Below are 144,179 nucleotides of genomic sequence, written 5' to 3' on the forward strand. Positions count from 1 at the left end.
AAAGCCGCTACAGTCCTTCTGCCGGCCTATGTCCCCACACACGGTTGAGCAAAATCCACTGGGATCCTGTTGCCTTTCCATTGTGAATCCCACAACTGCCACCTTCCCATCAGGATGTCAAGGGCTCTTGGCACCCTCCTTTATTGGACTGTCAAGTTATCTTCTTGTGAATTTGCACCAACTCTCCTCTACATCACTGAGTTGCCTCCCTCATGGCCTGGCCTGCATCACGCTGGTGGGACAGAGAAAAGTAGCCACAGCCTAGAGCCGCCGCCACAAAACTTCAGGAAGACTGCTGTCGCATTCACTGTGGTTGCAGTTGTGACTGTGGACCCTGAGCTGCAAAGAGCCTGAAATTCTGCTCCTCTAGCAGTAGTCATGTTTACTTCAATCTAGGAACAGGCCTCAACCAATTTTAATTTTGAGTCTTTTTCCATGACTGTGCTTAGTGTTTTGTTTCATCATTTCTTATGTTTCTGCCTCCCATCCATTTTCCCAATTTAAAGTTTTAGATTGTGAGCCCCTGAAGGCCAGGGACAATGTCCAATTCCCAAGCGTACATTCTTTCCCTATGCTTAGAACAGTAATAATAATAATAATTATAATTATAATAATAATGGCATTTAGTAAGCACTTACTTTGTGCAAAGCACTGTTCTAAGTGCTGGGGAGGTTATAAGGTGATCAGGTTGTCCCCCGGGGGGCTCACAGTCTTAATCCCCATTTTACAGATGAGGAAACTGAGGCCCAGAGAAGTTAAGTGACTTGCCCAAAGTCACACAGCTGACAATTGTAGGCAAATGTTCAGCACTTAATTAATATTATCATTACTATTAGTACTACAGCTCTTCCAGGAGACTTTTTCTAATACATTCCTCAATTCCCCACCTAATTTCTGCTACTATCGCCACTTCAGCACATTCCTGTAACCTAGCAACTTGGGTACTAATCCCCCATTCCTTCTCTTGTGGTGGCAGTTAGGCTTATAACTTTAAACTCAGTTGTTTTTCTCTATCTGTAGTGCATTTTAGTCTGTCTCCCCTGCTAGACTGTATACTCCTTGAAGGCAAGGAACAGGTCTACTAGCCTTATTTTACACTCCCAAGTGCTTAAGATTGAAGTAGGTGGGACATGGGATGAATCAATCAAATGCATTTACTGAGCGCTTACTCTAAACAGAGCACTGTTTTCAGCACTTGGGAGAATACAATAGAACAACAGATAGACACATTCCATCCCTGCCCACAAGGAGCCTACAGTTTAGAGGGCAAAAAAGACATTAAATATAAATACATTACAGATATGTGCATAAACATTGTGGGGGAGGAATAAATGAAACAACTGCATCATGGTGAGTTGAAAGTACTAACTGTAAACTGGATGGGAATTAGACATTTTTAAAGACACAATTTAGCAAACCTCAAACAGTCAATAGTATATTTTGAGCATTTACACTTCCATAGGACCTTGCTATCCAGAGGAAACATTGAATATAGTGCCAGCCACTGTGTGTTAGAAATGCAAAACTGCAGGCAGGGAAAATATTTACAATATGGAAAGGGTTGATAGTTATACAGTGTTGTGAAGAGCCACACCCACTGATGAAATCTCACCATCAATACTGTTGCAGTTTTTCATTTTGAGCAGGGCCATCTAGCTGGCGAAGGGATCCTTTGGAAGCAGGCCTAGAAAAAAAGAAAAGGAGAAGCGGGAAACCTGAAGGCCCAGGGAAATGGGCACACATGCACACACACACACACACACACACACACACACACACACACACACACACACACACAGAGTCAGGCAAGGAGACCCACACAAGAGGCGTGGGCTGAGCACTTGGTGGGGATTATAATCCTCAAAAATCTCCAGTGGCTTCCTGTCAACCTACGCATCAAGCAAAATCTCCTCACTCTCGGCTTTAAGGCTGTCCACCATCTTGACCCCTCCTACCTCACCTCCCTTCTCTCCTTCTACAGCCCAGCCCCCACCCTCCAGTCCTCTGCTGCCACTAACCTTCTCACTGTGCCTCATTCTCGCCTGTCCCACCGTTGATCCCCGGCCCACGTCCTCCCCCTGGCCTGGAATGCCCTCCCTCCACACATCCGCCAAGCTAGCTCTCTTCCTCCCTTCAAAGCCCTACGGAGAGTTCACCTCATCATCATCATCATCAATCGTATTCATTGAGCGCTTACTATGTGCAGAGCACTGTACTAAGCACTTGGGAAGTACAAATTGGCAACATATACAGTCCCTACCCAACAGTGGGCTCACAGTCTAAAAGGGGGAGACAGAGAACAAAACCAAACATACTAACAAAATAAAATAAATAGAATAGATATGTACAAATAAAATAAATAAATAAATAGAGTAATAAATATGTACAAACATATATACATATATACAGGTGCTGTAGGGAAGGGAAGGAGGTAAGATGGGGGGGGATGGAGATGGGGACGAGGGGGAGAGGAAGGAAGGGGCTCAGTCTGGGAAGGCCTCCTGGAGGAGGTGAGCTCTCAGTAGGGCCTTGAAGGGAGGAAGAGGGCTAGCTTGGCGGATGGGCAGAGGGAGGGCATTCCAGGCCCGGGGGATGACGTGGGCCGGGGGTCGATGGCGGGACAGGCGAGAGCGAGGTACGGTGAGGGGATCAGCGGTGGAGGAGCGGAGGGTGCGGGGTGGGCTGGAGAAGGAGAGAAGGGAGGTGAGGTAGGAGGGGGCGAGGTGATGGACAGCCTTGAAGCCCAGGGTGAGGAGTTTCTGCCTGATGCGCAGATTGATTGGTAGCCACTGGAGATTTTTGAGGAGGGGAGTAATATGCCCAGAGCATTTCTGGACAAAGATAATCCGGGCAGCAGCATGAAGTATGGATTGAAGTGGAGAGAGACACGAGGATGGGAGATCAGAGAGAAGGCTGATGCAGTAGTCCAGACGGGATAGGATGAGAGCTTGAATGAGCAGGGTAGCGGTTGGGATGGAGAGGAAAGGGCGGATCTTGGCAATGTTGTGGAGCTGAGACCGGCAGGTTTTGGTCACGGCTTGGATGTGAGGGGTGAATGAGAGAGCAGAGTCGAGGATGACACCAAGGTTGCGGGCTTGTGAGACGGGAAGGATGGTAGTGCCGGCAACAGAGATGGGAAAGTCAGGGAGAGGGCAGGGTTTGGGAGGGAAGACAAGGAGTTCAGTCTTCGACATGTTGAGCTTTTGGTGGCAGGCAGACATCCAAGTGGAGATGTCCTGAAGGCAGGAGGAGATGCGAGCCTGAAGAGAGGGGGAGAGAGCAGGGGCAGAGATGTAGATCTGGGTGTCATCAGTCTAGAGATGATAGTTGAAGCCGTGGGAGCGAATGAGATCACCAAGGGAGTGCGTGTAGATCGAGAACAGAAGGGGACCAAGCACTGAACCTTGGGGAACCCCCACAGTAAGAGGATGGGAGGGGGAGGAGGAGCCTGCAAAAGAGACTGAGAAAGAACGACCGGAGAGATAAGAGGAGAACCAGGAGAGGACGGAGTCTGTGAAGCCAAGGTCAGATAGCGTGTTGAGGAGAATGGGGTGGTCCACCTCCAAGAGGCCTTCCCAGACTGAGTCCCCTTTTTCCTCTCCTCTTCCCCATCTCCCCTGCCCTACCTCCTCCCCTGCCCCACAGCACCTGTATATATGTTTGTACAGATTTATTACTCTATTTATTTTACTTGTACACACATACTATTCTATTGATTTTGTAAATGACGTGCATTTAGCTTTAATTCTATTTGTTCTGATGACTTGACACCTATCCACATGCTTTGTTTTGTTGTCTGTCTCCCCTTTCTAGACTGTGAGCCCGTTGTTGGGTAGGGACCGTCTCTACATGTTGCCAACTTGTACTTCCCAAGCGCTTAGTACAGTGCTCTGTGCACAGTAAGCGCTCAATAAATATGATTGGATGAATGATCATCATCAATTGTATTTATTGAGCGCTTACTATGTGCAGAGCACTGTACTAAGCGCTTGGGAAGTACAAATTGGCAACATATAGAGACAGTCCCTACCCAACAGTGGGCTCACAGTCTAAAATGAATGAATGAATGATTACATAGCCCAGTGAGGCTAGTGGTTAGGATTAGCTGTCTCCTGTTTGAGTTCGGGCCGTGCAGGGTCTGAGATAATTGGAGCAGGGTCCCAGGTGTCTATTCCCTTCCTTTGGCCAGAGCCAGGCACTGGTCCGCAGCACGATAGTGCCCACTCCCTGCTGAAGCCAGGCCAGGGAGAGAACACGGTCAGTAGTCCGACTGCAGCTCCACCTTCCACCTGGCTACCGCATTACTGAGTGGAAGTGGTGACTTGGTCCTTACTATCCTATTTCCGTGAAATTGATGGCCACCATCGTCCCTCGGAATTGGCCTTTAAACAAGATAGAGAGTTGAACGTTCCAGGATGGATTGGCACATTTAGTGCTACAATGCACTGAGATAAAATCCTTCAACACGATCTGATATACTAGCAGTTTATTAGCAGTTTCTGATCAATCGCTTTCATAGTTTAAGTTACGAGAAGCAGCGTGACTCAGTGGAAAGAGCAGGGGCTTTGGAGTCAGAGGTCATGGGTTCAAATCCTGGCTCTGCCAATTGTCAGCTCTGTGACTTTGGGCAAGTCACTTAACTTCTCTGGGCCTCAGTTCCCACATCTGTAAAATGGGGATTAAGACTGTGAGCCCCCCCGTGGGACAACCTGATCACCTTGTAACCTCCCCAGTGCTTAGAACAGTGCTTTGCACATAGTAAGTGCTTAATAAATGCCATCATTATTATTAGTAGTAGTATTACCAAGTGGCTGGAACTTCCGACAAGGGGGTGGTGCCATGAAAGAGGCAGAAGGGAATTTCCATGAATTCCTGCTCTTCCCCCTCTCACAGAGCGTTTGTGAGCATGGGACCCACTCCTCTTGGAGGAGGACCCAGCTCCCTTCCATCAGAACTGACCCCTATGGTGGGGGCGGAGGACATACGCTGCTCTAGCCCTTCCCTGGGCATACCAAGGTATACAAAGAAATACTGTGTATATACAGTGTTTGCTGCTTTGCTTGAGTTACACAAATATTCATTTGCTTTCTTAATACTTGGGAAATTTGTAAATAGAAAAAGAGAAGAGCAGAGATGGAGTCGGCATAGAAGGCACCTCTTACATTAGTTATCTAAAATAAGGAGTGTTCATCCTCTCTTTATAAGCCATTCCTTACCAAACAACTTGATTAGTGGCCCAACAAAAGATCATTAAATGACAAGGGGTGTTTTGACATTTTCCTAATAATAATAATAATGATATTTGTTAAGCACTTACCATGTGTCAAGTACTGTACTAGGAACTGGGGTAGAGACAAGATCATCAGGTTGGACAAAGTCCATGTCCCATATGGGGCTCATAGTCTTAATCCCCACTATACATATGAGGAAAATGAGGCACAAAGAACAATAATACTAGTAATTGTGGTATTTGTTAAACACTTAATGTGTCCCAGGCACAGTACTAAGCACTGGGGTGAATACAAGCAAATAGGGTTGGACATAGTTCCTGTCCCATTTGGGGCTCCCAGTCTCGATCCCCATTTTACAGATGAGGGAACTGAGGCACAGATAAGTGAAGTGACTTGCCCGAAGTCAGAGAAACAGTGTGACTCCATGGAAAGAGCATGGGCTTTGGAGTCAGAGGTTATGGGTTCAAATCCTGCCTCTGCCAATTGTCAGCTGGGTGACTTTGGGTAAGTCATTTAACTTCTCTGTGTCTCAGTTACCTCATCTGTAAAATGGGGATTAAGATTGTGAGTCCCCGGTGGGACAACCTCATCACCTTGTAACCTCCCCAGCACTTAGAACAGTGATTTGCACATAGTAAACGCTTAATAAATGTCAATAAAAAAGTGGTGGAGGCAGGATTAGAACTCAGGTCCTTCTGACTTCCAGGCTCATGCCTGGACTTCTAGACTGTGAGCCTGCTGTTGGGTAGGGACCGTCTCTATATGTTGCCAACTTGTATTTCCCAAGCGCCTAGTACAGTGCTCTGCACACAGTAAGTGCTCAATAAATATGATCGAATGAATGAAATGAAATGCTCTATCCACTAGGCCAAGCTGTGCAACACTCCTCTAAGTTACAGAACATATCCACGTAGCATCAACTGCAGCTCTACAAAGTTAGGGATGGGAATCTCTTGAAGTTTCCCATCCAACCAAAGAATGCACAGTTAGAGGGTACTATCAATCAATCAATCAATCAATCGTATTTATTGAGCGCTTACTGTTTGCAGAGCACTGTACTAAGCACTTGGGAAGTACAAGTTGGCAACATATAGAGACAGTCCCTACCCAACAGTGGGCTCACAGTCTAAAAGGGGGAGACAGAGAACAAAACCAAACATACTAACAAAATAAAATAAATAGAATAGATATGTACAAGTAAAATAAATAAATAAATAAATAAATAGAGTAATAAATATGTACAAACTTAAATACATATACTACTGCTGGACTGTCCCAACAGTCAACCGTGTTCACAAGCTAATTACAGGGTGGTGTCATTCTGCTTCCAGCAGCATTATCACAATTTCTCCCTTGATAATTTTACCTGCCCAATACTTGTATACTAGGGATTTCAACAGGATGTCTACAAAGAACTGTATATCGGCCCATCTGTCAGTTAAACCAGTTTAAAGATATCCATGTTTAGAACCAGTCAATGATAATAAATCTTTTTCATAGACTTCTTCTTAGTTTAAAGTTTCAATTGTATACTACCACAATGAATACACTTCTGTAGTATCTAATGCGTCCTCAAATCAGATTGACTAAATGTCCTCATTCACCTAGTAGAAGCTCAAATTTTTGTAGTTTGTCCCCAGTAATTTCAGAAAAATACCCAAATGTCCTAGAAATGTGACTATCCAGTCTAGACTGTTCAATCTACCTAATACTGACCCTGGATTGCTCTTGCCCAGCCTAAATATTTGCACTTCCATGTCTGGACACAGCATGATCAGTATATAGTCAGATGAAAACCAACAGACTTGGGAGTTTGTGAGCAATCAATTCTTTCATCCTCCTGACTTCCCCATCACTGTAGACAGTACTACTATCCTTGCTGTCTAAGAAGTCCATAACTCTGAAGCTTTCCTCAACTCACCTCTCTCAAATCAATCCATGTATTCAATCTGTCACCAAATCCTGTCAGTTCAACCTTCACTACATTATTAAAATCTACCCTTTCCTTTCTATCCCAACTGCTCCCATGTTAATCCAAGTATTTATCCTATCTCTGCCCTTGGGCACAGTACAGTGCCTGGCACATAGTGAGTGCTTAACCAATAGCATTAAGAAAAGGAGAAATGAGTTTATATAATTGGGAATTCAGCTAATTTTTTAAATCTAATTTTATTTTCACTGTTTACTTTTGCTTTGGATCACAACTGATGACCTGAAATATAGAGTTGGTGTGGGGGATAATAATGATCCTACATCTTAATGATCATGGCCTGCATTTCCAGATAGAGTGTGGGGTTGGAGAGGGGAAGATACAAATCTTTAATCACCTTCAACTTGAAGTCAGATTGTGCCTTGTGAAAGAAGGGATTTTTGCTCCTCTTTCTCTATCTTTCAAATTCAAGGGTAGGAATCATCATTTCTTCTTGATCCTCAACCTAGGTGAGAAAGGGGATACTTTTCAGTTTCCAGAACATCCCATCTTCTGTCATAAAGTCATTCTGGTATGTGTATCCATAGAGTTTTCATATATACAGCCTGTTAACATTATGCATAACAGGCAGTATTTGATTAATACAAAATTCTGGTGAAAATCAGAAAAAGAAACAAGAAATTGTATGCATTTTAAGGCCCAAGAATGTAAAGCAATTGGCTCAGAAATAAAATAAAGATCCTAAGAGAACTTCAGAATGTAGGAAATAGAGGTACTCTGTCACAGATCAGATCCTCGGCATACATCATTCTGCATGTTTTCGTTTCACATTGAGAGATAATGAGCCCTTCAGTATCTTTCATAGGAAGGTCCCAGAGAACAGGATTGGGGGTATATTCAAAGTGAGATTTTGAGAAAGTGAGTCATCCAGGGTTAATGTTCGGGAAGCCAGAGAAAAACTCATGACTGTCCCATTCTCAGACTTGCATGGAAGACTTAGGCACAGGAGTTTTGCTTCAATACAGAGACAGAGCAAAGGGGAAGAGACAAGTGAAATCATAGTTTTAGCAAATGCTCCCTTCATTATGCAAGCTTCAATATGGTAAGTTTCAAAGGTGAAATATGAAACATTCCTACATCTACTGAAGAAACACCAGGGAGTCCTGGGAATGCAAAAGTGTAAAATGCCTGGACCTGACAGCCTATCTGAAGAGATATATAGGCATGAATTGAATTAATTAATTAAAATTGTATACGTCTTTTTTTAAAATTTGGAACACCAAAGACCTGCCTTCGGATCTCAAAAATGCCAATACCATCACCATATTAGAGAAGGAATAAAAAACATTGGAGTGTTTCAGCTGGCAGGGATTCACAATATTTTCCAAAGATGGAAAAAATAGGAAGCCCTGCTAAAACCAAAATCCTCCAAGAGGCCTTCCCCAACTAAGCCCTCACTTTATTTTTCAGTGGTATTTGTTCATTCAATCATATTTATTGAGCACTTACTGTGTGCAGAGCACTGTACCAAGCACTTGGGAAGTACAAATTGGCAACATATAGAGACGGTCCCTACCCAACAACGGGCTCACAGTCTAGAAGAGCTTATTATGTGCCAGACACAGGATCAATCACTGGTACATACAAGGCAATCAAGTTGGACACAGTCCATGTCCCTCATGGGACTCACAGTCTCAACCCCTTCACCCCCCCCCCCGCCCCCCCCGGCCATTTTACAAATGAGGTAACTGAGGCACAGAGAAGTTAAGTGATTTGTTCAAGGTCACTTAGCAGGCAAGTAGAGGAACTGGGATTAGAACCCAGACCTTCTAAGTCCCAGGTCCCTGCTCTTTCCACAAAGCCATGCTGCTTCTCACTTCCTCAAGCCCTCCTTTCTGCATGGCCTAGGCATCTTGATAGTCACCTTGCCCCAACCCCGCAACTAGCCCATGGTATCGAAGGCAGTTGGGACTTTGAAGAGAGTTATGCCAGACCAGAGTTCAATCAATCAATCAATCGAATGATCAATCGTATTTATTGAACGTTTCCTGTGTGTAAAGCACAACGAGCTTACAGTCTAGAGGGGGAGACAGACAATATAAACAAATTATGGGTAAGTACATAAATGCTTTGGGGCTTGGAGGAGGCATTAATGAAGGGAGCAAGACAGGGCAATGCTGAAGGGAGTAGAAGAAAGGGAAAAGAAGGCTTAGTCAGGGAAGGCCTCTTGGAGGAGATGTGTCTTCAATTAGGCTTTGAAGGGGGTGAGAGTACTTGTCTGTCAGATATGAAGAGAGAGGGTGTTTCAGGCCAGAGGCAGGATGTGGATAAGAGGCCAGTAGAGAGCTATATGAGATTGAGGCACAGTGAAGAAGTTGGCATTAGAAGAGTGAGTGAAGCATATGGACTGGGTTATAATAGGAGAGCTGCAAGATGAGGTAGGAGGGGGCAAAGTGATTGAGTGCCTTAAAGTAAGGAGTTTCTGTTTGATGCAGAGGTGGATGGACAACCACTGGAGGTTCTTGAGGGGTGGGGAAACACGGATCAAATCTTTCTGTAGAAAAATGATCATTAGGTACATGGCCAGGAAGAGGTCTTTGGTGACTTTGGAGAGAGCAGGCTCAGCCAAATGAAAACTGTAGAGTCAAGAAGGGAATTGGTAGGAAAGAAGTGAAGGCTTTTGATTTTCCCCTCCTGAATTGGAATTAGATGTTAAATAAAAGGAAAGAAACTTTTCACACTCTGCATTTCAGTCAAAATTCTGATATCCCACTGAGAAACAGCTTTTAAGTGAGTGACTGGTAGCTGAGGACATCAATCAGTAATTCTGTATAGCAACTCAGAGCTCATTCCTGACCAATTTGATCTGAAGCAGATCATAGCAGCAGGGATAGATGACATGTTGGCCAGGTTGGGCATCACCCTTGCCACTGCAGTGTGGCTCAGAGAAGCAGCATGGCTCAATGGAAGGAGCACAGGCTTGGGAGTCAGAGGTCATGGGTTTTAATCCTGGCTCTGCCACATGTCTGCTGTGTGACCTTGGGCAAGTCACTTAACTTCTCTGAGCCTCAGTTACGTCACCTGTAAAATGGTGATTAAGACTGTGAGCCCCACGTGGGACAACCTGATCACCTTGTATCCCCCCTAGTGCTTAGAACAGTGCTTTGCACATAGTAAGTGCCTAACAAATGCCATCACTATTATTGCTAAGTCAGAGAGCTAATAACACTTGGAACTGTGGAGCTGCTAAGAGCTGAGGCTCTTAAACCTCAGCTAAATTTTCTATGTCTTTGTAGCAACAAACTCCAGTTACAATGAATAAGAAATTATACAAGATTTTATCTTACGTCTGTGGAAAAGTTTGGCCATTTCTGGAAATGATGCTGGTTTTGGAAAAAATGATCTCTCCATGCTGATGATGACAGTAGTAGACCAGCATGGGATTTCCTGCAATTCACTAGTATCTGCCAGCCAAATCGAAAACTGGGATAGTGGGATTTTGGGCAGTTTGGAATTATATGTCTCCAAGCATAACATACCTTTTCCCTAAGACCTAAAAATGATATAAAATTAACTCCATTGTTTGATGCCTTACTAGAATTTGAGAAGTCCCTTGTTATTTCTAAAACATGTACTGTTATTACTAAAGGTTATGATGGCTGTTTGAGAGCTGGGGAATAATTATCTGTGCCTCCCATCCTCAAGGTAAATGTGACAGGGCACACATAAGCTATTACCTGGTCACCATTCATTCTAGGGCATTCTAGAATAATGAGCCTTTCGTTCTTACTCATGAACCTATGGGCTATTTGCAATCCACTGTCTCATGTATTGTCGCATCTCAGTGCACCTCACTGTTCTCTATTCTTCACAGGAGAAGAAAAACGGCCTAGTGGATAGAGCATGGGTGTGGGAGTTGGAAGGATCTGTGTTCTAATTCAGGCTCTCCCACTTGTCTGCTGTGTGACCTTGGACAAGTCATTTCTCTGTGCCTCAGTTATCTCATTTGTAGAATGGGGATTAAGATTATGAGCCCCATGTGGGACACAGACCATGTCCAGATTTATTAACTTGTATCTACCCCAACACTTGGAACAGTTCCTGGTATATAGGAAGCATGTAATACCACGAAAAAAAAAAGATATTCTCTGCCAGAATCTTAATGGTTGAGGCTGGAGTTAACAATGCACAGCTTGAATCACAATGTGGGGTCGTACCCAATGCAACACAATGGACATGATCTATGAAGCACAAAAGGTATAAAAGATTCAGTAGCAAAATTAAAACCACTAAATCGTTTTCTTAGTCCTAAAAAAATGACACTATCAACAGACCAGTGATTATAAGAAAATCTGGTTTTCCTTAGCAATCCACCAAGGTCTTTAAATAGTCAGTCAGTTGCATATTAGACTTTTCACCTATATGGATAGTATTTCTCCAAAAGATATACCACCTCATAAAAATAGGACTATGTTTACCTACACATATACATATATCCATATTTATATCCATATATGTATATATATATATTCATTTATTCATTCAATCGTATTTATTGAGCACTTACTGTGTGCTGTACTAAGTGCTTGGGAAGTACCATTCAGCAACATATAGAGATGGTCCCTACCCAACAATGGGCTCACAGTCTAGAAGGGGGAGACAGACAACAAAACAAAACATGTAGACAGGTGTCAAAATCGTCAGAACAAATAGAATTATAGCTATGTGCACATCATTAACAAAATAAATAGAATAGTAAATATGTACAAGTGAAATAAATAGAGTAATAAATCTGTACAAATATAAATAAGTGCTGTTATGAGGAAAAGGAGGTAGGGCAGGGGGGATGGAGAGGAGGATAAGAAAAAGGGGGCTCAATCTGGGAAGGCCTCCTGGAGGAGGCAAGCTCTCAGAAGGCCCTGAAGGGAGGAAAAGAGCTAGCTTGGCAGGTGTGCGGAGGGAGGGCATTCCAGCCCAGGGGGAGGACGTGGGCCGGGGGTCGATGGTGGGACAGGCGAGAACGAGGTACAGTGAGGAGGTTAGCGGCAGAGGAGTGGAGGGTGCGGGCTGGGCTGGAGAAGGAGAGAAGGGAGGTGAGGTAGGAGGGGGAGAAGTGATGGACAGCCTTGAAGCTGAGAGTGAGGAGTTTTTCATACAAGTAATGGAAGAGCATACACATATTATTTATTCATGCTATTCATTTAAAGATCATTTTACATCAATTAAGCTACAGGAAAAATAACAATGCTTTAAAGCTAAATCTGCAGTGATAATATTTCTTTATTTTTCATGTTAGAATACAATATTGTAATTATTAACCTCTTAAGCAATTCTTAAGACAAGTCATCGGAGTTATGAATTGTACTGGATATTTGGAGAAGTTAGCATGAAAAATAATATAGAGAGACCTAGGAGGAATAATCTGTGTATTTCAAGTTTTGTCAAAAGTGATAACTATTAGTATTGAATTCAATACAGTGTAGTCAATATCTCCTGCCCATATGCGCAAAGGAATAGTCATATGTGTCTGATTATGGCAGCAACAGAGCAAGTCAAAAAAGATGATCTCCAAGCTCATCTCAGTGTCAGCTTTCAGAATATTAAAAAGGATATATTAAAATAATATGAGAAGCAGTGTGGCTCAGTGGAAAGAGCACGGGCTTTGGAGTCAGAGGTCATGGGTTCAAATCCCTGCTCTGCCAGTTGTCAGCTGTGTGACTCTGGGCAAGTCACTTAACTTCTCTGTGCCTCAGTGACCTCATCTGTAAAATGAAGATAAAGACTGTGAGCCTGCTATGGGACAACCTGATCACCTTGTAACCTCCCCAGTGCTTAGAACACTCCTTTGCACATAGTAAGTGCTTAATAAATGCCATTATTATCATTATCATTATTATTATTATTATTCAATTATGGGAATTTAGTGTGAAATTATAAATCTGTAAGAAGCACTGGAATTTGATTTCATAATATTACAAGAAAAGTTAGTGAATACTTCATATTTTAGTGCATTTTCCTGAGTGGAACAACCTATCATGAGAATGTAATTTAAGAATTGCTCTGTGTGGTGTGAACAAAGAGAAGTAAGGTAAGACTTTTAGTGTTAGGGCATAAATTATGTTTTAAGTCTCAGAATCTTTGCAATTTTTTGGTAATTTTGTTAATTAATGATAAAAATCATTACCAATAATTACAAAATATGCCAGATAGCACATTCAGGTCTCTACCATTAAATATAGGTAAAGAGTAATGAATAATTCTTAATTGCCTGATGCTGTGAAGGTAATGTGAAACAATTATAGGCATTCCTTTTGACTATGAGCCATAGAATAAGTAATCAGTCAATAGATGGTATTTACTGAGCACTTGCTGTGTGCAGCAGTGACAGTGCCAGAGGGGTTGAGCCACTATCCAGAGTTATGCAAAAAGGGGAAGGGTCCTTGAGGTTCTCCCCACCCCAAACTCGGTCAAAAGGGCCCTATGCTGAACCCTCCTGCTCCTACCAAACACACACACATACACACATATCCCGAGGCCTTCCCAGACTAATCCCCTCTTTTCCTCTGTTTTTCCTCCCATCCCCATGGCCCTGACTCCCTCCCTCTGCTCTACCCCCTTCCTCGTCCCACAGCACTTGTGTATATATGTACATACTTATTATTCTATTCATTTTCTTAATGATATGTATATATCTATAATTCTATTTATTTATATTGATGCTATTGATGCCCGTGTACTTGTTTTGATGTATGTCTCTCCCACTTCTAGACCTTGAGCCCGTTGTTGGGTAGGGATTGTCTCTCTTTGTTGCTGAATTGTACTTTCCAAGCACTTAATACAGTGCTCTGCACGCAGTAAGTGCTCAATAAATACGATCGAATGAACAAATGACCGCAATAGAGAGAAGGGCTGACGACCACTCCAGAGTCCACTTGGCAAGTTGGGGCCAAAAACTGAGTCAAGGGGAGGTCTCCTTCAGCTTCCCCCCATCCCTTCCCCACCATGAATGTGGGGAACAGTCTGAGGGGAGGGACCCTGAGCCCTCTGGCCTCTCTTCCTCACACCTTAGGCCTGAGGTCATGGCTGAGGGAAGCATCACCAAACACCCCAGCAGCTACTCAGCAATCAATCAATCAATCAATCGTATTTATTGAGAGCTTACTGTGTGCAGAGCACTGTACTAAGAGCTTGGGAAGTACAAGTTGGCAACATATAGAGACAGTCCCTACCCAACAGTGGTCTCACAGTCTAAAAGGGGGAGACAGAGAACAAAACTAAACATACTAACAAAATAAAATAAACAGAATAGATATGCACAAGTAAAATAAATAAATAAATAAATAGAGTAATAAATATGTACAAACATATATACAGGTGCTGTGGGGAAGGGAAGGAGGTAAGATGTGGGGATGGAGAGGGGGACGAGGGGGAGAGGAAGGAAGGGGCTCAGTCTGGGAAGGCCTCCTGGAGGAGGTGAGCTCTCAGTAGGGCCTTGAAGGGAGGAAGAGAGCTAGCTTGGTGGATGGGCAGAGGGAGGGCATTCCAGGCCCGGGGGATGATGTGGGCCGGGGGTCAATGGCGGGACAGGCAAGAACGAGGTACAGTGAGGAGATTAGCGGCAGAGGAGCGGAGGGTGCGGGGTGGGCTGTAGAAGGAGAGAAGAGAGGTGAGGTAGGAGGGGGCAAGTTGATGGAGAGCCTTGAAGCCCAGGGTGAGGAGTTTCTGCCTGATGCACAGATTGATTGGTAGCCACTGGAGATTTTTGAGGAGGGGAGTAACATGCCCAGAGCGTTTCTGAACAAAGACAATCCAGGCAGCAGCGTGAAGTATGGATTGAAGTGGGGAGAGACACGAGGATGGGAGATCAGAGAGAAGGCTGATGCAGTAAGTAAGCCACTCACTGCTCCTTCCCTCCTGCCTGTAGCTCCTCCTCTGATGACAATTACTCTTTCCAGACAACCCATCAACCAATAAGCCCAGTGGAAAGAGCACAGGCCTGGGTTCTAATTCCAGCTCCACCACTGGTCTGCTGTGGGACCTTGGGCAAATCACTGAACTCTGTACCTTCGTTACCTCATCTGTAAAATGGGGATTAAGACTGTGGGGCCTATAGAGAAGCAACGTGGTTCAGTGGAAAGCGCACGGGCTTTGGAGTCAGAGGTTAGGGGTTCAAATCCCAGCTCCACCAACTGTCAGCTGTCTGACTTTGAGCAAATCACTTAACTTCTCTGTGCCTTGGTTACCTCATCTGTAAAATGGGGATTAAGATTGTGAGCCTCCCGTGGGACAACCTGATCACTTTATAACCTCCCCAGTGCTTAGAACAGTGCTTTGCACATAGTAAGCGCTTAATAAATGCCATCATCATCATTATTATTATTATTATTATAGGGGACAGGTACTGTATACAAACTGATGAGCTTGTATTTACCCCAGTACTTGGTAAAGTGCCTGGAACTTAATAAGAGCTTAAAAAATGCCACAGTCAGTATTATTATTATTTATTTTGAGTGTTTACAGTGTGCAGAGCACTATATATACTAAGCGCTTGGGAGAGCACAATACAACAGAGTTGGTAGACACATTCTCTGCACACAAGAGCAGAGGGATGGAGAGGCAGAAAGACATCATTATACACGTTACAGATATGTACATAAGTGCTGTGGGGCTAGGGTTGGGGTGAATATCAGTGCTTAAATGGTACAGCTCCAGGTGCATAAGTGTCAAAAAAAGAAGAGGAAATAGGGGAAATCTTAAAGTGTCTCATCTCATTCTCACACTCATCCACCTTCCCAGTTTCAAACTGGCCACATAAATCCGAGACCCTGAGCCTACAGTAGTGACCTTCACACTTTCAGTGGGCTACAGATAGGGTGATAGCTTTTCAAGTAACAGAGGTGTAGCACTCAATTTGCACTCACATTATTACAGTTGATTAAGCACCCAAAGTCATCGTCATATTGTTTCCTTGATCACTTCGATTTTTTCAACCATATCACCTTTGTCTCTCTCCTCCTAGTCTCAATCCTGTAGACAGGTAGCACACCAACCCAAAAAATATCTGGAGCAAATCCCTGGCAGGGTCTCTGACCCCAAATATTACTAGGTCAGTACAGACCATCCAACAGATATGCAAAATGAACAAAATGATCCTTGTGATCCTGAAGTCTTCATCTTTACCTAATTATGTAGATGTCCATATACCCTGGATCAGATAATCCACCAATGCTAAGTTGTTCTGAACCAGAATCTTCCTTTGGGGCCCCTGAACCTGGACAAAGCAACTTAGGAAGATACAATCCTAAACCTATAATTGTTAGATAAGTGCCAGCAGGGTCAACTAACCAGACCACAATTGCTAAAATCTGAAAAAAATCCCCAGCCATTTCGTAATAATATTCAATAGCACATATTCTAGAGTATTACCCTTTTGTTGTTACTTCACAAATCCCTAGGATCTGAAGCCTAAGCTCTCCCCTGCTACTTAACAATAAAACACAATTGCACAGATAAGCAGTCAGAACTTTTTTTTTTTACTGATGACAGTATATCTTATTTGATCATGACACCACAAAGCTACCACTTCCTACCTGAATGAGCAGTGTTGTCTAGTGGATAGAGAACGGTCCTGGGAGTCAGAAGGACCTGGGTTCTAATCTAGGATACGCTACGTTCGCTCATTCATTCATTCATTCATTCAATCAATCATATTTATTGAGCACTTACAGTGTGCAGAACACTGTACTAAGCACTTGGAAAGTACAGTACAGCAATAAAGAGAAACAATCTCTGCCCACACTGCGTTTGTAGTCTAGAGGGTGGAAGACATACAACAAGAGTAAACAGGCATCAGTATAAGTAGAATTATAGATATACACACACACATATATATATATATGTGTGTGTATATGTGTGTGTGTGTATATATATATAGTGTATATATATATACGTGTGTGTGTATATATGTGTGTGTATATGTGTGTGTGTGTGTGTGTGTGTGTGTGTGTGTGTGTGTGTGTGTGTATGTATATATAGGAGCAGCTTAGAGGAACAGCGTGACTCAGTGGAAAAGAGCCCGGGCTTTGGAGTCAGAGGTCAGGGGTTCAAATCCCAGCTCTGCCAATTGACAGCTGTGTGACTTTGGGCAAGTCACTTAACTTCCCTGTGCCTCAGTTATCTCATCTGTAAAATGGGGATTAAGACTGTGAGCCCCACGTGGGACAACCTGATCACCTTGTAACCTCCCCAGCGCTTAGAACAGAGCTTTGCACATAGTAAGCACGTAATAAATGCCATTATTATATATATATATATATATATATATATATAATAATGGCATTTATTTATTTATATATATATAAGTGCTCTTGGGCAGGGAATGTGGGGGGAAAGGCAAAGGGAGTGAGTTGAAGTGATGCAGAAGGGAGGGATAGCTGAGGAAAAGGGGGCTTAGTCTGGGAAAGCCTCTTGGAGGAGGTGTGCCTTCAATAGGGCTTTGAAGTGGGGAAGGGGTGTTCCAGGCCACCTGTTGTTGGGTAGGGACTGTCTCTATATGTTGCTGATTAGTACTTTCCAAGCACTTAGTAAAGTGCTCTGCATACAGTAAGTGCTCAAGAAATACGATTGAATGAATGAATGAATGTGGGCCAGGGGTCAGCGGTGAGACAGGTGAGATTGAGGCACAGTGAGAAGGTTAGCACTGAAGGAGTGGAGTGCACTGGCTGGGATATAGAAGGAGGAAATAAAGGTGAGGTACGAAGGGGCAAGGTGATGGAGAGCTATGAAGCCAATCGTGAGGAGTTTTTGTTTGATGAGGAGGTTGATAGGCAGCCACGGGATATTTTTGTGGAGGGGGGTGACATGCCCTGAACATTTTTGTAGAAAGATAATCCTGTTAGAACAGTGAATTATGGACTAAAGTGGGAAGAGGCAGGAGGTTGGGAAGTCAGAAAGGAGGCTGGGGAAGTAATCTAGTCCGGATAAGATGAGAGATGGTACTAATGTGATAGCGGTTTGGATGGAGAGGAAAGGGAAGATCTTGGAGATGTTGTGAAGGTGAGACCGACAGGATTTGGTGACAGATTGAATATGTGCGGTGAATGAGAGAGCAGAGTCAAGGATGACACTGAGGTTGCGGACTTGTGAGACTGAAAGGATGGTTGTGCTGCCTACAGCAATGGGAAAATTTGGAGAGGACAGGGTTTGGGAAGGAAGAGAAGAAGCTCTGTCTTGGATATGTTGAGTTTGAGGTGGCGGGAGGACTTCCAAGTGGAGATGTCCTGAAGATAGGAAGAGATGCGAGCCTGGAGGGAGGGAAAGAGAACAGGGGAGCAGGTATAGATTTGGGTGTCATCCACATAAAGGTGATAGTGTCTGCTGTGTGACGTGTGTGACTTTGGGCAGGTCCCTTAACTTCCCTGGGCCTCAGATGCTTCATCTGCAAGATGGGGATGAAGACTGTGAGCCCCAAGTGGGACAGAGATTCTATCCCACCTGATTAGCTTGTATTTACCACAGCACTTAGAACAGAGTTTGACACATAGTAAGCACTTAACAAATGCCATCGTTGTTATTATTCACTCAATCATATTTATTGAGCACTTACTGTGTGCAGAGCACTGTACTAAGTGCTTGGGAAGTACAAGTTGGCAACATATAGAGACGGTCCCTACCCAACAGTGGGCTCACAGTCTATAAGGGGGAGACAGAGAACAAAACAAAACATATTAACAAAATAAAATAAATAGAATAAATATGTACAAATAAAATGAATAGAGTAATAAATACGTACAAACATATATACATATATACAGGTGCTGTGGGGAGGGGAAGGAGGTAAAGCGGGGGCATGGGGAGGGGGAGGAGGGGGAGAGGAAGGAGGGGGCTCAGTCTGGAAAGGCCTCCTGGAAGAGGTGAGCTCTCAGTAGGGCCTTGAAGGGAGGAAGAGAGCTAGCTTGGCGGATATGCGGAGGGAGGGCATTCCAGGCCAGGGGGATGACGTGGGCCGGGGGTCGACGGTGGGACAGGCGAGAACGAGGCACGGTGAGGAGATTAGCAGCAGAGGAGCGGAGGGTGCGGGCTGGGCTGGAGAAGGAGAGAAGGGAGGTGAGGTAGGAGGGGGCGGGGGGATGGACAGCCTTGAAGCCCAGGGTGAGGAGGTTTTGCCTGATGCGTAGGTTGATTGGTAGCCACTGGAGATTTTTGAGGAGTTCATTATTTTTGAGGAGTTCATTATTATGAACTGTCCCTACAGACAGACATTTATTTCCCCTTGGATTATAAACTCCTTGTAGACAGAGGCTACCAACTCTGTTATACTGTACTCTCTCCCCCAAGCCCTTAGTACAGTGCTACGCATACAGTAAGTACACAATCAACTGATTGATTAGTCCTATACTCCAGGCTAGATTTTAACATCTGTTGCACATATGCCTTATGCTAAAGCAGAGACAATAATAATAATAATGTTGGTATTTGTTAAGCATGTACTATGTGCCAAGCACTGTTCTAAGTGCTAGGGTAAATACAAGGTAATCAGGCTGTCCCACGTGGGGCTCACAGTATTAATCCCCATTTTGCAGACGAGTTAACTGAGGCTCAGAGAAGTTAAGTGACTTGCCCAAAGTCACACAGCTGACATGTGAGGGAGCTGGGATTAGAACCCATGACCTCTGACTCCCAAGCCCAGGCTCTTACCACGAAGCCACGCTGCTTCTCTAAGCAGAGATACCATGGAGGACTTGCACTGCTTCTTTTTCCTCGCCTTTCAACCCTACTCCTCCAAGCACTGGTCATAATCCCCTTCATTTGGAATGTGTAAAAACCTGTAGTCAGAGGCTTATAAATCCGGTTTACAAGGAGATCAGTTCTCCAAGATTGTGAGCTATACAAAACGTCTCAGCCAAATCCCTTTCTGATTAACCCATAAAGTTAATTCTAAGATCAGGGATTTTTTTGTGGGGTTACTTCCCTCTGCCAAATCAGGAGGGGGTCCCATCACTTCCCTTTCGCCTGAATCTTTTATTTCTCGCTCTATGAGCAGCCACATTTACGGCTCAAACAAGGACAAAATCTAGTTTGATATAGTCATTCCTTTCTGTTACTTGCTTCTGTTACTTGTTCCTTCTGCTACTTGTTCTGTTTCTGTTACTTGCAGACTCCTTCTTTGTCCAAATCCACACCTGTAATACCTCTTTAAAAATCGTCGTTCAAGCCTTTCCCTCTTTACTCTTCCCCATGTGCATATAAATCTCTCTGTTGGCATTATTTCACATCTACATCCTCCATTACATCTTTAATTTGTTGTGCTTCTCATAAATTCATCTAGCAAAGTTTCCCTCCACTCTCCTCAAGTCATTTTGTTCAATTCCCATTCCTGCCATCATTCCAGGATATTTCGCAGAATGAAGCATGATGGTAAAATTCCAAATCTCTGTCAGGACACAAGAAGTGCCTTTCCCGGTAATCCTTTCCTCTCCTGCCTCTTTTCCAGGAACCAGGTGAAGATAGAGAAGTTCACCAGAATTTTCTGCCACAGCTAGCTGGTCTTCTGCTTATTTCACACACTTGACCTTTTATCCTGCACCCAGTCTTCCTTGTTACATCTTATCTCCATTCCTAACTTTTCATTTGACCACTTCTTTACAACATGACCTTTCGCCTCACATTCTATATCCCTACTGGGATCATGCAAGAACCGGCACCGAGGTCCCCCTTCTTTTGAACTTAAGCCTCCTTATCCACCAAGGTCATGTTCCCTCCAATAACAGCATTTTTAGTCCCCTGACCTGGCTCCAGGGCAACAATAAAAGCTTTTAATAACCCCATTTAGCCCCAGGCCTGTGATGAAAGCCAAAGCTCAGCTCTGGGAAAAGAAATAGTTCCCAAATGTCCTTTCTGGAATGAAAATTGCTTTGCTCCTTCCTCCATTCCCACATTGGCTCTCCTGCAACACTTTCCCAGTGGGGATTGACCCCTTCTAAAGCTGCAGGTATGCCCCATGCGTGGGGCCTACCAGACTCAATGGGGTCCTCGGGGTATACAAGAAGTACCCCTTTCCTCCCTTTTTCCCCCGAAGCAAGGAGGAGATAAAGGAATCTGCCAGGATGAGGGTTTTTCTCCACATAATAACAACGGTAGTATCTGTTAAGCATCTTTCGTGTGCCAAGTCCTGTGCTAAATGTTGGAGTATTTACAGCAAAATCACATCAGACACAGCCCACCTCACAAAGTCTAAAGGGAAAATGGAAAATATATTAAATCTCCATTTTAACAGATGAGCACACCAAGGCACAGAAAAGTTAAGCAACTTTGCTAAGTCATGTGGCATACTAGTTGTGGAACTGAGATTAGAACCCACCTCTCCTGACCAGCCTTGCAATCTGTCCTTTGGCCCATTTGTCCTTTCTCTCCATCCTTCCCCGAGCAACCTGTGGCAGATTCAGGCACTCTGGCTCTGCCACTTGTCTGCTGTGTGACCTTGGGCAAGTCACTGCAGCATGGCTTAATGGAAAAACCACGGGCTTGAGAGTCAGAGGTCATGGGTTCTAAACCCAGCTCCGCCACTGGTCAGCTGTATGACTTTGGGGAAGTCCCTTAACTTCTCTGTGCCTCAGTTCCCTCATCTTTAAAATGGGGATTAAGACTGTGAACCCCATGTGAGACAACCTGATTACCTTGTATTGCCCCCCCCACCCCAGTGTTTAGAGCAGTCCTTGGCACATAGTAAGCGCTTAACAAATATTATCATTATTATTATTATTAACTTCTCTGTGCCTCAGTTACCTCATCTGCAAATGAGGATGGAGACTGTGAGGCCCACATGGTACAAGGGACTGTGTCCATCCTGATTTGCTTGTATCCACCCCGGCGCTTAGTACAGTGCCTGGAGTATAGTAAATGCTTAATAAATACTATTATTATTATTATTATTATTATTATTATTATTATTGTTATCTGCAATCCTGCGCAATGGAGGAGAACTGCTGAAGGAAGAAGTGTGGCCAAGTGGAACAGGCCTAGGTTTGGGAAAAGGGGACTTGGATTCCAATCCCGGCACAGTCCTGACCTGTTGAGTGTTTAACAAATGCCATAAGCAGCAGCTTGGCCTAGTAGGATATTTTTTTTTTTTAGATTTTTTTTTAAAGTTTTTAATTTTTAGTTTTTTTTAGTTTTACCTCTTATTTAGGCTTTGAGCCCCATGTGGGACAGGGACTGTGTCCTGTCTGATTAACTTGTATCTACTCTGGCACTTGGAATGGTGTTTGACAGATAGTTGACAAATATAATTATCATTATCATTATTATTATTATTCATTAGGGTGAATCACTAAATCTCTGGGCCTCAGTTTTCTCATATAAAAATGGGAATAAGTTTTGTGTCTGATATGAATATTTTGTATCTACCCCAGCAATTAACACAGTGCCTGGTACTTAATAAGCAGATCTATGCGTAAGTCCTTAGCCTGAAGCAATTAGATACTCACCCTACTCCCAATCCCCAAAACATATACGTTAACATCTTTAGTCTCAGTTTCTCTACCTGAAATCTTTTATTAATCTGTGACTGGCTAGTTTGTAAGCTCCTCGAGGGAAGGGACTGTTTATATTAACTACTGTAAGCTCATAAGTGTCTAGTACAATGGTCTGCATACAGTAAGCACTCAAAAAAGATATTAATTTCTATTAGTCCTCAACTTGCATGTGGAATATGAAATATTCATGAAATATTATGAAATAGCCCTTGCTCTTTCCACCGACTTTTCATCTATATCACTTTGCCAGAATATTTCTGTATCTCTGCATTATCTCTCTCTCTCTCTCTCTCTCTCTCTCTCATATTAGATCTCTTGCTCTTGGTCTTATGTCCTTGAGGTTTGTGTCTTGTTCTATGTTTTTTTCACAAGTTAGCCCTAGCTTCATTGTTTCATTTTAAATTGGCCTTTGGGATCCCTTTCATTATGTTGAACAGACCACCTGAGGGGCTTCTTAATGTGTTTTGATTATTTATGGTTGAATAGATATGCAATTAGCATGTTCAGAAGGAATCAATAGGCCTAAAATCCTCTCTTTATTGTGAAATTTCCTTTAAAAACATTAAATGGATTTATAAAATAGATGTAGACTATACTTAGACATGAAATAATCTTTATTTATAGCTATCCCTATCTCATTAAGAAAGAAAAAACAGAGCAAAGATCTGAGTGAGTTGATTAAAAAATATTGTGCCTCTTCCATGTCTGAATAGACATATTTCAGAATGGATAACTCCAGAATAGATTCAAGTAGGTAATTAAAGAGATGTCTTCAGGCCGAAATAGAACCCCTTAGTGGCTCATTACAGTCACAATATTGACTCTACCTTCATTATGTAGTAAAAATCTACTCTTGTCCTGAAAAATCTTATCTCAACACATACACACAATGGGAGCATTTTTCCCTGCGATTTCCACCATTGTCTGAAGCAAATGACTTTACAAAGAGTTTTGCAACCCCTGTTGGTTTGAGATGCTGTATATTGTATCACTTTTGTTTCATTTAGTGTTACCACAGCCACTCACTAAAGAAATAAAAACCGGAACAGAGCTGACCAAGGAACAAACTATTTTGTACCGAAGTGGAATTTGAAAGAGTTTTGAAACTTCTGCTCCTTGTTTTTCCCAGTAATTCTCCTTAGATATATGTGGGGTTGAAAGGCAGATTTACTCAACTTAGTGGGCTACCAGAATTTCTGTTTCCTTTGATGGAGAATCCCTACCAGGCAGTAAATGAGAGAATCCACCCTAACTGTAGTTCTCCAGGATGGTGAACATCTAAACTAGCTGACACGAAATTGATTGGAGAATTTAAGGGATTAAAGCAACTTCAAACTACCTGAAACGGCTGATCTCCTGCCTTGATACTAGCTTCACTAGTGTCCTAGTAGATCAAGGATTGTAACAAATATTTTTTTTTTACAGGATGTAAAAGAGAGAGTCTTCATGTGCCTCTCCCCCACCCCCAATTCTTTTCTCCTTCCTTTCAATAGAATTAGTTGTCTTCCCTTTTCATTTTGTGGCCCAGTGGGTCCGGGAGTCAGAAGGACCTGGGTTCTAATTATCATCATCATCATCATCGATCGTATTTATTGAGCGCTTACTATGTGCAGAGCACTGTACTAAGCGCTTGGGAAGTACAAATTGGCAACATACAGAGACAGTCCCTACCCAACAGTGGGCTCACAATCAATCAATCAATCAATCAATCGTATTTATTGAGCGCTTACTATGTGCAGAGCACTGTACTAAGCGCTTGGGAAGTACAAATTGGCAACACATAGAGACAGTCCCTACCCAACAGTGGGCTCACAGTCTAAAAGGGGGAGACAGAGAACAGAACCAAACATACCAACAAAATAAAATAAATAGGATAGAAATGTACAAGTAAAATAAATAAATAAATAAATAGATAAATAGAGTAATAAATATGTACAACCATATATACATATATACAGGTGCTGTGGGGAAGGGAAGGAGGTAAGATGGGGGAATGGAGAGGGGGACGAGGGGGAGAGGAAGGAAGGGGCTCAGTCTGGGAAGGCCTCCAGACTGAAGGCCTCCTTCTAAACATCATCATCATCATCAATCGTATTTATTGAGTGCTTACTGTGTGCAGAGCACTGTACTAAGCGCTTGGGAAGTACAAGTTGGCAACACATAGAGACAGTCCCTACCCAGCAGTGGGCTCACAGTCTAAAAGGGGGAGACAGAGAACAAAACCAAACATACTAACAAAATAAAATAAATAATCCCATCTCTGCCACTAACCTGCTATGTGACCTTGGGCAAGTCACTTAACTTCTTTGTGCCTCAGTTACCTCATCTGCAAAATGAAGATTAAGACTGTGAAGCCCATGTGGCATATGGACTATGTCCAACCTGATAAGGGAAGCAGCGTGGCTCAGTGGAAAGGGCATGGGCTTTGGAGTCAGAAGTCATGGGTTCAAATCCCTGCTCCGCCAATTGTCAGCTGTGTGACTTTGGGCAAGTCGCTTAACTTCTCTGGGCCTCAGTTCCCTCATCTGTAAAATGGGGATGAAGACTGTGAGCCCCCCGTGGGACAACCTGATCACCTTGTAACCTCCCCAGTGCTTAGAACAGTGCTTTGCACATAGTAAGTGCTTAATAAATGCCACTATTATTATTGTTATTATTACTTTGTATCTATCCCAGTGCTTAAAACAGTGCCTGCCATATAGTAAGTGCTTAACAAGTACCATAAAAAAACCCTCACCCCTATTGTCTCATTCAGCCTCATGATGTTGCCAATTTGTACTTCCCAAGTGCTTAGTACAGTGCTCTGCACATAGTAAGCGCTCAATAAATACGATTGATGATAAATCTCTTACCACTGTTTCTTTAGGGTTTCAAATATGTCAAGGCTACTCCTATTTCCAAGAAGTTTTCATTCTCTTTCTGCAGGAGTGGATTTGCCACTCATGGATATTGTTCATTTCCACCTGTATAATCTTAATTAATGATTATGAAATTATGTTTATTAGATGTGAAGTGAGCATAAAGGAAAGAGCATTGGCTCTCACCTTATTTTCATGTGGGCTGTAGATCAAGATCTCTTGGGAAATCTACTCCACTCAGTACTTCCTTCAACATGACCATTTCCTTTTTTTCATTCATTCAATCACATTTATTGAGCGCTTACTGTGTGCAGAACACTGTACTAAGAGCTTGGGAAGTACAAGTTGGCAACATATAGAGATGGTCCCTACCCAACAACGGGCTCATAGTCTAGAAGGGGGAGACACACAACAAAAGATTTACGAGAGTGCTCAGTAAATAGGACAATTTGATGGATTTATGAAAGCGTTCAGTAAATAGGCTGATTTTAGGGATTTACGAGACCGCTCAGTAAATAGGCTGATTTAAAAAAAGTTACAAAAGCCCTCAGTCATTATGGTTTTGGGGATTTACGAGCGCTCAGTAAATAGGACAATTTGACAGATTTCCAAAAGCTCTCAGTAAATCGGAGGATCTTATGGATTTAGGAGCGCTCAGTAAATAGATGATTTTACAGATATATGAAAGCGCTCAGTAAATAGGCTGATTTTAAGGAGTTCAGTCTTGACAATTTCTCAGCACTTAAAACAGTGCTCAGCACCTACTAAGCATTTCACAAATACCACCATTGACAAATTGCCAAAAGCGCTCAATAAATAGGAGGATCTGACAGATTTGTGAGCGCTCAGTAAATAGGATGATCTGATGGATTTAGGGACGCTCAGTAAATAGGCTCAGTGGAAAGAGCGTGGGCTTTGGAGTCAGAGGCCATGGGTTCAAATCCCTGCTCCGCCAGTTGTCGGCTGTGTGACTTTGGGCAAGTCACTTTACTTCTCTGTGTCTCAGTTATCTCATCTGTAAAATGGGGATTTAGACTGTGAGCCCCCCATAGGACAACCTGATCACCTTGTAACGTCCCCAGTGCTTAGAACAGTGCTTTGCCTATAGTAAGCGCTTAATAAATGCCACCATTATTATTATTATTTGATGGATTTCCGAGCTTGCTCAGTAAACAGACTGATTTTAAGGAGTTACGAAAGCACTCAGCAAGTAGAACACTTTATACCAATCTAGGAGAGCGCTCAGTAAATAAGACGACCTGGCGGATTTAGGGGGGCTCAGTAAATAGGCTACTTTGATGGATTTATGAAAGTGCTCAGTAAATAGGCTGCTTTTAAGGAGTTACGAAATCACTCAGTCATGATGATTTCCCAGTGCTTATACAACAGTGCTCAGCACCTAGTAAGCGCTTAACAAATACCACCATTTATGAATTGCCTAAAGTGCTCAGTAGTAATAATAATAATGATAATGATGGCATTTGTTAGGTGCTTACTATTTGCAAAGCACTGTTCTAAGTGCTGGGCAGAGACAAGGTGATGAGGTTGTCCCACGTGGAGCTCACAGTCTTCATCCCCATCTTACAGATGGGCAAACTGAGGCCCAGAGAAGTGAAGTGACTTGTACAAAGTCACCCAGTTGACAAATGGAAGCAGCGTGGCTCAGTGGAAAGAGCCCGGGCTTTGGAGTCAGAGGTCATGGGTTCAAATCCCAGCTCTGCCACACATCTGCTGTGTGACCCTGGGCAAGTCACTTAACTTCTCTGAGCCTCAGTTCCCACATCTGTAAAATGAGCATTAAGACTGTGAGCCCCACGTGGGACAACCTGATCACCTTGTATCCCCTCAGCGCTTAGAACAGTGCTTTGCACATAGTAAGCACTTAACAAATGCCATCATCATTATTATTATTATTATTAAATGGTGGAGTTGGGATTCGAACCTATGACCTCTGATTCCCAAGCCTGGGATCTTGCCACTAAGCCACACTGCTTCTCTGATAATAGGATGATTTGATGGACTTAGGGGCACCCAGTAAATAGGCTGCTTTGACGGATTTATGAAAGCACACAGTAAATAGGGCGATCTGACAGATTTAGGGGCGCTCAGTAAATAGGCTACTTTGATGGATTTATGAAAGTGCTCAGTAAATAGGCGGCTTTTAAGGAGTTACAAAAGCACTCAGTCACAACCGTTTGACGGACTACCAAAAGGGTTCAGTAAATAGGACGACTTGGTGGACTGAGGAGAGCGCTCAGTAAATAGGCCGACGACGGATTTCAGAGCACGCTGAGTGACGACGGCTTTCATAAAGCACTCTGTAAATAGGGCGATCTGACGGATTTAGGGGCCCTCAGTAAATAGGCTACTTTGATGGATTTATGAAAGTGCTCAGTAAATAGGCGGCTTTTAAGGAGTTACGAAAGCGCTCAGTCACGACCGTTTGACGAACTGCCAAAAGGGCTCAGTAAATAGGACGACTTGGACTGAGGAGAGCGCTCAGTAAATAGGCCGACTAGACGGATTTCGGAGAGCGCTGAGTGACAACGGCTCTCAGAAAGCACTCAGTAAATAGAGCGCACTGACGGATTTAGGGGCGCTCAGTAAATAGGCTACTTTAACAGATTTAAGAAATCGCTTAGTAAATAGGCCGCATTTAAGGAGCTACAAAAGCACTCAGTCACGGTGGTTTCCCAGCGTTTGGAACAGTGCTCAGCACCTAGTAAGCACTTAACAAATACCACCGCTTACGAATTGACGAAAGCGCTCAGTAGTAATAATAATAATAATGATGGCATTTGTTAAGCGCTTACTATTTGCAAAGCACTGTTCTAAGCGCTGGGCAGATACAAGGTGATCAGGTTGTCCCAAGTGGAGCTCACAGTCTTCATCCCCATCTTACAGATGAGGGAACTGAGGCCCAGAGAAGTGAAGTGACTTGCCCAAAGTCACCCAGTTGACAAATGGTGGAGTCGGGATTCGAACCTACTACCTCTGACTCCCAAGCCCAGGATCTTGCCACTAAGCCACCTGCTTCCCTGATAATAGGACGATATGATGGACTTAGGGGCGCTCAGTAAATAGGCTGCTTTGACGGATTTATGAAAGCACTCAGTAAATAGGGCGATCTGACAGATTTGGGGGCGCTCAGTAAATAGGCTACTTTGATGGATTTATGAAAGTGCTCAGTAAATAGGCGGCTTTTAAGGAGTTACGAAAGCGCTCAGTCACAACCGTTTGACGGACTGCCAAAAGGGCTCAGTAAATAGGACGACTTGGCAGACTGAGGAGACCGCTCAGTAAATAGGCCGACGACGGATTTCAGAGCACGCTGAGTGACGACGGCTTTCATAAAGCAGTCTGTAAATAGGGCAATCTGACAGATTTAGGGGCGCTCAGTAAATAGGCTACTTTGACAGATTTAAGAAATCGCTCAGTAAATAGGCCGCTTTTAAGGAGCAACAAAAGCGCTCAGTCACGACAGTTTCCCAGCATTTGGAACAGTGCTCAGCACCTACTAAGCGCTTAACAAATACCACCACTTACGAATTGGGAAAGTGCTCAGCAAATAGGATGATCTAACGGATTGTCAAGCGCTCAGTAAATAGGACAATTTGACGGATTTAGGAAGCTCAGGAAATAGGCTGCTTTGATGGATTTATGAAAACGCTCGGTAAATGGGGCAATCTGACAGATTTAGGGGCACTCAGTAAATAGGCTCCTTTAACAGGTTTATGAAAGCGCTCAGTAAATAGGCTGCTTTTAAGGGGTTACGAAAGTGCTCAGTCATGACCGTTTGATGGATTGCTGAAAGTGCTCAGTAAATAGGACAATCTGAGAAATTGACGAGCACTCAGTAAATAGGCTGACTTCGTGGACTGAAGAGAGCGCTCAGTAAATAGGCCGACTTGGCGGACTGAAGAGAGCTCTCAGTAAATAAGCCCACTTGACGGATTTCGGAGCGCGCTGATGATAGCTTTCCGAAAGTGGTCAGTAAATAGGGTGATTTTACGGATTTAGGGGTGCTCAGTAAATGGGCTGCTTTGACAGATTTATGAAAGCACTCAGTAAATAGGCTGCTTCTCTGTCTCCTCCTTCTAGACAGCCTGTTGTTGGGTAGGGACTGTCTCTATCTGTGGCTGACTTGGACTTCCCAAGCGTTTAGTCCAGTGTTCTGCACACAGTAAGCGCTCAATAAATACGATTGAATGAATGAACGAAAGCGCTCAGTCACAACCCTTTGACGGGCTGCCGAAAGCACTCAGTAAATAGGACGATCTGCCAGATTGATGAGTGCTCAGTAAATAGGACAATCTGATGGACTGATGAGCACTCAGTAAATAGGACAATCTGACGGATTGACGAACGCTCAGTAAATATGCCGACTTCGTGGATTTAGGGGCGCTCAGGAAGAAGTCTGCTTTGATATATTTATGAAAGCGCTCAGTAAATACGGCAATCTGACAGATTTAGGGGCACTCAGTAAATAGGCTGCTGTGATGGATTTATGAAAGCGCTCAGTAAATAGGCTGCTTTTCTGTCTCCCCCTTCTAGATTGGGGGCCCGCTGTTGGGTAGGGATCGTCTCTATCTGTGGCTGACTTGGACTTCCCAAGCGCTTAGTCCAGTGCTCTGCACACAGTAAGCGCTCAACAAATACGATTGAATGAATGAATGAATGAAAGCGCTCAGTCACGACTGTTTGATGGGTGGCCGAAAGCGCTAGGTAAATAGGACGATCTGACAGCTTGACGAGCGCTCAGTAAATAGGACAATCCGATGGAATGACGAGTGCTCAGTAAATAGGACGATCTGACGGACTGATGAGTGCTCAGTAAATAGCCCGACTTGGCGGGATGAGGAGAGCGCTCAGTTAATAGGCCAACTTGACAGATTTTGGAGCGTGCTGAGTGACGATGGCTTTCAAAAAGCACTCAGTAAATAGGGCGATCTGACGGATTTAGGGGTGCTCAGTAAATAGGCTGCCTTGATGGATTTATGAAAGCACTCAGTAAACAGGCTGATTTTATGGAACTACAAAAGTGCTCAGTCATGACCGTTTGATGGACTGCCGAAAGCACTCAGTAAACAGGACAGTCTGACGGATTGACGAGCGCTCAGTAAATAGGCCGACGGTGGACTGAAGAGAGCACTCAGTAAATAGGCCAACGATGGATATTGGCGTGCGCTGATGACGGCTTTCCGAAAGCGGTCAGTAAATAGGGCGATCTGACAGATTTAGGGGCACTCAGTAAATAGGCTGCTTTGACAGATTTATGAAAGCACTCAGTAAATAGGCTGTTTTTCTGTCTCCCCCTTCTAGGCTGTGAGCCCGTTGTTGGGTTGGGACCGTTTCTATCTGTGGCCGACATGTACTTCCCAAGCGTTTAGTCCAGTGCTCTGCACACAGTAAGCGCTCAATAAATACGATTGAGTGAATGAATGAATGAATGAAAGCACTCAGTCACGACTGTATGACGGGTTGCCGAAAGCGCTCAATGAATAGGACCATTTGCCAGATTGACGAGCGCTCAGTAAATAGGACAATCTGACGGATTGACAAATGTTCAATAAATAGGCCAACTTGGCGGAGTCAGGGGCACTCAGTAAATAGGCTGCTTTGATGGATTTATGAAAGCGCTCAGGAAATTGGGCACTCTGACAGATTTAGGGGCACTCAGTAAATAGGCTGCTTTGACGGATTTATGAAAGCGCTCAGTAAATAGGCTGCTTTTCTGTCTCCCCCTTCTAGACTGTGAGCCCGTTGTTGGGTAGGGACCATCTCTGTGTGTTGCCGCCTTGTACTTCTCATGGGCTTAGTCCAGTGTTCTGCACACAGTAAGCGCTCAATAAATACTATTGAATGAATGAATGAATGCGCTCAGTCACGACCGTTTGACGGATTGCCGAAAGAGCTCAAGCAATCAATCAATCGTATTTATTGAGCGCTTACTGTGTGCAGAGCACTGTACGAAGCGCTTGGGAAGTACAAGTTGGCAACACATAGAGACAGTCCCTACCCAACAGTGGGCTCACAGTCTAAAAGGGGGAGACAGAGAACAAAATCAAACATACTAACAAAATAAAATCAATAGAATAGATATGTACAAGTAAAATAAATAAATAAATAAATAGAGCAATAAATATGTACAAACATACATACATATATACAGGTGCTGTGGGGAAGGGAAGGAGGTAAGATGGGGGGATAGAGAGGGGGACGAGGGGGAGAGGAAGGAAGGGGCTCAGTCTGGGAAGGCCTCCTGGAGGAGGTAAGCTCTCAGTAGGGCCTTGAAGGGAGGAAGAGAGCTAGCTTGGCGGATGGGCAGAGGGAGGGCATTCCAGGCCCGGGGGATGACATGGGCCGGGGGTCGATGGTGGGACAGGCGAGAACGAGGTACGGTGAGGAGATGAGCGGTGGAGGAGCGGAGGGTGCGGACTGTGCTGTAGAAGGAGAGAAGGGAGGTGAGGAAGGAAGGGGCGAGGTGATGGACAGCCTTGAAGCCCAGGGTGAGGAGTTTCTGCCTGATGCGCAGATTGACTGGTAGCCACTGGAGATTTTTGAGGAGGGGAGTAACATGCCCAGAGTGTTTCTGGACAAAGACAATCCGGGCAGCAGCATGAAGTATGGATTGAAGTGGGGAGAGACACGAGGATGGGAGATCAGAGAGAAGGCTGATGCAGTAGTCCAGATGGGATAGGATGAGAGCTTGAACGAGCAGGGTAGCGGTTTGGATGGAGAGGAAAGGGCGGAGCTTGGCAATGTTGCGGAGCTGAGACCGGCAGTTTTTGATGACGGCTTGGATGTGAACATGGAGACTTATTTGATCAAAGGGAGAAAATATCTCCTTTGTCCACTCAACATCTTTTAGGCACTGAATCATCATTCTCTCCACTGCTTATCCTTCCTTGCTCCTCTCTCACTAAAACCCAGCCCAAACATGTTTACTTCTCTAACACCAGCCAATTTACTGTGCTTCAATCTCATCTCTCTACATCTCTCTCTCTCTCTCTCTCTCTCTCTCTCTCTCTCTCTCTCTCTCTCTCTCTCTCTCTCTCTCTCTCTCTCTCTCTCTCTCTCTCTCTCTCTCTCTCTCTCTCTCTCTCTCTCTCTCTCTCTCTCTCTCTCTCTTCATGCCCTCCCTCCTGCAGGGAACTTCTTCCCACTTCACATTCATTCATTCATTCATTCGTATTTATTGAGCGCTTACTGTGTGCAGAGCACTGTACTAAGCCCATGGGAAGTCCAAGTTGGCAATACACCGCTTGCCATCGCCTTTAAAGCCCCTGACCGCCTCACCCCCTCCTACCCAGCAGGCACACTTGGCCCCTCTAATAATACTAACTATAATAATTATGGGATTTGTTAAGCGGTTACTATGAGTCGGGCACTGTACTAAGCGCTGGGGTGGATACGGACATGTCGGGTCGGACACGGTCCCTGTCCTACGTGGGGCTCCCGGTCTCAATCCCCGTTTTCCAGACGAGGGAACTGAGGCCCAGAGAATTCATTCATTCATTCAATCGTATTTATTGAGTGCTCACTGTGTGCAGAGCACTGTACTAAGCGCTTGCAGGCAGAACACCACTCTCCCCATCTGCAAAGCCCTATTAAAATCACAACTCCTCTAAGATGGTTTGCCTGATTGTTCTCTCATCCCCCCCACCTTACTTCCCTTCCTACTGTATCATCTATGCCCACTGTTGGGTAGGGGCCATCTCTATATGCTGCCAACTTGTACTTCCCGAGCGCTTAGTACAGTGCTCTGCACACAGTAAGCGCTCAATAAATACGATTGATTGATTGATTGATATATGCTCAAGTCCTTAATCACTAAGCACTTGTATACTCACCACCCCTAATTCTCCTAAACTCATATATTCACATCTTTATTCTCAGTTTCTTCCTCTACCTGAAATCTTAAAAAAAAAAAAAAAAAAGTGACTCCCTGTCTAGTTTCTAAGCTCCTCGAGGGAAGGGACGGTGTCTACTAACTACTGTGTTCTCCTAAGTGTTTAGTACAGTGCTCTGCACACAGTAAGCACTCAATAAATGGAATAATTGCTATTACTTCTCAACTTGTACCTTGAAACATTCCAGTCATCTAGTGCTTGATATGAAAATGATACAATGTCTTTCACTGCCTCAAATTTACCCTCTCCCCAGCTTTTTATTACAACAATAAACTCCCCATTCAAATTGACCATTGACTAGAAATTTCTACGCCTTTAGTCTGTGTCAATCAATCAATCAATCAATCGTATTTATTGAGAACTTACTGTGTGCAGAGCACTGTACTAAGCTCTTGGGAAGTACAAGTTGGCAACATATAACATTACTTCTCACTCAAAGTCCAGTCAATTGCTAAATTGCATTGCTTCACCCATCAAATCATCGATAGTTATCCTGAGCACTTACTGTGTGCAGAGCACTGTACAAAGTGTTTGGAAGAGTTGACATGCTTCCTGCCCTCAAAGAGCTTTCAGGCTAGCAGGGAAGACAAATGGTAAAATACATTGCAGATGGGAATAAGACAAAACATATACACAAAAGTGTTATGAGAAGTTGTGAGTATCCATGTGTTCTGGTGATGCAGAAGTATGAAATGGCAGTTGAGGGTTGCGGGGAGGGAGTGGACATTGGGCAGAGAGATGAGGAATGAATCATTCATTCATTCATTCATTCAATTGTATTTATTGAGCACTTACTGTGTGCAGAGCACTGTACTAAGCACTTGGGAAGTTCAAGTCGGCAACATATAGAGACGGTCCCTGCCCAACAACAGGCTCACAGTATAGAAGGGGGAAACAGACAACAAAATAAAACATGTAGACAGGTGTCAAAATCGTCAGAACAAATAGAATTTTAGCTATATGCACGTCATTAACAAAATAAATAGAATAGTAAATATGTACAAGTAAAATAGAGTAATAAATCTGTACAAATATATACAAGTGCTGTGGGGAGGGGAAGGAGGTAGGGCAGAGTGGGAGGATGGGCAGGAGGAGAGGAAAAGGGGGCTCAGTCTGGGAGGGGAAACCTCCTGGAGGTGTTATGCTCTAATCTCTTTCTTGAGGCACATATAATTTGACCGAAGCATATAATAAAGATTTTGTTAGAGAAGATCGGAGCAGTTTTCACACAGGAAAAAGTTGCTCAGTTGGCAGCAGTTTAAATGTGAGGAAAGAAGACATTCCGTCTTCAACTGCTAGGGACAATTTAGCAGTACATTTCCATGCAGCGTTCAAAATGCACTTAATGCTTTGGATAATGGAGAAAAATAATAAAACTCAATATTTATCACTACCAGGCTGTAGATTTTCCATCGTAGCGTGCCAGCAACTATTCGTGTAGAGGTCTTCCTATTGACCAAATTCAGCTGACACATTTTTTATGCCCATCTGCTGCACCATTTTCTCTGGCATTTTGCTATACTAAACACATCAACAATTTATTACCAGAGTGCAACTCCACTTAAGATTTACTTGACTGTGTGATTTTTATTGAATCACATAATGGTTCCAGTTATGACTAAGTTGTGCCCTCAGGTATCTGTCTGGCACTCTATTTGTCACTATGGTGTATGTCAGAAATTATCGTTAAAATCAGCGAGTTTATTTTATGTTTGTAGCATCTAATTTCAAACATATGGAATATTTTCCGCCACAACTAAGGGTGACATTGAATCAAGATTGTGTCAAAAGACTTGTGGCATGTGCACAAATGAAGAACTATAAGTTAGCAAATGAACAGAATTTAAAAAAAATCTACATCACGTGGTAGTTTAGAAAACACTAATAATTCTGCTTGCTGGGATGAGTCAGGCAGCTCCCCTGGAAAGATATACAGTGATTACTATTTTTCTTGACTAGGCTGGGTCATAATGGGAACTCCAGCAGTATGAAGCCAGTAAAAGAAATTGAGAATTAAGTAGTGAAACAGATGACGAGAACAGTAGGTGGGAACATGGAAGCACTTCAGGCTATTAGCAAATGAAGGAGCAGTGGCACAGGTTTTGTCATCAAGAATGTCTGGTGCAAATGTTATTTTGCTTTGGTGGCCTCATTGATCTGGGCATAAAATAAACTAGGTGGCTCAGAGGACAATCACTGTATGAGTCTTTACAGAAGATTAAAAAAATACTAGTATCAGCTTTATTCAAGCCAGAATAGTGGAGTAATTTACTCCTTAACAATTTATTTCATAACTGTAGTAAATGGTAAGTACTTACCATGTGACAAGCATTGGGTCAAATGCTGGAGTAGCTCAATATCAGATCAGAGTCCGTATCCCAATCTTAAAGTATCCTTTGACTGCATAGTCAATTCCTCTCTCCATTACATAAGAGCTTATAAATCAATCAATCAATGGTATTTATTAAACACTTTTTTTGCAGAGCTATCCTACGCCTTAGTTGACATTGCCTGCCCATAAGGAACTAAAGGGCAAGAGGGTCATTAAAATAAATTGAGGCTATGCACATAAATGCTGGGATGGGGGAGTGGGTGTGGTGAATATCAAGTGCTTAGAGGGTAGAGATTCTAGTTCAAAAGGAAAGGAGATAAAGCAGCAGAGGCAGCAGAGTGAAGTATGGACTAGACGGGAGAGACAGGAAACAGGAGGGTCAGGAGGAAGGCTGATACAGTAATTATGGTGAGATAGGATAAGTGCTTGGATTAATGTGGTTGCAGTTTGGAAGGAGAAGAAATGGGTGGATTTTAGTGACGATGTGAAGATTGAAAAAACAGGATTAAGTGACAGATTGAATGAGTTAACGATAATACCAAGGTTATGGGCTTGTGAGACAGGGATGATGGTGGTTCTGTCTAAAGTGATGGGAAAGTCACAGGCCGGACAAGGTTTGGGAGAGAAGATAAGGGGTTCTGTTTTGGACATTCATTCAATCATATTTATTGAGCACTTACTGTGTGTAGAGCACTGTACTAAGCACTTGGGAAGTACATGTTGGCAAGCATATAGAGACGGTCCCTACCCAAGAGCAGGGACATGTCAAGTGTAAAGTGTTGACAGGACATCCAAGTAGAGACATCGTAAAGGCAGAAAGAAATGTAAAACTGCACAGAAGGAGAGAGGTCAGGGCTAGACATGTACACTGGAGAATCATCCAGGTAGAGATGCTAGTTGAAGCCATAGGAACTAATTAGCTCTTCAAGGAAGTGGGTTTAAGTAGGTAAAAGAAGGGGACCCAGAACTGAGACTTGAGGTTCTCCCTCAATTAGGGGGCGGGAAGCAGAGGATGAGTCTGACGTGCCTTTAAATTCACTGTCACTTTAAATTCACGTCACTTTAAATGCAAGTGACATTTAAATTCACGTCACTTTAAATGCAAGTGACATTTAAATTCACGTCACTTTAAATTCAAGTGACACGGGGCCTCGTTGGGAAAGGAATGGCCAGAGCAAGATTGGCGTTTCCCTGCAGAAATGGGGAGGTGAGAGGGCCTGCTTTCCCTCCCAGTTTCTCTTCGTGTGCCTTATTGCTCCGCTAGGTGTGACTTGAGAGTCTGCCTGGAGTCAGAGCTGTAGCCCTTCGTGGACTTCATTAGCCAGCTACAGGCAACACCGAGATTAGAACCCAGATTCCCGGGTTCCCAGAGCAGTGCTCTTTCCCACTTGGGATTTGCTGCTGGTCCAGTGGGAATGGGAACCGCAGCAAAGAGGTCTTCCTGTCTTGGTCTGGGGACACCCCCAGACTCATCAGAGAGCTTGGTTGGGATCCCCCACTGTTGGGTAGGGACTGTATATGCTGCCAATTTGTACTTCCCAAGCGCTTAGTACAGTGTTCTGCACACAGTAAGCGCTCAATAAATACGATTGATGATGATGAGGGACTGAGAATGAATGGCCAATTACATAGTAGGAGAATCAGGAAGGAAAGAGCAATATCAGTGAAGCTGGGGTTGGGTAATGTTTCCAGAAGAAGGGGGTGGTAGACAGTGTCAAAGGCAGCTGAGAGGTCAAGGAAGATTGGGATGGAATATTGGCAACTGGATTTGGCAAGAAGAGCTCATTTGTCACCTTTGAGAGGGTGGTTTCTGTGAAGTGAAGTGGGCAGAAGCCAGATTTGAAGGAGGCAAGGAGACAATTGGAGGAGAAGAACAGGAGAAAGCAGGTGAGACAACGTGCTCAAAGAATCTGCAGAGGAAAGGATGAAGATGGTGCTATAACTGGATGAATCCATGAGGTCAAAGGTGTGAGTGTGTGTGTGTGTGTGTGTGTGTGTGTGTGTGTTTTGTAGGATAGGAAAGACACGTACATATTTGAAAGCAGTGGGGAAAAATCTATTGGAAAGCGAATATTTGAAGTTGGTGGTTAAAGTGTGAAAAGGGAGTGTGGAGAGTATTGATAACAGAAGCTTGTTATGCTATCCAGAAAAAAATATTTTTTTTAATTTAAATGGTTACTTATTTTAATCCATATACTCATTCTCAAGGGTGAGTTCTCCAAAGCTGATGAAAATGCCCAGAACTGAGAGGACTTTCTAGCTAATTCATGTTCCAAAATACCTCTTTTAATGGAAGTATCTGAATAATTCTCATTTTTTTCCCCTTACTTTGGCGCTGGTGATCAAGACTTACAAATTAAGCCTGAAGATACAAAATGTTTAGACAGAAAATTATATACAGCATTCCAGTAAAACTAATCATGAATCCTCGTATAGGCAACAAAGATTTTGTGTGAAGTTTATCAATGTGTCCATGAGTTTGCCAGGGAATACCTGGGAGGCTACTAGGTGCACCTCTCCTTTTTTGTGGTATTCCCTGGGACATGCCGACTTCAGAGAGCTCTGCCTCAGTGTGCCGTAGTTCATTCATTCATTCATTCAATTGTATTTATTGAGTGCTTACTGTGTGCAGAGCACTGTACTAAGCGCTTGGGAAGTACAAGTTGGCAACATATAGAGATGGTCCCTACCCAACAGCAGGCTCACAGTCTAGAAGGGGAGACAGACAACAAAATGAAACATATTAACAAAATAAAATAAATAGAATAAATATGTACAAGTAAAATAAATAGAGTAATAAATATGTACAAACATATATACGTATATACAGGTGCTGTGGGGAGGGGAAGGAGGTAAGGCGGGGGAGATGGGGACGGGGAGGAGGGGGAGAGGGAGGAGGGCACTCAGTCTGGGAAGGCCTCCTGGAGGAGGTGAGCTCTCAGTAGTTATCCTCTTAGCCGTAATTTTGAAAGATAAAGGCTGAATTAAGTACTGCCGCACAGGCAATGTGTTGGAAGGAGAAGGGAGGGAAAACTTAACTGATATTAACCTTCTTCATGGCATCTCTAGAGTAGCCCCTTCCTCTCCATCCCAACTACCATGCTGGTCCAAAAACTTGTAATATCCCAGATTGTCTACAGCATCAGTATCCTCACTGACCAAAATACCTCAGCCTCTCCCTCCTTCAATCCATGCTTACCTCTGCTGCCCCAATTTTTTTTCAAAGAAATTGCTCTATGCACACCTCCCCATTCTCTACGCATCTCCAATGGTCACCCATCCATCTCTGCACCAAACTCTGTGGCTCAGTGGATAGAGCATGGGACTGGGAGTCTGAAGGACTGGGGTTCTATTCCCGGCTCTGCCACATGTCTGTTGTGTGACCTTGGACATACATAAACACATACCCACACTTCTCTGGGCCTCAGTTACCTTAACAGTAAAATGAAGATTAAGAGTATGAGCCCCATGTGGGAAAGGGTCTGTGTTCAACTTGCTTAACCTGTATTTACCCCAGTGCTTAGAACAGTGCTTGGCACATAGTAAGTGCTTAACAAGTACTATAATTATTATCATCAACAAACAGGACACCATACCAATGGTTTTAAAGTACTCAATCAGCTCTCTCCTTCCTTATTCACCTCTCCCTCTAGAATCTAATATATACTCTTCTCTCCTTTAACATCAACCTACTTACTGTACCTCAACCTCTTCTTTCTTGCCACTGACCCCTTGTTCACAATTCTCTTCCTTCCTTGAACTGTCTCCCCATTCACATCCAATACGTCACCACTTTTCTCATCTGCTGACACATCACCACTTTTCCCATCTTCAGGGTCTTGCTAAAATATTTTTTCCTCCCTTGCCTAATCACTCATCTCCCCATCCTATTCTACCTACCTCACTTCTGCATTATCTATGCACCTGTATGTATGCCCTAAACACTTTAATTCTCCTCCCACTCTTACAACACTTATTTTGTCTTCCCTTATTCTTTTTTTGTTTCCCTCTACCTGTAATTGATTTTAACATCTCTCTCTCCTTTGCTAGATTGTACGAGCCTATTGGACAGAGATCATGTCTATCTACTGAACTCTCCCAAGCACTTAGCACAGTTTCTACCCATGGTAAAGTCTTAACAAATACCAGTGATTAATTGATTTCTAAAAATATTTTCAACGAGAACTATATTTGTTCTTGATCCCATAGTTCAGCATATTAATAAAGGAAAATAACACAGGTATATACAAAACTAAAATTTAATTTAGTTCTATTACATAATTTTCTTGAAACATTGAGCAGCACATTCTTTTCCTTTGAAGAGTGAGATCGATTCTGTATTATTTACATAGAGGGGAGGAATTCACTCTTCATTCCTCTATAAGACATACTCCATGTGTTCTCAATGAAATGCAGTCATAAGTGTTAATACTGTAGTGGGGTGATAGAGACTGCTGCTACCAGTGGTGGTGTGAAACTACTTTAAGGCTGGACTCCCAGTTTCCACTCAAGTCAGATCTCTCAAATGGCTTTAAGCTTTCCTAGTAGAGCCAGGAAAATGTTAAATCAAATATTTTTGATTCATTAGTTCTTGAAAAGCTTGTATGCCAATCCAAACTGTATCCTTCTGGCTTCCTCCCCAAAGCCTCCTTTTCATCTCACAGGCAAAAGGAAGAATTGAAACCTCAAGCCCAACATGTCCAAAATTAAATGGTGCCACAGTGGAGTTGCATCATTTTGAACTATAACTCTGTCAACTGGTCAAGTTCTCCAAGGTAGTCAAGCTTCTCTGGTTCTCACCACCACAGTCATTTTCTAAGTGGTTTAAACTATGAAGTCATCCGCCAAGGAGGTGGAGGTTGGGAAGAGGGAGGTGTGACATGTCTTGATCCTTCCTGGCCACCGCCCCCCGACCCATCTCCTCTCTGTCCCCTTCCATGGCTCTGTGCCAACAGGAGGGACACTGGGGTTGGAGGTGGGTAAGAATACTGATTTTGATTTTTCAGAAACATTCTCCCGGTCTCTGGGGGGTAGTTTTAACAGAGCTTCAGATCCTGTAACCAGGAAACAATCAGAGGATGTGGTTCAAAGCTGTATTGTAAATTAACTTCTTCAACTGAGTGAAGGAAGATCAGATAGGGGGTCCCAGTACTGCATCAAGTGTTGATAGAGAATGCACAAGGTGGATTATTAGACAGGATAATAATAACAATAATAATTATGGTATTTGTTAAGTGCTTACCATGTGCAGGATCCTTGTGCGACATGAGGGGATCACAATCGAAGTGTATAAGTGGAGAGAAGGGACTGAAGGGGGAATCATCAGGAATAATGAAACATTAAAACATAACACAGACGATACAGAAAATATGAACAAAATCAGTAGGGTGCTGCGACTAGAGGGGCAGAATTTCAGGCTCCTAGGGGCTCAGAGTTCAGCCACAGCCACCAGTTTTCCTGGGATTTTGTGGAGGCCACATAGTGCAGCTATTTTCTCTTCCCTGCTGAGGTGGTAGAAAGACCTTGATGACATGGAGGACCTTGAAAAGGAAACACTTCTTTTTATAATTTTGTCCTGTTGTAACAATGATGGCTTTGTCTCGTTACAATAGTTTGTTGACATGTGCAAAGTACTCTTTATCTGGAGACTAGTGTACTATTCACAGAAGGAATTTTTCAGTAATCATAATTATAATTTAAAGTGTTGTATATGCAGTCACTGGCTTCATCTTAAAAGTCTTATTGAATCACATTTCCTGCAAGAGCCCTTCCCTGATTAACCCTCATCACCTCTTAATAATAATGATGGCATTTATTAAGCGCTTACTATGTGCAAAGCACTGTTCTAAGTGCTGGGGGAGGTAACAAGGTGATCAGATTGTCCCACGGGGGGCTCACAGTCTTAATCCTCATTTTACAGATGAGGGAACTGAGGCCCAGTGAAGTTAAGTGACTTGCCCAAAGTCACACAGCTGACAGGTGGCGGAGCCAGGATTTGAACCCGTGACCTCTAACTCCAAAGCCCAGGCTCTTTCCACTGAGCCACCTCTTCTGCCACTCCTTTCTTTGTCAACCTCGAACTTGGATTTGCTCCCTCTATTCACTCCTCATTCAGCCCCACAGCACTTAAGTACGTGGTGAGCAAGAGTGACTCCATTTTGTAACCATTTTATGAGTGGTCATCATTTGACCCCATTAACAACAACACAGAAGGAGGAATTTGAGGAGGAACTGACAAGTTAGGAGGAGGACCTTGAGGCACTGAACCGTCTTGCAGTCAGGGAGAAAGAAAGACTGCCAGAGGTGCATGAGATAAGCTGTTCTGCAAAAAACCAGCCCACGGGGAGGGTGCAGGGGGTAGGAGTAGCCATCCCTCCTGGCTTTACCCTGTAAGTACTTAACGGTGTGAAACAGGGGCTGGACCTATAGGATAGGTGCCTGACAGGACCGGGATAAACTTATAGAAAAACTGCCTGATGGTGTGAGACAGGATCACGACAAAGTACACCTCCATAATATATTTATTTTTATTAATGTCTGTCTCCCCCTTTAGACAGTAAGCTTGTTGGGGGCAGGGAATGTGTCTACCAATTCTGCTATATCGTACTCTCCCAAATGCTTAATATAGCGCTTTCTGCACACAGTAAGCACTCAATTCATTCATTCATTCATTTAATCATATTTATTGAGCGCTTACTGTGTGCAGAGTACAGTACTAATAATAATAATGGCGTTTATTAAGCGCTTACTATGTGCAAAGCACTGTTCTAAGCACTGGGGAGGTTACAAGGTGATCAGGTTGTCCCACGGGGGGCTCACAGTCTTCATCCCCATTTTACAGATGAGGTAACTGAGGCCCAGAGTAGTGAAGTGACTTGCCCAAAGTCACACAGCTGACAATTGGCGGAGCCAGGATTTGAACCCATGACCTCGGACTCCAAAGCCCAGGCTCTTTCCACTGAGCCATGCTGCTTCTCTATGCTTGGGAAGTACAAGTACAAGTATATAGAGACGGTCCCTACCCGACAACGGGCTCACAGTCTAGTAGGGGGAAAAATATCAATGAATATTATTGATTGATTAATTGATTGATCAGACCCACAAGGGCTTACAGCCTAAAATAATGTCTTACATGGGCAGGAAGCTACATTTCTGACTCATTTGCAATATTCATTCATTCATTCAATCGTATTTATTGAGTGCTTACTGTGTGCGGAGCACTGTACTAAGCACTTGGAAAGTACATCGGCAACATACAGAGACGGTCCCTACCCAATAACAGGCTCACAATATTATGTTTCGTACACTAAAAGAGATACAAGAGAATACAAAAAATCCTTTTGTTTCTCTTGAAGGTGATCTACTACATATAGTATAAAAGTGTTTTAATTAGTCATCAACTGGAACACACTTTCATGGGAAGAGTTAAAGTATAACAAATCTAAATCTTTTTAAAAAGATCCAAATATAAATGAACTGAATACAGTAATTTGCCTCCTAAGTAACTGCACTGGGCATAAATTATCAGTAAAATTCATTAAATTCTCATATTTGTGATTTTTCCAGGACAGAAAAAATGCTACTGTGGAAAATGTAGAGAATAAAATATAAAAACTGTACTTTATTACAGGAGAACAATCTTATGAATATCTGATGATCCGAGGAGTGTCAGTCTTGTTTTTTAATCAACTACCTTGTTAAGATTTAGTGTAGAAAGCCCATTTTACTTTAAGCTACGTGTTACTTAAAGTTCTTGGTAACATTTAATTAGTTTTTGAACTTCTGATTTTACCATTGTATTTCATTGAAAATATAGTGAATTTCCATTTGGGGCTATGAGACAAATTAAAGAAATGACAAAAGGCAGTCTTTTGTGTAAGGAAAACCATCCTATAAAATATCACATGTGTGACTGAAGAGTATTACAGCATATTTAATGTTTTGAGATGATTTTGCTGAATTTTAATAGGGACATCTAAGGAAGAGAAGGTCTGCAAAAGGCCAAATCACAGGATAACTGAACAATGACTGCATTTTAGGTCGTCATTTTTAAAGATATCAACTAATCAAAGCATAGAGAAGCAGCATGGATAGAGCACAGGCCTGGGAGTTAGAAGGGCCTGGGTTCTAATCCCAGAACCACCACTTCCCGCTGTGTGACCTTGGGCAGGTTACTGTATTTACCTGTGCCTCAGTTACCTCATCTGTAAAATGGAGATTAAGACTGTGAATCCCAAGTGGGACACTGACTGTGTCAAATCTACCCTAGCACTTAGTACACTGCCTGGCACACAGTTAGCCACTTAATACCAAAAAAAAAACCCTAAAGATGTTACTTAACATCTTTTTATTTAACTTTTTATTAACTTTTTATTTAACTTAACTATTTAACTTCTTTTTATCCAATAAGTCATTCAAGTAGTATTTATTGAACAACTATAAAGTACATTGCATTTTTCTCGATGCTGTCAGAATTGATTACGAGTTTGTTCTTAAAGAGGAATAAATGCACACAAATGATTCTAAAGCATTTCAGTGAATCAGTCAGATAGCTAAAGAAGTCTGAAGTGATGAAACAGCCTGCATCAGGGTATTCATATGCACAGTTAACACTGTCACAAAATTCTGCTGATCCACTCACCCCATCTTCACAGTCCTACTAGTAATAATAATAATAATTACGGCATTTGTTAAGTGCTCACTATGTGCAGAGCAATGTTCTAAGCGCTGGGGTAGTTGCAAGCAAATCAGGATGGACATGAGACCTGAACCTCACAGAGGAACTATATCACACGGGAAACTGCCACCAATATGAGCAGTTTCATCAGTATCACATGTCATAATAAATATCAAAAATATTGAAGAATGAAGTTTTGAAGCAGTCTCCTAGCATCAAAGTTATGCTTTCTTCAACACAACTATTGGGTGGGAAGTGTGAAGAAAATGAATGCAATGAGATACCCAGGCAGCTTCTGAATGAAGGCCTGATTGGACAAACTGGAAGCAGGGAGAGCAAAGGAAGTCTTTTAGGGACATGATAAAACAACCCGCAAACAATATTGTGTCCTAGTTGAATGCTGATAGCCTATCAAGAAAGAAGTAAAGGCTCTTCTAGCTTACTCTTCTAGCAAAGGCTTCATAGGTAATGAGAAACAAGGGGCAAAAGAGAAAACAGCCCCTGGCTCTGCAAACATTAAATATAACACAAGGGACAGCCGTTTTGTGTGTCCAATGTGGCTGGGATGTATGAATTCTACATTGGCCTTTTCAGTAACACATTTTCTCATATGTTACCTACACTGTCGATGGTGATTTCTTTTTACCATAAGGGCAACTATATGTAATTATATTTAATTAGGATAAATACAAATTCTCTGTCAAGGAATTTCAACCCCTAGAGACATTATTCAGAATCAGTAGGGAAAGGCCAAGTCGCAACATGACAATCTGACCTTTAGATAAGTGGTTTGGGGACTGGAAGTGATAGCAGGAATAAGGTCAGCTGACATATGTACTGTGTTGTTTCAGACTGTGCCCCTGACATTTTTTAGCTGAAAACCCAAGAGGGCTTCTACATTCAATCAGGTTTATTCACTGCCTCCACCAATAACAAATTCTCCCAATTCCTATCAGTATTTGTTACAATCCCAGAATTCTCAGCTAACAAAGAAATCAGTCAGGGTGCCACAATCTACCCTTTTCCATTAGACCAGAAAATAGATGTATTGTGAGGAGTTTTCTGTCTCCTTTGGTAATGTCAACCCAATATGGATACTGTGTCACTCTGTTTCACAAAAGGAGATAAAGGCATTTTACCAAACTTAAAAAATAATTCAAATAATAAATTCCTACCTTATCAGTATTAAGTAAAATGACATCAAAGGACAAGGTTGTACCAGTGCAAGGTCATAAGATGATAAAGAAAATGGAGTAAAAAAATGTCAATTTTTCCATTGTTCTAAAATTCTCCATGAGGTAAATCTAGATTATTCGGGATTTCAAATTGTGTGTCCATCTATGGATGAACAGCTAGATGCTGCCTTCATGCATTAATTCAATGATATTTATTAAATGCTTACTGTGTGCAGAGGACTGTGCTAAGTACTTGGGAAAGTACATTACAGCAATAAACAGTGACACTCCCTGCCCTCAACAAGCTCACAGTCTAGAAGAGGGGAGATAGACATCAATACAAATAAATAAAATTACATATATATACATAAGTGCTTTGGGACTGGGGCGGGGGGGGGGGGAAGGGCAAAGGGAGCAAGTCAGGACTACACAGATGGGAGTGGAGACAAGGAAAAATGTGGCATAGTCTGAACAGGCCTCTTGGAGATGTGTTGGATTTGAGGAGGGAGGATGTTCCAGGCCAGAGGCAAGACGTGGGCCAGGGATCGGCAGTGAGACAGGCCATATTGAGGCACAATGAGAAGGTTATCACTAGAGAAGTGAAGTATGTGGGCTGGGTTGTAGAAGGAAAGAAGCCAGGTGAGGTAGGAGGGGGCAAGGAATGGAGTACTTTAAAGCCAATGGTGAGGAGTTTTTGTTTGATATGGAATTGAGTAGGTACCAATGGGGATTTTTGAGGGGGGGGGGGTGATACGTCCTGATCATTTTTGTAGAAAGATGACCCGAGCAGCAGAGTGAAGGATGGGCTAGAGTGCGGAGAGAAAGGAGCTTGAGAGGTCAGCAAGGAGGCTGATGCAGAAATCTAGGTGGGATAGGATGAGTGATTGTACTCATGGTAGTAGTTTGGGTGAAGAGGAAAGGATTTTAATAATGTTGTGAAGGTGGGACTGACAGAATTTGTGACAGATTGAATATTTGGGCTGTTTTCAGACATGTTTTCCTCTTAGCCCAGTTTCAGCCTCACCTCATCCAGGGTAGATATATCTTTGACTTAACTCACTCATGGAAAAAGTCTTGACTTTCCTTATCTTTGGATCTTCAGTCAATCAGTAGCAATTATGAGACCTTATTCCATGCAGAGTACTTTACTAAGACCTTGGGAGAGTACAATAGATTAGACACAATCCCTTTCCTCAAGGATCAATTGCAATTCAGATAGGGAGACAGAGGCTAAAATAAATTGCAGGTAGGGGGAAGCAGCCGAGTTTGTAGATATTTATGTAAGTGCTAATGAGGGAGGGAGGAGCTGAGTACCCAAACACATAGATGATGTGGAACTGATGAAGTGGCAAATGAAGGGAATTAGAGTGGGGAGCTGATAGTTTAATCACAGAAGGTTTACTGGAGGAGTGTTTTTTTTTTTAAATGGCATTTGTAAAGCATTTACTATGTGCAAAGCACTGTTCTAAGCGCTGGAGTTATCATCATCATCATCATCATCAATCGTATTTATTGAGTGCTTACTGTGTGCTCCCAAGTTCTCCTTACTTGGGGCTCTGTTTTCTATCTACACCTGGTTTTCCTAAATTTTGATTGCTATGTTCTCTTAATCAATCAATCAATCAATCATATTTATTGAGCGCTTACTGTGTGCAGAGCACTGTACTAAGCACTTGGGAAGTACAAGTCGGCAACACACAGAGACGGTCCCTAAGAAAACCCTGACCTCAAAATGCCTGACACTAGCCAAATGCTCCCAGACTGTTCCCACTGATACCAAGGTGCCTTAGGTGCAAACAGGCTCATGATTTCAGACAATTGTTCTCTGTTTCTAGAACCATATTTGAGCTAAAATGTGCAACAGAATCATGCAGTCCAGGACAGCTGGGTGTTTCTGAAGAACTGAACACATGCAAATGTATCTAATTATAACAGTAACAATAATGGTGATATTTGTTAGGTGTTTGCTATAGGCCAAGCACTGTACTAAGGACAGGGGTAGATAAAATATAAGCAAACTTGGGCATAGTCCCTAACCCATGTGGGCCTTCCATCTTGGAATTTGCTGCATTAGGCCTGATGCAGTTTAGATCTTATAGTACATATACTCAAAGGATATTATTTTAAAGCTAAACCAAATTTTAGCACCCTCTTAAACTTGGCCGGTCTATCACAGACACTGCACCTCAGCTAGTCCCTGTCTAAAGTTTTCGGCATTTTCACACCCCCAACTCCTTACCCTGCTCAAAATGCCTCAGGACGTGTTTTCAAGAGGCATCAGTCTATGGACAGTGATTTTTCATGCTGCACATTAACGAGGACAGAAAGAAATTTGGAACTGACTCAGAGCTAGTCTGAGTAATCTGACTCATTTAAACCTTTAGCTCTGAAGATATGAAAGTCCCCCAAAGGCTCGAATGTGTATTCAACTATATTAAAAGTTTCTAACTCTTCTGTAATCCTATATTAAAGTCTTGCCTGGGAAAGGCACATGAGAAGAGGAAATTGCAGACCAGAATTAAGTTGAATAAAGAATGAAAGTGTGGGAAAGCACAAGGGTCATAACATTGCTAGGGTCACCAATTATCTCTTGACTGTACAGACAGAATACATTTGTGAATGTGGTTCTTCTGCCCTGCTCTGCATTTTCATTGCCAACAAAATTAAATTGGAAAGAACAGAGAAATATGTTAGCACTTTAGACACTGCAGTACATGTAAATTCTAGTCAGTGTTTTTTTTATTATTATTTTTAATGGGGTTTAATAACAAAGGTACCATTATTGTCAATTTACCAATGCAGTTAAAGGTCAGTACATCTCTCAGGTATAGCTCAATTACTTTAAACTCAAGAACTGTATTTCAGCCCTTTTATTTTCTGTTAATCAGCTTGTATTGCATTTTCTAAAGAATGCCACTGCAATTCCTTAGACCTAACCCATATCCAGTGGGTAATTTGATTTTGGTAATCCTTCACTTGGGGAATACTTAGCTTATCTTTTCAAATATTCCACATTAAGCACATTCTTATCTTCAAGGGATTTATGAGGAAGTTATTTATTTTTCCAGCTACTCTTCATACTGTCACTGAAGTTGATGTAGTAATCTTTTGACTACATCGTTTCCTCAAGTCATCTTGAACCAGTCTTCATACCCAAACTACCTTCCCTTGACAACCAAATTGATGCCCTCAACACCATCCTCTCTACTAAACTGAACTCGCTCACTCCACTATCCCTTCACTGATCTTGTGCCACTAACCCACAGCACTAGATCACCTTCATAACCTGCTTACTTCACTCCTGTGCATGAGCTGCAGAGCTCTGTTGACAGAAATCCAGATAACAGATTGATCTTTTCTACCTCAAGTTCACCCTTGCCTGATTTAATTCTGCTCTCTCCTCTGCCCAACAACATTATTTCTCCATCCGTGTTGATTTCCATATCTACTGGCCTCACCACTTGTTTCCGATGTTTAAACTCCCTCTTCTAATCCATTTTCCTCATATCACCCCCCTCTCCTGCCCCTAATGGCCTGGATATGTACTTTATTGAGAAAATTGAAATCATTAGGGGTGATCCCCATAAAATCTCCCGTGCTACTCTTCAGTTCCTTCCTTCTCCTTCCTTTTCTTCAACTCTCTCATCTTTCCCAGCAGCATCCCAAGAGGAGATCTCATGCCTCCTTTCAAATCCAGCCCTTCCACCTGTGCCTCTGATGATTACATACCTCTGCATCTTTTCAAAACACTTGGCCCCTCTCTGCTTCCCTCCCTGACTGCCATCTTCACAACTGTTTGCTCTCCAATAGCTTCCTCCCCACTGCTTTCAAACATGCTCATGTCTCCCCATCCTAAAAAAAAAAACCTCCCTTGACCCCACTGCTGTGTCCATTTCCTTTCCTGGATGCCCTTCAATCTGGTTAATGTCCTTTTCACTTTACCAAAACTCCCCTCTGAAAGGTCACCAAGAATCTCCTCCTTACTAAATGCAATAGCCTCTACTACATCCCAATCCTCTTTAACTTCTCAGCTGTATTCAATACTGTCAGCTGCCCCTTCTCCTGCAAACATTATCCAAACTTGGCTTCACTGTCCTCTCCTGTTTGGTTCTTTTTTTTAAATGGTATTTGTTACATGCTTACTATGTGCCAGGCACTGCACTAAGTGTTGGGTTGGGTGCAAATTAATCAGATTGGACACAGTCCATGTCCCACACTGTGGCACAGTGGAAAGAGCTCGGGCTTTGGAGTCAGGGGCCATGGGTTCAAACCCCAGCTCCACCAATTGTCAGCTGTGTGACTTTGGGCAAGTCACTTCACTTCTCTGGGCCTCAGTTACCGCATCTGTAAAATGGGGATTAAGACTGTGAGCACCCCCATGGGACAACCTGATCACCTTGTAACCTCCCTAGCGCTTAGTACAGTGCTTTGCACATAGTAAGTGCTTAATAAATGCCGTCGTTATTATTGTTATTATTCAGTCTTAATTCCCATTTTACAGATGAGGTGATTAAGGTGCAGAGAAGTTAAAGGACTTGCCTAAGGTCACACATCTGACAGGTAGTTCTCTTTTACTTCCTCTCTGACTGCTCCTTTTCAGTCTCTTTCAAAGGCCCCTCTTTTCTCTCCTACCCTCTAACCTTGAGAGTCTTTAAGGCTCAGATCTGGGTCCCTCTCTAGTCTCCATCTACACCCACTCCTTTGAAGAACTCCCATGTCCTCAACTACCATCTTTATGATGATGATCCCAAATCTACATCTCCAAGCCCTTATCATCATCATCATCATCAATTGTATTTATTGAGTGCTTACTATGTGCAGAGCACTGTACTAAGCGCTTGGGAAGTACAAATTGACAACATATAGAGACAGTCCCTACCCAACAGTGGGCTCACAGTCTAAAAGGGGGAGACAGAGAACAAAACCAAACATACTAACAAAATAAAATAAATAGAATAGATATGTACAAGTAAAATAAATAAATAAATAGAGTAATAAATATGTACAAACATATATACATATATGCAGGTGCTGTGGGGAAGGGAAGGAGGTAAGATGGGGGGGATGGAGAGGGGGACGAGGGGGAGAGGAAGGAAAGGGCTCAGTCTGGGAAGGCCTCCTGGAGGAGGTGAGCTCTCAGTAGGGCCTTGAAGGAAGGAAGAGAGCTAGCTTGGCGGATGGGCAGAGGGAGGGCATCTGAAGTCTTATATTCCTTCTTGCATTCACAATATCTCTACTTTGATGTCCTGACATTATCTTAAACTTAATGTGTCCAAAACAGAAATCCTTATCTTTCCAGCCAAACGCTGTCCTCTACCTGTCTTTCCCATCATAGACATTATAGACAGCAACACCATACTCCCTGTCTCACAGGTCCATAACCTAGAAGTTATCCTTGACTCATCTCTCTCAATCAACCCACCTATTCAATCTGTCACCAAATCCTGTAGGTTCAACATTCACAACATCACTAAAGTCCATTGTTTCATCTCCATCCAAACTGCTACCATGTTAATTAGAACCTTTCATTTTGTTGTCTGTCTCCCCCTTCTAGACTGTGAGCCCATTGTTGGGTAGGGATCGGGTCTATATGCTGCTGACTTGTACTTTCCAAGCACTTAGTACAGTGCTCTGCACACAGTAATAGCTCAATAAATACAATTGAATGAATGAATCCCACTTTGATTCCTCATTTCCACTTCTCTCACTCCCTTCTGCATCACCCTGGAACTAGCATTTACAACCTTTATTCACTCCTCCCCCGGTCCCTTAGCACTTACATACAGATCCAAAATTTAATTCATTTATTTGTATTAATGTGTGTCTCCCCCTCTGGACTGTAAACTCACTGTGGGCAGGGAACGTGTCTACTAACCCTCTTATATTGTGCTACCCATAGTACTTAGTACAGTGTTCTGCATACAGTAAGCACTCAATAAATATGACTGATCCATATGTTAACTATGTTCCCAACCACACCTCCTGTGCAAGGAAAATCCTTTGTTGTGCTTCCCATAATGCAGTGCCTAGTGCATTCACATTTGCACTCTTATTTCTTGATTGTAAATTGGTAAATACAGAGCCTTTCCTTTCCTGATTGCAGGATTCCATGCCAATCTGTTTGCAGTCTGTCTCCAAGTTTTTAGCAGTTATGACACAAATTCTGAGGCTTTGCTTTACCATATTCTTAAAGCATTTACTCTATGCCTCCTGTTTACATTTGTCCAATTCTAGGTCAACTTACAGCAGTATTTGGGATAATCCACTTTCATTCACTCTCCTCGTATACCCTACCTAAAAAAGTTATGTTGGAGTCTGCATTTTACAATACGCAGAGACTAGCTTAGTGCTCTAGCTTCATTGTTTGGGATGATGTCATTAATCAAACTATTTACTGGGTACTTACTGTGTGCAGAGCACTGTACTCAGCACTTAGGAGAGTACAAAATAACAGAGTTGGTAGACATGGTCCATGCCCCTAATGAGCTTAGAGTTGGCAATATACAGTCAAGGTCATGAATCCTGATTTGGAAGCAGCGTGGCTCAGTGAAAAGAGTCAATACTCAATACTGTCAACTGCCCCTTCTCCTGCAAATATTATCCAAACTTGGCTTCACTGTCCTCTCCTGTTTGGTTCTTTTTTTTTAAAATGGTAGTTGTTACATGCTTACTATGTGCCGGGCACTGCACTAAGTGTTGGGTTGTGTGCAAGTTAATCATATTGGACACAGTCCATGTCCCACATTGTGGCGCAGTGGAAAGAGCTCGGGCTTTGGAGTCAGAGGTCATGGGTTCAATCAATCAATCAATCAATCGTATTTATTGAGCGCTTACTATGTGCAGAGCACTGTACTAAGCGCTTGGGAAGTACAAATTGGCATCACATAGAGACAGTCCCTACCCAACAGTGGGCTCACAGTCTAAAAGGGGGAGACAGAGAACAGAACCAAACATACCAACAAAATAAAATAAGTAGGATAGAAATGTACAAGTAAAATAAATAAATAAATAGATAAATAGAGTAATAAATATGTACAACCATATATACATATATACAGGTGCTGTGGGGAAGGGAAGGAGGTAAGACGGGAGGATGGAGAGGGGGACGAGGGGGAGAGGAAAGAAGGGGCTCAGTCTGGGAAGGCCTCCTGGAGGAGGTGAGCTCTCAGGAGGGCCTTGAAGGGAGGAAGAGAGCTAGCTTGGCGGATGGGCAGAGGGAGGGCATTCCAGGCCCGGGGGATGACGTGGGCCGGGGGTCGATGGCGGGACAGGAGAGAGCGAGGTACAGTGAGGAGATTAGTGGTGGAGGAGCGGAGGGTGCGGGCTGGGCAGTAGAAGGAGAGAAGGGAGGTGAGGTAGGAGGGGGCGAGGTGATGGACAGCCTTGAAGCCCAGGGTGAGGAGTTTCTGCTTGATGCGCAGATTGATCGGTAGCCATTGGAGGTTTTTGAGGAGGGGAGTAATATGTCCAGAGCGTTTCTGGACAAAGATAATCCGGGCAGCAGCATGAAGTATGGATTGAAGTGGAGAGAGACACGAGGATGGGAGATCAGAGAGAAGGCTAGTGCAGTAGTCCAGACGGGATAGGATGAGAGCTTGAATTAGCAGGGTAGTGGTTTGGATGGAGAGGAAAGGGCGGATCTTGGCAATGTTGCGGAGCTGAGACCGGCAGGTTTTGGTGACGGCTTGGATGTGAGGGGTGAATGAGAGAGCGGAGTCGAGGATGACACCAAGGTTGCGGGCTTGTGAGACGGGAAGGATGGTAGTGCCGTCAACAGAGATGGGAAAGTCAGGGAGAGGACAAGGTTTGGGAGGGAAGACAAGGAGCTCAGTCTTCGACATGTTGAGCTTTAGGTGGCGGGCGGACATCCAGATGGAGATGTCCTGAAGGCAGGAGGAGATGCGAGCCTGGAGGGAGGGGGAGAGAGCAGGGGCAGAGATGTAGATCTGGGTGTCATCAGCGTAGAGATGATAGTTGAAGCCGTGGGAGCGAATGAGGTCACCAAGGGAGTGAGTGTAGATTGAGAACAGAAGGGGACCAAGCACTGAACCTTGGGGAACCCCCACAGTAAGAGGATGGGAGGGGGAGGAGGAGCCTGCAAAAGAGACTGAGAAAGAACGACCGGGGAGATAAGAGGAGAACCAGGAGAGGACGGAGTCTGTGAAGCCAAGGTCAGATAACGTGTTGAGGAGAAGGGGGTGGTCCACAGTGTCAAAGGCAGCTGAGAGGTCGAGGAGGATTAGGAGAGAGTATGAGCCGTTGGATTTGGCAAGCAGGAGGTCATTGGTGACCTTTGAGAGCGCAGTTTCCGTGGAATGAAGGGGACGGAAGCCAGACTGGAGGGGGTCGAGGAGAGAGTTGTTGTTGAAGGGTTCGAATCCCAACTCCACCAATTGTCAGCTGAGTGACTTTGGGCAAGTCACTTCACTTCTCTGGGTCTCAGTTACCTCATCTGTAAAATGGGGATGAAGACAGTGAGCCCCCCGTGGGACAAACTGATCACCTTGTCACCTCCCCAGTGCTTAGAACAGTGCTTTGCACATAGTAAGCGCTTAATAAATGCCATTATTATCATTATTATTATTATTATTATTATTTGGAGTATGGATCCTAAGTGACAGTGATTGAACCATTCAGGGAGCTGATTGTGGTCACGTGGAAAGTCCAGGTATCACAACCATGGAAAAACATGGACAGCAGTACAGCTCCTAAGATCTTCAGCTTAGTCTGAAGCCTGATGCCAGGCCGTTATCACACTCTCTCTGTCTCCCAAAAGTTTTGCACTGGAGAAGCAGCATGGCCTAGTGGATAGAGCATGGGCTTGGGAGTCAAAAGGGCATGGGTTCCAATTCAAACTCTGCCACTTCTCTGCTACTAGACCTTGGACGAGTCACTTCACTTCTCTGTGCCTCAGTTCTCTCATCTGTAAAATGGGAGTTAAGACTGTGAGCCCCACAGTGGGACAGGGACTGTGTCCAACCCGATTAACTTGTATCTACCCCAGAATGTAGAACAGTGTCTGGCACATAGTAAGCACTTAACAAATACCATAATAATAATTATTATTGATTTTATATTTCCTCTTTAAGGAATTGTTGCATCAGATGCTGGTTCAATCTCTCATCCTATCCCAACTGGATTACTGCATCAGCCTCCTCTCTGGTCTCCCATCCTCCTGTCTCTCCCCGCTTCAATCTATACTGCACTCTGTTGCCCAGATTATCTTTGTAAAGAAACACTCTGGGCATGTCACTCCCCTCCTCAAAAATCTCCAGTGGTTGCTTGTCAACCTAAGAATCAAGCAAAATCTCCTCACTCTTGGCTCTCCATCACCTCGCCCCCTCCTACCTCACCTCCTTTCTCTCCTTCTACAGCCCAGCCTGTACCCTTCGCTCCTCTGCCACTAACCTCCTCACTGTGCCTCGTTCTCACCTGTCCCGCTGTCGACCTCTGGCCTGGACATGGCATTCCCTCCATTAACCCCCGGCCCACGTCCTTCCCCTGGCCTGGAATGCCCTCCCTCCACACATCCACCAAACTAGCTCTCTTCCTCCCTTCGAAGCCCTACTGAGAGCTCACATCCTCCAGAAGGCCTTCCCAAACTGAGCCCCCTTTATCCTCTCCTCCTCCCCTCCCCATCACCCCCCTGCCCTACTCCTTCCCCTCCCCACAGCACATATATATTTGTACATATTTATTACTCCATTTATTTCACTTGTACGTATTTACTACTCTATTGGAGAGTGAGTAGTTGAAGTTGGCAGTCAAGGAGAGAATAAAGGTGGGAGCAAGTCTTTAAATAAGGAAGAGGAGATGAAGTCAGAGTAAAAGGTTCAGGGGTTAGATTTGTAAAGAAGTGAGAGATTTCCTTTTGAGAGACTGTTGGGAAAAATGAGAGAACCTATAAAGGGGTCAGAGGAAGGTGAGGCTGTAAAAGTTCAGGGGAGGTTTTAGAAAGTTCATGTCTGGTGGTTTCAGTTGTCAGTGAACTAGCAAGCCAGGTCATCAAGGGCAAGAGATAAGGGTTGGGGTGCATGGAGGGGACAGGTGTTTAATGACAAAGTTAGAATTCACAAACAGTTGATGTGGGCAATGGACATGGGAGTCAATAAGTATGGAGAACATTGAGGCTCTGAAGAGGAGAGGGAAACTATAGCAGATGAGGATGAGTTTGAGAGGGATAGGTTCCGCTGCCTTCTGTATTTCTACAAGTAGCACTCAACAGAGGAAGCACGTGATTGGAAAAAGTCAGTCAGTCATATTTATTGAGTGCTTACTGTGTTCAGAACACTCAATTATGTACTTGGGAGAGTACTACAAAACAATATAATAGACAACTCCCCAGCCCACGGTGAGCTTACAGTCTAGCAAAAAAGCAAAATGCAGATGTGATTCAGGACTATGGGTTGGTGTTATGAGTTTGATGAGGGGTCAGGGGAGGGAAGGAGGTACGTTCAGTGGAGAGGATTGAATTAATGGTGTGGATTTAAAGGAAGCATGAGGGCTTCCCCTCAGTGATAATTAGAGGGATTCAAGAGAGCTAAGACCTCTGTGAGGGGAGAGGTCAGCTTTGTGGGGGTAAGGTTTGTGGGAGAGAAGGAAAGTGAGGAGGATATGGGTTGGAGAGTGGTATTTCTGAAATGTTGAGGTCACAACTCTAAATCCCTAGCCTTAATCCAGATCATCTACTGGACATGATGTCACCTGAAATGGAAGTCTACATCATTTTCTCCTGGCAACATTCAAATTTAAATTTACCACATTCACCAAGATTCCAAAACTTTCTCCCTGTACCCGGTTTCCCAAACTTCCTACTCTACATGATAAGAAAGATCCCCACCAGCATACTGTTTAAGCCGTATTGATGGCTAGTCTACTTCTTTGAGAAGCAGTATGGTTTAGTGGATACAGCATGGCCCTAGGAATCAGAAGGGCCTCTTCTGATCCTGGCTCTGCCCCTTGCCTGCTATGTGGCCTTGGGAAAGTCACTTCAACTCTCTGTGCCTCAGTTACCTCATCTGTAAAATGGGAATTAAGACTGAGAGCCCTATGTGGGGCAGGGACTCTGTCCAACCTGATTAACTCGTATCTACCCCTGTGCTTGTTCAGTGCCGAGCACATAGTAACTGCTTAACAAATATCATTAAAAAATACCTGTTATCGCTCCTACTTAGACTGTGAGATTCATGTGGGACATTATTACCTTGTATAATCAGTATAATATTAGTAACAGTTTCTTGTATAATTAGTACAATGCTTAACACATAATAAGCACTGAAGTACCATTATTATTGCTAGTAATAATGATCATTGCTACTAAACATTATTAGACATTTTTATTATTATTGCTATTCAACATTATCATCATTTAATCATTCATTCAATCAATCGCATTTCTTGAGCACTTACTGTGTGCAAAGCACTGTGCTAATAATAATAATGATAATAATTGTAATTTCTAGTATTCAGAAGTTGAAAACTAGCAATCAATCTAATGAAACTCTGCAGTGGTGGAGAGTGCATAAAAAAAGTTCCCAAATTTGCAGAACCAATTTCTCCCCCTCTAGACTCTAAGCTTGTTGTGGGTAGGGATGTGCCTCTTATTATTGTATCAATCAATCAATCAATCATATTTATTGAGCACTTACTGTGTGCAGAGCACTGTACTAAGTGCTTGGGAAGTACAAGCTGGCAACATATAGAGACAGTCCCTACGCAACAGTGGGCTCAGAGTCTAAAAGGGGGAGACAAAGAACAAAACCAAACATACTAACAAAATAAAATAAATAGAATAGATATGCACAGGTGCTGTGGGGAAGGGAAGAAGGTAAGATGGGGAGATGGAGAGGGGGACGAGGGGGAAAGGAAGGAAGGGGCTCAGTCTGGGAAGGCTTCCTGGAGGAGGTGAGCCCCCAAGCACTTAGTACAGTGCTCTGCACAGAGTAAGCGCTCCATAAATAGTATCTACTGACTGATGTGTACCACTATGAGTTTTTTATTCCATATCAGGCCACTTAGGAATTTGTCCTGATTCACAAAAAGCTGATGAGGCTGCACACTGAAGTTCCGCAACAGCGTTTGCATTCTGGATGCCATCAAAGTGGGGCTTTTGCTGTAGTCCTGTTGCGCTGAGACTGAATTTCCATAGGTTGCCAAGGACCCATGTCCTTGGGTGATGAGTCAGACAATCCTTTCACAAGAGGATAGACCTGCCCAAGTTCCATGAGTGTAATGGTGGCAGTAATAAGTGCCATCAGAATCTTTTATCACGGAGATTCCTTCTTTGGGCCAGGAGTCATGGTTAGTGACCTTACTCCACCAGAAATAATATTGTCCCTGCAAGGGATTTCCTGTTAGCCCCAGCTGAACCTAGGGCACAGTAATGTAGTGCCAATGATAGTATGCTTTCCACTTCATAGCAAAAGTATTGTTGGTTTGCAGCACTTCGGAACAGTGATTGTCCAAACAGTGGAAGGCAGCAAAATGCCCCAATGAAATCTGGTTTGGTTCGTCATCCTGATTCAGGGAATCAATGTAGTAGGCATACATGGGCAATGTCGTGACTTCCCATGGGAGGGAAGAAAGGAGAGTTGAGTGGGCTTCACCAAGTACATATGGGAACCGATAGTGAGGGTCTGCAAACACAGGCACAGCTCCAGTGAGGGATATGTTCATGACTTGGGGGCCCCTGCCTTGTTTGGCCTCTTTGACTACCAGATTATTTAGAAGCAGGGTGGTTTACTAGAAAGAGCACGGGCTTGGGAGTCAGAGGACAAGGGTTCTAATCCCGGCTCCACCACTTGTCTGCTGTGTGACCTTGGGCAAGTCACTTAACTTCTCTGTGCCTCAGTTATCTCATCTGTAAAATGGGGATTAAGACTGTGACAAATGGGACAACCTAACTGCCTTGCAACTACCCCAGTGCTTAGAACAGTGCTTAGCACATAGTAAGTGCTTAACAAATACTATTATTATTATTATTATTATTATTATTATTATTATTATTATTATATCCTGCTCTTGAAGACCGCCCTGAAACTGTTGACAAAATATCATCCATTATTCGGTGTGAAGTGTTGAGAAATGGCTGAAATCAAGGTACTGCCAGGGATCTTGACATCCCAGAAAGTGTGCAACTGACCATCTTTTCACTAGTACTTGGATTCAAGAGCTTGTATCCAGGCTCAACATGCCCATTGATAAGGAATTGCTGAGTATCTATAGTGATAAAAGGGTCACTGTGGCACGTAGCCTCTTGGAGTCACGGTCCCGTGACGGTCCATTCCGGCTTCCTGCCCACATCATCTCTGCCCTCCATGGATACCTGGACCTGCATAAATGGGGTCATCTCTGTAGTCTCTGGAGTGCTGTTGTCACCTTCCCTTTTGTAAGTCTTTGTGGGTGGTTCACCATGTCTGTGAGCAAGAAGCTCGTACCACTCTTGCTCATGATTGCTGCCGGCATGGAGGAAGCAAGAGTCTTCGGCTTCAGCAAACTGTCCAAAGTTGGGCCTGTGGAGCAGTAGGTGATTGCAACTGTAATTAGAGTTGGTGCAGAGGTAGACAATATTGGCTTCAAATGAAGGGAAAGGGAGGAATGAATAGATGGGGTGGGATGGCCTAAGGGTGGACACTGGCATGCAAGAAGCAAGCCAACTCTCCCCTCTTTCCCAGTGAGTCCTGGGGAGTAGGAGAAGATGATGCCCTCCTTGGGAGCTTGAGGCCCTGGACAAGTCCACTTGATGTCAGTTCTGTCATTCAGTTATTATTATGGTATTTCTTAAAGTGCTTACACTGTACTAAGTGCTGCGGTGGATACAAGCAAATCCAATTTGACACAGTCCCTATCCCACATGGGGCTCACAGTCTCAATCCCCATTTTACAGATGAGGTAACTGAGGCCCAGGGAAGTGAAGTGACTTGTCCAAGGTCACACAGCAGACAAGCAGCAGAGAGGGATTAGAACCCATTCATTCATTCATTCAACCGTATTTATTGAGCACTTACTGTGATCAGAGAAGCAGTGTGGCTCAGTGGAAAGAGCACGGGCTTTGGAGTCAGTGGTCATGGGTTCAAATACCGGCTCCGCCAATTGTCAGCTGTGTGACCTTGGGCAAGTCACTTAACTTCTCTGTGCCTCAGTTACCTCACCTGTTAAATGGGGATTGACTGTGAGCCCCCCGTGGGACAACCTGATCACCTTTGTATCCCCCCAGCGCTTAGAACAGTGCTTTGCACATAGTAAGCGCTTAATAAATGCCATCATTATTATCAGAGCCCTGTAATAAGCGCTTGGCATGTACATATCGGCAATGTACAGAGACAGTCCCTACCCAACAACGGGCTCACAATCTAGGCACGGGAAAAGACAACAAAACAAAACAAAACCCATGACCTTCTGAATCCCAGGACCATGCTCTAGCCACTACACCAGTCTGCTTCCAGTCCTAAGAAGACACACACTTGCTTAATTGAAGAAGTGAGCTAGGGGAAAGGCAGTTTGAAGAATTCAAAGTGTTGCAGAATAACCAGTTCCGACCATTGCTTGTACAGTTTGCAGTTCATCTCTTCCCTTTAGCCTCCACACGCACCACAGTCCGCACTGGAAGTAAAAGGACAAAGATTCTTCCATCGGATTTGAAAGGAGACTCCTGCATAAACAAGCTGAAGACTGCAGGTGGGCATGGAAAGATCTGGGAGCTGGAAAAACCCAAAATGCTACTATTCATTCAAGCATCACAGTAACATTTGGGTAGCAGGGGGGAGACTTGAAAGTAAGAATATGAATCCTAGCTTTGAAGAGCAACTTGTTTGAATGCTAGTTTCATTTTTATCCTCATGAACTTTAAGGATCCAGAGATACCTTTTTATAGCTCTTCCAATAAACTGGCATGGCTACATTTTTCTAAATCGTACTTGTTCAGTGCTTATGGGCCAGGCATTATGCTAACTCTAGAGCAGATACAAGATAATCTGGTTGCACAGTCCCTTACCTAAATGGACTCACTGTCTAAATGTGAGGATTTAATCCCCATTTTATAAATAACTGAAGCACAGAGAGGTTAAGTTGCTTGACCAAGGTCACACCCAGCAGGCAGGTAAATGAGCCATGATTAGAACTCAGGTCCTCTGCCAGGCATTATGCTAACTCTAGAGCAGATACAAGATAATCTGGTTGCACAGTCCCTTAGCTAAATGGACTCACTGTCTAAATGTGAGGATTTAATCCCCATTTTATAAATAACTGAAGCACAGAGAGGTTAAGTTGCTTGACCAAGGTCACACCCAGCAGGCAGGTAAATGAGCCATGATTAGAACTCAGGTCCTCTGACTCCTAGGCCTATGCTCTTTCCACTAGAACATAGCAACTTAAATCATGTTTTCAGTCCAATTACGTTTCTGCATTCAGCATAGTTGCTTAAATTATATTTTGAATAAAATAGATCCTACAAAGTTAGATAACTCTAAAGGTTGATGAATACCGATACATGAATTCAAAGATAATTTGGTTTTTCCTATTTCAATTGTGAGAACACTATTGTTAGATTTTTAAAATGCCCTTTCTGCCCTCAGTAAAGCTGAGTGTAGAAAAGGAATTTGGAACAGTAATGCAGAAACAGAGAAATAATTCTTCTGTTTTGATGAACACAGGAAAGGATTTGACCTTGGTCTGAGCCTCCTTAAATTAGATTATCCTCTTTATGGAATAAACTATTTGGATAGTAACTGAGCATATAACTCAGATTAGAAAAATACAAATGCATTAAAAGCATTGAAGCAAGAAAAATTTTGGTATGAAAATCATATTCCTCCTAGCCCTTGCAGAGGTGACGTGTTATAATCCATTGTATCATGTTTCTGCTGGCTGGTACAAATTGTCACTTCTAGTGACTCTCCCCTTTAGTAACCAAGAGTCTGAAATCATCTGCAAAATATCTTTGATTTTTACAGAATCTAGAGGAAATGATATAGGACCATGAACATAGAGATTTAAAATTTAATGAATATGATAATAATGATGATAATGATGATTATAATAAGAAGATTTATTTTGGTCCAAGCACTGTACTAAGTTCTGGGATAGACACCAGATAATCAGGGTATTAACTGCAATGATTATTCTGAATATTTCTATTCAAATTCCTTTCTCTGTTTCTCCTAGATTTCTCAATGATAACAATCTAAATTAGAATTTCTGATATTTCTATGAATGAAGGCCTCTTATTTTCCAGAATTCAAAGTGAGGACCTCCAGGAAAATGGGCCCAAAAGAGAGATCCAATCATGGAGAAACACAAATGGAGATAAAGGCACAACTAGAAGATGGAAAAAACTAGAGAAAATGATGTGAGTTGCAGGAAGCACAGGCATCCCAATAAACACACCCATAATTACATGACCACATAGACCAGACCCACACCCACATGTACCAAGTTCAGGGCACAGTAAAATAGAATTCCTTACCTTCTCACCCAAACCCTGTCATCCTCCCATCTTTCCCATCACTTTAGACAACATCATTGAAATATAGACTGAAGTGAGAAGAGACGGGAGCCAGGGAAGTCATCAAGGAGTAGGTAAGTAGTTAAGTGGAACAGGAGACTGTAAGCTCACTGTGGGCAGGGAATGTGTCTGTTATATCATTGTACTGTACTCGCCCAAACTCCTAGTACAGTGCTCCGCACACAGTAAATGTGCAATGAAAATAACTGATTAATATGTGCTTGGATATGCATAGAAGCAGTTTGGATGGGGAGGAAAACGTGGATTTTAGAGATTCTGTGAAGGTAGAACTGATGGGATTAAATATGAGGGTTGAATGGACGAGATGAGTCAAGGTTAATGCCAAAGGTATGGACTTGTAAGACAAGATGGTGGTGGTGCTATCTACAGTGAGGGGAAAGTCAGGGGCAGGATAAGGACTGGGTGGGAAGATGAGGAGTTTTATTTTGGACAAGTTAAATTTGAGATGTAGGTGGGACATCCATGTAGTGATAACCTGAAGGCAGGAGGAAATTTGAGACTGCAGAGGAGAGAGATCAGGGTTAGAGATATAGACTTGGGAAATATGTGCATAGAGATGGCAGTTGAAGCTGCGGACAAATGAGTTCTTCAAGATAATGGGTATAGATAGAGAACAGAGGAGGACACAGGACTGACACTTGAGGGACTCCCACAGTTAGAGGGTGGGAGGCAGAGGAGGAGCCTGTGAAAGAGACTGAATGGTCAGACAGAAAGGAGGAGATCCAGAAGAGGATAGTTTCAGTGAAGCTAAGGCTAAATAATGTTTCCAGAAGAAGGAGGATGATCAGTAGTGAATACTGTATCAACCTCCTTGCTGACCTCCCAGCCTCTTGTCTCTCCCCACTTCAGTCCATACTTCACTCCGCTGCATGGGTCATTATTCTACAACAACACTGAATCCATGTTTCCCCATTCTTCAAGAACCTCCAGTGGTTGCCTATCCACCTGCACATCAAACAGAAACTCCGTATCATTGGCTTTAAAGTTCTTCATCACCTTGACCCCTCCTACCTCACCTCACTAGTTTCCTACTACAACCCAGGCACACAGTTAGCTCCTCAAATGCCAACCTACTCACTGTACCTCAATCTCTTCTATCTTGCCACTGACTTCTCAATCTCATCCTGCCTCTGGCCTGAAATACCCTTCCCGTTCATATCTGATAGACAATTATTCTCCCCCACCCCCATCACAGCCTTATTGAAGGCAAATCTCCTCCACGAGGCCTTCCCTGATTAAGACCTCTTTTCCTTATCTTCCACTCCCTTCTGTGTCACTCTGACTTTTATCCTTTATTCATCCCCCTCTCCCAGTCCCACAGCACTTATGTACATATCCATAATTCATTTATTTATATCAATGTCTGTCTCCCCCTCTAGGCTATAAGCTTATCATGGGCAGAGAATGTGTCTGTTATACTGTACTCTCCCAAGTAGTTAGTACAGTGCTCTGCACATACAGTAAGCACTCAATAAATACACTTGAATAATTGATCAGTCCTGAACGCAGCTGAGAGATCAAGGAGAATTAGGATGGAGTGGAGGCTCTTAAATTTGGCAAGAAGGAGATCACTGGTAGCCATTGAGAGAAGACTTTCTGTGGAGTGAGAGGAGCAGAAGCCAGATAGGAAGAGTCAAGGAGAGAACTGAAGAAGAGGAATTGGAGGCAGTGGGTCTAGACAACTCACGCAAGGAGTTTGGAGAGGAATGGTAAGAGGGAGATGGGGCGATCATCTGGAAGGAGTCATGGGGTCAAGGGAGGGTTTTTTTTTAGGATATGGGTTACATGAGCATATTTGAAAGCAGTGGGGAAGAAGCCATTGAGCATTAACAGGTTGTTATTATTATTAATAATAATAATGGTATTTGTTAAGCACTTACTATGTGCTAAGCTCTGTTCTAAGCACTGGGGTAGATATAGGGTTCTCAGGTTGTCCCACATGGGGCTCACACTTTTAATCCCCAGTTTACAGATGAGGCAGCTGAGGCACAGAGAAGTTAAGTGACTTGCCCAAGGTCACACAGGAGTCAGGTGGCAGAGGCAGGATTAGAACCCATGTCTTCTGACTCCCAAGCCCCTGCTCTCTCCAACTATTTTGATACTGTGTGAAGGGATGGGGTCAGAGGCTCAAGTGAAGTGCACATATTTTGAGAAAAGGCAGGAAATGTCTGGAACAGATGGGAAAGGCAAAGATAGGGTAGAAGGAGAGAGGAACTGGAGAGAAGCAGGGGCGATTATAGCAAGATCACTACTACTGGTTTCAATTTTATCCATAAAGTACTTTGCCAGGTTAATAGGGACAGGAGCGAGGGTAGGTGGGAGGACAGAGGGTTTGAGGAGGAAGTTAAATATCTGAAGCAACTGGCAAGGGTAATGACTATGACAGTCAGTAAGGATGGAGAAATTCTACTGTTAGGTGGAGGGAGAGGGCAGAGTTAAAGGAGTGGATGAAATTTTAATGGACAAAGTCGGCCTGATATCTGGATTTCTTCTAACAGCTTTCCACAGCTCATACAGAGGAATGAAGGAAGCACACTTTGGAGGTGATACAGGGCAGTGGGTTAGTGGTACAAGATCAGAATGGGATAGGGGAGCGAGTGAGATGAGTTCAGTAGAGCCGCTGTTGTTGAGGGTGTCAATTTGGTCAACTAGGGAAGGTAATTGGAGTATAGAGACTAAATGAGGCATGACGAGCAAATTGGTGTGGGTCAAAAGCTTAGAGGTCTCTGTGGGGGAACAGAATAAATTTGATGGGGGGGGAGTGTAGAAGAGGAAGCAGGTGAGGAGGCTGTGGTCACATAGAGGAATTTCAGAGTTGGTGGGGGATAGAGATTTTACAGTGACTAGAGATTCATTCATTCATTCATTCAGTCATATTTATTGAGCATTTACTGTGGGCAGAGGACTGTACCAAGCACTTGGGAAGTACAAACTAGCAACATATAGAGACAGTTCCTACCCAACAACAGGCTCATTCATTCATTCATTCAATCGTATTTATTTAGCACTTACTGTGTGAACAGCACTGTACTAAGCGCTTGGGAAGTATAAGTCGGAAACATATAGGGACGGTCCCTACCCAGCAACAGGCTCATAGTCTATAAAGGGGAGACAGACAACAATACAAAACACGTAGACAGGTGTCAAAATCATCAGAACAAATAGAATTATAGCTATAATGCACATAATTAACAAGATAGAATAGTAAATATGTACAAGTAAAATAGAGTAATAAATCTATACAAATATATACAAGTGCTGTGGGGAGGGGAAGGAGGTAGGGCGGGGGGATGGGGGGGAGGAAAAATGGGGCTCAGTCTGGGAAGGCCGCTTGGAGGAGGTGAGCTCTCAGTAGGACTTTGAAGGGAGGAAGAGAGTTAGATTGACAGATGTGCAGATGGAGGGCATTCCAGGCCAGGGTAAGGACGTGAGCGGGGGGTCGACGGCAGGACAGGAGAGAACAAGGCACAGTGAGGAGGTTATCGGCAGAGGAGCGGAGGGTGTGGGCTGGGATGGAGAAGGAGAGAAGGGAGGTGAGGTAGGAGGGGTTGAGGTGATGGAGAGCCTTGAAGCCGAGAGTGAGGAGTTTTTGCTTGATTCGTAGGTTGACAGGCAGCCACTGGAGATTTTTGAAGAGGGGAGTAACATGCCCAGGGCATTTCTGTACAAAGATAATCCGGGCAGCAGAGTGAAGTGTAGACTGAAATGGGGAGAGACAGGAGGATGGGAGTTCAGAGAGGAGGGTGATGCAGTAATCACAGTCTAGGCTCACAGCCTAGTAGAGATGATGAGATTGAATGTGTATCCAGGTTTGTGAGTGGGTAAGGTGGGGTGGAACAGGAAATCATTTTGAGGACTGAGAAAAGGTAGGCAGTTGAAGAGTCAGTGACATCTACATGGTCACTGAAATGCCCGAGGATCAATGTAGTGTTGGTGAGAGAAGGAATGTCTGAAAAACGTAGACTCAATCAATCAATCATATTTTATTGGCTGCTTACTGTGTGCAGAGCATGCTACTAAGCACTTGGGAGAGTACGATATAATAACAGACACATTCCCTGCCCACAAGCTCACAGTGTAAATGACAAGATGAAGCCCTCTCTAAAGAGAGTGGTAGGGGAGACATTGTCATAACGGGAGAGCCAGGTTTCAGTGATGGAGAAGAGGATCAGTGACTGGGTTAGGAACAGGTCTGGGGTGAAAGAAAACCTCCCTTCATCCCTTTCCACAAGGAGCTTATAGTCAGTCTGTCAATCGTATTTTGAGCACTTACAGTGTGCAGAGCACTAGACTAAGCGCTTGGGAGAGTTCACTATAACAATATAACTGACACATCCCAACTGACACACATGTGTGAGACTTTGATAGCTCAGCAGGTAGAGCGGAGGACTGTAGTGGTGAATCCTTAGACATCCTTAGTTCGTTGGTTCGATTCCGGCTCGAAGGACCGTGTGGTTTCCTTTCTGATCACCCATCCTCCTGTCTCTCCCCACTTCAATCTATACTTAACTCTGCTGCCTGGATTATTTTTCTACAGAAACTCTCTGAACATGTCACTCCCCTCCTCAAAAATCTGCAGTGGTTGCCTAACAATCTTTGCATGAAGCAAAAACTCCTCACTATTGAATTTAAAGCTTTCCATCATCTTGCCCCTTCTTACCTTACCTCCCTTCTCTCCTTCTCCAGCCCAGCCCGCACACTCCACTACTCTGCCGCTAACCTCCTCACTGTGCCTCGTTCCTGCCTGTCCCACCGTCGACCCCCAGCCCACGTCCTTCCCCTGGCCAGGAATGCCCTCCCTCCACATATCCGTCAAACTAGCTCTCTTCCTCCCTTCAAAGCCCTACTGAGAGCTCACCTCCTCCAGGAGGCCTTCCCAGACTGAGCCCCCACTTTTTGCTCTGCTCCTCCTCCCCTCCCCATCGCCCCTACTCTCTCCCTCTGCCCTTCCCCATTCCACTCCCCCCAGCACGTGTATATTTGTACATATTTATTACTCTAGTTTATTAATGATGTGTATATATAATTCTATTTATCTGTTTTGATGGTATTGACACCTGTCTGCTTGTTTTGTTTTGTCATCTGTCTCCCCCCTCTAGACTGTGAGCCCGTTGTTGGGTAGGGACTGTCTCTATCTGTTGCCAAATTGTACTTTCCAAGTGCTTAGTACAGTGCTTATGCACACAGTAAGCACTCAATAAATATGAATGAATGAATGAATGAATGAACATCCCTTGCCCACAATAAGCTTACAGTCTAAGAGGAGCTTGATTTTCCAATACAGTTCAAGTGACTGTTTGGAACTTTGGAAGCATATTCACTCGCAGTTCAGAAATATGCTTTGTATTTTTTTAGGTATTCCATAGTTTCAGTTGTGCATTCTGACTAGATGACTATTTATGGAAAAGTATTCATTCAATCACTTCGTCTCATTTAAAAATTAACAGCGAATAAAAACACTTAGCTCTGTAAGAAGCTAGCATGCCATTCCTTTTCATAAATTGTTCAGTTAACTATATTTGGGAAACATATTTAATGCATAGGTCTGAGAAACTCTAAGTGTTCATAAATAATTATGTAGCTGCCACACTTTATTTCAAAAATGAGATTCCTTATGTTATTTTAAACAATGAGAGGAATAAGTTTTTTATGAAGCTCATTTTAATCTGGAATGAGTAGTGGATGGAAAGTCTATCTTGCCCTTACGGAAGGAATCTGAATGTAGACATCAAATAGGAGAAAGGCATTGCACTAAATCTTCTATTGGAGACACAAAAGAAGATATGATAATTTAGACAGGGCCAAATGAGGCATTTAGCCTCCCTAAGGCAGGGAAATGTTGCCATGGACTCTCCTCGGCCATTTATAAAACATTCATTCATTCATTCATTCAATCGTATTTATTGAGCGCTTACTGTGTGCAGAGTACTGTACTAAGCACTTGGGAAGTACAAGTTGGCAACATATAGAGACGGTCCCTACCCAACAGTGGGCTCACAGTCTAGAAGGGGGAGACAGAGAACAAAACAAAACATATTAACAAAAAAAAATAATAGAATAAATACGTACGAATAAAATAGAGTAATAAATATGTACAAACATATATACATATATACAGGTGCTGTGGGGAGGGGAAGGAGGTAAGGTGGGGGGGATGGGGAGGGGGAGGGAGGGGGGAGAGGAAGGAGGGGGCTCAGTCTGGGAATGAATGAATGAATGAATGAAAGAATGAATGAATATACACCAGACATAATACACTTGAGTCATCTAATACTCAATGCATACTTATAGCTCCCTTGCTTAGCCTTGTGCCCAGGTTGAATTTCACCCTGTGTTTAATGGTCCTCTCCCCCTCGTCCCCCTCTCCATCCCCCCATCTTACCTCCTTCCCTTCCCCACAGCACCTGTATATATGTATATATGGTTGTACATATTTATTACTCTATTTATTTATTTATTTTACTTGTACATTTCTATCCTATTTATTTTATTTTGTTGGTATGTTTGGTTTTGTTCTCTGTCTCCCCCTTTTAGACTGTGAGCCCACTGTTGGGTAGGGACTGTCTCTATGTGTTGCCAATTTGTACTTCCCAAGTGCTTAGTACAGTGCTCTGCACATACTAAGCGCTCAATAAATACGATTGATTGATTTATCAAACTTGTAGATGAAGAAAGCACAGAGTCACACTCCACCCAAAACCTAAATCAAGGCAAATTTGCCCCTCACTGCTTCCAAGAAACTATTTCATCAACAGCTTCTAATGAAAACCATTTTAGAACACTAAGTGAAACATCCTCATTTACAAAGGGCCCCTCGGATGAAAAAGCGCTCGTCGAATAAAAAAGGTGGAACTGATTCGCTAAAATGACCGATTCAAGAGTTTTGAACATTCACTTTCAACCCCAGCGGATTCCAGATGACCCCGAAATACGATTATTCCACATAAGTGTGCCGACGGTTGAGTCTTCACTTACTGTACAAGAAGTGCATCGTGATGGCATCATCTGGGAGCCCTTTGAAATCCTCCCCAGCCCCCTGCAAAGCTAGACCGTTTCTTCAGGGGCTACCCTTGACTCTCCCTACCACTGATCAAGGTCACTGTGTCCCCTTCCCAAGTCTCTGCTAAAACAAATCCTGCTTTCACCCCAGTGGGTACTTTAAAACTTTTAACCACCAACCCACGCTGTCTGCACACCCAACCTTCACTGATGTCACCTTACCATCTCAAGCCGGTCCTGAATTTAGTTAGGTAAAACATCTTAGTCTTAATATAAATTTAGGCTTTCATTCAAGAAATAATTATATGGCTGGGTGTTCCAAAGGGTTGAATTAAAATTGAAATTGAAAAATTGTAATACGTTTTACAGTGATGTAAAGGAAGTGATTACCAAAATGCTCCTTAAAAGTCAAGAAGTCTTAGGAAGTGTGAAATTACAGAGACATATGCAAGACCTAAAATATTTTAATTGTTCAAATCTTCAAACCCAAGGCTAGCTATTTTTAATATTTTAAAGCTTTTGTTATCAGTCAAAGGTATTAATTGAATACTTGGGAGAGATTATAATAGAGTAAGAATACAGAATCCCTGCCCTCATGGAGCTTAGAATCTAGCAGATTACATTTTTTACTCAATTTCCCATGCTTATATGAATTAAAACAAACAGGAAAGAGGTAAAAGGGAATTGTTTTCTCCATTTCCAGTCTTCGTGCACTAGTAGAGAGGTCCCATTTATAATATCCAAATTGGAAAGTGGGTGGTGGGAGAGTGGCAGCCAGGACTTTTGCCTGGGCTTGGGAAATTACAACCCTTCCAGAGTTGAAGAGGCAGGTTGGGATGAACAATCATTCATATTTTGAGGAGTGAATGGTAAATCAGCTCCATGGACTTGTGTAGGACCAATACTGTGTTGTAAACTAGAACATCAAAAAGGTTTGTGTATATTTGCTATTTCACAGTGTTCAATTTTAGCATTTTTTTAAAAAGGAGAATGTTACCCTATCTTTTCTCGGTCTCAGATTCCATGCAGAGAGGTGAGCCCAGGGCTGCTTCCACCATAGAGCTGAGAGAAGTCCCTGTCCCCAACCTATCCATCATCACACATCTCTGGAAGCAGCGTGGCTCAGTGGAAAAGAGCCTGGGCTTTGGAGTCAGAGGTCATTGGTTCAAATCCCGGCTCTGCCAATTGTCAGCTGTGTGAATTTGGGCAAGTCACTTCACTTCTCTGGGCCTCAGTTCCCTCATCTGTAAAATGGGGATGAAGACTGTGAGCCCCCCATGGGACAACCTGATCACCTTGTAACCTCCCCAGCGCTTAGAACAGTGCTTTGCACATAGTAAGCGCTTAATAAATGCCATTATTATTATTATCTCTCTCAATTCCCTCGCCAGGTGCCACAGAGCCCCACATGGAGAGCTCAGGCTCATGTGACGTTGGTGTGGAAAGCTGCCCTAGGTTTGGAGCAAGGGTGGGCCTGTACACCATACAGACAGCTCATGTTGTCGTGAGGCTACCAACCTCTTCCTCCTCTCCTTTGAAATGGGAACCTTGATTCCAGCCCCTTTCTGCCCCCTTCTCCTCTAACCCTGTGTGTTCTGGAGTTGGGTAGTGGGCAGCGCTCAGTCCAAATCTCCCGGATGCCTCCTTTCCCTCCTTGTCCGAGCGTTCAGCTTCTTGCTGGTGGCTCTGCTTCCCCTGCTCTTTTAAATCTGGAGAGGCCTAATCCCCAAGCCTCACCCAGTACTAAAGCCCTGAACCCCAGCTGCATGATAACAGGTAACCCAGGATGGTGGGTCTTGGCATGACTTACCAGAAATAGAGGATGGTGATGGAGGTGACCACTGACTGACTGAGTGAACGGATTGATAGCCCAACAACCCATGGAAGGCCAGTGATTTTTGCAGAGTGATTGTCTCGGGGAGGGATTGGTAAATGGACAAAGAGCTATAAAAGACCAAATTTGGAGGCAACCTCTGCTCAGTGTTTGAGACCAACCGGGAGGGTGAGGTAATTAAAGTGCTTGGACTGGAATGAACTGCTATTTGGGTGTTCTCTATGCTACACTCCTCTGGAGAGTGGTAGGAGATAATAGAGCTTATTGAAAGCAATCTTTACAATATATCAATCGATCATGCTTATTGAGTGCTTACTACATGCGGAGCACTGACCTACGTGCTTGGGAGAGTACAATACAACAAAATTAGCAGACATATTCCCTGCCCATAATGAGCTTATCTATTGATGCCTTAAGTTATCATCCAAATATCATCCAAAAAATCTAAACCAGAGAAACCTCACAAAATCCCAAATTATATAACATGGCCATTTTACTCAAATGTAGAAGCAGCGAGGCTCAATGGAAAGAGCACAGGCTTGGGAGTCAGAAGTCATGGGTTCAAATTCCAACTGACAATTGTCAGCTGTGTGACTTTGGGTAAGTCACTTGACTTCTCTGTTCCTCAGTTACCTCATCTGTAAAATGGGGATTAAGACTGTGAGCCACATGTGGGACAACCTGATCACCTTGTAACCTCCCCAGTGCTTACAACAGTGCTTTGCACATAGTATGTGCTTAACAAATGCCATTATTATTACTATTATTATTATTATTAGACTATAGCTGACCTATTCTGCCAGTGAAACTGGGGTGACAAAAGATAGGGAGTCATTATTGAAAATGTAACATTCAAAACCTGTTGCTGAATGGAGTTTTGAGATTGACAGCAAAATCAGTGGGATTGCATAAATGACAGAATGTGTTTCCAAAATTCATTTGTACTGAAATGTAACTTTATCTGCAACTACAATATCTTCCATATATTAAAGAAGGATAAGTCACTTTTTATCTTCCCTATACTTAATTCCAAAAAAAATAAAAATTGCTTTATTACATGTGGGACAGTAGGTACCTCCTACAACAATGAACTACCATCACCCACTTTTGACTTGTCTGAGAAATAAAGTCAAGAAGCATTGAGCTTGATAATTCTACTTGGGTTTGGTACATCCAAAAAGGAAAGTAAAGTGAAATAATATGGGGTTGATGAGAGGAGAGTGGAGGAAGTTTACCTAACTAGGTTTCACTCAATGCATTAGATTGTAAACCCTCTGAGGACTGTCTCTATATGTTGCCAATTTGTACTTCCCAAGGGCTTAGTACAGTGCTCTGCACATAGTAAGTGCTCAATAAATACGATTGATGATGACAGATCATAGACAACAATAGCTCACTCAAACCAGGAATAGGACCATTCAAGAGTAAAATTAAACTCATCTGCAGATCTAGGGAGTATACTATTGCGCACCGTTGAGATAAACAAGGGGGGAAATTGGATTTAATCAGATGTAGAATCCCAACGTTGATTAATAGAAAGTCAAGTAGGAGGATTGTTGAGTGGAGAAAAAAAAAGAAATATTTCCATTCTTATCCATTTTGGGAGTGTGAGAAGTCATTCTGCATGCTATCACTTCTGGACATAATTCCCAGAGAGACAAGATACTCTATGGGACTGTATTTAATCAGCACTTTGTACAATTCTCTGCTCTTAATATTTCGGTAAATAAGTAATTGTAAACTCTCCACTAGATTGCATACTTCTTGTAGGCAGGGATCGGATCTATTTACGCTTTCATACTCTCAAATACTTAGTAAAACCAATCGCTGGCATTTACTGAACTTTCCTATGTACTGAGCACTACAGTATGTTTATACTATATGATACGCCCATCTGCAGTGTACAGTTTATAGTACAGATATAAACTATGCCTACTTACAAAGTGCTCAATTAATCAGTTATTGAACATTTACTGTGTGAAGAACACTGTACTAAGCACTTGCGAGAGTACAGTATAAAGGAGTTGGTAGACCCGTTCCTTATCCACAAAGAGCTTATAATCTAGAGGGGGAGACAGACATTAATATGAATAAAGGATGCATATATAAATGCTTTGGGACTGAGGGAAGGATGAATAAAAGGTGCAAATCTTAGTGCAAGAGTGACACAAAGGAGGGGGAGAAGAGGAAATAAGGGCTTAATTAGGGGAAGACTTTTAGCAATATGCTTTTAATAAGGTTTTCAAAGTAGAGAGAGTGATTATTTGTTGGATATGAAGAAGGAAAGCATTCCAGGCCTGAGGCAGGATGTGGGTGAGGGGTCTGTGGTGAGATAGAGGAGATCAAAGTATAGTGATTAGGCAGGCTGTAGGGATTGTCTCCATCTGTTGCCGAATTGTACTTTCCAAGTGCTTAGTACAGTGCTCTGCACACAGTAAGTGCTCAATAAATATGACTGAATTCATGAATAAATGAACAGTAGGAATTCAGGAAGGTAAGGTAGTAAGGGGGCAGGGTAATTCAATGCTTTAAAGCTGATAAGAGTTTCTGTTTGATGTAGAGGTAGATGAGTAATCCCTGGAGGTTCTTGAGGAGCTGGGAACTATGGGTTGAACGATTTTTTAGAAAAATGATCCATGTGGCAGAGTGAAGTGTGGACTGAAATGAGGAGAGACCAGAGGCAGGAAGCTCAGCACGGAGGGGTATGCAATAGTCAAGGCAGGGTAGGATGTGTGCTTGGATTAACATAAGCAGTTTGGGCAGAGAGAGAAGGGCAGATTGCAGTGATCTTGTGAAAGTAGAACTGAGAGGATTTGATTAAATAATAATAATAATGGCATTTATTAAGTGCTTACTATGTGTGAAGCACTGTTCTAAGCGCTGGGAAGGTTACAAGGTGATCAGCTTGTCCCGTGGGGGGCTCACAGTCTTAATCCCCATTTTACAGATCAGGTAACTGAGGCCCAGAGAAGTTGACTTGCCCAAAGTCACACAGCTGCCAATTGGCAGAGCTGGGATTTGACCCCATGATCTCTGACTCCAAAGCCCATGCTCTTTCAACTGAGCCATGCTGCTTCTCCAGTATGTGGATTCAATGACAGATGAGTATTGATTAGTGATTAACATTATTAAAAGCAGTTTGATTATTATCAATGATGAGAAAATTAGATTTTTTAAAAAATAGTAAGCATGTCATATATTTGTATAGAATGCTTTGAAATTCCGTTTTCAAATCAGGCTTCAGACACTTTCTTCTCCAAAAAAAAAAAAGGGCAGGTAATCCTCCTCCAAAAATCAATCCGTTTGCAAATACCATATTACCTACAAAGAATCAATTTCATTGCAAATATCTCATTCTCTTCAAAGAAGCAATCTCGCTGCAAATAATATCACATTCTTTTTTTCTCCTTTATCCACCTTTATCCCCTTGTCCAAATTTGATTACATTGAAAGTTCACCCTTGAATATGCTCCTTCTGTTGCTAAATCTCTTGTCAGTCTAAAGACACTTAACACCACTAGAGGACAGAGGGTCTAGAGAAAATGAGAAGAAAGTAGGGAAAACAAAGTGTGCAGGGAGAAAAGTGTTTGAGCTTGGTAAAGGTAAACTTAGAACTTATAGACCTAACTTTACAAAAAAGATCAGGGAATCAATCACCTTGAATTTTTTTTTTTAACCGGCCTAGCAGAGCTTTCCATCCTTTCCTATCGTAAGTATTGTGTGTAGTAATTTATAAGCTTGTGTTATGCTAACTTTGAGTGGCATTTACTCCTGCCTTCAGGACATCTCTATGTGGATGTCCAGTGACACCCCAATTTAACATGTCCAGAACAAAATTCCTCATCTTCCCACCCAATCCCTATCCTCCCTGTGACATTCCTATCATTTTGGACACCACTGCCGTGACACCACTCCCACAAGCCTGGAACCTTGATATTATCCTGGACTCAGGTCTCTCATTCAACCCGCACCTTTGATCTGTCACAATCAATCAATCAATCAATCAATCGTAAACTCTGGTCAGTTCTACCTTCACAACATCTCCAGGATCTATCTCTTTTCTCTCCATCCTAATTGCTATCATGCTGATCACTTATTTAATGACGGCATTTCTTAAGCGCTTACTATGTGCAAAACACTGTTCTAAGCGCTGGGGAGGTTACAAGGTGATCAGGTTGTCCCACGAGGGGCTCACAGTCTTCATCCCCATTTTACAGATGAGGTAACTGAGGCTCAGAGAAGTTAAGTGACTTGCCCAAAGTCACACAGCTGACAAGTGGCAGAGCCAGGATTTGAACTCATGACCTCTGACTCCAAAGCCTGGGCTCTTTCCACTGAGCCATGCTTACCTCCCCAGCGCTTAGAACAGTGCTTTGCACATACTAAGTGCTTAATAAATTTTGTTATTATTATTATTATTATTATTATTATCATTTCACACCTTGACTACTATGTTAACCTCCTTGTTGACTTTCTTGTCTTCTGTCCCTCCCTTCCTGACCCACACTTCACTGCTATTTGCCTGGTTCATTTTTCTAAATAAATGTTCAATCCATGTCTCCCCACTCCTCAAAAATCACCAATGGCTGTCCATCCACCTCCAGAGCAAAGAGAAACTCATTATCATCGTTTTTCAAACACACAATCAGCTCTCCTCCAGCTCTTAACCTTGCTGCTGCCCTACTAATTATGGTACTTGTTAAGTGTTTTCTTCGTGTGGGGCACTATACTAAACGCTGGGTTGGATATAAGCAAATCGTGTTGGATACAGTCCCTGTCCCATGTGGGGCTCACAGTCTCAATTCCCATTTTACAGATGAGGTAACCGAGGCCCAGAGAAGTGAAGTGATTTTCCCAGGTTCACACAGCAGAAACGTGGCAGAACAAGGATTAGAACCCATGACCTTCTGAATCCCAGTCCCACGCTCTATCTGCTACGCCATGCTGCTACTAAGAGAAGCAGAGAGAAGCAGAGAAGCTACTAAGAGAAGCAGTGTGGCTCAGTGGAAAGAGCCCGGGCTTTGGAGTCAGAGGTCATGGGTTCAAATCCAGGGTCCGCCACTTGTCAGCTGTGTGACTTTGGGCAAGTCACTTAACTTCTCTGGGCCTCAGTGACCTCATCTGTAAAATGGGGATTAAGACTGTGAGCCCCACATGGGACAACCTGATCACTTTGTAACCTCTCCAGCGCTTAGAACAGTGCTTTGCACATAGTAAGCGCTTAATAAATACCATCATTATTATTATTATTATTATTACTACTACAATTCCTCCCGTACATACACTGCCCTCCTCTAATGCCACCCTCCTCTTTGTACATCAATATCACCTGTATCTATGAGAAGCAGCGTGGCTCAATGGAAAGAGCACGGGTTTGGGAGTCAGAGGTCATGGGTTCAAATCCCGGCTCTGCCAGCTGTCAGCTGTGTGACCTTGGGCAAGTCACTTCACTTCTCTGTGCCTCAGTTACCTCATCTGTAAAATGGGGGTTAAGACTGTGAGCCCCACGTGGGACAACCTGATCACCTTGTATTCTCCCCAGCTCTTAGAACAGTGCTTTGCACATGGTAAGTGCTTAACAAATGCCAACATTATTATTATTATCTATCCAACTGATGCACCTTGCCTATGTTTTCCTTCATCTGGAACTCCTTTTCCCTTCACATCCAGTAGTAGTCCCACACTCTTCACATCTTCAAACAATTCCCAGAATCACATCTCTTCCAAGAAACCTTCCCTAAGCCCTCTTTTCCTTCCCTATCTGTCCTCCCCATCTGCTTTGCCTATGCCTTGACCTATGCACCCCTTAAACACTTTGATACTCACCCCAACACCAAACTCAAGTGAATATGTATATACTCTACTCTAACCCCCATCTGTAATTGATTTTAATATCTGTCTTTATAGACTCTAAGCTTCTCCTGCGCAGGGATTGTGCCTACCAACTCCATTGTGTAACTTACCAAGTGTTTGCTCTACACACAATAAACACTCAATAAATGCCATTGATTGGTTAATTGATTGCTTATTGTTTGCAGAGCATTATACTAAGCACTTGGGAGATTACAATAAAGTTTGTAGACTTGATTCCTACACTCAAAGCGTGTTTTATATAGGGTAGTCCTACTTCCCTTCAGACCCTGGTAATTTGATCTCACTTTATTTTTATGCCAGTTTTTAATTTTTCATTTTTTTTTAATTTAGCCCTCATAGCATGGCATAGTGAATACAGCACGAGACTAGGAGTCAGAGTGTTATGAGTTCTAATCCCGGCTCCTCCACTTGTCTGCTGTGTGACCTTGGGCAAGTCACTTCACTTCTCTGGGCCTCAGTTCTTTCATCTGTAAAATGGGGACTGAGACTGTGAGCCCCACATGGAACAGGGACTACGTTCAACCTAGTTTGCTGTATTCACCCCAGCACTTAGTACAGTGCCTGGCACACAGTAAGCACTTAACAAATGCCATAGTTATTATTATGATTATTATTAGTATGAAAAAATACCTAAACAGGACTAGGGCAATTTCAGGATATGAACTCATCTGGGAAGATAGAAGGATTTAAAATATTTTTCTAAATGGTGGGTTTCACTGACAATGTATTCACCAGGCGATGGAGTTGGTCTAATACAGTCTTATCATGGACACCTTTAAAAAGGTTGTAATAAACTCTTCCATAGTATTCTAAGCCTTATCTGTTCAAATTTGCATTTAAAAAATTCTGCAATAGATTTCTTATTGGCTTAGATGATCTAAATGTCTTCATTCCAGTTCATTCAATTTTTTCATTTTAAAATGCTGGGGACTAGGACCCATTTGAGTAGCTACAAAGCTGTCAAGGTCTGGGCTGCTAAATTACCATTTTATTTCAGGTAATGAATAGGAAAAGCAGTAAACCCGATGACTACACTCTTTTTTCTGCCCTCTTAGGTGGCCTTTATGTTCACATGAGTAGCAGTGTCTTATTGTAGTAAAACCTCTCAATGTGCCAGCCTGCTTCAGCTTGGTGACCAGTGCAAACACCCCTCTATATATGCTTCCTAATCACATGTGACAATAGAAGAGCCCCATATTCATAGGCCCAGGAAGAGGTTTGAATTCTGTCCCACCAGAGGAACCCTGGTTGGATCCATTCAATTCCCTCTTTTGTTTGGTTGGAGAAAGATAGCCCAACAATTGGGGCAGCTCTGCTTGTGACATGGGAGCAGGGATGAACAGGAGTAGAAGACAGACCGCCCTCCTCTTCAGTGGCATTTGCTGCTGCAGCCACAACTAGACTACTCCTTAAAGTTTCTAGCAAGGCTGGAGCTATCAACCAGTGGTATTTATTGAGTGCTTCCTTTGTGCGGAACACTCTACTAAATCCTTGGGAAAGAGTTGGTAGATGTGGTCCCTGCTCACAAAAAAAACTTGCGGTCATCAGGATAGAGTATAAGCAGTCACAATTCTAAACCCTGAGGATCTGATACTCTAGTGGGTGTGTGTTGCTAGTCACACAGCAAACTCCAATGAACCACCCATGAGGGTCCGTGTCAGCAAGGTAGCAGCTAGTGTCCATTACATTTGCTGTTGCTTCCACCTGGGTGGTAATAATAATAATAATAATAATAATAATAATAATAATAGCATTTGTTAAGTGCTTACTGTGTGCAAAACACTGTTCTGTGCACTTGGGAGGATACAAGGGGATCAGGTTAGTTCATTCATTCAATCGTATTTATTGAGCGCTTACTGTGTGCAGAGCACTGTACTAAGCACTTGGGAAGTACAAGTTGGCAACACATAGAGACGGTCCCTACCCAACAGTGGGCCCACAGGGGGCTCATAGTCTTCATCCCCATTTTACAGATGAGGGAACTGAGGCCCAGAGAAGTGAAGTGACTTGCCCAAAGTCACAGAGCTGACAATTGGTGAAGCCGGGATTAGAACCCATGACCTGTGACTCCCAAGCCCGGGCTCTTTCCACTGAGCAACGCTACTTCTGTGGTAGTGATATTAGCATATGGTGCAGGTGTTGGCTGCAGCAGCGGCAGCTAACACTAGAGATAGCAGGAACTGCCTAAGAGGGCAGTGTTCAAGGATAGCCATGGCAATTCAATGAATCAACTTCCTCTTTCTCCCCTAGCCAAGTAGCTATGATATTTATTAAACATGTACAATGTTCCAATCACTCTGCTATAAGCCCTGAAGGATTAATACAAGAACATCTATTCATACATTATCTCTGGCTCATAAAGGATTCATTCATTCATTCATTCAATTGTATTTATTGAGCGCTTACTTTGTGCACAGCACTGTACTAAGTGCTTGGGAAGTACAAGTTGGCAACATATAGAGACGGTCCTTACCCAACAGTGGGCTCTCAGTCTAGAAGGGGGAGACAGAGAACAAAACAAAACATATTAACAAAATAAAATAAATAGAATAAATATGTACAAATAAAATCAATCAATAAATAGAGTAATAAATTCACACAAACATATATACATATATACAGGTGCTGTGGGGAGGGGAAGGAGGTAGGGTGGGGGGGACGGGGAGGGGGAGAGGAAGGAGGGGGCTCAGTCTGGGAAGGCCTCCTGGAGGAGGTGAGCTCTCAGTAGAGCCTTGAAGGGAGGAAGAGAGCTAGCTTGGCGGATGGGCAGAGGGAGGGCATTACAGGCCGGGGGATGACGTGGGCCGGGGGTCGATGGCGGGACAGGCGAGAACGAGGCACAGTGAGGAGATTAGCGACAGAGGAGTGGAGGGTGCGGGCTGGGCTGGAGAAGGAGAGAAGGGAGGTGAGGTAGGAGGGGGCGAGGTGTGGAGAGCCTTGAAGCCCAGGGTGAGGAGTTTCTGCCTGATGCGCAGGTTGATTGGTAGCCACTGGAGATTTTTGAGGAGGGGAGTACATGCCCAGAGTGTTTCTGCACAAAGATGATTCGGGCAGCGGCGTGAAGTATGGACTGAAGTGGGGAGAGACAGGAGGATGGGAGATCGGAGAGGAGGCTGATGCAGTAAATGTGGATAAAGGATCCACAGTCTGTGTAAGGTAAGACCTGTTTCCTGTATATTCCTTTTCTCTTCCTTTTTCATATCTGTCAGTGGCCTCCTCCCTATCTATTTCAACTTTTCTGTGCTTTTATTTTTCTATATTCCTCCCTATTCCTGAACCCTCCTCCCTCTTTTTGACCTTACTCTTGGCACATCGCACCTTACACTAGGTGATCTTACCTCTCTAAAAATAAGCTTGCTGTGTCAGAGTGTTCCGATGAGAATAACATAAACCTGAAGGGAGAAGGAGGGTGTTGGGCTTGCATTTTCCTGGGGACACAAAGATCACAATTTAGTCCTGGACCAATATATGGGAGCAGGGATATAGGCTTGTGACCTAATTGGTTTAGGGTATAGAGAACAATATTTGAAATGGAGTATAGTTTACTTACTAGCTTTCCTCCGAAGTTCTAGATTTTCTATATTTCCTGGTTTTTTTAATGATATTTGTTAAGCACTTACTATGTGCCAAGCACCATTCTAAGCGCTGATAATAATAGTAGCATTTGTTAAGCACTTACTATGTGCCAAGCACTGTTATAAGTGCTGGGGAAGATACAAGATAATCAGGTTGTCCCATGTGGGCTCAGATTTTTAATCCCCATTATACAGATGAGGTCACTGAGGGTTAGAGAACTTAAGTGACTTGCCCAAAGTCACAGAACTGACAAGTGCCGGAGCTGGGATTAGAACCCACAACCTCTGATTCCCAAGCCCCTGCTCTTTCCACTGAGCCATGCTGCTTCTGTTTTCACATGTCCCATGAATTATGAACTATTTTGACTCAGCTCAATAAGGGTTATTATTACTACTACTGCTCCTACTGCTAATACTACTGCTACCACCCCCATAATATGCCTAACTGCACATCTTTGGTCACTCAGATAAGAAGATGGAGGGCATTGCAGACCAGAGGCAGGACGTGGTCAACTGGTCCAGGATGAGATTAATGAGATCAAAGTACAGTGAGTAATAGGCATTAGAGGAGCGAACTACACTGTAGGTTGTAGTAGGAATTCAGGGAGGTAAGCTAGGAGGGGGCAAATTGACTGAATGTTTTAAAGCCAAGGGTGAGGTTTCTTTTTGATGCAGAAGAGGATGGGCAATGATTGGAGGTTCGTAAAAAGTGTTCTTGCCATCTGTGTAAGATTCCCTCTTTGTGTGATGTGGGTGGTTTCATTTATAGTGGGCCCAGCATCCATAGTGTTCGTTAGTGATGAGTAAAAGTCCTTAGCTTAGTGAGAATCAGAATATCTTTGGCTCTCTAGGGCTTCCTTGTCCCACAACTGCTCATCAGAGCTGGATTAATGCAAGAATTTCTAGGGCCTGTCTGTTTTTAGGATGGGAAATCATTTTAATTGAATGGCACCTCTAGTCACACTAAATATGATTTTTCTGCTACATATTGATTAACTTCTCTGAAAAATACTAAGAACCCAGACTGTTGATTTTTCACTTTTCAGCTCTGTTGCACCTCCTGCTTCTAAGCCTATTACTATATTCCTTCAAAATCCATTTTCTTATAAAGTCTGAAGTTCCCAACTGTCACAAAGCAAAGGCATTTGGAAATTAATTGAATCCCAAACTTGGCATCTGTCCTGGAACTGGTCAGAGGTATTTATGTATGCAGTTTTTCTTAACATCAAAAATGTGAAACAAGGATTTTGTTGCATTAAGAAATCTGACACACTGAATATTTGATGGGATCTTAAGGGACACACCATAAAACATATATGAGCACAGTATCATTTTCCCAACTTCTCAGGCCTATCACTGTTCGAATTGGCACATTAAGCACATGTTCCAAAAATACAAGCAAAATGCTGGGCATCACTGGAAAGGAATAATAAACAAAGGAAGACATGGTTTTTGAGCTACACAGAACAAAAGAGGCCCAAACTTTGGAAAACTGTTTGCAAGGGAGGCACTAAGATAGCTAAACAAGATACAGGGAAAGTCAATGAAATTGTTCAGAGAGAAGAAGCAGTTTCACTTTGAAAAAATGTGAAAAAATTAGGTTTCAAGAATCAAGAAAGGTAAAGTCTAATGCTGGGGAAAAAGCCAAATCCTGAGAGTCAGGGGACCTAGATTCTAATCCCAGTTATGCCATTTGCCGTCTATGCTTCAGTTTCCTCATCTGTAGAATGGGGATTCAATACCTGTTTCTCTTCCCTTTAGTTTGGGTGCTCCATGAGGAACAGGGACTGTGCCCGATCTTATTACTATGTATCTACCCCAGAACTAGACATGGTACTAGTCATGTAATAAGTGCTTAACAAACACACCTATTATAATTGTTATTATTGTAGTCAGCCTGTGGGAAGCCATTTTGTTGTCCAAGAAGCCATTTTAGAGTGACTGTTTTTTGACTCCATTAACAACATCAAAGAAGGAATTTGAGGAGGAACTAGGCAAACCCCCTGAACATCACCGAATGCTGGTCTGTCTCTAATGTGCAATAAGTTCATTTGTGCCTTCACTGTTTTGCTGCAAAGTAGAAGGAATTTGCACACCAGATAAGCTCAAAACCAGTCTGCAGGGTGGACATGGAGGGAGAAGTAGCCTTCCCTCCCTGCTTTACTCAGTAATGGGCCTGGAGCAACAGACAGCTGCCGCAGTGCCTAAGGCAGTGAATCAGGACCCACCGTGATGCCCGAGGCAGCCAATATGGAAGGACTTTTCACCCCAGTTGGTGGGATAAAAGGGAAAGAACTGGACCCTCGGAGTGCAGTATCACCTAAGACTTGCAGCCAAACAACCGAAACCAGTGTCACCATGAGCTAAGGACCGGACCATGGTGCAGCCGCTACAAACTAGTTATAAATTGTACCAGAGTCCGCGATGCCGCTTGCAGACATCATGAACCAGCACGGCCACCGTGAGCCAGCCAGACTCCTCAAATTCCTCTGACATGGAACCATCTGCACGAACTGGAAGTGAACACTCAGATGAGTAGTTATTTGTGTGTGTGTGTGTGTGCAAGCGCATGTATAGCCATATGTGTGCTTACCCCTTTAATTAGATTAAGAGCTGAATAAAGATTTTTTTAATATATAATGAAGGTTTGGTTTCATTTTGGACTTGTCATTGAGTACCTGACTAAAGTCTAGGCCCAGCTCCCTGGTAGAGGCCGGATTGAGTCTCGGACCCAAACATAGAGGGTGATCCTTAGAAACTTAAAGCCTGGGGGACAGATGGGCTAGAGGGTATGCGGCTTTTTTAGTCACCTCTGGGCAGGCTGAGCTAAGCAAGGACTTCAGAGACAGACTCAGAACCTGAGTGCCTGACAATAGGGATAGGTGAATCCCCAGAAACGGGGTCATAACTTGAGTACTTGAAATTACAGAGAGGGCAATTCCCAGAGACAGGCTCATGACAATTACTAGGGGACATTCCTTTAAATCTACTAAATAATTAACACAGTGGATAAAGGGAACATGGGGTTGTTCACCAAATCCATCACAAGAGGACCTCACCCTTTGAGGTCTGAAGGTGGTGAATGGAAACAAATGCAAGAATACACCTCTTCACTCATCGGGTAGTAAACATCCTATTAGGATGGATGGAAATAAGAGTAACCAATTTAAGATTCCTCCAAGTTCTCTGTTGCAGCTATCAGGGACAGAATAATACATTAATTTCAACTTTTGTCTGTCACGGTAGAGGGCTTTTTGTTTTGTTTTAAATGTCCTTATATGACAATTTGCAGTAAGAAAAACAGAATTAGGAAAAAAATATATAGTTTCCCTCTCCTGTCATAATATTTGTTACCTCTCTTTCTCTTTCCATAACCCCAGACTGCTTCAATCACTCACTCTCTGATGGATACTTTTGCTCCGCCTTCAAACATCCCTTGGTTCTCCTATGGTCAAAGAGAAGCAGTGTGGCCTAGTGGAAAGAGGATGGACCTTAGAATCAGAGGACCTGTGTTCTAATACCAGATCCACCACTTATCTGCTGTGCCACTGTGACAGACCCAAGGTCTGAGTTCCATTCTTTTTTGGTATTAGGTTAAATCAGGCACAGCATGCATACCACTATCTCTCTGGGTCAGAAGATGCTGTTGGATAACCTTCGACCCCAGTTGATCTTAGGGGCCAGATGAAGAGATGGTATTTGTCCACACCCCTGAGCCTAAGACAAGGCAGGGCTAAGCAACTACCCTGAGTGGAAAATAACTGATTTGGGCCAGGTACCCCTATATAGACACTGAGGAAAAGTCCTTTGTAGTGGGATGAGAGTAGCTGGTCTAACACTCTCCTCTACCCAGTGTGTGAGAAGCCCTCTCTGTGATGGCACTGCTAGGATGATAGGGAGGCTATTTGGTCATTGTTTTATACCGAAAAGACCTGTCTGGTAGCTAGCAATATGTGAGGGGAATACACTCTAGCAATGAGAGGAATTAGCTAGTATACATTTGATCTAGGTGTGGCCAGTGGTTCTGCCCTAGTCTTGCTTGACCCCGTCTGGTATGATTGGGATCAAAAATAAAGAAACCAAAGCTTTATTTTGAACATGTTTCAGCTTGTTTGTCTAGCTCCCGGCTTATACTGGCAGAGGTAAGTGGGAGTCCCAAAATCCAGGTCTAATCGACCACTGACAGTCATTTAACTTCTCTGTGCCTCCATTCCAACATCTGTAAAATGGGGATTCAAAAACTGTTCTTCCTCAAATTTAGACTGCGAGACCATGTGGGACCGGATCTGATTATCTTGTTTCCTTTGGGCACTTGATATACTCCCCACCCCAACCCCATGGCACTTATATCTATAATTTATACCAATTCATTAATTCATTTGAATTCATTGAGCATTTACTCTATGCAGAGCACTGTACTATCAGAACTGGGAAGAGTACATTACAACAATAAACAGCTACATTCCTTGTCCACTATGAGCTTATAGTCTAGAGTCTTTCTTCCCCTCTAGATTGTAAGGTCATTAGGGGCAGGGAATGTAACTGCTAAATCTGTTGTAGCGTACTCTCCCAAGTCCTCATCCAGTGCTCTAAATGGGAAGCGGGTGGGATAGGCAGGATATATGAGGAAAAATCAGGATAGGTAGTGGGAGTTAACCAAATGCAGAATATTAAAATTAATAGCCTGAAAGATTATATGAACGCATACGTTAATGTAAAGGCATTCTGCAATTTTAAATAAAGGGGTCTCAGAGTTAAGGATAATTTTCTTTCAAAAATGGAGAATACTGAAAAGACAAAAATAAAAAGCATAAAGCCACAAACTATAAGCTATTACCTGAAGAACAAATGTCCAGACCTAAGTGAAAAGTTTAAAAAGACCACTATACTTAGTTGAAAAATGAGAAAATGTGCTACTTATTTCACAGCTGAAGAAAAAAAATGTTCCTAATGTCACCTAATTAGCTACCTTCTTGCTAACATGCATATCTGTGCCCCTTTGTCCCTTTCCAAATCTCTCTGCCTATATCCTGACCTTGGCCCTCCTTTATCCATCTCCTTACTCCTCCTAATTTTCCAGTTTCCCAATTTTCCCTCTCTCTTCTCCCATCTGCTGTATCCTCTTCTCTTTATGCACCCTTTTTCTCTTTCATTCTTTTCCATCCAGTTTCTTCCTTTTCCTTCCTAAGAAGGCAGAGGGAGATGGGGAATATGGAAAGATGAGGAAACATGGGAAACAGGAGAAAGCAGTTAGAGACAAGAGAGAAAAAAACAGATGGAGTCATAATGGAACAGGGAGAGAGGGTGAAATAGATGATAGGGATAGATGGATGTGTAAGCTTCAGAGAAAAAAACTTGGATGTGGAGAATAAAACACAGGGAGAGGTAGAATAAGGAAATGGAGGATAGATGATGGAAGGAGAAAGGAAACACAGGAGAGGGGAAATCGGCAGGAAGGGTGGAGAAACATAGGGTCTGGAAAAAAAAAGTACCTGCAAGATAGTGGAGAAGAGGAGTCAAGAAAATTTCATTTGAAATTACAGGCCTCAGGACAGACCTGTTTACTTAAGCAGATGAAACAACATATTCAGACCTTTAACAATATTTTAATATTTTGATTTTCTTTATTTTTTGAACACTTTATCTTTTATAATTCTGGTATTATCTGATGGGTTGTTTGACACTGTAATTTTATATTTACAGGAAGGCAATTTCTCTTCCAGAAAAACTAGCCTCAGAATCCTGCTTGTCTGCTTCCATATTGCCTGGGGTGGATTTACCTTATAAAGCTGGTATTCTTGTTACAGAGCCTGGGAAAGGGATATTACCCTTAATGTAATAGAGTAAAAGGCGAGAAAAACTGGGGGAGATCTTTGCCAACTTGTACTTCCCAAGTTTAGTACAGTGCTCTGCACACAGTAAGCGCTCAATAAATACGATTGATTAATTCTTATGAGTACTTTGTGCCTAGTCTGGGATGGGTTCTTGATTTCACACCATCAAACCAAGTATCCTAATACTCCTCAACCTCTCAGCTGCCTTTGACACTGTCGACCATCCCCTTCTCCTCAACACACTATCCAACCTTGGCTTCATAGATTCCATCCTCTCCTGGTTCTCCTCTTATTTCTCTGGCCATTCATTCTCAGTCTCCTTCACGGGCTCCTCCTCCCCCTCCGATTCCCTAAATATAGAGGTTCCTCAAGGGTCAGTTCTTGGTCCTCTTCTGTTCTCCACCTATACTCACTCCTTTGGTGAACTCATTCTCTCTCTCACGGCTTCAATAATAATCTCTACATAGATGACACCCAAATCTACATCTCCTCCCATTCTCTCTCCCTCCCTCCAGGCTCGTATCTCCTCCTGCCTTCAGGACATCTCCACCTGGATGTCCCCTGTCACCTAAAACTCGATATGTCTAAGACTGAGCTCCTTATCATCCCTCCGAAACCCTATCCTCTCCCTGACTTTCCCATCACTGTGGATGGCACTACATTCCTTCCCATGTCACAAGCCCGCAAACATAGTGTCATCCTTGACACTGCTGTCTTTCACCCCACACTTCCAATCTGTCACCACAACCTGCCAGTCTCACCTTCACAACATCACCAAGATCCTCCCTTTCCTCTCCACCCAAACCGCTACCTTGTTGTTACAATCTCTCATCATACTCTGACTGGATTACTGTATCAGCCTCCTTTCTGATCTCCCATCCTCCTGTCTCTCCCTGCTTCAGTCTATACTTCACTCTGCTGCCCGGATTATCTTTCTACAAAAACATTCTGGGCATGTCACTTCCTTCCTCAAACGTCTCCAGTGGTTGTCTATCAACCCCCATATCAAATACTCTTTACTATTGACTTCAAAGCTCTCCATCACCTTGCCCCCTCCTTCCTCACCTCCCTTCTCTGCCTCTATAGCCCAGCCTGCACACTCCGCTCTTCTGCTGCTAACCTCCTCACTGTGCCTCATTCTCACCTGTCCTGCCATCGGCCCCTGGCCCATGTGCTGCCTCTGGCCTAGAATGCCCTCCCTCCTTAAATCCGCCAAACTAGCTCTCTTCCCCGCTTCAAAGCCCTACTGAGAGCTCATCTCCTCCAGGAGGCCATTTCAGACTGAGCCCCCCTTTTCCTCTGCTCCTCTTCCCCTCCCCATCACCCCTTCTCCCTCCCTCTGCTGCACCCCCTTCCCTGTCCCACAGCACTTGAGTATATCTATACATACTTATTATTCAATTCATTTTATTAAAGCTGTGTATATGTCTATAATTATATTTATTTTGATGCTATTGATGCCTGTCTACTTATTTTGTTTTGTGGTCTGTCTCCCCCATTCTAGACTGTGAGCCCTTTGTTGGTTAGGGATTGTCTCTATTTGTTGCCAAATTGTACTTTTGAAGCACTTAGTAGTAATAATAATGGCATTTGTTAAGTGCTTACTATGTGCTAAGCACTGTTCTAAGCACTGGGGAGGTCACAAAGTGATCCGGTTGCCCCATGGGGGGCTCACAGTCTTAATCCCCATTTTACAGATGAGGGAACTGAGGACCAGAGAAGTGAAGTGACTTGCCCAAAGTCACACAGCTGACAATTGGTGGAGCCTGGATTTGAACCCATGACCTCTGACTCCAAAGCCCGCACTCTTGTCACTGAGCCACGCTGCTTCTCATGCAGCATAGTACTCTGCTCTGCACACAGTGAGTGCTCAATAAATAAGGTTGAATGAATGAATGAACCAGTGCTGCAATTGAGGGGTCATTGCTGATGTTTGCTTTAGAAAAACAGAGTGATTGCAGGAGCAGTGAAAAACACAATATACAAATGTTCTCTTGTCCCAGTGAGTTTTGGCAGCACCTAGTTATGGTGGCACTTGCAGGATGATAAATGCCATTAACCACCTGCTGTTATGCTCTAAACCTTCTGAAAAGTAATATGGTTTTTCAACCTTCATATTGTTTAAGAATTTTATAAATACCTATGATAAATAATAAAGTACTGCCTTCTAGCAGCTCGCATCATGGGAGTAAAATCTGCCAGCTGTTCAGAACAATGGAACAAGGAACGACAGCTTTCTCTTTGATTACAGTCCTCAGTAAGGCTCAGGGTGATTTTATCTGGATATTATCATTTATCTTTTTCTATATAGGGAAGCAGCCAACAACTAGAGTGGCCCGTTAATCCTTCTATTCTTTGAGAAGGAATATTTATTAAGTCATTTTACTGAACAAGACATTGTGTGAAAATTCGCTCTTCCATATACTCGAATAAATTCCACTACAAACACTCACAAATGGCAGAGAGAGACTTTTGTTGTCTTTGGAGCTTTTTCCATATCAGGTTGTTTCTCACTCATTCCATCATAATTAAGAGATTTTTGTTCATTCATTCATTCAATCATATTTATTGAGCACTTACTGTGTGCAGAGCACTGTACTAAGCACTTGAGAAGTACAAGTCGGCAACATATAGAGAGGGTCCATACCCAACAACAGGCTCACGGTCTAGAAGGGGGAGACAAACAACAAAACAAAACACATAGACAGGTGTCAAAATCGTCAGAACAAATAGAATTAAAGCTATATGGACATCATCATTCAAAATAGAGTAGTAAATATGTACAAGTAAAATAGAGTTATAAATCTGTACAAATGTACATTTATATATACAAGTGTTGTGGGGAGGGGAAGGAGGTAAGGCAGGGGTGACACCATTTTATTGACACCGGTGTTCACTGAGTAAGCAAGTGCTTACTGTGTGCAGAGCACTGTACTAAGCACTTGGAAGTACAGTTTGGCAACAGAGACAATCCCTTCCCAACAATGGGATCACCACCTCCTTCTGCTTTCTAATTGCTGCTCTAGTATATTTAGGGTTCTGTGGAACCGATTTTCCCTAGATTAAGTCGATCTGAGCTTTTAATATCAACCTTTAAAAAATCAACCCATGCATTGATCAATCAAAGGCAAATACCTTTGATTGATCAATGTATTAGTTTATTTTGTAAGTGATGCTGTGTACCTGTAGAGCACTGCACTAAGTGTTTGGGAGACTATAATACAATGGAGTTGGTAGACACATTCCCTGCCCACAAGGAGTTGACAGTCCATAGTGGGAGACAGATTATGGATGTATATGTGAGTGCTGTGGGGATAAGGATAAGTTGACTCTAAGTACAGATGGTACAACTCCAGGTGCAGATGTGACACAGAAGGGAGAGGAGTGCTTAGAGGGGAAGGTCTCTTGTAAGGATGTTTGATTTTAATAAGGCTTTGAAGGAGGGGAGAGTGGAGGTCTGCCATATATGAAGTAGAAGGAAGATCCAGATCAGAAGGAGGATGTGGGCAAGGAGTCAGTGGTGAGACAGGAAAGATAGAGGTACATTGAGTAGTGTGGCATGGGAGGAACAAAGCAGGTTGGCTCTGTTGTAGTCAGAAATCCATTAGGTAAGATAGGAGGGGGTGAGCTGATGAATTGCCTTAAAGCAAATGGTGAAGAATTTCTGTTTGATGCGGAGGTGGAGGGGCAACCTTTGGAGATGTATGAGGAGTGGGGAGATGTGAATTGAACAGTTTTCTGGAAAAATGATTGGGCATCAGAGTAAAGGAAGAAACTGGAGTGAGGCGAGATAGGAAGCAGGGAGACCAGTGAGGAAGCTGATGCAGTTGTCAAGGTGGGGTAGAATAAGTGTTTGGATCAGCATAGTAATAGTAGTAGTAGCACTGAACTACGCGCTTGGAAAGCACAATTCAGCAACAAATAGAGACAATCCCTGCCCACGACACGATGCTGGAAAGATAGAATTGATAGAATTTGGTGGCTGAATATGGCAATTTGATGAATATTGGGTAGAATGAGAGATAAATCAGGGAAAATACTAAGATTATATGCTTGTGAAAAAGGGAGGATGGTGGTGTTGTCTACAGTAACGGGAAAGTCTTGGGGATGACAGGGTTTGGATGGGAAGATAAGGAGTTCTGGTTTGGACATGTGAAATTTGAGGTGTTGGCAGGACACCTAGGTAGACATGCCCTGAAGGCAGGGGGAAATGAGAGACTGCAGAGGAGGAGAGTGGTCAGGGATAGGGAGGGAGCTTTGGAAATCATTCATGTATAGGTGGGAGCTGAAGCCATGGGAGCTAATGAGTTCTCCCAGGGAGCGGAGAAGGGAGAATAGAAGGGGACCCATAAATTCATTCATTCATTCATTCAATCATATTTATTGAGCACTGTGTGCAGAGCACTGTACTAAGCGCTTGGGAAGTACAAGTTGGAAACATATAGAGATGGTCCCTACCCAACAGTGGGCTCACAGTCTAGAAATGAGCATGGGGGACTCCCAAAGTTGGGGGGTTGGGAAGCAGAGGTGGGGCAGAGGAGGAGCCCACAAAAGAGATTGAGAATGAGTGGCCAGAAAGATAGGAGGAGAACCAGGAGAGGTTGGTTTCATTGAAGCTAAGGTTAGCCAATGTTTCCAGGAGAACGAGGTGGTCAACAACCTTAAAGGTAGATGAGAGGTTGAGGAGGATTAGTGTGGAGTAGAGGACATTGGATTTGTTAAGAAGGACGTCATTGGTGACCTTAGAGAGGACACTTCACAAGGTGTATGTATTGAAGGCACGTGTACTCCACTTTTCAAATTACAACTCCTACGGATTTTAAACCATGGACAAGGAATCATATCCCCTTAATAGTCTTGCCAGAGACATTTCAATGTTCCTTGAAAATTTATCAAGGCCTTGATTTTTGAGATACTCCTAAAAAGATATAGTGAAGATTTAGTGTTGTATAACTGTAATAGAATTTAATTTATCAATAGGAGATGGATTTAGTGTTCCATAAAAAAGAGAAGTTTCTGTTACCAGAAACATAGGTATCCAGACCATTTGACTCTTCCCATTAATTGTTCCAGGTATCACAAAAAATGCCAGGTTTCTAGTCATTCATATACATAAGGGAACGTATTTCCTCTACCATGAAGTTCTAATGTTAATATTCTGATTCATGGGTCACACACAATGGAGGCCAATGAGTTTAGTTGTCAAAAACCTGAAAATTCAGAGGTTCTTGAAAAGTACATTCATAGACCAAATTTTTAGCTGCCATTTTCCAACTTTTATTTCATTCATTCACTCATTCATTCAATCGTATTTATTGAGTGCTTACTGTGTGCAGAGCACTGTACTAAGAGCTTGGGAAGTACAAGTTGGAAACATATAGAGACGGTCCCTACCCAACAGCAGGCTCACAGTCTAGAAGGGGGAGACAGACAACAAAACAAAACATGTAGACAGGTGTCAAAATCGTCAGAACAAATACAGTTAAGGCTATATGCACATCATTAACAAAATAAATAGAATAGTAAATATGTACAAGTAAAATAAATAGAATAATAAATCTGTACAAATATATACAAGTGCTGTGGGCAGGGGAAGGAGGTAGGGCGGGGGGATGGAGAGGAGGAGAGGAAAAAGGGGGCTCAGTCTGGGAAGGCCTCCTGGAGGAGGTGAGCTCTCAGTAGGACTTTGAAGGGGGGAAGAGAGCTAGCTTGGCGGATGTGTGGAGGGAGGGCATTCCAGGCCTTCATTATGATTAAACTCAGTTGATATCAAATAGGTTTAAATATATAATATACGCTTTGGTTACCTCAGCTTTCCTTTCACAGGCAAGGATATGTAGTTCAGTTATAGGAAACAGTGAGAAAATTGCTAATTATAAATAAGTGAAAGATTCTGGAGGCAATAATTAGCAAGAGCTTAATCTTTCAAATGATCGTTGATTCAACTGTATTTACTGAGCACTTACTGTGTGAAGAGCACTGTACTAATTGATGGATATGGTTAAAGAATTATGTGGCTTCTGAGTCTGAGAAATTAAAGGAACAATTCAGTTCATTTCTTTTCCAGGTTCTAAGTCACTTTCCAGGAACATGTTGGGTCATTTTTATCATCATCATGTCTTAGGAAGGTAAACAACTTTTAGGCCACATAGATTCCATTTAGCAAATTGTTGTCAATGTTTAATTAGGACATAATACTGAAGAAATGCATTCCAATCATTTTTAAAAGTACTTGAAAACCTCCTAATGGCTTTTTAAAGATGAAATTATCTTGATATATTTTCAGTTACTTAGACCATTCCTCTTAATTTGGATTTCACACTAGCATTGCGATTGTTCAGATAACATGGTTTAAGGCTATGCACTGATTATTCCACTCTTATTGAAAAGCAGATTTAACAGAACATTACCCTTCCTCAAACTAGAAAAACTAGAAAATGGTAAAAACAAACAAAAAAGTAACATGGTAGCACTCACAACTCAGTGATGATCCAATGAGTGGAAAAAGCTTATTAACCATGTTTGGTTTTTGCTTTTCGTTTTTTTTTTTTTTGTGTGTGTGTGTGTGTGTGTGTCTGCACTTCATTTTCAAAGATATGATACCCCATCCATGGATGTAAACATGACAAAGAACCAAGATGAGCCCGTTATTATTTCCCCTATCTTCCATATTGATACATCTGAAATGCATACAATTTTCCCAAAACACAAATAATTTTAGATAAATAATTCTATCATCCTGGACTGGCAAATTACATGACTTTTTTAAAAAAACTAATAACTTCCACAGTTAATAATATAGACCACCATTCTTGCAGAAGCAAAATCCTAAAGTGATTAGTATTTTCAAAATAAAATTGATCTTATTTGAGACAATAGCTTAACAGATCTAATTGCACACATGATGAGTAAACATCATTCCAGGCTTTGGGTAATTGAGGATTGTGGATTAAATCTGTATTCATGCTTAAACCATTTCACCTTTCTAAAATTCAATTAATACAAAATGCATCTAATTTCCTTAGTCTTTAACTTTAATCAGCGATTATCAGAGTGACTTGAGCACCAGATGAAAGAGAGCTCATAAATGTAAGAGTATTTAGAATCTGAGTGTAAAAGGTAAGATACTCAATAAGCAAATTACTTGCTAAGTGAGTGTACTGAAGTCAATTTCCTTCTTCCCTCTCTGAACAAATCATATCGGCAATTATAAAAAGAGTCATTCATCTTCAAAATAATTGAAACATTAATTATGTAACATTTGTTAGTTTTTTATGAATGTCAATCATTATTCTGAGGTATTTGCTTCTAACGTTCTTAATGAGCACAGATCACATCTTTGCACAATGTTGATTGTTTTCCCTCAGTTGTGTGGTTTCATTTTTTGTCAGTAGCTTGAAAAGTGATTTCCTGAATAAATGAATATTCTTAGATTTTTTTTTTCCCAAAAAATACAAGCGTAAGACTGCTCAGAATCAAGAGCTAAGAAGAAACAAATTAGATGTATTTAGCTGCCTACATTTGACAATGCTGATGGTGAGATTGCAGTTGTGGGTTTGAGTGACATTTACAAACAACCACTTACACAGTATGCCCAAGAAGCTATAACAACGAACTGGTTCAGATGGTACTGTCCCGATTTGAGGTCAGCATTACATCTCTCTTTCTATATTAGCCCCTATGAGATCCCCACATGTCTGTCAAACACCACTGCTGTCTCTTTCTCATCAAGAGACCAGTAGGTGTGAGTATTATTTGGGTGGTCTTTGTTCCTCTATTGTATATCCGCTATTTTTGTTTTAGCATTACTCATATCTATTGGTTGTATTTATTGCATGCTTACTGGGTGCAGGGTACATATTTGAAAGTATTTTTATATCAATAACTACTGTTGATGGATTGATAATTTTAAAATACATTTTAATCATTTATCCCTTACAAAACATTATATGTCTGTGGCTATTTTATAACAAAATTTTGGGCATTCCTCTCCCCCTCTTCCCCCTCCCCATCCTCCCTGCCTTACCTCCTTCAACTCCCCATAGCACCTGTATATATATATATATATATATATATATATATATATATATATATATATACACACACATATATACATACATATATATACATACATACATATATGCATATGTATATATGTATACGTATATGTATATATAAGTATGTATATATACATATACATATGTATGTGTATATGTGTATATATATGCATGCATGTTTATATAAATGTTTGTACATATTTATTACTCTATTTATTTTACTTGTACATATTTATTCTATTTATTTTATTTTGTTAATATGCTTGGTTTTGTTGTCTGTCTCCCCCTTCTAGACTGGAAGCCTGATGTTGGGTAGGGACCGTCTCTATATGTTGCCAACTTGTACTTCCCAAGCGCTTAGTACAGTGCTCTGCACACTGCAAGCGCTCAATAAATATGATTGAATGAATGAATGAATGATAATCATCATGTTATGTTCGTAAGGTTACTATTAAACAGAAAAAGAGAAAAGTTTAAGATTATTTAGTTAAGCTCCCAAGGCTATCATGTAAGTGAAATAGCTATTTGATTACTCATAAATTTAAAGAGCAAATGAAACGTAGGCCTGGGAGCTGTTCAGGAAATTTTAAAGCTTAACATATTTGCCAAAATGCGTTCTTTCATTACTTTTTGATGACCCTTATATAAAACACTTCCAGGTATATGCTCAATCATTAGCGTAGGAAAAATTCCTCTGATACTAGATTATAAGAACATTAGAATGTCAACTTCAAGGTCAGGGATGATATCCTTTACTATATTGTTTGCTATCAATTGCCTAGCACAATGATATTCACATAGTGGAAACTCAATAAAGGATATTGATGCTGTTTAGTTTGAACCATTTGATCTTTCCTCCAAACACCTGAAAGATTTCTGTTGTTGTTGAATTTAATCAATCTGATTTAGAGACGGGACATCAAATCTTTGACCAGATTTTCCAGATTCAGGCCTAAGTGATTTATTAACCCCTAATCATTTATCTATTATAGCCCAAGGAAATAGTGATATTTATTTCTCCCAAGGATTGTGAAGTGAGTCAATTTGCTTCATCTGCCTATTAGTCATGGTATGATCGGTAAAGCCTTTACTGATATACAGTTTCAATGGTACAGAACTCAATCAATAATTGATATTTACTGAATGCATATCACTGTATTAAGCACAATAGAATCAGTAGACATGATTCATTCATTCTTTCATACATCCAATAGGATTTATTGAGTGCTTACTTTGTGCAAAGCAATGTACTAAGCTCTTGGGAGAATACAACAACCAACAGACACATTCCCTGCCCACAGTGAGCTTACATCTCTGTTCACAAGGAGCCACAGTCTAGAGGACTATGCCTCTCAGTACATTATTTAAGCTTATATTGTGCTTAAGGTGGTTTGCTTATAAATTGTACTTGTTCCTTATTTATGTTTGTTAGGAAAAGTTAGGTCTCAACAGATTGCTAAGAGCAATATATTGGTATTAATTATAGTTGCATTTAAGATAAAGAAAAGGTAACAAACAGAACATCTATTATCAAATCGATTGAACGTTGACAAAAACTGCAGGGTGCATCATTTAAACCCAACAGTATATTCATATTTAATGTGATTTTTTAAGTTAATCTCAAGGGTTCATATAACCTGACCAGGAACAAAGCAGCTCACTTTGGTTAAGGCCTTGCACGAGATGGAGCTTGGGGATCTTACCAGACCCTGCACAATTCTCCTCAGTCTGAGATCAGTCCAAACCCAACCAACATTGAAAAATTCTAATCCAGTCCATGCAGAAATACTCATTTGCACCCATTTGGCAGGGTGTCTGAATATGATGAGTCCAGTTTGAACATCTCTTAAATTCTGTCGGTATGTGTGCACTGCCAAGCTAGTTCTGGATCCAGAACGATCATAGTTTGGGCGATAGCAGCAGCAGCAAAATATTCATATATGTGGCTTCTGTTTTAATTTCACTGCCTACCAAGCTTTGCAGAAACAAACATGTTGGAGTGTCTCCTTTAATTTTCTCCGTTTGATGCTCTCAGAGAGCTGCTCTGCCAGTGTAATCTGGCTCCAGTGACTCAGTTCCCACAGGATTTAGGGGCAAAAAAAAAATTCTGAACTTCCTTCTCCCTCTCTGATCCTGCTCCTGAAACAGGCCTGTAATAATAATACAAATGATGACATTTGTTAAGTGGTTACTATGTGCAAAGCACTGTTCTAAGCACTGGGGAGGTTACAAGGGGATCAGGTTGTCCCACGTGGGGCTCACGGTCTTAATCTCCACTTTTACGGATAAGGTAACTGAGGCACAGAGAAGTCAAGTGACTTGCCCAAAGTCACACAGCTGACAATTGGCGGAGCTGGGATTTGAACCCATGACCTCTGACTCCAAAGCCTGCGCTCTTTCCACTGAGCCACGCTGCTTCAAGTGCACGTATTTCACCCACCCCAGCTCCAGTAACAGGATTGTGTGCTCTCTCAGCACCTGCTATGTTCCAACAGAACCTGACCCAGAGACTTGAAGGGACTTGAGAAGCATGTCCAAGTCACGGGATTCCACTGAAGAATGAAGACTATTTTATCTGCAAAGCCTTCTCACCGTTTTGTTGGAGTTAACAGGTTGGAAAAATCATTCCCATTCTTCTGTTTCTCAAACGAAGGAGAAGCATCATTGCCTGGTGGATAGAATACGGGCCTGGAATCCAAAGGGCCTGGATTCTAATCCTGGCTCTGCCACTTGTCTGCTGTGTGGCCTTGAGCAAGTCATTAACTTCTCTGTGCCTCAGTTGCCTCAGGTACAAAATGAGGATTATTTTGTACCCCTCTCCATCCCCCCGTCTTACCTCCTTCCCTTCCCCACAGCACCTGTATATATGTATATGTGGTTGTACATATTTATTACTCTATTTATTTATTTATTTATTTATTTTACTTGTACATTTCTATCCTACTTATTTTATTTTGTTGGTATGTTTGGTTCTGTTCTCTGTCTCCCCCTTTTAGACTGTGAGCCCACTGTTGGGTAGGGACTGTCTCTATGTGATGCCAATTTGTACTTCCCAAGCGCTTAGTACAGTGCTCTGCACATAGTAAGCGCTCAATAAATACGATTGATTGATTGATTGATTGATTGAGGATTAAGACTGTATTCTACATTTGGGACATGGCTGTGTCCAAACTGATTAGTTTGAATCTATCCCTGCACTTTACTGTAGTGCCTGGCACACAGTAAGCACTCAACAAAAATCCTCCCCCCCCAAAAAATAAGAATGGTGTTTAGAGGCCCAATAGTAGTAGTAGCAATGGTGTTTATTAAGCACTTAGCACTTGAGAGAGTACAAGAGGACAGGTATTGACATCAGTGCCCACAACGAGTTTACACATCAGAGAGAAGACAGATATTAAAATAAATTATAGATTGGGAAAAGTCCAGAGTATGAGGATATGTATATAAGTGCTGTGGGGTTGGGGTTGCATATTCCTTGGGCTATAATAAATAAATGATTAGGAGTTAATGAATAAAAAGTAAAAGGACCCAATATTCACATATTTATGAAAACCCATTGTGCAGGAGGGCAAGGAAATGACTGAGATAGTGATAAAATAATGCCTTGGTAGGAAAGGTTACCCCTCATCGGATCTGGGAATGGTTCCCCTACCTTCTTTTACTTAGCTTTCCTTTATCCAAATAACAATTGCAAAAGGCAGCAGGGCAAGGCCCTGGGTAGAGATAAAGAGAAGCCATTGAGATCTTATTTTTAAATTCCTCATGTTAAATCATGTCTTCATTTATTTTTTATAGCTGACATCTTTCTAACCCACCACCATACTTAGAAGGATATCACCTAGAATTACACGGGGCCACCTAGATCTAGGAGTGATCATTCATTTTTTGTGAATGAAATAAACCTTATTCGAGTCACAATTCAAGAAGAACACTTTAATGAAGGATTCAGCTGAAGCGGGACCTTATCAGTGAAATTAAATAATAATGTGCTATTAATCTCTCCTTCAATAATTTGATTAACTGTGATTCAGATCGTTCTAAATACTCAGTGACAACTGCAAATAAATCAAATAAATCTTTCTACTTAACCAAAACACTTCCAACTGTATTACTGCCAATGCTGCATTTCCTTTCCAATTTTTTTAACTGAATTACCATGAGTTTGTAATTATATTTCCAATTTAGAATATTACAGACCCCGGTTCCAGTTCCTAATTTGAATTTTTTAATCTAATTGTTAAAAATATTTTACTTTGAGTTATGAACAATTATACTCATTTCCAAAATGTTCATGGGTACTTGAGCAAATATAACAGGGTCAAATAGCTTTTTTCCAAAACGTGTCACTTGGTTTGCTGATTCTCCATTAGGTTTTCACAGTTGTGCTTATATAAATTAAGTATAATTTTCTAATTTATACTTTTAAAAATCTGTTAATGTTATATAGACACACTAGGGAAGGAATATGGTAAGACTGGGAGAGAAGTTGTTCCAGGCAATAATTCAAACTCCTTTTTTTTTTAATGAACCTAATCTTTCTCTAACCAAAAGGACAAGAAGCCTAGAAAACACCATCAGTCTTGGAGAGGTAGGGGAATGGCTTGAATGGAACACCTTCGAAATCATATTTATTTGATTTATTTGATATGTGAAACCTTTGATGGTATTGACACTTGTCTACTTGTTTTGTTTTGTTGTCTGCCTCCCCTTCTAGACTGTGGGTCTGTTGTTGGGTAGGGACCGTCTCTATCTGTTGCCGAATTGTACTTTCCAAGCACTTAGCACAGTGCTCTGCACACAATAAGTGCTCAATAAATATGATTAAATGAATGAATCATGACTGTTGTCCCAATATTCATACCCTTCATATAGATAGCATACATTGTCCCACAAAATCTAAAACTACCCCTTACCATCACTCTACTGAGAAGGGCCTGAAACACAGATTATTTAATCAGCCAGACTGAAAATTCAGGTTAGCAGATTAATAATTGCAGAGGATTAAGCCCACTATGGGCAGGGAATGTTCCTACCATCTCTGTTGTAGTCTACTCTCCCAAGCACTTAGCACAGTAAATATGATTGGATCAATATGAACTCAAATATGGTTGATTGTAGGTAGAGGAAGAAGAAGTTGCAGTTGTATAATCCATTAAACAGTTAATACAATTTTGAATAAACAATTCTATGCAGTAGAAAATTATTACATCTGCAACTTGAAAAAAATATGCATTTAATGAAAAGTATGGAATGAGGGTTTAAAAATTGGACATTTATCCAATCAATTTGCAAATATAGTTCATCCATCTAATTAGGGAACAAAATACTTCAGGTCCTAAATTACATTATTTGGGCCAAATTACCCCATTGGATTGCCTAAATTGAGAAATCTAACTAGACAGTTACTCAATTCTCCATTTAATTAGGGCTGGGCAAAACCAGCCCCTGGCCAGCTTCTCCTGAGCCAAGGAATATTTTGGAAAATAATCAGAGATTTAAGGCCCATTCAGGGGAAACAAAAACAGTATTCCTAGAGGCTTTGAATGATAGCCTTGCCTCCAAGATGTCAATGAGCACTCTTAAAATAGCATGTACAATAAAGATTTACAGATGGAATTGTGGCTATCCAGCTGTAAACCCTACCTCTCACCTGCTTTTGCTTTGACTTCGCAGAGTGTGACATATTTCAGATTTTCTGGGGGGTAGAAGTAGTAATAATATTTAATAAGTATCTGTTGTGTGTTAAAGAGCTGTATTAAATTTTGGGGCAAAATAGAGTGGTGAGAATTAGATGTGGTCTTTGGCCTCCAAGGAACTCACAATTTTAAGAACTATAACTACAGTGGACTGAAGAAACAATAGGAAGCATAGTTCTGTACTACATACATTCCTGAGAATTACATTTCCAGACATATCCCCTTCTCCATCCCCCCATCTTACCTCCTTCCCTTCCCCACAGCACCTGTATATATGTATATATGTTTGTACATATTTGTTACTCTATTTATTTATTTATTTATTTTACTTGTACATATCTATTCTATTTATTTTATTTTATTAGTATGTTTGGTTTCGTTTTCTGTCTCCCCCTTTTAGACTGTGAGCCCACTGTTGAGTAGGGACTGTCTCTATGTGTTGCCAACTTGTACTTCCCAAGCGCTTAGTACAGTGCTCTGCACACAGTAAGCGCTCAATAAATACAATTGATTGATTGATTGATTGATATGAAGGACTAGATATAATCTGGAAGACTGAAACCTTGGCAAAGTGGTAAGTCCACTAGGCTTCCTAACTAAACTCATGACAATACAGGTTTTCTGGGAAGTGTAATCAACCGGTGTACTTATTTACACATAATTATACTCTGTTGCATCCATCCCATACCTCTAATTTTGTTTATTGTCTGACTCCCCCACTAAATTACAAGTTCCTAGAGAGCAGGATAATACCTACTAGTTCCAGTGCATCGTGCTCTTCCAAGCAGTGCTCTGTGTAGAATACTTAAATTCCACTGATTGATTGGACAATTACCATATGCACAACACTGTACTGAGCACTTGGGAGAGTACAACACAGTTGTTTGGTCTACATGAACACTGCACAAATGGAGTTTAAAGTCCAGTGGTGGAGACAGGAAATTAAGTAAATTACAGATAGGGGGAAATCACAGAGTATAAGAATGTATAAATCAGTGCATTTATGGTAGATGAAAGAATCAAACGGCTTGGAGGCATGAATTTAAGTACATAGGTGACATAGAGGTGGGACAAATAGGGTGGAGTGATGAGAGGTTAGCTTCCTGAAGGAGATGACTTTGTGGAGAGTGGCGGTCTGTTGGATATGAAGGAGGAGGGAGTTCCATATAGGAGTAAGGATGTGAGCAAGGGGTTGACAATGAGAGAGGTAATAATAATAATGATTACTGTGGTATTTGTTAAGCACTTACTCTATATCAGGAACTGTGCTAAGTGCTGGGGTAGATACAAGTAAATCTGTATGGTCATAGTCCCTGTCCCACGTGAGGCTCACAATCTCAATCCCTATTTTACAGATGAGGTAACTGAGGCACAAAGGAGTGCAGTGACCTGTCCAAGGTCACACAGCAGATAAGTGGTGAAGCTGGGATTAGAACCCATGACCTTCTGACTCCCGGGCCCATGTTCTACCCACTATGCTACGCTGCTTCTAGAAGTGAAGGCAGAGCCCTGTGAGTAGGTTGATGTTAGAGGAGCTAAATTCATGGGTTGTGTTTTAGTGGGCGAGGAGTAAGGATGAACAGATTGAGTGCTTTAAAGCTGATGGCAAGGAGTTTCTCCTTAATGTAGAGATGGATGGATGGCCACTAGAGGTTTTTGAGAAGTGGGAATCATTGTTTAGAACTATTTTTTAGAAAAATGATCTATGCAGTAGAGTAAAACATGGACTGGATATGAGAAAGGCTGGAGGCAGGGAAGTCAGTGAGAAGGTTGAAGTAGTAGCCAAAGTGCTTGGATCAACGTGGTAATAATTTGGATGGGGGAGGATTCTAGAAATGAATGAACCCGCTCCATTATTCATTCATTCAATCGCATTTATTGAGTGCTTACTGTGTGCAGAGCACTGTACTAAGCGCTTGGGACGTACAAGTAAGGTGGGAGGCAAAAAAGGAGGAAGCAAAAGAGACCGAGAAGGAGCAGCCAGAGAGGTAATAATAATAATACTATTTACAGTATTTGTTAAGTGGTTACTAAGTACCAAGCACTGTTCTAAGAGCTGGGGTAATAATAATAATAATAATAATGATAATAAAAATGATGGCATTTGTTAAGCACTTACTATGTGCAAAGCACTGTTCTAAGCTCTGGGTAGATGCAAGGTAATCAGGTTGTCCCACGTGGGGCTCACAATCTTAATCCCCATTTTACAGATGAGGTAACTGAGCACAGAGAAGTTAAGTAACTTGCCCAAAGTCACACAGCTGATAAGTGGCGGCGTCAGGATTAGAACCCATGACCTCTGGATAGGCACTGAACTAGGAGAGGACAGCGTCACTGAAGCCAAGTTTAGATAGAGTTTCCAGGAAAAGGATATGGCCACAGTGTCGAAGGTAGTAAAGAGGTTGAGAAGGATAAGGATTGAGTAGAGCCCATAGACTATTAGTAAATGACTCCTCAGTTGTCATCATCTACTCTCACAGGAGCAGAGGTTAGATGGAAGCTGACAACCAATTTTTGGAATATTGAGAAGATGTTAATAGTTTGTACTACTGACAAATCTGCTTACATTTCCAATTGTAATGTACCGCTAATCCTGTTAACTATTTTTTTTTGCTAAATTTACCCAAATTTTCTCTTGATGCCTTGGAATTGTCCCTCATATTTCTTCCCAATATGCAAAACGTTGTAATGTTATAATAAATTCATTTATTCAATCGTATTTACAGAGCTCTTACCTTGTGCAGAGCACTGTACTAAGCGCTTGGGAAGTAAAAATGGATGATTGCAGGGGTCCCAAGCAGTTGACAGATGGTGAGGTAAATAGCAATGAACATTCATTCATTCATTCATTCAATCGTATTTATTGAGCGCTTACTGTGTGCAGAGCACTGTACTAAGCGTTTGGGAAGTACAAGTCATGGAGGCCCAACGGAATCTTTTTAAAGATTCATTCAAGTGTACTCTCACGTAACACTGTAAGCAATGAACATTTAAGGGAAAAAAAGCCGAGACACCAAATCGAAATTCAGAAATCAGGTCTGAGGTTACACTCTTTGAGGAGAGATTTTGGAAGTCTAAAAAGATTAGGCAAGAATGATAGATGTTTCAAGGGTAAATTCATCAATCGTAAAAGGGACTTCTTTTATGCACACGCAAAATGAATTGTCAGGCTGGAACTGATCTTTTGAGTCACACCCATTCACTAAGAGCAGCATCATTTTATAATATGACTGACAGCAACCTGTGTTTTGATTGTAAGATTATCGATTTATCATATCCCCTACTTAGACTGCAAACCCCATGTAGGACAGTGACTATGTCCAACTTTGTTATATTGTATTCATTAATTCAATCATATTTATTGAGCACTTACTGTGTGCAGAGCACTGTACTAAGCACTTGGGAGGGTAAAATATAACAATAAACAGACACATTCCCTGCCCACGATGAGCTCGCAGTCTATAGACTGTGAGCCCACTGTTGGGTAGGGACTGTCTCTATATGTTGCCAATTTGTACTTCCCAAGCGCTTAGTACAGTGCTCTGCACATAGTAAGTGCTCAATAAATACGATTGATGATGATGATGATAGAGGGGGAGACAGACAATAAAAATAAATAAATTACAGATATATCTATCCCAGCACATAGTATAGAGCTAGTGCTTGGCACATAGTAAGTGCTAACAAGTATTGTGATAATTATGCTTAAGAGACCATATTTTCAATTTTTTTTTGTCAACTCAAATAATACCAGGTCCAGCAGTACCTTAACTAAAGCAATATAATCATTGTTATTATTGTTATTATCATGGTACTTGTTAAGTGCTTACTATGTGCCAGGCATTGTACTAAGTGCTGGGATGGATACAAGGACAGGATAGACACAGCCCCTGTTCAATATGGGGTTCACAGTCTCAATCCCCTTTTTACAGATGGGGTAACTGAGGCACAGATAAGTGAAGTGACCTGCCCAAGGTCACACAGCGAACATGAGGTGTAGCCAGGATTAGAAACCATGACCTTCTGACTATCATGCCTGTGTTCTATCCAGTATAACACACTGCTTCTAATGTGTGTGTGCATGTATATATATAAATATAGAGACAGTACATATACATATATACACATATATATGTGTATGTATATATATATATATATATATATATACATATGCTTAAAAGTACTGTCTCATCTTTTAAAGATAGTTTAAGGGAAACAATTCAAGATGAGCCTCTTGGCATTCTTTGGGAGCTACTACCTACTTCAACATGAATAGTTTTTTTAAAGCAAATTATTAATGCAATCAACTAGTTCAGTGGAATCTGGCACTCAGTAGAACACATTAGGCTATTATTTCTTTCATGTTCAATAGTATCCTTAAAATAAGGGCACTAATACAAATAGAATTGATCAGCTTTCTTTATATTTTAAATGTTTTCAATATATTTTAAGTGTTTTATCTTTTTTTAAATAGAGTAATACTCAGGAGCTTGATGCACTCTGTTTATAGTCACCAATTAGTTTCTCGATTTATGCATTCCATCACTTCTAGAAAATCTTAACTTTTCAATATCTCCCTCTTGGGCTTCCAAGTTCTGCACCGCTTCATTGTGAGCCATGCCCATTCTCATACAGCTTCTGTCACACATCAATCCTTTTTGTTAGCTTTATTCAAATTAAAGCAAACACAGATTGGGTCCAGTAATTTAGCCAACTGAGCACGGTCATGCACGGAAAGCCTGCATTAATCCATTACCAACTACTGAAATTCTAAGGCATGGTTTAGTCAGGGGAGGCAATATTTGATAATTTTTCCAAAATGGTGTGGTAACATGTAAGGATCTCAGAATGTCATGGGTGAACCAGGATGTATTGTTGGCCTAATAGTAATGTGTAAAATTTGGAACAACATTAGACGATCATATAGAGACCATGTGGATTTATGCTATTGAACTTTCCTGAACCCTAAGACAGTGCTTTGCACAGAGTAAATGCTCAATAATATTACTGATAAATCATTGGATTGTGATAGTGTTGACAGTGAATGATGAGACAAACTTGTACTTTGCTATTTTTATAAGGTCTATGTTAATCTTCTTGAGAACCCTGATTGGCTGTGGGATAGCATCAAATTGCTCCTGAGTTGTCAAAAATAGCAATGGTTTTTGATCATTTGGAGAAGCCAAAAACTGAGAGCTTACTGTGTGCAAAGCACTGTACTAAGCACTTGTAAGAATACAATAGAGTTGGTAGACAATATTTCTACCTTCTAGGAGCTTACAATTTAGTTGGAAGGGGATGGATATAGAAATAAAGTATAGATTGGGGTGACAAAGCATATTAATCATATTTATTGATACATACTATGTGCAGAACACTGTACTAAGCACTTGGGAGAGTACAATATAACAATAAAGCAGACATATTCCCTGCCTCAGTGAGCTTAGAGCCTAAAACATATGGGAATGGAATGCATATCATAGTGTTTAGGGCTATGGATCTGAGTGCATAGATGATACCAAAAGGAGGGAAAATAGGGTCAGAGCATAAGAGGGAAGGTTTTCTGGTGAATATATGATTTAAGTAGGACTTTGAAAATGGGAGAGTTGTAAGCTGTTGGCTATGAAGGGGGCCTTGCTCTTCTGCATTCCCTACTGTACTGAGCTGTGAGTCCCAATCTCCGTGTGCCCCTGCCCACAGTTCTTCCTTCCCTGAAGCCTGCTTCATCTCCTTTCTCCTTCCCTCTATGTCTCCTCTCCTTCTTCCCAATGTGACCTTTTATATTTCTTTTTTTGCCTTCTTTCTTCTGTCACAGTCATTATCTCTTCCACTTCTCTCTGCTCTGCGCTCTTCTTCTCAGCATTAGGAATCTCCTTGTCCCTTCTGACAGATTCTGCGAGGGTTTTTTTGTGTTTTGATTTGTTTTTTACTTTGGTTACTGGTAGCTATTTAGAGAACTAAAGCAGGCCATAGAGGGGTTAGTTTCCCTTTGGTCTTCTTCTGTGCTGTAAATAGCTACCAGCACACAAAACCAGCCCTGAAGTCCCCAGAGACTAGAGAACAGAAGGAGCTGTCTAGAAATTGAAAGCCTTTGAACTCTGGTCCTCCTGAATTGCTGGACTGTGGGAGCTGCCTGTCATCTCAGAAGCTTTCAGCTTTGAACTTCATGATTGCCAAACTGCTTTCACTGCTACCTGGAGCTTTGGGAATGTCTATTCTTGTTTCACTACTTCTGGGCACCTGTAAAGGTGAGGAAATCAAAGTAGGGAACTCTGGAAGGAGCAAAAGGGACACCTGGGGCACAAAAAATATATGAAGAATATGAAAATGCTTAGAGGCAGGGTATTGACAAAAGGCTGAAGAAGCATGGAAGTGAAACTGGGTAAATAGTACTCGTAGCAAGGGAGAACTCATCTTCTCACCCAAACCCCATTCTCCCAAAGACTTCCCCATCACTGTAGACAACACCACCATGCTCCCATCTCAAAAACCTGTAACTTTAGCATTACTCTCAACTCATATCTCTCACTCAACCCACATATTCAATCTGACACCAAATCCTGTTAGCTCTACCTCCCTATAGAATCCACTCCTTTCTCTCTACCGTAACTGCTACTACAATGATCCAAACTCTTACCATATCCCACTTTAATTATTGTATCAGCCTCCTAGCTGAATGCCCTGCTTCTTGTCTCTCCCTTCCTCAATCCATATTTCACTCTGCTGCTCAGAAAACCTTTCTGGAAAAAAAAATCCACATCTCTCCACTCCTCAAAGTCTTCCAATGGTTGCCTATCTATCTCTGCAGAATCACAAACTCCTTACCCTTGTCTTTAAGGCACTTAATCAGTTCTCCCCATCCTACCTTACTTCACTGATTCATTCATTCATTCCATTGTATTTATTGAATGCTTGCTGTGTGCAGAGCACTGTACTAAATGCTAGGGAGAGTACACTAATACAACCCAGTTTGCACACTTGGTTCATCTAACGGTACCTCATGTCTGTCTCATCATTGACTCTTTGCCCACATCTTTCCTCCAGTTTGCAACTTCCGTCCCCTTTATATCGGACAGACCATCTTCAAAGATCTACCAAAATCATAACACTTTCCAAAGGCCTTCCCTGACTAACCTCTCATTTCCCTACCCTATCCCCCCTCCCTTTATATAACCTATATGCACTTGGGTTTTAAGTACTTAATAGTTATGATGATGATGATAATGATGCTGATGGTATCTGTTAAGCACTTACTATGTGCTGAGCACTGTTCTAAGCACTGGGGTAGATGCAGGGTAATAATGACAATAATGATGTTATTTCTTAAGCACTTACTATGTGCCAAACACTATTCTAAGTGCAGGGGCAGATACAAGGTAATCAGGCTCTCCCACGTAGGGCTCACAGTCTTAATCCTCATTTTACAGATGAGGGCACTGAGGCACAGAGAAGTTAAGTGACTTGCCCAGAGTCACACAACTGATAACTGGCAGAGCCAGGATTAGAACCCATGATCTCTGATTCCCAAGCCTGTGCTCTTTCCACTAAGTCATGCTGCTTCTCCCCCACCAGCTCCACAGCACATAAGTAATAATAATAATAATAATGGCATTTATTAAGTGCTTATTATGTGAAAAGCACTAAGTGCTGGGGTGGTAACAAGGTGATCAGATTGTCCCATGGGGGGCTCACAGTCTTAATCCCCATTTTACAGATGAGGTAACTGAGGCACAGAGAAGTTAAGTGACTTGCCCAAAGTCAAACAGCTGACAATTGGTGGAGCCGGGATTTGAACTCATGACCTCTGACTCCAAAGCCCAGACTCTTTCCACTGAGCCTAGAACATATCCTTATACTCTGCAATTTTATTTTAAAATTAACATTGTACATATTCTTGTACTTTCTGCAATTATATTTTAATTTTTTGCACATATCCTTGTACTCTGCAATTGTATTTTAAAGTTTATTTTGTACATATCCTTGTTCTTGCTGCAATTTTATTTTAAAGTTTAATTTGTACATACCTTTGCAGTCTGCAATTTTATTGTAAAGTTTATGTTCCCCATTAACTGTAAGTTCCTTGAGGTCAAGAATCACATTTCCCTACAATACTGTATTGTACTCACCCAGTGTTTTACACAGTGCAGTGCTCGATAAGTATGATGGATTGATTAATGTAGATGATGTCAGGGGTAAAAAATGGAAAAAAGCCATGCTGATTGACTTTATTAGAGGTTTTGTCCTCTCCCTCTCTAGTTTCTCACCCTAGTTAGGTTTATCCTGTGAAGTCAACATATTTACATCCCCGAGTACCGGGAATCCTCACTTTGTTGAGTAGCTGTGTGGCAAAGTCAGTGTAAAGTAAATCTCTGAAACACGAACCTTATTTTAAACATGGAAAGAGGGTCAGATTCCAGACCAGAACGAACAGTTTTAACCATAGCTAGGAAATTAAATATGGATAAAATATCTGGAACACAAAGCCTGGACTCCAGTGCTTAAATTCCTTTCCTTTCACATTTTGAGGAGATGTTGGGAGAACATTCCCAAATAGTTAAAACGAGGGATTCATCCAGTCCCTGGGATTCTGCGCATCAGGCAGAAACTCCTCACCCTGGGCTTCAAGGCTCTCCATCACCTCGCCCCCTCCTACCTCACCTCCCTTCTCTCCTTCTACTGCCCAGCCCGCACCCTCCGCTCCTCCACCACTAATCTCCTCACTGTACCTCGCTCTCGCCTGTCCCGCCATCGACCCCCGGCCCACGTCATCCCCTGGGCCTGGAATGCCCTCCCTCTGCCCATCCGCCAAGCTAGCTCTCTTCCTCCCTTCAAGGCCCTGCTGAGAGCTCACCTCCTCCAGGAGGCCTTCCCAGACTGAGCCCCTTCTTTCCTCTCCCCCTCGTCCTCCTCTCCATCCCCCCGTCTTACCTCCTTCCCTTCCCCACAGCACCTGTATATATGTATATACGGTTGCACATATTTATTACTCTATTTATTTATTTATTTATTTATTTTACTTGTACATTTCTATCCTACTTATTTTATTTTGTTGGTATGTTTGGTTCTGTTCTCTGTCTCCCCCTTTTAGACTGTGAGCCCACTGTTGGGTAGGGACTGTCTCTATATGTTGCCAATTTGTACTTCCCAAGCGCTTAGTACAGTGCTCTGCACATAGTAAGTGCTCAATAAATACGATTGATTGATTGATTGATTGATTGATCCAGTCAGAGAAAATAAATACAGGGATAATTTAACTTCAAGGAACCAGAGTGAAATAAGGAATTATCAGGGTCATCCCTAAGGCAGAACAAAATGAGGAAGCTGTGCCGGATACGTAAAGAGTGGGCTTCAGGGTAACTGATGACAGGCAAAGGCAATGAGGTAAGGGTATGAGCAGCTGCAAGCCCAAGTTCCCTTGTTTAGTCATCTCCCTGCTTCCCTCTACAGTGGCAACTTTCAGATATACTAGCCATCAAGAGGGGCTAGGACTGAGGAAGAAGGCTTCTTGTCTGATTGAAGCCTTTCCTCTCAAAAGCCCATATTTCACTCTGCTGTTCATTCAATTCATTCAATCATATTTATTGAGCACTTACTGTGTGTAGATCACTGTACTAAGCACTTGGGAATTACAAACGGGCAACATATAGAGACGGTCCCTACCCAACAACGGGCTCACAATCTAGAAGGAAGGGGGAGACAGATAACAAAACTACAAGTAGACAGGTGTCAATACCATCAGAAGAAATGGAATTATAGCTATATTTGCATCATTAATAAAATAAATAGAGTAATAAATATGTACAAATATAAACAAGTGCTGTGTGGAGGGGAAGGGGGTAGGGCAGCTGGAGGGCAGGGGGACAATGGGGAGGGGAGGAGAAGGAGAGGAAAAGTGATGAAGTGATTTACCCAACGCTATTGAACACTTACTGTGTGCAGACCACTGTACTAAGCACTTGGGAGAGTACATCATCAATCATCATCAATCGTATTTATTGAGCGCTTACTGTGTGCAGAGCACTGTACTAAGTGCTTGGGAAGTACAAGTTGGCAACATATAGAGACAGTCCCTACCCAACAGTGGGCTCACAGTCTAAAAGGGGGAGACAGAGAACAAAACCAAACATACTAACAAAATAAAATAAATAGAATAGATATGTACAAGTAAAATAAATAGAGTAATAAATATGTACAAGCATATATACATATATACAGGTGCTGTGGGGAAAGGAAGGAGGTAAGATGGGGGGATGGAGAGGGGGACGAGGGGGAGAGGGAGGAAGGGGCTCAGTCTGGGAAGGCCTCCTGGAGGAGGTAAAACAATAAACAGACACATTCCCTTCCCACTGTGAGCTTTCCTCCTCCTCATTTCCTTTAACAAAGGCTCCAGAAAGTTCCAGTCCTGCCACCTCAGACACATCCGTCTCTCTTGAAGGTGTGTTGCTGTGAAGGAAGCAGGGAAGGGAGGAGCAAGAGGCTACTGGGGAACTGGGCACAGGCCTGGCTAGTGTACAGAAGTTGACTTACGGTATTGTTAAGTGCTCACTAGGTGCCAAGTGTGGTGAGCCCACAACAAGCTGCCTTTTTAGTGACTGTTTATGATTCTGCAAACAAGAAGCAAGAGATTTTGCCAAGGCACTGATGGACTGTACCTGAGGCAGGTGATTGCTGGTCTGTGGGTGGAGGAGCATGGAGAGAGGCAGGGCTTTCTCTCCCTGTTCTACCCAGTAAAGGGCCTGGACCAATCAATGACTGCCAGAAGATCCACAGCTGCCATGTATAATAATAATAATAATAATAATAATAATAATAATAATAATAATTTTGGTATTTGTTAAGTGCTTACTATGTGCCAAGCACTGTTCTAAGCACTGGGAGATACAAGATAAACAGGTTGTCCCACTGGGAGCTCACAGTCTTAATCCCCATTTTCCAGATGAGGTCACTGAGGCCCAGAGAAGGAAAGTGACTTGCCCAAAGTCACATAGCTGACAAGTGGCGGAGCCGGGATTAGAACCCATGGCCTCCGACCCCCAAGCCCGAGCTCTTGCCACTGAGCCACGCTGCTTCTCAGGCAGATAAGAGGTGGTTGCTTGGAGGCACACACAGGGGGCAACTGGAGGCAACAAGGAGGCACAAAGATTAGCAGAAGCATGCAGAGAAGGAAGAAGGAAGCAGGTTGAGAGCAGCAAGAGGCAGCAGCACTTGGAAGCAGAAAGAAGCATTGGCAAAACTGGCTCCTTTGACCAGCAGACTGGTAATGGACCCTTGGTGGGGTGGAATGAGTCAGTGTGTGTCTGTGTCACTCCCTTGCACCTTGGTAAAACTTGTAAAAAAAACTTTCCACCTTAACCTTGGTGATGAGAAGCGTGGTTTGAACCCTACTATGTTTCACTCAAGGCTTCCCCGGTCCAGGAAGGTCCTGCTTGGTACGAAGCACTGTTCTAAGCACTGGGGTAGATGCAAGGTAATCAGGCTGTCCTACGTGGGGCTCACAGTCTTAATTCCCATTGTACAGATGAGGTGAATGAGGCCCAGAGAAGTGAAGTGACTTGCTCAAGGTTACACAGCACACAAGTGGTGGAGCTGGGATTAAAACCCATGATCCTCTAACTTCCAAACCTGTGCTCTTGACACTAGGCACGCAGTTTCTTCTACAGAAGGGAGCATGAAGGCAGTGGAGGGGTGGGTGGGTGCGGGCACTGGGCATCTCCTTGGAGTTTTGCCTCTGTACCAGGTAGGGGGAAAATGATTTTCCCCCTACCTGGGAAAATCATAGGGATCTCATCCTATTCCATCTGGACTACTGCATCAGCCTTCTCTCTGATCTCCCAACCTCGTGTCTCTCTCCACTTCAATCCATACTTCATGCTGCTGCCCGGATTATCTTTGTCCAGAAACGCTCTGGGCATATTACTCCCCTCCTCAAAAACCTCCAATGGCTACCAATCAATCTGCGCATCAGGCGGAAACTCCTCACCCTGGGCTTCAAGGCTGTCCATCACCTCGCCCCCTCCTACCTCACCTCCCTTCTCTCCTTCTACTGCCCAGCCCGCACTCTCCACTCCTCCGCCGCTAATCTCCTCACCATACCTCATTCTCGCCTGTCCCGCCATCGACCCCCGGCCCACGTCCTCCCCCGGGCTGGAATGCCCTCCCTCCGCCCATCCACCAAGCTAGCTCTCTTCCTCCCTTCAAGACCCTGCTGAGAGCTCACTTCCTCCAGGAGGCCTTCCCAGACTGACCCCCTTCCTTCCTCTCCCCCTCGTCCCCCTCTCCATCCCCCCATCTTACCTCCTTCCCTTCCCCACAGCACCTGTATATACATATATATGGTTGTACATATTTATTACTCTATTAATTTATTTTACTTGTACATTTCTATCCTATTTATTTCATTTTGTTGGTATGTTTGGTTTTGTTCTCTGTCTCCCCCTTTTAGACTGTGAGCCCACTGTTGGGTAGGGACTGTCTCTATGTGTTGCCAATTTGTACTTCCCAAGTGCTTAGTACAGTGCTCTGCACATAGTAAACGCTCAATAAATACGATTGATTGATTGATTTAAGAGGGAATCTTTTTCCCTTTAAACACCCCTTCCCACCTAGTCTCAGGGCTCCACACAGGATCCTTGACCCTTTCTGGGGCAGCCCTAAAGATTATTACCAAGCTGACAAGTTACCAAGCCACTAAATAATGATTGCTTCCTTCTGGATGAGTCATACTAAAGTATTATAACGTGTTAATATATTAGATTTCTTAGATACTTGGATTAATTTATTTCTATATTGCCAGAAGAACTGTGTGTCAAAGTCTGTTTTCAAGGAAAATGAAAATGGCTGCCAAGACCTGCTTCTGATTCTCAGGATTACTTACTTCATTGGACCAGGGTGTTTGGCTCTGAATTACTAGGGCAACGGACACAAAGATTTGCAGTCCCCAAAGCCTTTATCTATTTATTCAGTTTTCCAGGGAGAACAAGGCTGAATAAGCACTCACTGGGGTGATCAAACATAAATGAATGGCTAGGGAAGCACAGATTGGCTTCTTAACAGGAAAAGCCAAATCAAGTAAGTTGCTATGGAAAGTTTATCACTGTCCACTCTTCATTCAGCATCAAAGAAGTTGGTGAATTACCAGACTCTTCTTGGAAACAACCCTGCAATTTTCTCTGCTTCCATTTGTTATGTTTATTTTTATATACCTCATCACTGTATTTGGAATCATCATCATCATCATCAATCGCATTTATTGAGCGCTTACTATGTGCAGAGCACTGTACTAAGCGCTTGGGAAGTACAAATTGGCAACATATAGAGACAGTCCCTACCCAACAGTGGGCTCACAGTCTAAAAGGGGGAGACAGAGAACAAAACCAAACATAATAACAAAATAAAATAAATAGAATAGATATGTACAAGTAAAATAAATAAATAAATAGAGTAATAAATATGTACAAACATATATACATATATACAGGTGCTGTGGGGAAGGGAAGGAGGTAAGATGGGGGGATGGAGAGGGGGACGAGGGGGAGAGGAAGGAAGGGGCTCAGTCTGGGAAGGCCTCCTGGAGGAGGTGAGCTCTCAGCAGGGCCTTGAAGGGAGGAAGAGAGCTAGCTTGGCGGATGGGCAGAGGGAGGGCATTCCAGGCCCGGGGGATGACGTGGGCCGGGGGTCGATGGCGGGACAGGCGAGAGCGAGGTACAGTGAGGAGATTAGTGGTGGAGGAGCGGAGGGTGCGGGCTGGGCAGTAGAAGGAGAGAAGGGAGGTGAGGTAGGAGGGGGCGAGGTGATGGACAGCCTTGAAGCCCAGGGTGAGGAGGTTCTGCCTGATAAATAAATTTCAGCACAAAGGTCTTAAAAATCTTGATCAAGCAAATGATTTATTTGCCATCCTCATTAAACTAGAAGTAAACCTTGAGTGTTGGAAAACGTTTGGTTTTAAAAAAAAAAGGAATAGTTTTGTATTCATATTTCAAAGGAGACCAGATACGTTATAAGAAAAAAACCCTTTACATTTGTGTTAAGTAAAGCGGTGCATCATAAATTTATGGAACAATTCTTCTATTTAGTTGCCAGTGATATTTTTTTCCCCCACCATTATTTTCAGTCATTTTCCCCTTTGTATAAAATTCAGTAGCCTTTATATGGAACAATTCCAATTCAACGTATCCCAGAGACTCTTATAAACTAATGAGTCATGTTTGGTGAGCTCAGGGCCCTCAGACGTTCAGTTCTCAAAAATAGGTCTTAGTGAGATCCCTAGATAATAAAAGCTTCTAGGTGAGATGCTATTTTCATGGCACTATCTGGATCTAGCTAGAGAATCGTGGACATGTTAACGTATAGTTGAATAAACTTTAGTTCATATCTTCTAAGAAGCCTTGTTTTTCAAATATATCAAATCTATTCATTGCCTCATTTCATTTTGAACAAATTGCCTTTTCCATTTGAAAAACTCTACACCAGAGTAGGAGGAGAACCTGGAAGAATGACCTATCTCATCTACTTCTCTATCCCACTGTCGACCTCCGGCCCACGTCCCCTGGCCTGGAATGCCCTCCCTCCACACATCTGCCAAGCTAGCTCTCTTCCTCCCTTCAAAGCCCTACTGAGAGCTCACCTCCTCCAGGAGGCCTTCCCAGACTGAGCCCCCGTTTATCCTCTCCTCCTCCCCATCCCCCTCCGCCCTACCTCCTTCCCCTCCCCACAGCACTTGTATATTTGTACAGGTTTATTACTCTATTTTACTTGTTCATATTTACTATTCTATTTATTCATTCATTCAATTCACTCGTATTTATTGAGCTCTTACTGTGTGCAGAGCACTGTACTAAGCGCTTGGGAAGTACATGTTGGGAACATATAGAGACGGTCCCTACCCAACAGCGGGCTCACAGTCTAGAAGGGGGAGATGGACAACAAAACAAAACATATTAACCAAATAAAATACAGAGAATAAATATGTACAAGTAAAATAAATAGAGTAATTAATATGTACAAACATATATACAGGTGCTGTGGGTGGTCATTCATTCATTCAATCATATTTATTGAACGCTTACTGTGTGCAGAGCACTGTACTAAGCGCAAGTTGGCAACGTATAGAGACGGTCCCTACCCGACAGTTGGCTCACAGTCTAGAAGGGGGAGACGGACAACAAAACAAAACATATTAACCAAATAAAATACAGAGAATAAATATGTACAAGTAAAATAAATAGAGTAATTAATATGTACAAACATATATACAGGTGCTGTGGGTGGTCATTCATTCATTCAATCATATTTATTGAACGCTTACTGTGTGCAGAGCACTGTACTAAGCGCAAGTCGGCAACATATAGAGATGGCCCCTACCCGACAGCAGGCTCACAGTCTAGAAGGGGGAGACAGACAACGAAACAAAACATATTAACCAAATAAAATAAAGAGAATAAATAGGTAATGATGTGCATACAGCTTTAATTCTATTTGTTCTGACGATTTTGACACCTGTATACGGGTTTTGTTCTGTTGTCTGTCTCCCTGTTCTAGACTGTGAGCCCATTGTTGGGTAGGCACCATCTCTATATGTTGCCGGCTTGTACTTCCCAGGTGCTTAGTATAGTGCTCTGCACACAGTAAGTGCTCAATAAATATGATTGAATGAATGAATGAATAAATCTCTGCCTATCTACTCTCTCATCTACCTATCTACATGTATGTGACTTTTACCATCAGTGGTAGAATCAGAAATATAAAAAATGGCTATATGTGTATATGCATACAATCAATCAATCGTATTTGAGCGCTTACTGTGTGCAGAGCACTGTACTAAGCGCTTGGGAAGTACAAGTTGGCAACATATATTAACATGCTGGAAACATGCATACAACGTATTTGCAAGCTGGAAACATGTACCAAAAGCCTGGAAGAATCTGAAAAAAATTGCAATTGATACCTCCAGGAAACCTTATATTACAGCTATACAGGATAAGAACTCTGTTATTAGTCCAGAGGAAAGAGTACAGGTTGGGGAAGCAACAGAGAAAGGAGATATGTAAATAAGTGTGGTGGGAGTGGGGTGAGGACCTAAGTGCTTAGAAGTACAGATCAAATTTCATAGATGATGGAGTAGAGAGGGAAAATGTGCAGTGCACACCTATTTACCCAGTGCACTTAATGCCTCATCAGGAGTATGAAAGGCAAGGATGAAAGAAAGTGGCACTGCCCAAGCTACATGGTAATCAATTTCTCGGCACAGGTTCTCAGTCCTGAAGTCACAGGGTTGAGGCTCATCCTGAAGGGAAATTCCATCATCATGATCAATGTTTCAGTACAGAAATGGGATTTGTATGTTCCTTCCCTGTAATAATAATAATAATAGTGGTATTTGTTAAATGCTTACTATGTGCAAAGCACTGTTCTAAGTGCTGGGAAGGATATAAGGTGATCACGTTGTCCCACGTGGGGCTCACAGTCTTAATCCCCATTTTACAGATGAGGTAACTGAGGCCCAGAGAAGTCAAGTGACTTCCCCAAAGTCACACAGCTGACAAGTGGTGGAGCCAGGATTTGAACCCACGACCTCTGACTCCCAAGCCCATGCTCTTTCCATTGAGCCACGCTGCTTCTCAGCACTCCTGTAGCACTCCTCTAAACTTAAGACAGACTGTGTCTCCTCCTCTAGACTGTAAGCTCATTGAGGGCAGGGAATGTCTGTTACATTGTTATATCGTACTCTCCTGAGCACGTAGTACAGTGCTCTGCACATAGTAATAATGATAATAATTGTGGTATTTTGTTAAGTGCTTACTATGTGCTGAGTGCTGGGGTAGATACAAGATAAACAGGTTGTCCCACGTGGGGCTCACAGTCTTAATCCCCATATTACAAATGAGGTAACTGAGGCACAGGGACGTTACGTGGCTTGCCCAAGGTTATACAGCAGACAAAATAGAGAAGCAGCTTGGCTCAGTGGACAGAGCCCGGGCTTTGGAGTCAGAGGTCATGGGTTCAAATCCCGGCTCCACCAATTGCCAGCTGTGTGACTTTGGGCAAGTCACTTAACTTCTCTGTGCCTCAGTTACCTCTTCTGTAAAATGGGGATTAAGACTGTGAGCCTCTTGTGGGACAACCTGATCACCTTGTAACCTCCCCAGCGCTTAGAACAGTGCTTTGCACATAGTAAGCACTTAATAAATGCCATTATTATTATTATTAAGTGGAAGAACCGGTATCAGAAACCACTTCCTCTGACTCCCAAGCCCGTGCTCTTTCCAATGAGCCATGCCTCAATAAATATGATTGACTGACTAAAAAGAAAATTGCTGACCAGGCAAGCAAAGCACTAATTAGAGCCCAGCCCTTTTCAATCAGTAATATTTATTGAGCATTTACGGTATACAGAGCATTGTACTAAGCTCTTCGGAGAGTACAATATAACAAAGTTGGTAGATGTTCCCTGCAAACAAAGAGTTTGCAGTTTAGAGGACTTCAACAATCTAGTGTTGCACCTAGATTTCATTGGTCTTCTGAATGGAAGATTTCCCTTTAATGCTGAAGCTATATAGAATTATCTTCACTGTGGTCGGGCAGACCAATCCATGACCTACAACCTCTATTATCTTCATTGGCTTTCAAGACTTTGAGTAATAATTATAATAATTATGCTGTTTGTTAAGTGCTTGCTACGTGCCAGGCACTGTAATCAATCAATCAATCAATCGTATTTATTGAGCGCTTACTATGTGCAGAGCACTGTACTAAGCGCTTGGGAAGTACAAATTGGCAACACATAGAGACAGTCCCTACCCAACAGTGGGCTCACAGTCTAAAAGGGGGAGACAGAGAACAGAACCAAACATACCAACAAAATAAAATAAATAGGATAGAAATGTACAAGTAAAATAAATAAATAAATAAATAAATAGAGTAATAAATATGTACAACCATATATACATATATACAGGTGCTGTGGGGAAGGGAAGGAGGTAAGATGGGGGGATGGAGAGGGGGACGAGGGGGAGAGGAGGGAAGGGGCTCAGTCTGGGAAGGCCTCCTGGAGGAGGTGAGCTCTCAGCAGTGCTTACTGTACTAAGCACTGGGATGGACACAAGCAAATCAGGGTGGATACAGACCCTGTCCCATGTGGAGCTCACAGTCTCAATCCCCACTTTACAAATGAAGGAACTGAGGCACAGAGAAGTGAAGTGATTTGCCCAAGGTCACACATAAGACGAGAGGCAGAGCCAGGATTAGATTCCACGACCTTCTGATTCCCAGGCCCGTGCTCTATCCACTAGGTCATACTGCTTCTCATGCCATGATTTTTGTCATGCTTCCTTTCAAAATACTATGTAGGGGTCCCTTTGCCAACTGACATCAATTGAGCATGTGATTCTTACTACTTTTTTAAATGAATGAACGTATCCTAATGCAAAATTCATGTTAAAGTTCTATGATGTTAGTAGGAAGGGCTGGAGTAGGGGTGAGCCCTCCTGCTTCCCTTCTCTCCTGTCTCCCACATCCAATATCCATCCACCTTCTATACTGTGAGCCCGTTGTTGAGTAGAGATTGTCTCTACTTGTTGCTGAATTGTACTTTCCAAGCACTTAGTACATTGCTCTGCACACAGTAAGTGTATTTTCTTTTTGAAGTTTACATTCTCTTGGGATTGTCTATTTCTTTTCCCCCACCCGCGTATTCTTTCCCAGCATTTATTTTGGTGCTCCGCACACAGTAAGTGCTTAGTGAATACTATTGCTACTACTACTATTGAGAAGCAGCGTGACTCAGTGGAAAGAGCACGGGCTTTGGAGTCAGAGGTCATGGGTTCGAATCCCGGCTCCACCACATGTCTGCTGTGTGAGCTTGGGCAAGTCACTTAACATCTCTGAGCCTCAGTTACCTCATCTGTAAAATGGGGATTAAGACTGTGAGCCCCATGTGAAACAACCTGATCACCTCGTATCCCCCCAGTGCTTAGAACAGTGCTTTGCACATAGTAAGCGCTTAACAAATGCCATCATTATTATTATTATTAATAAATACGATTGAATGAATGAATGAACCTCCTAGTGGGTAAAAGGGAATCAGAAGATGGGCATGGTCACAGTGCAGATGTTGCAATTCATTCATTCAATCATTCAATCGTATTTATTGAGCACTTACTGTGTGCAGAGCACTGTACTAAGCGCTTGGCAATAGCATGACTCAGGTCTCCTGAGGCAATACCAAGAATCACTAATCTCTGGGATATGATCCAGTAAAATGGTCCAGGCTACAAGGATTTAGATGGAAACAACTGAGTAATGAGATGAAACTCTGCAGCAAGAGTCAAGTTGCTTACATTATTAGGGCTGCTTAGAAAACCCTACCTGACAAGAGTCAGCGTGAAGACATCAATTGACTACTATAACCAGCCCTACAGGATTATTTGATCAGCCTCCACACTAGTCTCCCAGCCTCAGCCACTCCCCATTCCAATCTGAACATCACACTGTTACAAAGATAATTTACTTTAAGTGATCCACTGAGCATGCATTGCCTCTGTCATCAAAGCCCTCCAAAGGTTTTGCATTTCCATCCATATCAAGACAAAATTCCTCATGACTAGACTTCCAGAAACTCCATAAACTCTCCCCATTTTACATTCCTGCAGTCTTCACCCACTACTCCTCACTCTCTTCAATCTTAACCCAAGCCGACCTTCTAAATTGACCTCACTCTCAATTCTATCTCCTTGCTTACAGTGCTACCAAAGTCTGGAACTCCCCTTCCTCCCCTAATTTTAAGAATTCACTCTCCACTTTTTAAAACCCTCCTAAAATTCCACCTCTTTCAACAAGCCTTCCCTGGTAAACTCCCAACACTTAGAGTCATATCAACCCAACAGCACTTGAATATTTCCTGACATCGTTCCTCAGCACTAGAGTTGCATAATCAACTGTACATTTAATTATTTATGCTGGTTGCTCAATTCATAAGTATTTTATGTAGCTAAAGCAATAGCACTTACTATGCCTAAATTGGATGCACTGTTCTAAGAACCTACAAAGTACAGAAACAATCAAGTCACTGATTCCATGTCCACAAGGAAGCACTTTAATGGGGACTGTCAGCTCTGCTATTTATTACTCTATTTATTTATTTATTTTACTTATACATATCTATCCTATTTATTTTATTTTGTTAGTATGTTTGGTCTTGTTCTCTGTCTCCCCCTTTTAGACTGTGAGCCCACTGTTGGGTAGGGACTGTCTCTATATGTTGCCAATTTGTACTTCCCAAGCGCTTAGTACAGTGCTCTGCACATAGTAAGTGCTCAATAAATACGATTGATGATGATGATGATGCTAGAGCATGATAAATTCCTTGAAGACAGAGAACATACTTCCTGCATCTGTTGTCTAACCAATCAATGGTATTCATTTAATGCCAATTTGTCTCATGCACTATACTAAGCACTCAGAAGAATACAATGAGTAAGCATGATTCTTGCCCTCAAGGAGTTTACAATCCAGAGATGAAGACAAACATTAACATTAAATTACATTATTATTCAATCAATCAATCAATCGTATTTATTGAGCGCTTACTATGTGCAGAGCACTGTACTAAGCGCTTGGGAAGTACAAATTGGCATCACATAGAGACAGTCCCTACCCGATAGTGGGCTCACAGTCTAAAAGGGGGAGACAGAGAACAGAACCAAACATACCAACAAAATAAAATAAGTAGGATAGAAATGTACAAGTAAAATAAATAAATAAATAAATAAACAGAGTAATAAATATGTACAACCATATATACATATATACAGGTGCTGTGGGGAGGGGAAGGCGGTAAGGCGGGGGGATGGAGAGGGGGACGAGGGGGAGAGGAAAGAAGGGGCTCAGTCTGGGAAGGCCTCCTGGAGGAGGTGAGCTCTCAGCAGGGCCTTGAAGGAAGGAAGAGAGCTAGCTTGGCGGATGGGCAGAGGGAGGGCATTCCAGGCCCGGGGGATGACGTGGGCCGGGGGTCGATGGCGGGACAGGCGAGAGCGAGGTACAGTGAGGAGATTAGTGGTGGAGGAGCGGAGGGTGCGGGCTGGGCAGTAGAAGGAGAGAAGGGAGGTGAGGTAGGAGGGGGCGAGGTGATGGAGAGCCTTGAAGCCCAGGGTGAGGAGTTTCTGCCTGATGCGCAGATTGATTGGTAGCCATTGGAGGTTTTTGAGGAGGGGAGTGATATGTCCAGAGCGATTATCATTATTATTATTATTACAGGTAAGGGAAGCAACCTGGTATATGGATATGTGCATATGTGTGGTAGGGGGGATTGGGAGCTAATAATAATAATAATAATAATGGCATTTGTTAAGTGCTTACTACGTGAAAAGCACTGTTCTAAGCACTGGGGAGAATATAAGGTGATCAGGTTGTCCCATGTGTGGCTCACAGTCTTAATACCCAGTTTACATATGAAGTAACTGAGGCAAAGAGAAGTGAAGTGACTTGCCCAAAGTCACCCAGCTGACAATTGGCAGAGCCAGGATTCAAACCCATGACCTCTGACTCCCAATCCCATGCTCTTTCCACTAAGTCACACTGCTAATGCTTATGTGCTTAGGGTATGTGATCTAAGTGCATATTTGAGGCAGTAGAGAGAGAAAATAGGGTGGGATAAAGAGTGCTTTATCAGAGACGGCTCCCTCAGGTAAATATAATTCATTCAATTCAATCAAATTTATTAGTGCTTACTGTGGGCAGAGCACTGTACTAAGCAGTTATGCTAGTAGGGCTTTGAAGATGAGAGTTCAGGTTTGTCAGATAGTTAGGGGAAGGGAATGCCAGACAGAAGGGAGGACCTGAGCACAGTGACTGGGTTGGTAAAGGAAGAGTCATGTGTTCAGGCTGTTATAGTAAGAAATGAGTGATAACTGTTTCATCCAGCCATGCATCATAATATACCCAGGCAGACAGGTATGTGTTCCATCAAAAATGCATATTGAAAACAAACATGATGGAAGAACTGAGTGCCTATTGATCATCGCATGAGAATATGTGAAGATTTTAAAATGCAAAAGCACATATCCTAAAAATATACTAGATTTCTTTACACTTCCTTGGTCACCTAAATGTCATTGCCAATATTCTGGCAGCTCTTGAAGTACTTCTGTTTGATATTGCCCACGTTGAATAGTTTGTGTAATTTGTCTTTTTAATTTTGGAAAGAGCACCATTATGGCAATGAGTTAAGTGGAAAAATTATTATTAAAATATATTTTGTCAATTTTACATGGCTCTTTTTATTGTTCCACTATTCATCATATTATTCTTTGGCTGTGCCCAAACGTTATTGGCAAATTTGCTGCTAGGCTATTGTGCTTTAACATAAATATGTTTTATGTTTAGTGAGGCTCTTCAAAGGTTCCATTCTGTTCTACAATTTTAGACCCTTTTTCTATCAATTGAAAATACCTTTCCCAGAACAAATACACGTGGAAATGTATTTACTTTAAAACTTGAATATCCTTTAAAAATTTAACCAGTATTAGGATTGAAGGGGACTTCAGGCACATCAGTAGGTACCTATCAGAAAATCAAATGAAAATACTAAAATTAGAAACATCAATTTTAAAAATTATTCTTGCTTTTTTTTGTACAGAGCACTGCACTAAGTTCTCAGGAGAGTACAACTGAAACTAAAGACAAAACTGTTGCCCTCAATGATCTTACAATCAGTGATTAAATTGCTGTTTTTACTTCTAGGCAACAGTCTTGTATTGTCCTATGCCGTAGAGTCGTTTCTGACCCATAGCGACACCATGGATACATCTCTCCCTGAATACCTCACTCTCCATCTGCAATCATTCTGGTACTGTGTAGATAGAGTTTTCTTGGTAAAAATATGGAAGTGGTTTACCATTCAGTGAAGGACCATGTGTGTGACCTGGGCAAGTCACTTAACTTCTCTGGGCCTCAGTTACCTCATCTGTAAAATGGGGATTAAGACTGTGAGCCCCACATGGGACAACCTGATTACCTTGTATCTCCCCCAGCACTTAGAACAATGCTTGGTACATAGTAAGTGCTTAACAATTATTAGTAATTATTATTATTATTATTATTGCCACCTTCCGTGCAGTAAACTCGTCTTCGCCCTCGATTCTCTCCCGTGCTGCTGTGAGTTTTGACTTATAGCAGACTGCCTTCCACTTGCTAGCCACTGCCCAAGCTAGGAATGAAATGAGCATGCCTCTGCTTGACTCTCCCTCCCGTAGCCAAGACTGGTAGAGTACTGGAAAACTCTCCAGGTGCGACCCTGAGAGGGTTATGCGACACTATGAGATACAAAACTTAGAAATGCCACAAGGGTGAAAAATGTGTGAAAAGGACGTCAATTTGAATTAGAAACAAATTCGCACTCACCAACTTGAGAATTTATAAAAATCTACCAATTATCTTTTTTTTCTTACACCTTTGTAATCCTGTGTACTAAGACGTGTTTAGCCCAAACAAGACAGATGCTTATTTCCTTTCAGGAGCTCATCATATAATTGGGTGTGCAGGAAGATAAAAATTACAAGTTAGGTGTGCAGGAAGAGGAAGAGGGACAGTACAGGAAGTAAAACAACAACATCAAAGTGAAATAGCTGACTAGAGAATTAAATACACAAATATATATATATACACACAAATTAAAGTAAGGGTGGGAACATCAGAAGATAGGAATGAGGATGGCTCTGAGTATGGGATGAGCTGAGGTCTGGCAGATTTTGGAGCAGGAGAGAGTTCCTGGCCAGAGGGACAGCTAGAATGAAGGACCAGAAGCTGGAGAGAGTCAAAAGTGAGTTAGAAGTCACAGAAGGTGAACTTGATCATGGTAAACTTTAAATGTGCAGAATAATATAGGAATGCAATAGATCAAGTTACAATTTTCAAATGTGTTCTTGGAGTATATTGGGGACAATAATACCCAAAGGAGATGTCCTTCCAGACTTAACTTTTACAGATTAGACTGTCAATTTGAAAAATATAAAGATGGAAAGAAATTTTGGCACCCGAAATTAGGGATTGCTAGATTTAGGGAAAGGAGGGGAATACATAAAGGACATAACTCAGTAGCACCCTTCAAGTATATGCAAAGTGGTAGAACTCAAGTAGACGTACATCACTAGCAAAGCAGCAAAAGAAATGTTTTAAAGCTCCTGTCTCGCACAACTCAAAATCAAATGTCATGGGTGTGTATGTGTTATACGGCATATTTGGATAAAGAGTAACTAACTGTTCCTTGCTTTTATCTAGCCCTGGAAAAGGGGGTAGATTTAAGTTATATAAAGAGTCATTACATCAAATGTTAAAGAAAACCTCCTGGCACTTTTTTGAGATCCCCAGCTCTTTAGTCTCTGAGAAACTGCTGATGCATTTCTACCTCTATGGAAGTCTTTCCCTTCCTCCAAATTTACCATACATTTAAAGGCTTCATAAAGTGCCTCCAACAACTTGTCTAATCCCCACCTCTTTGATCATGTCATACCATTAGCTACACGTAAAATTTGAATACCTCTGTGCCTATACTCCATTGATTTTTGGATTTTTAAAAATAGTTTCTTTGATTCCACATTGGCGTCAATCAATCAATCCTATTTATTGAGCACTTACTGTGTGCAGAGCACTGTACTAAGCACTTGGGAAGTACAAGTTGGAAACATATAAAGACGGTCCCTACCCAACAGTGGGCGCACAGTCTAGAAGGGGGAGACAGAGAACAAAACCAAACATATTAACAAAATAAAATAAATAGAATGGATATGTACAAGTAAAATAGAGTAATAAATGTGTACAAACATATATACATATATACAGGTGCTGTGGGGAAGGGAAGGAGGTAAGGCGGGGGGATAGAGAGGGGGAGGAGGGCGAGAGGAAAGAGGGCTCAATCTGGGAAGGCCTCCTGGAGGAGGTGAGCTCTCAGTAGGGCCTTGAAGGGAGGAAGAGAGCTATACTGGCGGATGTGTGGAGGGAGGGCATTCCAGGCCAGGGGGAGGACGTGGGCCAGGGGTCGACTGTGGGACAGGCGAGAATGAGGCACAATGAGGAGATTAGCAGAAGAGGAGTGGAGGGTGTGGGCTGGGCTGTAGAAGGAGAAGGGAGGTGAGGTAGGAGGGGGCAAGGTGATGGACAGCCTTGAAGCCAAGGGTGAGGAGTTTCTGCCTGATGCGTAGGTTGATTGGTAGCCACTGGAGATTTTTCAGGAGGGGAGTAACATGCCCAGAGCGTTTCTGGACAAAGACAATCTGGGCAGCGGCATGAAGTATGGATTGAAGTGGGGAGAGACAAGAGGATGGGAGATCAGAGAAGAGGCTGATACAGTAGTCCAGATGGGATAGGATGAGAGCTTGAACGATCAGGGTTGCGGTTTGGATGGAGAGGAAAGGGCGGATCTTGGCAATGTTGCGGAGCTGAGACCGGCAGGTTTTGGTGACGGCTTGGATGTGAGGGGTGAATGAGAGAGTGGAGTCGAGGATGACACCAAGGTTGCGGGCCTGTGAGACGGGAAGGATGGTAGTGCCGACAACAGTGATGGGAAAGTCAGGGAGAGGGCAGGGTTTGGGAGGGAAGACAAGGAGTTCAGTCTTGGACATGTTGGGTTTTAGGTGGAGGGCAGACATCCAGATGGAGATGTCCTGAAGGCAGGAGGAGATGTGAGCCTGGAGGGAGGGGGAGAGAGCAGGGGCAGAGATGTAGATCTGGGTGTCATCAGCGTAGAGATGATAGTTGAAGCTGTGGGAGCAAATGAGGTCACCAAGGGAGTGAGTGTAGATCGAGAACAGAAGGGGACCAAGAACTGAACCTTGAGGAAACCCTACAGTAAGAGGATGGGAGGGAGAGGAGGAGCCTGCAAAAGAGACTGAGAATGAATGACCGGAGAGATAAGAGGAGAACCAGGAGAGGACGGAGTCAGTGAAGACAAGGTTGGATAGCGTGTTGAGGAGAAGGGGGTGGTCCACAGTGTTGAAGGCAGCTGAGAGGTCGAGGAGGATTCGGTTAAACTCTTGTTTCTATTGCATGCTTACAATTTCTGTCTCAGACCCCTGAAGTATATTGTAAACTCTTTAAAGATGGGAAGATCAAACTCTAGCCTGTAAGTTCCTTATGGGTAGGGGACATGTCTACCCACTGTGTTACATTATACTCTCTCAAGCGCTTAGTACAGTACTCTGCACACAGTAAGCACACAATCATTACAGTTTCTTGAATCATTATTGGGAACTTTTATGTTTACAGAAGTATACATTGTATTGTAGGTTGCCAAGCTTAGCACAGTGGTCTGCATGTGGTAGGAGCTCAATTAACTCTAATGACGATGATGATGATGGAGAGCTTAGTTTAGGGAACCACCTGGAGATTGCAAACCTGGGCCAAGGGTCACCCTGGACTGTTTTAAGTATTTACTCCCAGGAGGTATTACCAGGAGAAGAGGAGAGTCCATGCCTAAACAATGATCTTATAACATTAATTCTATATTAATGAGATGCCTATTTGTCCCTGTAGAGGAGAGAATGGGAAAACATCAAATGGAATCAACAGTACACCTCTGCATATGGCGGCACTGTGGAATTCCCCAGAGCCCCGGAGCTGTTTTTCAGACTAAGGGTGGGTTAGTGGCAATCAATCAATCAATCAATCGTATTTATTGAGCGCTTACTGTATGCAGAGCACTGCACTAAGCGCTTGGGAAGTAAAAGTTGGCAACATGTAGAGACAGTCCCTACCCAACAGTGGGCTCACAGTCTAAAAGGGGGAGACAGAGAACAAAACCAAACATACTAACAAAATAAAATAAATAGAATAGATATGTACAAGTAAAATAAATAAATAAATAAATTAATTAATCAATTAATTAATTAATTAATTAATACATAAATACATAAATACATAAATAAATAAATAGAGTAAGGGGACTGGTCATTGGTAGAATACCTATCCACACCAATCCATCACCACTGGGCCTGTAAACACCTCCTTTGGAGAGCATAGCTGGAGTGTGCTGATCCTGGGCAGGTTTGAGGAAATGTCAGATGACCAAACCATGCTTCAGTCTTGGGAGTGCAGGAATTCTGGGAGCTGGAACAATTCTGCAGAAGCATTTCAGACAACCCAAAAGAGGGACATTGAGAGAATGTGCCCAATTCTTCCACAGGCATTTGTCACCACTTAGAAAATAGGCACACAGAAAGCGCTATGGCTGTCCATCAATCCAGGCCTAGGTAGACACATACCAGCTGTTTCTCCTGAAGGAAAAAGTGGAAAATTGTGAGCATGATAGTACTAACTTCAGCTCTACTACTGGTCTAATGGAAAGATCAGCATGCTGGGAATTAACAAAGCTGGGTTTTGGTCCCAATTTTGCCTTTTTTTCTCTTTTATTGTGGTATTTGTTAAGTATTTACTGTGTAAAGCACTGTTCTAAGCACTATGATAGATACAAATCAATCAAGTCAGTCACAGTCTCTGTCCCACTTTGGGGCTCACAGTCTAAGTAGGAGGAAGTCCTTGAATCCCCATTTTACTCTTGAGGAAACTGAGGCACCAAGAAGTTAAATGATTAGTCCAAAGTCACAAGGCAAGCAAGTGTGCTAGAGAAGCAGCGTGGCTCTGTGGAAAGAGCCCTGGCTTGGGATTCAGAGGTCATGGGTTCTAATCCTGACTCTGCCACTTGTCAGCTGTATGACTTTGGGCAAGTCATGTAACTTGTGAGCCCCACGTGAGACAACCTGATCACCTTGTATCCCCCCAGCGCTTAGAACAGTGCTTTGCACATAATAAGCGCTTAGCAAATACCATTAAAAAGGAAGTGGCATAGCTGAAATTTGAACTCAGGTCTTCTGAATCCCAGACCTGTGCTCTTTTCACTAAACCAGCTGCTTCCCAATTGATGGAATAGCCTGCTGATGTATGTCATCAATTGCAAAGACTTCTAATCTAAGAGTCACTTAGTACATTCCATCAAGGTGGGCAGGATGCCACAGGCATCCTGAAAGTTAGAGGCTAGCATGAGCAACTCAGATCACATCAACTACCACAGAAAACAACTGCCAGGTCATTGCACTACAGTTCAGTACTGGCACTATGTTGCAGTCGCCATGCTTGCATACAGGAATCATTATCAAGCAAACAGTTGGGTGCACCAGCTAATTTGTTGTGTCGAGCTCTGTGCCTAGTGGAAATAAGACTGTCAAGAAAGCATCAAATTCCTTCCCATATTCTCAGTCTTGAATCTCCTTGTGATTAGGATACACATCTATGCTTCTGGTGTATTTCCCCACCATTCAATAAATTCAGTAGGTGCTTAATAAAATCCCAGAATACTGAAGTCCCATTGTTCCCAACCAGTGACTCCACTGTACTCAACATCAGTACCTTGCATCTGGCTCCTAAGATTCTCTCTCTGTCAGGCCAATTAACTCTGCTTATAGTCCCTCAAAGAAGGTTTTTAGGTCAAGAAATAAAGACATGCAAGCTGAAATCTTACAGTAGACCCTGTCCGTCACTTTCAACTAGACACCACACTAATCGGTAGCATTTTATTTGAAATGGTCTAATATATTATGCTTTAAAATATTTTTATTGGACTGTATTACTTTGGACACACGTCATTTCCTCTGTATTTCATATGAAAAGTCTGTCTTGAGAAACACAGTTTAATGATTTGTCTCTAACCATGAAGATTTGGAGTAATTTAAAGATTTTTTTATGGTAGTAAAGAGGTAATGGAATAAATACATACACTGTGATAAAATTTATGGTTTTCAGTTTGGTTAGTGGGGTGTGTGTGGATTTACATATATAGATAGATATCTATATGTATATATATATTTATATCTATGTATATAGATATATAGATCTATATATATACAGATATGTATGTAAACATAAATTCATATCTAATAATAATTATAGTATTTGTTAAGCACTTACTATGTGCTGGGCACTCTTCTAAGTATATATAGAGATACATAGATGTATGTAAGGTATACAAATAGATCTTTGTACATCAAACTAAGCACAGCCACTGTTCCAACTCAATGAAATTCTGAGTTAATAAAGGCAACAGTTCCAAAGGGCTGAGTTCCTGGAGTGATTTCCTCAACAGTGTAGAGATGTGTCGACTGTGACATATTCCTTGTCCAGGTAAATGGTGCCTTATCTCTCAGTATGCCCTCCCAGTTCCTTGTGCCTTTCCTGTCCCCACTCCCTGCACCTTGATCAAAGATCTTTCCCTCACTTAGATCCCTGATTTCCTACTCTTTTTCCATGCTCCTCTCTCCTCCTGGCTTTTTTTTCTCTAAGAAAAATGTTTCCAAATTGGGCACTGCCAATACAGCAAGAGTTATGAGTGAAAGTGTGGGGCAGGTCTTGTCCAAATCCTGTTTCTTGCAGCTCTGGTTTGGGGTTGGTGGGGTGGGCGGGTGCCAGGAAACCATAGAAGGGGTGACCTGACAACACTGGCAGAGATGATGTTATGATGTTTAGTAAAAAACAAAATATCTGGGCCAGTTAGGTGCTCTACCAATCTGTCCAGTTGTGGGGGCAGCAGGGTGTGTATGGAAAGTTGAGATTGCAGTAGCCATGCTAAAAGAAGAGAAATTTTAAAAAGGCTTCCAGGAGGAGGAAACAGGAGTGAATGAGCGAGGGAAATTGAAATAGGAGAGATGGGGGCAAGAATCAGAATATGGGGAACAGAAGCAGCAAATGCTACTGGAAAGAGCATGGTTCTTGGAGTCTGAGGACCTGGGTTTTAATGTCGGCTCTGCCAGTTCAGTCAATCAATTGTAATTAATGAGCACTTACTGTGATCGGAGCACTGAACTCAGCCCTAAGGAAAGGATCAGTCAATCAATCGCATTTATTGAGCACTTACTGTGTGCAGAGCACTGTACTAAGCTCTTGGGAAGTACAAGTTGGCAACATATAGAGATGGTCCCTACCCAACAGTGGGCTCACAGTCTAGAAGGATGATATAACAGAGGTTATAGACATCATTCCTTGCCCTTAATGAGCTTGCAGTCTAAAAAGAGGGACAGACATTAATATAAACAGAAGATATGAGTATAAATGCTGTGGGGCTTAGGGTGGGGTGAATAAAGGGTGAAAATCAAAGTGCAAGGGCAACACAGAACGGAAGGGATGGAAGAAGAGTCAGTCAGTCAATCATATTTATTGAGCACTTGTATGCAGAGCACTGTACTAAGTGCCTGGAACGGTACAATGCAACAGCACACATTCCCTGCTTAGTGGGCCTCAGGCCTTGGGCCTGGGGGGGACCCTCCCCCATTTTACCTACTGAGAGCTTACCTCCTCCAGGAGGCCTTCCCAGACTGAGCCCCCTCTTTCCTCTCCCCCTCCTCCCCTTCCCTATCCCCCCCTTACCTCCTTCCCCTCCCCACAGCACCTGTATATATGTATATATGTTTGTACGTATTTATTACTCTATTTATTTTATTAGTACATATTTATTCTATTTATTTTATTTTGTTAATATGTTTTGTTCTGTTCTCTGTCTCCCCCTTCTAGACTGTGAGCCCACTGTTGGGTAGGGACCGTCTCTATATGTTGCCAAGTTGTACTTCCCAAGTGCTTGGTACAGTGCTCTGCACACAGTAAGCGCTCAATAAATACGATTGAATGAATGAATGAATGAATTGCGCTTACCACCCAGAGGAAATGAAGGCTTAGTCAGAGAAAGCAGCCGGACACTTGAGTACTATAAATCCAATGGCAAGGCACTTTGATTTGATGTGGAGGTGGATGGGCAACCACTGGAGGTTCTTGAGGAGAGTGGAACATGAACTGAATAGTTTTTCAGAAAAATGATGATCCAGGCAGCGGAGTGAAGTCATAGACTGTAAGCATGTTGTGGGCAGGGAATGTGTCTACCAACTCTGGTATACTGAAGCATGGCCTTAGTGGCAAGAGAATGGGCTTGGGAGTCAGAGTTTGTGGGTTCTAATCCCAGCTCTGCCACTTCTCTGCTGTTTGAACTTGGGCAAGTCAATTAAATTCTCTGTGCCTCAGTTACCTCAACTGTAAAATGGGGATTGAGACTGTGAGCCCCACATGGGACAACCTGATTACCTTGTATCTAATGAGAAGCAGTGTGGCTCAGTGGAAAGATCCCGGGCTTTGGAGTCAGAGGTCATGGGTTCCAATCCCTGCTCTGCCACTTGTCAGCTGTGTGACTTTGGGCAAGTCACTTAACTTCTCTGTGCCTCAGTGACCTCATCTGTAAAATGGAGATGAAGACTGTGTGGCCTTCGTGGGACAACCTGATCACCTTGTAACCTCCCCAGCACTTAGAACAGTGCTTTGCACATAGTAAGTGCTTAATAAATGCCATTATTATTATTATTATTATTATTATTATTATCTACCCCAGCACTTAGAAGAGTGCTTGGCCTACAGTAAGTGCTTAACAAATACTATAATTCTTATTTATTATTACTCTCCCAAAGACTTAGTACGGTGCTCTGCACATGGTAAGGGCTCAATAAATACTCCTGACTGACTGACGTATGGAGAAACAGGAGGCAGGCACGTCAGCATGGAGGCTGATGTAGCAAATCAAGGTAGGATAGGAAAAATGCTGGGATTAATATGGTAACGGTTCAGACTGAGGGAAAATGGAAGATTTTAGCAATATTATAGTGGTTAAATCAACAGGATTTGATAACATATTGAATATGTGGGTCGATTGAGAGAAATTCCCAAGGTTATGGACTTGTAAAACAGGGAGGATAGTGGTACTGTCTACAGAGATAGGAAAGTCAGGGAAAGCACAGGGTTTGGGTGGGATGATGAGCAGTTATGTGATGTGACCTTGGGCAAGTCACTTAATTCACTGTGCCTCAATTTCCCAATCTCTGAATTGGAGATTAAATCCTTTCTCCTACTTAAACTGTGAGCCCCATGCAGGACAATGACTTGTCCAACCTGATTATCTTCTCTCTACCCCAGTGCTTGGGACAGTGCTTGGGCACAATAAACACTCTACAAATGAATAAAGAAATTGTATTTATTGAGCTCTTACTGTGTGCAGAGCAGTGTACTAACTGCTTGGGAGAGTACAATATTACAGAGTTGTTAGGCCCTTTCCCTTCCCACAATGAGTTTACAGTCTAGAGGATAACTGTAGTGTTTGTTAAGTGCTTACTATGTGCCAAGCAGTGTACTAAGTGCTGGGGGAGATACAAGAGAATCAGGTCCTACATGGGGATCACAGTCCAAACAGGAGACAGAACAGGTGTGGAATCCCCATTTTGCAAATGAGGGAACTGAGGCAAGAGAAGTTAAGTGATGTACCCAATGTCACAGCAGCAGGTGAATGGTGGAACTGGAATTAGAACTGAGGTCTTCTGACTCCCAAGCCCATGGTCTTCCCACTAGGTAACACTGCTTCCCATGCCATAATACTACATTACATGTTTCCCCACTTCACAAAAAACTTCAGTGGTTGCCCATCCATGTCTACATCAAACAAAACTTCCTCATCACTGGCTTCAAAGCACTAAATGACCTTGCCCCCTCCTACCTCACTTAGCTACTCTCCTTCAACAACCCAGCCCACACACCTTGCTCTTCTAATGTTAATGTTAACCTTCTCATTGTGCCTTGGTCTCCTCTACCTTGCCCCCAACCCCTCACCTACATCCTGCCTCTGGCCTGGAATGTCCTCCTTCTTCATACCAAACAGACAATTACTTTCCCCCGCTTCAAAACCAACTGAAGGCATGTCTTCACCAAGAGGCCTCCCCTGACACCCACGCCGATTGCCCTCACCAGTATTTCCAGATGTTTAATTTCCTACTCAAATCCCTTGTCCCTCCACCTCCCTAATCCCTTGCCCCCAATGACTTGCCACCTACATATTATAAATTTATGCATTTATAATAATAATGATGGCATTTGTTAAGCGCTTACTATGTGCAAAGCAATGGGCACTGTCTGTTTCTCTGTCTAGACTGTAAACTTGTTTTGGGTAGGGAATTCATTCATTCAATCATATTTATTGAGCACTTACTGTGTGCAGAGCACTGTACTAAGTGCTTGGAAAGTACAATACGGCAATAGAGACAATCCACAGGAATCAATACAAATAAATAAAATGATAGATATATACATAAGTACTGTGGGGTGGGGGTGGGGGGAAGAACAAAGGGAGCAAGTCAGGGTGACGCGGAAGGGAGTGGGAGCTGAGGAAAAGTGGGGCTTTGCCTGGGAAGGCCTCTTGGAGGAGATGTGCCTTCAGTGGGGCTTTGAAATGGGGAATAATGATTGTCTGGTGGATTTGAGGAGGGAGGGCGTTCCATCGTCATCAATCGTATTTAGTGAGCGCTTACTGTGTGCAGAGCACTGTACTAAGCACTTGGGAAGTACAAGTTGGCAACATATAGAGACAGTCCCTACCCAACAGTGGGCTCACAGTCTAAAAGGGGACAGAGGTAGCATGTGGGCTGGTGCTTGGCAGTGAGACAGGCTAGAATGAGGCACAGTGAGAAGGTTAGCACCGGAGGAGCAGGATATGCGGGCTGGGATGTAGAAGGAGAGAAGGGAGGTGTGGCAGAAAGGGGCAAGGTGATGGAGAGCTGCTATATTGCTATATTATACTCTCCCAAGTGCATAGTACAGTGCTCTTCACACAGTAAATGCTCAATATATATGACTGACTCACCAACTGACTGACTGATGAATAATCATCATCAATCGTATTGAGCGCTTACTGTGTGCAGAGCACTGTACTAAGCGTTTGGGAAGGACGAGTTGGCAACATATAGAGACAGTCCCTACCCAACAGTGGGCTCACAGTCTAAAAGGAGGAGACAGAGAACAAAACCAAACATACTAACAAAATAAAATAGAATACATATGTACAAGTAAAATAAATAGAGTAACAAATATGTACAAACATATATACATATATACAGGTGCCGTGGGGAAGGGAAGGAGGTAAGATGGGGGGATGGAGAGGGGGACGAGGGGGAGAGGAAGGAAGGGGCTCAGTCTGGGAAGGCCTCCTGGTGGAGGTGAGCTCTCAGTAGGGCCTTGAAGTGAGGAAGAGAGCTAGCTTGGCGGATGGGCAGAGGGAGGGCATTCCAGGACCGGGGGAATAATAATGATAGTTTTGGTATTTGTTAAGTGCTTACTATGTGCAAAGCACTGTTCTAAGTGCTGGGGAGGATACAAGGTGATGAGGTTGTCCCATGTGGGGCTCACGATCTTAATCCCCATTTTACAGATGAGGGAACTGAGGCCCAGAGAAGTGAAGTGACTTGTCCAAAGTCACACAGCTGACAAGCGGTGAAGCTGGGATTTGAACTCATGACCTCTGACTCCAAAGCCCGGGCTCTTTCCACTGAGCCATGCTGCTTCCCACCACGAAGGAGGTGGGACTTTTTGTGAAGCTTTGTAGGAGGAAGAGACCTGAGCACGAGGAACGAACTATGGATGTGAGCAGTTTCCTCCAAACTGGGAGCTTGTGTGGGTGAATTTGGAGGACCCTCACGGCAGGGGCAGGTGGATCCCAGTCTGGGCTCCAGCAGCTGGGGCTTTTCCAGCTAATTGCCGAGTGCTCTGGCTTTTACCACCACCTCCTCTGTGTCTGAAGGGAAGCAGCAGTGCATTATTGATACAGCCTGGGAGTCAGAAGGTCACTGGTGCCTCAGTTCCCCCATCTGTAAAATGGGGATTAAGATCGTGAGCCCCACGTGGGACAACCTGATCACCTTCTATCCTCCCCAGCTCTTAGAACAGTGCTTTGCACGTAGTAAGCGCTTAACAAATACCATCATTATTATTCTCTGTGCCTCATTTACCTCATATGTAAAATGGGGGTTAAGACTATGAGCCCCATGAGAGAAGGAACTGCATCCCACACGATTTGCTTGTATCCACCCCAGCACTTAGTACAGTACCTGGGACATAGTAAGCACTTAAACACCACCGTTAGTATTATTATTAATATTATTATCATTGAGTGAGTCACTGGTGGGTTTTCTACTGCTGGACCAAGGAACAGAGGGGGTCACACCAGCAGAGGCATGGGCGGGAGAGGGCATATCTCCATCTCCCTACTTGTCAGCCCTGGCTCTGGAATGAGGAAGCCCTTTCTTTCCTCATTCATTCATTCAATCGTATTTATTGAGCACTTACTGTGTGCAGAGCACTGTACTAAGCGCTTGGGAAGTACAAGTTGGCGACATACAGAGATGGCCCCTACCCAACAATGGGCTCACAGTCTAGAAAGGGAAGACAGACAACAAAACAAAACATGTGGACAGGTGTTGAGACTGGAAAGCAATTTCCTCAAAACTGGAAAGCAGCACAAACCAAAGTGACCCTGCACCAGGTCCGCAGGAAGGTTTGTGCTGTCTGAGGTCCACCTCCTAAAAGTGCAGGTGAAGGAAATGAAATGAGAAGCCTTGTGTTGATTTTCATTCTCTTCATAACGAAACAAACAAAAACCACAAAGAATTAATCCCTTAGGGGTAGCAGCAGTGCAAGACAAGGACGACACCCAAACAGGGGACTGTTGCAGCCACTGTCTTTTTCAGCAGGGTACCAGGCCAGCATCAGCAACAGGGAGCAGTGTGGCCTAGTGGAAAAAGTGCAGGCTGGGGAGTTAGAAGGACCTAGGTTGTACTCCTCGTCCTGGCTCTGCTGCTTGTTTGCTGTGTTACTTTGGTCAAGTCACTTCACATCTCTGGTCTTCAGTTACCTCATCTGTCAAATGGGCATTAAAGCTGTGAGCTCCTTGTGGATCAGGGACTGTGTCCAACCTGATCACCTTGTATCTATCTACCCCAGCACTTCCTATAGTTCCTGGCACAAAGTAGGCAGTTAACAAATACCACTATTATTATTATTATTATGTCATATTAGCAAGCATTACGTCTTATACCGTCACCATGTAAGACCAAAGTTCAATTCCTTTGCTTCAGGATCGGTAGAATGGATAGGATGCCCTGACAAATTTGTAAGCCAACCGAATACCTCATGCAAATTGCATCTCCATCCTGAACCCCACCTATCCACTTCCTCTCTGATCTCCTCTTTTATTCATTGTCTGTTTATAATAATAATAATGGTACTTGTTAAGTGCTTACTATGTGCTAAGCACTGTTCTAAGTGCTGGGGGGGATACAAGGTGACCAGGTTGTCCCACGTGGGGCTCACAGTCTCAATCTTCATTTTATAGTTGAGGGAACTGAGGCACAGAGAAGTTAAGTGACCTGCCCAAAGTCACACAGCTGACAAGTGGCAGAGCCAGGATTAAAATCCATGACCTCTAACCCCCAAGCCCATGCTCTTTCCACTGACCCATGCTGGATCTTTGACTATGTGTGTCTACTTGAAAATGTATTCATTTATTTTGGCCTATGTACATCTTTCTGTGGGTTTCTATAAATGGATCTCAATTTCACTTATTTTTTGCCCTCTCTTTTACGGCTCTGTCTTTCTGTTTCTCTGTCTTTCTTGGTTTTCAGCTATCACTTTCATGTGTCTGTTCTTTGTCTCTCAGGGGTTCTATTTGTTTTCGTTCATTTTGTCCACCACGTCTATCCTTTTTTTTTCTGTACATGCATTGTTTTGTGTGTCCATCTATTTAATCTATGGTTTGTCTTTGACTCTCTGTTTGCTCCTTTCATTTTAGGTCTTTTCTCTCAGTCTTTCTATCTGTCTATATCTTTGTTTCTTGCGTCTCTTCATCTCTGCTTTGATAGCTCTTTTTCTTCCTTTGTGTCTCTATCTCCATCTCTTTCTGATACTCTCTATCCATCCTTCAGTATCCATTTTGTACATATACAAACTGTACAAATACCAAAAAATATAAATAATACGTAACTATGTATATTTTATGGTATTTGTTAAAAGCTCACTGTGTGCTAGGCACTGTAGTAAGCACTGAGGCAGATGTAAGCCAATTAGGTTGGACACAACTCATGTGCCACATGGGACTCACAGAATTAATTTCCATTTTATAGATGAGGTAGCTGAGGCACAGGGAAATTATATCCAGTGCATAGAACAGTGCTTTGCACATAGTAAGTGCTTAATAAATGCCATTATTATTATTATTATTATTATATGACTTGCCCAAAGTTACACCAGAGACAACTGGTGGAATCCAGGTCCTTCTGACTTGCAGGGCCGAGCTCTGCTTCTGCTATGTGATGGGAAATATACCAAGCAGCAGGATAATGTATATTTGAAGAATAAGAACCATATACAGTACACTTCTCCAAGGAGATCACATCCATCCACATGTTTTTCTTCCTACCTGTGAGTCTCTGTGCTGAGACCACACCATTGTTGGACACTCACAGCTACAATCAGCCAGCCCATTCATTCAATCGTATTTATTGAGCACTTACTGTGTGCAGAGCACTGTACTAAGCGCTTGGGAAGTACAAGTTGGCAACATATAGAGATGGTCCCTACCCAACAGTGGGCTCACAGTCTAGAAGGAAACAAGATGATCAAGTTGTCCCCCACGGGGCTCACAGTCTTCATCCCCATTTTACAGATGAGGGAACTGAGGCCCAGAGAAGTGAAGTGACTTGCCCAAAGTCACACAGCTGCCAAGTGGAGGAGCTGGGATTAGAATCCTACTGAGAGCTCACCTCCTCCAGGATGCTTTTTTTTTTACTCTATTTATTTATTTATTTATTTAATTTATTTGTACATATCTATTCTATTTATTTTATTTTGTTAGTATGTTTGGTTTTGTTCTCTGTCTCCCCCTTTTAGACTGTGAGCCCACTGTTGGGTAGGGACTGTCTCTATGTGTTGCCAATTTGTACTTCCCAAGCGCTTAGTACAGTGCTCTGCACATAGTAAGCACTCAATAAATATGATTGATTTCCCACACCGAGCCCCCTCCTTCCTCTCCCCCTCGTCTCCCTCCCCATCCCCCCGCCTTACCTCCTTCCCCTCCCCACAGCAATTGTATATGTGTATATATGTTTGTACGTATTTATTACTCTACTTATTTATTTTATTTGTACATATTTATTCTATTTATTTTATTTTGTTGATATGTTTTGTTTTGTTGTCTGTCTCCCCCTTCTAGACTGTGAGCCCACTGTTGGGTAGGGACCCTCTCTATATGTTGCCAACTTGTACTTCCCAAGCGCTTAGTACAGTGCTCTGCACACAGTAAGTGCTCAATAAATACGATTGAATGAATGAATAAATGAATGAATGAATTCTGACTCCCAAACCTGGGCTCTTTCCACTAAGCCAGCCCAGGCAGCTCTAACATTGGAATCTCCACCTGCTGTCCACCAGGACCCAGAAAACCCCCTCTCAAGATGCTGAATCATCATCATCATCATCATCAATCGTATTTATTGAGCGCTTACTATGTGCAGAGCACTGTACTAAACGCTTGGGAAGTACAAATTGGCAACATATAGAGACAGTCCCCACCCAACAGTGGGCTCACAGTCTAAAAGGGGGAGACAGAGAACAAAACCAAACATACTAACAAAATAAAATAAATAGAATAGATATGTACAAATAAAATAAATAAATAAATAAATGAGTAATAAATATGTACAAACATATATATGTATATATATGTATCTGAATCTGAGGACCTGTCATTGCCAAGGGCACTCAGCCCTGATTAAGCAGCCCGGGAATGTTTAACATCATAATGACCACCAGCTGTTCAGCAGGACACAGAAAATTCACTCCCAAAGTGCTGGGTCGGAGAATCTGCCATTGCCTAGAGACCTGGGCCCTGATCAGCCGGTCCAGGAGCAGTTAACATTGTAATCACCACCAACTGCCCAGCAGGACATAGAAAACTGGCTTCCAAACTGCTAGGTCTGAGAACCTGCCACTGCCAACAGCCCTCATCCCTGATCAACTGGCTCAGGAACATTTAACATTGTAACCACCACCAGCTGCTCAGCAGGACACATAGAACTCAATCCCAAGTTGTTGGAGCCAAGAACGAACCACTATCCAAAGCAGTCAGCCCTGTTCAGCCAGATCAAGGGCATGTGATGTCAGAACCACCACCAGGACACAGAGAACTCACTTCCAAGCTGCTGGGTCTGAAAACCAGCAGGGATTCATTCATTCAGTCGTATTTATTGAGCACTTACTGTGTGCAGAGCACTGTACTAAATGCTTGGGAAGTACGAGTTGGCAACATATAGAGACAGTCCCTACCCAACAGTGGGCTCACAGTCTAGAAGGGGGAGACAGAGAACAGAACAAAACATATTAACAAAATAAATAGAATAAATATGTACAAATAAAATAGAGTAATACATACAGACATATATACATATATACAGGTGCTGTGGGGAGGGGAAGGAGGTAAGGCGGGGGGGATGGAGAGGGGGAGGAGGAGGAATCCACGGTGGGTTGGCATGCTTTGTGCTGCAAAATGTTAATGGGCCAAAATCCTTCAATGAGGTTTTTAATGGCTACCTATCAATTGCCTCACTTCTTACTTCCCTTGCTGCTTCACTCTTATACCTGGATTTGCATCCTTTATTCATCCCACCTTCACCCCCACAGGTGTTATGTATAAATAATAATGGCATTTATTAAGCGCTTACTATGTGCAAAGCACTGTTCTAAGCGCTGGGGAGGTTACAAGGTGATCAGGTTGTCCCGCAGGGGGCTCACAGTCTTAATCCCCATTTTACAGATGAGGGAACTTTGGCACAGAGAAGTTAAGTGACTTGCCCACAGTCACACAGCTGACAAGAGGCGGAGCCGGGATTTGAACCCACGACCTCTGCCTCCCAAGACCAGGCTCTTTCCATTGAGCCACGCTGCTTCTCCGACAAATCTGTAATTTATTTATTTGGATTAATGTCTGCCTCTCCTCTATACTACAAGCTCATTGTGGGCAGGAATACCAGCTCTGTTATAGAAGAGGGAGCCAGGCCTTCCTGTGAAGCTCCATAGGAGGAAGGGACCCATAAGCAGGGAATGAACTGTCTTCCAGGGCCACACACACATATGATTTCTACCACAGTAGTGGCTGGAGCAGGGGAACCAGGACAGCTAAGTGGTTGGAAGAAAGTCACGCACAAGGAGAAGATTCTCTACAGGGGCTACATTCATGCATGATTTCTATAGCAGAGGCATCAGGAGTGAGAAAAGTGTATTTTCCTCTGCTGTCCTGGCTCATTAGCCAGGGCTCTGAAGCAGTGGATGGGGCAGGGAAAGGAGGAAAACACCTTAGTTTTTTTTTAAAAAAAGAAGAATGGTATTTATTAAGCACTTACTGGGTGCTAGGCAGTTTAAGAATAATAATAATCATCATCATCATCATAATTGTGGCATTTAAGTGCTTACTATATGCTGGGCACTGCACTAATCCTCATTTTACAGAGGGCAACTGAGGCACAAAGAATAAGTGACTTGCCGAAGGTCACACAGCAGACAAGCGGCAGAGTCACGATTGAAACTCGGGCCTTCTGACTGAGTTCCCGTTCTTCTCACTAGGCCATACTGTGAGTACGGCTCCTCTTCGGACCCTGTACCTTGACGGTTCATGTCACCCGAGGTCCAACTTTCCACTCGTGCCTGTTTCCAGAGTAGCAACAGGAAAAGCAGGAAAGTCGGGTTCACCTGTCCCCTTGTGTTTATTTTCTTCTTGTTAAAAAACAAAAAGAACAAAAATTCATCTAAGTTTGAATTTTATGTTCCCTTTCCCAAATAGACATGCAACTCACCATCCACCCCGATGTCCACACTACACTCACTCAGAGGTGGACACCAGGCTGACATCAGTAAGCTCACTGTGAGCAAGGGATTGTGTCCGTTTATTGTTATATTATACTCTCCTAAGCACTTAGTACAGTGCTTTGCACACGGTAAGCAGTAAGATGACCAGAGAAATTTGTAAGCCAAACAAATGCCTCTTACATCAATTGCATCCCTACCATGGACTTGCACAGAGCACTCCGCCCTGATGAGCCAGGCTAGGACATCCGACATTAGGAACAGTGCAGGGACGCGGAAAACTAACTCACTCCTGGGTTGCTGGAGCCATAAAACAGCCATTGCTTCATCTTTTCTCTTCTTGTCCCACTCTGCCCGCATTCCAGACTATATTCCACAGCGGAGAACACAGACTAGCTAGGGCTGCTTGACACAGTCAAGAGAAATCCCAGCCTTTTGACAAAATCATCTGTCTGTTACAGCTCAACATTTGCCTATGATTCTCAAGAAACAAAAGATGCCCCTGACTGGGTTTTTCCTCCTCACCCATCTGAAAGGCCGAGCTTTCAATCAACTGATCTAAGGTGTTCACTGCGTACTTGCTATATGCAAAGCATTGTACTAAATTACAGGGAGAGCACACTACAAACAGAGTTGGGAGACACAGTCCCTGGCCACGGAAACACAATTACTGGCAGGAAACACTATACTAAACTGAAAGTGAAAATTAATATATAAGAAGCAGCATGAACTAGTAGAAAGAGCACAAGCCTAGGAGTTAGAGGACCTGGCTTCTAATCTGGCTCCATCATTTGTCTGCTGTGTGACGTAGGGTATGTCACTTAGCTTCTCAGTTTCTCTGTTTCCACATCTGCAAGATGGGGGTTAAATACCTGTTCTCCCAAGTAGACTGTGAGCCTCATGTGGGACCTGATGATCTTTTATCTACCCCATTGCTTAGTAGAGTGCTTGGCACATAGTAAGCACTTAACAAAAAACACAATTGCTGCTATGGCCAAACTCTCTTAACCTCTTCTTCCTGACATCGCCATGACTCCTCAATCCCCCATTCACCCCAACCCTGCCCATCCCAGAGGTGCCTCACATCCTCCTTCCCCTATACACCCCCTGTTGTCAGCTCACTCCCATTCAATCCCTTTCCACATCTCACATCATCCCCCTTGCCCTCTCCCACCTCCCCACAAGCCCATCCAAGCATGGCCTGTGGAATCCCTGCTCCATCATGGAAAGCTCCCCTTCATCCTTGACCTGTCCGTGTCCCAAACATCACTTCTGACTCACCATCACTGAAAACTGGCACTCCCCAGACTATACTGTCTCCCTTCTGCTCTATCCCAAGGGGCCCACATATTCTACCACTCCCCAGGAATCACTGGGAAAGGGCGGGCAAGAAGGAAGTCCACCCCTCCAATGCCACTTTCACACCATCCCACTCCCCCATCCCTCTCCTTCCTTTCCTTCGAACCCCATATCATTCACTTCTTCCACTCACTCCAGTTGCCAGTCAAGGTCATCTACCACTGAGCAGGTCCCACTTTCAATTTTCTGAACAACTTTGATCCCTTTCTCACATTCCTTCTCTTTCACCAACCCTACAATGATCCTCAGGGAGCTTCAATATCTGAGTATGTTCCTGACTATCTTCCCACTGCCCATCTCCTCTCACTCCTTAAGTCAACCAACCACCTGCCCCACCCGACCCAATCAATTTAGATCCACATTTGATCTCATCGTCTCTAGTCACTGTATAGTCTCTAGCTTCACAAACTCTGAAATTCCACTCTCTGACCACAACCTCCTCACCTGCCTTCTCTTTCACATATGCCCTCCCCACAAAATCATCCTGTTTCCTCACAGAGATCTTCAATCTTCCTTCCCCAATTATCCCAAAATATCATGCCGAACCTAACCTACCTTCCCTTGAAGCATGCATCCATACCTTCAACTCCACCCTCTCCATTTAACACTACTCCCTCTATCACCTGTCCCTCTGCAAATCTCATACCACCAATCTAGACTTTAAGCAAGTTATTGGCATTGAATGTGTCTATTATATTGTTGTTTAGTACTCTCCCACGCACTTAGTACAGTGCTCTGTACACAGTAAGAGTTCAAAAGATGCAACTGACTGACAGATTTGCAGCCCTGGATCCTCTCCATGGCATGATTCCTCCAACCTTACCCGAGTTGTCGAACACCCTGAAGGAAATCAAGACACCCGGCCAACTTCATTCATCTCAAACTCATCCTCACTTCCTTTAACTTTACCCTCTCCTCAGCCCAGTAACAATAATCCTCCATTCTTATTGACTTCCATGCCCTTTCCTGAACCAGGTGTTTCAGACCTAACTCCCACCACAAATCCTGCTCCACATCTTCCCTATTTCTTGGACCTAATGACCTTGCCAGTGAAAATATTTCACTGAAAAAATTGAAACCATCACATAAGAGCTCCCTAAAATCTCCCTGGCCCTTCCCAGTTCCACCCTCTGTCTTGCCTCTTTATTGTTTTCCTATCTCTCCTGGCATTATTGCAAGAAATCTTTTACCTCCTCTAAAAATCTACCTTTCCACCTGTGTTACTTGACCCCACCCTTTCACATCTTACTAAAACATTTTCCATTGTTCACTTTTCAATGTTCTTTCTTCACTACTTTAAAAACATGCTCAGGTATCCTCTACACAAAAAAAATCTAAAAACAAAACTAAACAAAAAACCCTTCCTTTACCCCAGAGGACCCTCCAGGTTTCATCCAATCTCCCTCCTACCATTCCTTTCCAAACTCTTTGAGCGAGTTGTTTACATCCTCTCCTCCAAATATCTCTTTGACACCTTACAATCTGGCTTCTGCCCCCTTTCCTTCATAGAACCTGCCCTCTTGAAGGTCACCAATGACCTCCTTCTTGCCAAATCCAATGGTTTGTACTTGATCCTAATCCTCCTCAACCTCTCAACTGCCTTTGACACTGAAGACCATACCCTTTTCCTGGAAACATTATCTAACCTTGATTTCACTAACACTCTTCTGGTTCTCCTCCTATCTCTCTTTTTCACTGCTACTCAGTGTTTTTTGCCAGCTCTGCCTCTGCCTCCCACTCCCTAATGGTGAACCACTCCCTTCTCCTGGAAACATACACCCTTGACTTCACTGACATTCTCCTGGTTCTTTGTCTCTCTCTGGCTGCTTCTCAGCATCTTTTACCTGCTCCTCCTCAGCCTCCCACCCACTGATGATGGGGGTTCCCCATGGCTCAGTTCTGGATCCCCTCCTATTCCACCTACATCCACTCCTTTGGAGAAATCATTTTCTACAGAGACTTCAACTACTATCTCGATGTGGATGATTCTCATACCTACCTTTCCAGCCCTGACTTCTCTCCTTCCTTGCTGTCTCATTT

General features: G+C 42.7%; 1 non-coding gene across 1 annotated transcript; it reads right to left on the reverse strand.

Annotated features, from left to right (window-relative positions):
* Positions 1–123,198: 123,198 nt before the first annotated feature.
* On the reverse strand, positions 123,199–123,337 carry LOC119938559. The gene has a single exon (XR_005454458.1). It is a non-coding gene; the product is annotated as a small nucleolar RNA SNORA7 (small nucleolar RNA).
* Positions 123,338–144,179: the final 20,842 nt, after the last annotated feature.

Source organism: Tachyglossus aculeatus, chromosome 1 (genome assembly GCF_015852505.1).
Source record: "Tachyglossus aculeatus isolate mTacAcu1 chromosome 1, mTacAcu1.pri, whole genome shotgun sequence".
Classification (NCBI taxonomy): Eukaryota; Metazoa; Chordata; class Mammalia; order Monotremata; family Tachyglossidae; genus Tachyglossus; species Tachyglossus aculeatus.